This window comes from Calliphora vicina, chromosome 1 (assembly GCF_958450345.1).
Source record: "Calliphora vicina chromosome 1, idCalVici1.1, whole genome shotgun sequence".
In the NCBI taxonomy this organism is placed as follows: Eukaryota; Metazoa; Arthropoda; class Insecta; order Diptera; family Calliphoridae; genus Calliphora; species Calliphora vicina.
In genome coordinates, this window is record NC_088780.1 from 162,036,579 (window position 1) to 162,180,757 (window position 144,179).

At 31.0% G+C, this 144,179-nt stretch overlaps 7 protein-coding genes across 9 annotated transcripts; 5 read left to right on the forward strand and 2 right to left on the reverse strand.

Annotated features, from left to right (window-relative positions):
* The first annotated feature begins 17,094 nt into the window (after positions 1-17,094).
* LOC135964261 (fatty-acid amide hydrolase 2-A) lies at positions 17,095-24,313 on the forward strand. Its single transcript, XM_065516446.1, has 7 exons — positions 17,095-17,470; positions 17,529-17,754; positions 22,729-22,946; positions 23,008-23,301; positions 23,373-23,489; positions 23,550-23,822; positions 23,889-24,313. Exons 1-7 carry the CDS (start codon positions 17,300-17,302, stop codon positions 24,162-24,164), a joined length of 1,575 nt encoding a protein of 524 aa, XP_065372518.1. The 5' UTR covers positions 17,095-17,299; the 3' UTR covers positions 24,165-24,313.
* A 4,799-nt stretch (positions 24,314-29,112) lies between these two features.
* Positions 29,113-34,831, forward strand: LOC135964262 (fatty-acid amide hydrolase 2-B-like). Its single transcript, XM_065516447.1, has 6 exons — positions 29,113-29,319; positions 31,776-31,998; positions 33,359-33,576; positions 33,628-33,918; positions 34,058-34,453; positions 34,523-34,831. The coding sequence occupies exons 1-6, from the start codon at positions 29,146-29,148 to the stop codon at positions 34,808-34,810; spliced, it is 1,590 nt and encodes a 529-aa protein (XP_065372519.1). The 5' UTR covers positions 29,113-29,145; the 3' UTR covers positions 34,811-34,831.
* Positions 34,832-37,781: 2,950 nt separating this feature from the next.
* puc (puckered) lies at positions 37,782-67,800 on the forward strand. Its single transcript, XM_065516448.1, has 4 exons — positions 37,782-39,175; positions 46,741-46,857; positions 52,421-52,645; positions 65,221-67,800. Exons 1-4 carry the CDS (start codon positions 39,109-39,111, stop codon positions 65,979-65,981), a joined length of 1,170 nt encoding a protein of 389 aa, XP_065372520.1. The 5' UTR covers positions 37,782-39,108; the 3' UTR covers positions 65,982-67,800.
* A 5,226-nt stretch (positions 67,801-73,026) lies between these two features.
* Positions 73,027-77,051, reverse strand: LOC135964265 (probable ATP-dependent RNA helicase DDX43). The gene is made up of 5 exons (XM_065516449.1): positions 75,798-77,051; positions 75,341-75,731; positions 75,139-75,279; positions 73,792-73,892; positions 73,027-73,725 (listed from the first exon to the last, which is right to left on the reverse strand). The coding sequence occupies exons 1-5, from the start codon at positions 76,967-76,969 to the stop codon at positions 73,392-73,394; spliced, it is 2,139 nt and encodes a 712-aa protein (XP_065372521.1). The 5' UTR covers positions 76,970-77,051; the 3' UTR covers positions 73,027-73,391.
* An 84-nt stretch (positions 77,052-77,135) lies between these two features.
* On the reverse strand, positions 77,136-77,948 carry LOC135964266 (RNA-binding protein cabeza-like). Its single transcript, XM_065516450.1, has one exon. It carries the CDS (start codon positions 77,794-77,796, stop codon positions 77,242-77,244), a length of 555 nt encoding a protein of 184 aa, XP_065372522.1. The 5' UTR covers positions 77,797-77,948; the 3' UTR covers positions 77,136-77,241.
* Positions 77,949-81,715: 3,767 nt separating this feature from the next.
* Positions 81,716-90,359, forward strand: FBXO11 (F-box protein 11). Of its 3 annotated transcripts, none has more exons than XM_065516452.1 (8): positions 81,716-81,853; positions 84,504-84,968; positions 85,046-85,543; positions 85,830-87,505; positions 87,570-87,750; positions 87,823-88,163; positions 88,229-88,962; positions 90,096-90,359. In XM_065516452.1, exons 2-8 carry the CDS (start codon positions 84,875-84,877, stop codon positions 90,223-90,225), a joined length of 3,654 nt encoding a protein of 1,217 aa, XP_065372524.1. In that variant the 5' UTR covers positions 81,716-81,853; positions 84,504-84,874; the 3' UTR covers positions 90,226-90,359. The 3 variants fall into 3 exon arrangements, with proteins under 3 accessions (XP_065372524.1, XP_065372526.1, XP_065372523.1); XM_065516454.1 differs by lacking the exon at positions 81,716-81,853 and adding an exon at positions 84,322-84,405; XM_065516451.1 differs by lacking the exon at positions 81,716-81,853 and having other exon boundaries at positions 84,453-84,968.
* Positions 90,360-98,446: 8,087 nt separating this feature from the next.
* Arl8 (ADP-ribosylation factor-like protein 8) lies at positions 98,447-108,283 on the forward strand. The gene is made up of 4 exons (XM_065516455.1): positions 98,447-98,726; positions 102,767-102,921; positions 102,987-103,148; positions 106,266-108,283. The coding sequence occupies exons 1-4, from the start codon at positions 98,604-98,606 to the stop codon at positions 106,384-106,386; spliced, it is 561 nt and encodes a 186-aa protein (XP_065372527.1). The 5' UTR covers positions 98,447-98,603; the 3' UTR covers positions 106,387-108,283.
* Positions 108,284-144,179: the final 35,896 nt, after the last annotated feature.

Sequence of the window (144,179 nt, forward strand, 5' to 3'; positions counted from 1 at the left end):
AATCACCACTTCTGAAAAGCACAATTCATCTCTGGCACATTGAAACCGATGGAACAATTTCACCATAAGCTTTGGTGAGCAATCGGGGTGTATCAGCGGCACTTTTTCTTTCAAATTAAAGAACTAAAGCAAAACTTCCTGCATTTGACGCTTTTTAGAAGCAAAAAAAACGTTGTTCTTTACATTATAATAAGTGAAAATAAATGACAGATAAGTACCCTTCAAAATTAAAAATAAGTTATGGAAAACATCACAGCGACAATGCATTGAAACAATTAAATAGTTTAATATAAAGCTTACTTCGTTGTATAATTTTGAGTCTGTATTTTGCGTTCAATAATTTGTCATGTTTGCTACGGTATTGTGATCTGGCGTTTGGTCCTTATTGGATTGGACCAGACCTGAGCAGTTCGGAGTTTTAGAATTAAGAGGTTTTTTCGCGGATCGAAAGCAACCAAGACCATTCTCATTTACCCTACCACTAACAGTTCGAAAACTAATTTCCAATGTTGGATTATTGATAACCAGCCAGAGAGCAGTTTTCGGGAATTTCAAAAACTCTCTTGTTTTTAACCCTCTAATGCCCAAGCATATTCAAGGTACTCATCGCAAAAATGCCATTAATACAAATATAACTGATTTTGCATTTCAAAAACTCATGTTTTTGAAATGGAATATGAGCACTTATTGGGATTTTGTGGTGAGTGCCTTGAGGCATGCTTAGGCATTAGAGGGTTAAATTAACTTGACTTGGAGTAGTTTCATGAGGTTTGCCTTCCAAGTGTTGAGTTTTTACAGTAGCTTTCTCACGAAATTTGTTTATAATTGTTAAGACTATTGATTTGTTAATTGAATATTTATCACAGATAGTTTTTTGCTTCCATCCAGCATTAAAATCCTTTATAAATTATTTAATAGAGCCATTTTACTATTAAAAAATTAAAATTGAAATAAAGGTAAAATATAATGATTTTTACATCGTTTTCTTAACTATTCTCTTTGTTTTAATCTTCTTGATAGCAGAAATTTGAAAGATTCCCTTCACATTCACTGTATAATCAAGAAAAATTGCATACTTTTAGGCATTAAAAAAGTAATAATACGTTTGCTTAAAAAATATTAGGTTGTGTAAAAAAATGTTTTATTTTCACAAATTAATACATATTTTTTGCTGTAGTTATTTAAAAAATCCGCAATTATAATTTCTTTTAAAATCCCTGCTATTTTTGTACCCACAATTGTTTGTAATTTCAAACCACTGATTTTTCTGCATAAGGTATAACTTTATGTACCATTTTTGTTTCCATTTTTTTTTCTTGCATGTAATGAAAAACACCAAAATAAATATTAATAAAAACAGTATTTATACATTTACAAAGATATTTAAAATTATAGAGACAAAATTAAAAAAAAAATAAAATAAATAAAAATATTTAGCATAAATGTTTGTATCAATGTAAAGTTTAAGTTTACATATCATCATAAATAATTATCAACAAACAGGAGCATCATCATTATCATCATCTTCATTATCATCAACATTTAAAACTTTATCAAATTATATCTAGAAACAGCAGCGGAAGTTATGGATGAATAAACAGATGCATGGCTAGGATAAATGGATGGTTAGTCGTTGGTTTGGAAAAATAAAAGTGGTTGAATATTTAAATAATTGTAGCATTTAAGTTTTAAAAAAAATCAAATTTTAGACAATAACTAACAAATACATAAATTAAACAACAAATTAAAAACAGCAGAAATTTAAATATACACTTAATATATAATTGCATAAAATATGAAAATCAAATATTTATATATTTATAATACATATAATACATATTTATATATACTTTACATACATTTACAAATTGCTTCCTAAACTTGTACATTATATTATTTATTGTGTTAAATATTACAATTAAAAATACTTTTAGTTCATTATTGCCTCAATATTCCAAAAACTTTAAAGTTAATTAAAGTCGAAATGCACATTTCTGTTGAATAAATCTGAATTTGAAAAATGTTAATTATAATTTTAAATGTCTCATTTAATGGCAGACAACGTTTAAATTCTCTGTTACAAACATACAAACACATGAGCTCTCTTGTTCAAATGCAAATTTATCAATTTGTGTTTGTGCGTTAAGAGAGAATATGGGGAAACTTAATGCCCTATTTTCATAATTCTTAAATTATTTCCTAGTTATACATTTGCGATCCTAGTAAATATATACAGCCCAATTGTGAAAAAAAATTCCCCGGGAGTTTTTTCCCTTTTCTCATTTTTCTTATTCAAATTCTATGTTAAAAAAACGAAAAGGGAAAAAAACTCCCGGGGAATTTTTTTCATAATTGGGCTGATATATTGTCGGTCTTTATACTGTGTTTTGAAAACACAGGTTTTTGGATAAAAAAATATTTTATTTTTCAACATAGTCTACTTTAAGCTCTATGCAGTTTGTCCAATTTGGCCAATTTTGTTGCCCTTCCCAAAAATTAAATTTGTTGAGGTCTTAAAAATAGGTATTTTTTGTGAGATGATTTTAACGTTGGTGTCAAATCTGTTTCCGCCGAGGCATTTCTTTTGGTTTGAAAACAAGAAATAGTTACTAGCGACTAAATCCGGTGAATAGCAAATTCATGGATATTTGCCATGGAAAAGGTATGTACCCTTTGGTGGACCCAATTGTGAGCAAACGCGGCAGTCATATTGTGGAAAGATTTCTCATACCCAAGTGATCATTCAAAGTTTAAACCACTGAGCCATGTGATATGCCTATGGCTTCCACAAACTCTTGCACTTTCAATCTCCGATCGGCCAACAACATATCGTGATTTTTTCTATTGTTTCCGGTGTAGAGATCTCAACTGAGCGTCCAGTACGTTCGTCATCTTCCGTGCGAAATTCAGTAAACCACTTTTTTACCATTGAAATTGATGGTGCAGAGTTTTCATAGTATCAAGCTTAGCATTAGTTTGAGTAATCAATCATATAATTCGCGTCAAAAGAAGTTGACGGGTGATGCTCTGGTCAAAGTCGTTCTTGAATACAGTGACTTCTTCGGAATGCATTAGATGCTCTTGGATCTCATGTGGATTGGTATCTTTCCAAATTCGAAAATATAGTTTGTTGACCTTCTCATTCATCCAGAAATGGGCCTGATCGCGTAAAATGAGAGAAGCGCGCGAATAGTTGTCCGAACAGAACAACCATAACCGGGTCATCCCAAATGGAGATGATGGCCAGTTCACGTCTTCTACACGTGGGATGACCATGCCCTCAAATGTGGCATTACCTTTTGCACGTAACGCCGACCTGTTGAAACCACTTGTCGTTGGCGTAATCATCGACGGTGATGGACTGACCAACGTTGTTCTCAATGAAATATGGACCGATGCTGTCGCCAGCCCAAAATCCATACCAAACCGTGACTGCTTCAGGATGCATTGGAAGCTCTTGGATCTCATTTGGATTTGTATCTTCCCAAATTCGACAATTTTCTTTGTTGACCTTCCCATTCATCCTCATGGCGTAAAATGAGAGAAGTTCACAGATCGTTGCCCAGAACTCCCATAACCAGGTCAAATCGCATGATTTCGGTGGCCATGGTCATCTCCACTTTGGAGATGACTTTCTTCTAAAATCGCTCATGCAAAATGTCCAACGTGGCAATAGCTGTGTGACACGTAACGCCGACCAGTTGAAACCACTTGTCGTTGGCGGCCATATTATCCAATTCACGGCAAAAGAAGTTGTTAATAATAGACTTTTAGCGCCCGACGGTGATGGAATGACCAACGTCGTTCTCAAAGAAATGTGAACCGATGCCACTGCCAGCATAAAATCCACACCAAAAACAGTGACTTCTTCGAAAAGACACTGTTTCGTTCGAAATTCGTCAATTTTGTTTGTTTACGTACCCGTTCATTTACGTACCTCTTTATCGCGTAAAATGACAGAGGCACTCGTTTAGTCGTCCCAACAGAACACTCATTTTGATAAACAATTTATAGTTTTCACGTGTTGTTGAACTCTATATCTGCCCATGATGATTTGGCAAAACAAACTGGATAAATGACAGCCAATTCAACAGATCTACCTTCAAAAATATGTCAGAGTTCCCTATTGGAAGGCTCTTTGTTAGGGTCCACTGTAAGGGAATATGAAATAAATCTGTAATTTCTAAACGGCTTGTCCGATTTTTATAAATCTTCCTATGACCATAAAATAGGTATAGTCGATCTTAAGTTTCAAATTTATATCTTATAAAATCACAAATTGGGACGGATCACAAAGCCCAAAAGTAGCCCATATGCAATTTGGAAGAATATGAAACATTTAAAACGATCACAGTTTTATATTATTGATTTGATCCGAAAGATTGTATCACATATGGAATTCTACCTCTATAGATTATCTCTATCTTTTCATTTTCAGAAACTGTAAGAGACAATCTTTAGCAATAACTAGGTTTTTATAGATATTAACTACAATCGTTCGGATCGTATCAAAAACATAAAATTGGGATAGTTTTAAATTTTGCATAAACCCGAGCTTTTTGGGCTTTGTGACCCCATTCTCCGTTATTTTATAAACTCCAAATTCAAAACATAAACTTGAGAGTACTCTTCTATAAACATGAGAAGTTTTATTATAATCGTAAAATAAATTTTAGTATAATTTTTAGGCAATTGAATTGGGAAAGTTGATTTCAACCGACATGTGGTTGTATATAAGGATCCAAAATATATATACTTTAAAGAGACACAAATAAATATTGTATAAATTGTAAACTTTCTTACAAAATTGTCGGCATTACTTCTTCAACTTTATTAATTTACACTTTCTTTAAACATAATTTTTCCTGTTATATTATAAAATTTTTATTTATCTAATTTCCCCAGTGCAAATATCAAGTGTCAATTAATGTTTTACAAACATTTTACTTTTAAGAAACTTCTTATTTATCTCTACTTGCTATCATTCACACGCATATGTAATTTTATATATATATACAAATGTAAGTATGTATAGTGTGTATATATGTATGTGTTTATAAATATGCATGTATATGTATTATATTTGATATGAAAATTATGTAATATCAATATATATGTAAGTAGTATATAATTATATAAAGTAATAAATATTAAATAAGTATATTTACTAGACTTTAATAGAATGATTTAAATATTAACTAAAAAGAAACTTATTACAAATTATAACAACACAATAATAATTTAAATAAATTAAATTTATAATCTATGATGGCATGTACTTGTATATAAATGAAACAGAATAAAACATAACAACAAATACATAATGACAAATACAACAATAAAAATACTTATAAATTCTAAACTTGTACAAAATTTGTTTACAATTCAGGTTGCAGACAGAAAGACAGACAGCAATGGTAATTAAGCAAAAACTTAAATACATTTTTAATATTTTACAGCCTTAAAGATGTTTATTGATACATTAAAAAACTTAAGCCTAAAAGTATACTATATCTATATATGTATATAAAAAGAAGTAAGAAAGTATGGTCGGTCAAGCCCGACCATATAATACCCTACACTAAGTAAAAGAGCAAAAAAAATGTTTCTTTTAAAATTTCTATAATTTATATTTTTGAGTGATTTTCGGAAGTGGGGTTATATGGAGGCTATGACCAATTATGGACCGATCACCATGAAATTAGGTCGTGTGATTTATGTCTATATTAAAGTTAACTATGTTGAATTTTGTGTGTTTACCAACATTTTTAAGCGATTTATGCACGTTAAAATGATTTTCGGAAGCGGGTCTATATGGGAGCTATGACTAATTATGGACCGAACGTAACAAAATTTGGTGACATGAATTTTGTGTATATAAAACTTATTTGGAGCGGAATTTGTGGAGATACATATATAAATTAAACATTTTTGACCGATAAAGTCCAATTTCGGGAGGACATTTGTATGGGGGCTAGGTGAAATAGTGGACCGATTTCAGCCAGTTTCAATAGGCTTGGTCCTTGAGCCGAAAAAATAATATGTACCAAATTTGATCGAAATATCTTCAAAATTGCGACCTGTACTCTGCGCACAAGGTTTACATGGACAGCCAGCCAGCCGACCAGACGGACGGACGGACATCGCTTAATCGACTCAGAAAGTGATTCTAAGTCGATCGGTATACTTTAAGGTGGGTGTTAGACTAATATTTTTGGGCGTTACAAACATCTGCACAAACGCATAATACCCTCCCCACTATGGTGATGTAGGCTATAATGAAATGGTTCATGTATGTAATGGCTGATTTTTTTTATTCGATTCAAAATTTTCAGGAGATGGTTTGTAAAGAAAAAAAATTCAGAAATTCCGGGTAAAACTCGGATTTTTTTTTTGTTAGTCCAGTCAACTGTAATAAAAATGCTCCCTAAAGTATACAGTACAAATTTAGATATTTTATTTGCAAATAAATAAGAACAGGCAGGTGTATGTGGGTTGGAGAAACTTGAAGAACTAACATTAGTAAATAGCTGGCGGGTCAACTAGTTTTTGAATAAATACTGATGACAACTACGAGGCTACCAGGTAAAATATTGACTAAATTAAAAGATAAATATTTTAAAATTTTGACAATATTAAGAGGCAGTATTACGAAAAATTTCACACTTAGCTGGCAGAAATCCAAAAATTTATGAAAAAATTTGTTAAGTAACTTAAAAATTAGTTTCTTCCTCCTCAATTACATATGTTTATTTGTAACACAGTGCAACACGAAAAAAAATAACCATATACGGACACCAGTGCGTGATAAAAGACCAAAAAAAAAAGACCCATGTCTCACAGTTTTGCCCAAAGTCATGCTTTTCTTTATGCGCCCACAAACATTTCGGGGTCTCGATTTGATTTACTCTCTGAGGCAAAGTTGTAGCGATTGTCATAAAGAACAAAAATTGTAGCACTTATCATAAAGAACAAAAATTTGGAACATATATAATCAAAAAAACTTCATCATCAAGATCGATTTGTTTTACCTTTTTTCCCCTGTTCAGGTCCATAGGTATCAAACCGTTAAAAACTTAAGGAAACAATCAACTACAAAAATGTACCTAAGATCTTAATAAACAACTTTCTAGAACATATGAACTTCCTAAGAATGATTCTTAACACCGTATAGGTAGGTCAATATAAGTTAGTAGGAAAAAACTAAAGGAATTATTTTATTAAATTATTATAAATTAAAGCATACTTTTAGGCTGCTTTAAAAAGGATTATTTCGATTTTGTAAAGTTTTTTGCGATTTTGAACTTGAAGATGAAGTTTTAATGATTTGATATTTTGTTCTTTATGATAAGGGCTACAATTTTGTCTCAGGGAGTTAATAAAAATTCCGAACTGTTTGCAAGATATGAGCCTGAGAAAATTATCACTTTTTTGCAAAAATGACACCGAGGCCCAAAAAAAAATACATGACTTTGGGCAAAACTGGGAAGCACTGATAAATTTTATCAATTATTTTGGATGTAGAGACCTCAACTGGGCGTCCAGTATGTTCGGAAACTTCCGTGCTTGTACGGCCACAACGAAATTCAGAAATCTACTTTTTTACCATTAAAATTGATGGTTCCCAAAAAAAGCTTAATGACACGAAATTAAAGTTGTTTCCAATTTCTCCTCAAATCACGAGGTAGTCTGTTATCAATGGATGTCAAACACAAACTAAATGATAAAGCCTTTTTAAAATTTGACTGGAGTCAACTGACAGATGCCTGTTGACTGAAGCAGTGTTGACCTTTCAGTCAAGAGCCGGGAAATTCAAAAAGTCGCGGACGTATATTCTGGATCCTTATAAAATTCCAAGACGATGTAGCTATGTTCATCTGTCTGTTTGTTGGCACGATAAAGCCTCATGAAATGGATGTAGGGGATTAAAATTATACCCAAATATTCTTTGTTTCTTTTAGAAACGTTTGACAAAATCGATCAAGTAGCACCAGAATGATGAACCAAAATGTGAAACAACCTCCAAAAAAATGATAAATTTCAAAAGTGTTTAGCTAGTTTCTTTAAACATCGTGAAATTTTGCACGAAAATTAAATTTTTTCGAAGCTTAAAAACAACGAAGTTGTGCCAACAAAGAGTAATATGCGGGAAGTTTTGCTTTACTTCTTTAATTTAAAAAAAGTGCCGCTGAAGCACAGCGAATGCTCGCCAAAGCTGCCATCCACCGGTTTCAACGTGCGAGAGATGGTTTGTTCGGTTCAGAAGTGGTGATTTTGATACGTAAGACAAAGAACGCTCAGGCCAGCCAAAAAAGTTTGAAAACCAAGAATTGGAGGCATTAATCCATGAAGGTTGTTGTCACACTCAACAAGAGCTTGCAAAATCATTGGGAGCTAGTCAAGCAGCAATTTCAAAACGTTTGGGAGCAGCTGGATTCATCCAAAAGCAGATAAATTGGATACCATAAGAATGGAAGCCGAGAGACCTTGAAAGACGATTTTGTATGTCCGAAATGATGTTTGAACGCTATAAAAGAATGGATCCATTACAATAACCCGAAGAGTAAGAAATGGTATGTGAAGCCCGGCCAACCAGCCGATTAGACACCAAAACCAAATAACCAGGCACTTAGGTAATGCTGTGTATTTGATGGGAGAAAAAGGATCATATCTATTATGAGCTGCTAAAATCTGGCCAGACCTGTACCGAATGCAATTGATTCGTTTGAAGCGAGCATTTGCCGAGAAACACCCTGTACATACGGCCAGACATGATACCGTAATATTCCATCATTACAACGCTCGGCCACATGTTGCAACACCAGTTAAAAACTATTTAGAATGAAGTGGTTTGGAATTTTTGTCCAGACCGTGCCCCGTGCGACTACAATTTGTTTCGATCGATGCAGAACGCTCTATCTGGGATACGTTTCACTTTGGAACAGAGTATCCGAAATTGCCTTTATTCGTTATTGGCCTCAAAAGATGAGCAGTTCTCTTGGCTTGGAATCCATATGTTACCAGAAAGATGGAAAAAGTTCATAGCTAACAATGGTAAATACTTTGAATAAATTTATATTATACAAATGTTTTAAAATAAAAGCTACAAAAATTCCGAACTTTTAAGTCATACACCCAGTAATTTTATGAAAATATACCCTTAATTACATATTTCCATATCTAAAACAGGTTTAACTGCCACATAATATAATTAATATTTACTTGTATTTGATAATAAAATCTAATACTTTTCTTAAAGCTACAAGTTCAATGGAAAAGTTACAATTTCTTTGAAATTTCAGAACTTCGTCATTCACTCAAAATATTATATTTTTGTTTTTTTTTTTCACACATGCTGAAAATAATATTTCTATACATATTTACAAATACCCACCCATCAACAGGTAAATAATAAATAATACTCGTAATAATGATTTTAGCTAAGCATTCTATAGGTAGCAGCTATAACAATTCAAACACGTGATTTAATATTTTCAAATGCAAATATTGAGGGGTTTTGTTTTGTAACTTGCTGCCACTTATATTGCTGAATGAAGCTGCTATCAAATTGCAAATGTTGGCATCGATAAGTGGTTTTGTTTAAACATGAAACACGCTTCAAGTTAATTTAAATCTACAATAGCATATTCTTATGAGGACTTATTCATACTATTACTATTATTATTTATATTTAATCAACAATTGACTAATTAACTAGTTGGTTGAGCAAGTAAATTTTAACCGTTTTAAAACCACTATTTGATAAATATCTGTACGAGTTCGTTAGGTCATGGTGAAGAATGATTTTTGTTGAACAAATCCAACAATTTGTAACAACAAATTTTTTTTTACAAATGTTTGTTACAGCAAAAATTTAAATTTTCAGAAAAAGCCAACAGCAAACTTTTTTATCTTGGTTTTGTAAAAAGTCAAAGTCAAATTAATTGATTCAATATCAATAATTGAAGTAAAATACAATATAAAATGTTGTTCTTTAATAACACAGTGCAACACGGCAAAAAATAATCATATACGGACACCAGTACGTGTTGAAAGACCAAAAAAAAGACCCGTGTCTCCCAGTTTTGCCTAAAGTCATGCACTTTTTTTTATGGACCCCCAAAGATTTGGGGCTTCGGAGTCATTTTTGAAAAAAAAATTATCATTTTCTAAGGCTAATATCTTGCAAACAGTTCGGAAGTTTGATTTACTTACTGATGCAAAGTTCTAGCCCTTGTCATAAAGAACAAAAATTGTGAACATATAAATTCAAAAAACTTCATCTTCAAGATCAAAATCGCAAAAAAAAACATCGAAATAAATTTAGACATAATTTTTTTTAAGCTGCCTAAAAGTATGCTTTAGTTTATAATAATTTAATAGTTTATGACCCAAAACACTTAATTCCTTAATACCCTTCGTGAGAAGGGTATATATAAGTTTGTCATTCCGTTTGTAATTTCTACATTTTTCATTTCCGACCCTATAAAGTATATATATTCTGGATCCTTATAGATAGCGGAGTCGATTAAGCCATGTCCGTCTGCCTGTCTGTCTGTCCGTCTGTCTGTTGAAATCAGTTTTTTGAAGACCCCAGATATCTTCGGGATCCAAATCTTCAATAATTCTGTCAGACATGCTTTCGAGAATTTTGCTATTTAAAATCAGCAAAATCGGTCCACAAATGGCTGAGATATGAGGAAAAAACCAAGACAACCTCGATTTTTTTACCTATTTTTGACCTATATCTGGATTATGCATTAAACACATTCAAGACAGCAGGCTACCAACTTCAATCTGTCAAAAATAAAATGCACACGTTTATATGGAGACGATTATTTTAACGACAGCACAGCTACACGGCCACACGACTACTCATGCCGATGTAGCCGAATTAGGCTAATTTCTATTTTTGTCAACTACAAAACAGAAATAGTGTTGCTAATATAATAAAAAAAATGTAAATCAAATTAGTGCTTAAAAAAATATATTTTTTTTACTTAATTAAGAGAAGTTTCTGATAACCATATTGAAATAAATTAATAACAGGTACATAATTAATTATAACCATATATATATTTCTACTCAAAATAATTGTTTCAGTCTTAAACTGAATTTTGGAATTTTGTACGGTTATTTTTTATTAAAGTGGCACCACTGAATTATTAATCAGCTGTTTACTTTGTAGCTGTCGTCTTTAAAATAATTCAGTAGCTGCCACACGACTACAACTGTAACCAGCAGAATTTGTGTTCGTGTAGTCGTGTAGCCTGTTGTCTTGAATGTGTTTAATTCATTACTAAGACATTAATATAGACAATATGGATATCTAATGATAGATATTTCAAAGACATTTGCAACGACGTATATAAGACCATAGTAAGTTGGACCTACAATGGGTCAAAATCGGGAAAAAATTGTTAACCCAAATTTTTTTTAAAAAAAAAAAATTTCAAAAACAAAAAAAATTTTAAAATTTAAAAAAAAAATTTAAAATAATCGAAAAAATTTTTCAAAAAAAATGAAAAAAACAACTGGAAAAAAATTAAATTTTGTTTACGTAAAAATATTTAAAATTTTGAAGTATAATTTGGTGAAGGGTATATAAGATTCGGAACAGCACTCTTACTTGTTTCTTACTAACTTATATTGAATTATCTAAACGGTGTTAAGAATCATTCCTAGGAAGTTCATATGTTCTAGAAAGTTGTTTATTAAGAACTTAGGTACATTTTTGTAGTTGATTGTTTCCTTAAATTTTGAACGGTTTGCCTATGGACCTGAAGAGAGGAAAAAAGGTAAAAAAATCGAATTTTTTAATGTTTTAAGAGATTTTGTTCTAAAATGAAGTTTTTTTTGATTTGATATGTTCACAATTTTTGTTCTTTATTTTCCTCGGAGAGAAAATCAAAATTCCGAACTGTTTATAACACATGAGCCTGAGAAAATTATCACTTTTTTGCAAAAATTACACCGAGGCCCCAAATCGTTGGGGGCCCATAAAAAAAAATTGCATGACTTTGGGCAAAACTGGGAGACACGGGTCTTTTTTTTCTTTTATCACGTACTGGTGTCCTTATACGGTTATGTATATTTCCATGACTTACAAAATTACACACAGTGTAACGATGAACAGAAATGGAACATATGATTTATTTGAATGGATCTATAATCCAATTGCATAAGGTACTGTTTTTCATACAGCTTCTAAGCAATTAACAATAGCTTGTTATTATATTTATAATATCTTCATTATCTTCCGAATCACTTTCTGAATTATTAGAATATATAACATCCATGACAACAATATGAAAATTCAATGTACAAGGCATAATTATATTTCAGTCGGACTCCAATCACCAATCTTTATGTAGATTACATCTGAGGTATATGTCTTTGTGAAATATAATTCCAAAACCGTGTAAAGTGACCACACGATCACTTGTTGGACGGTAACAAAAATAAAATTGTTAAAAGTTTAAAAAAAGATGAGAGCCATCCGTATCACATATAAACATAACATATCGCTCTCTTGCTAAACCTTTTTAATATGATATGAGTACTCTCCCAAAGGTACATATGTAGTAATACTTATGTGATCGTGTAAAGGCACCTTTAGTCAATCTCAATTGCTTTATGCATTTTAATTGAATCATACGAATGCTCCAAAATTAAAAATGGAAATATATTCTTCCACTAATACTATTTATTCGATTGAAGTAATAAAACATATTGATTAAGTTTCACGTTTTTAAAAATGCTTAAAAATGTTTTTCAAATATTTTTTTAATCGTAATCGCAATATTTAATATGCGATTATGATTACGATTAAATGATGTGATTAATTGCGATTACGATTAAAATCGATTTGCAATACGTTTCGAAGTTCAACCTAATTACTGCGATTTGTTTATTTTAAGTTCATTAATTCTACTAGTGGAAAAGATAATAAGGAGTGAGATCGAAAAATTCTTAACACACGTTTTTCATTACATTTTTTAACCCAAGTATTATTTGAATTTTTTTTTGATCAAGTTACCTTTGAAAAACATGTCAGTTATTATGTGTAATGTCAATTATATTAATTTTTTTGTTAATCTGATTAAAATGAGTGACCAGAAAAAAGTGCGTACTGAAATTATTAAATATTTTCAACAAAACCCAACTTGGTCTTACAAAAAGTTGGCCAAGCATACAAAGGTCTGCCGTCAAACTGTTTCCAATGTTATTAAACAGTACCGGGAGAACTTGTCAGTTGATAGAAAACCTGGTTCAGGTAGAAGGAATGGTCCACATGATGTTTCTAAAGCCAAAAAAATAGAACGCATTTTCAAAAGAGCTCCCAACACATCCGGTAGGAAAGCAGCCCGGTTAGCTCAGTGCTCGGACTATTTGGTACGAAAAGTTAAAGCTAATGCAGGTTTAAAAACATACAAGGCTCAAAAAGTTCCTGACAGGAACGCTACTAAAAATTTAGAGGCCAAAAACAGAGCACGGAAATTGAAGTCAAGTTTTATAAAAAAATATTCTTGCTGCATAATGGATGACGAAACGTATGTTCTGGCAGATTTTTCGCAACTTCCAGGTCAAAAATTTTATGTTGCTGATGCTCGAGGGAATGTTGAAGAAAAGTTTAGGACCCAAAAGCAGACAAAATTTCCCAGAAAGTTCTTGGTATGGCAAGCAATATGCAGTTGCGGCAAAAGAAGCCACTCATTTGTTACAACGGGCTCTATAAATACCGAAATTTACATCAAGGAATGTTTACAAAAAAGGCTGCTTCCATTCATAAGACTTCATAATGTGTCCACTTATTTTTGGCCTGACTTGGCATCCTGTCACTATGGCAAACAAGCCCTTGAGTGGTACAAGAACAATAATGTGGTATTTGTACCAAGAGAGGCAAATCCTCCAAACTGCCCGGAGCTAAGGCCAGTGGAGAGATATTGGGCTCTTGTTAAAAGAGAATTGAAGAGTACAAAAAAGGTGTCCAAAAGTGTGGTAGATTTTAAACGGAGATGGACTACATGTTCGAGCAAAGTGACAGAAAGCACTATAAAAACGTTAATGGAAGGGTTTCCGAAAAAGGTTCAAAATTTCATCACTAGTGATTAAAACTATAAAAATAATTTTTTTTGTAAATTGTAATAATAATTTCAATCAAATAAAAAAAAAATTAAAGCTGTAAGTTTAGTGGTTTCTTTTTTATAAACATATATGTATGTTAAGAATTTTTCGATCTCACTCCTTATATCAAAGTATACAAAGAGAAAACAGATAATTGTGCCTTAGTGACCGAATTCTGCAGTTGTGGCTACAAAATTTTAGAAGTTTTAATAAAAGTTTGGTTGCTTCAATCGAAATTCTACTTCATCCACTGATTTTCTGTTACTAAAACCGAAAAAATTCGATGTGTTAAAACTAATCATTCGATTGGCAACAAATTCGGTTGCTATTACCATTCTGTTTTCTCTGTGTAGGAAATTGTGTCTTAGTTAAAAAAAATCATGCTCAAAAACAAGTCAAAAAAGTTTTCAGTTGAGTTTTTGTGCAAGTACAATGTTAGAGTAGAAAACTATATTTAAGATTTGTTATTAAAAATCCCACAGTTCCCAAAAAAAAAAAACATTTCTATAAAGCGGAACTAAACTTCGGAACAACTTCATTCCAAATAGTTTTAACAGATATTGCAACATGTGGCCGAGAGTTGTCATGATGTAATATTAGGGTTTCATGTCTGGCCGCATATTTTTCAGCCAATGCAAGCTCAAACGAATATTCAATTTGCATTCGGTACAGGATCCCTGAGATAGTCTGGTCAGATTTCAACAGCTCATAATAGATAGTACCGTTTTGGTCCCACCAAATACAGAGCATTACCTTAGTGCCATGGACATTTGGCTTTGGTGTATTGCGCTTCGGGTTATCGTAATGGATTAATTTTTCGCCGCAAATAATTACTCGCTGCAAACTTAATTTTATTTTATTGCGTTCAAACATCATTTCGGACATGCAAAATCCTCTTTCAAAGTCGCTTCCATCCTTATGGTACCCAATTTCCCTATTTTTTGACGAATCCTGCTTTTCGCAAAACTTCCCTCATATAACGCTTGGTTGGCGCAAAACTCGAAGAATTAAACCTTTGTATAATGTTCAATAACACTGTGTTTAATTTTTTAAGTCATGGAAATATAACCATATACGGTCATCAGTACGTTATAATTTTTTTTTCAGTTTTTTAATTTTTTTAAATTTAAAAATTTTTTTAATAAATTTTTAAATTTAAAAAAAAAATTTTTGTTTCTTAAATTTTTTTTGGTGAAAAAAAAAATTCGGACTAAAAAATATTTTTTCCGATTTTGACCCATTGTAGGTCCAACTTACTATGGTCTTATATACGTCGTTGCAAAGGTCTTTGAAATATCTATCATTAGATATCCATATTGTCTATATTAATGACTTAAGGTAGGGTCACACACGGCAAATATTTGCTCAAAAAAGCGTAACCACTTTTTTTTAGCACAAATTAGTTTGACGTGTTTACTCTTGCAAGTGTTTTGTAAGATCAAACAGCATCAAATAAAATAAAACTCAATTTTTTGTCCTGAGTAAAATAAGTTTTTGAAATAAAAGAATTCAAATGTATTTTATTTAGTGGTTACGTCTTTTTCGTCAAATATTTGTCATATGTGACCCTACCTTTAGTAATCCAGATATAGGTCAAAAATCGAGGTTGTCCTGGTTTTTTCCTCATATCTTAGCCATTTGTTGACCGATTTTTTCTGATTTTAAGTAGCAAACTTCTCGAAAGCATGTCTGACAGAATTATTGAAGATTTGGATCACGAAGATATCAGGGGTCTTCAGAAAATTGATTTCAACAGACAGACAGACGGACATGGCTTAATCGACTCCCCTATCTATAAGGATCCAGAATATATATACTTTATAGGGTCGGAATTAAGTGTTTGGGCCATAAACTATTAAATTATTATAAACTAAAGCATACTTTTAGGCAGCTTTAAAAAAAAATATTTTTAAATTTATTTCGAAGTTTTTTTTGCGATTTTGATCTTGAAGATGAAGTTTTTTAGATTTTATATGTTCACAATTTTTGTGCTTTATGACAAGGACTACAACTTTGCCTCAGAGAGTAAATCAAAATTCTGAACAGTTTGTAAGATATGAGCCTGAGAAAATTATCACTATTTTGCCTAATCTTTCAGGGCCCATAAAAAAGTGCATGACTTTGGGCAAAACTGGGAGACACGGGTTTTTTTTGGACTTTTATCACGTAGTGGTGTCCGATATATGGTTATATTTCCATGACTTAAAAATAGAAAATTAATAATCCTATTGTTTTACTCATTCCTTTTCGTTTCATATTGTTTGTTAAATTATTGTGAGTACAAAATCTAAACGATTTTGTTTCAGCTCAGAGAGTTTGAACATCTCTTCCAACTTATCCAAAGTTTTCCCTCTTCATCAGGCTTTCAACTAAACAGAGTGTATGATTAAATATTTTTGGGATTGCTGTCAGTCACATATTATTGAAAGTCACAAGTATTTTCAATAACTTTTAAAAAACAGTGAATAATAAATTTGAAATAATTGAATATTTTTCATTACAAAATCGAAATATTTTCCCAGTTGTACTCAATATTATGGCCCGCTACTGTAACACACTTCTGCTATTTTTAGTTCAATATTTTATTTTATAAAAAAATAAAAATAAATTCCTAAATTATTATACTAAAATATAAAAATTACATACATGCTTGAAATAAAATGCAATTGAATGATACTTGGGGGAGCAACAAACAAAACAATATATAAAATCTGTATGATTTTAGTGTTCAAATTCAATTCCGCTTAAACATTTCGATTATTATTATTATTATTGTTTATATTTAGTGTGTCTACAACTGATAACATTCATAACAGCGGCTCAATCTCAGTGTTCGGTGTTCGGTTGACTGACACACAGTCACACAAACAAACATTCAATTCTATTCAATTCAATTCTGACGTGCAAGTTCCACTAGAAATTATATGTAAGGTGGGCTTCTAATAAAAAAATAAATTAATATTCAATTTAGTAGCTCATTTAAAGCTGTGCAATACACAAGTCTCAAGTGATTCTAACGAAAAGGAAAATTTCTAAAACAATTACAATATTACAATAACTAGTAGTGTGTGGTAAAGAGAATAAAAATAAATAAATAAATATTGGATATAATACAAAGAATTTGAAAACTTAATTATAGTATAGTTAACTACTATATTGAATATAAAGAAACATGAGTCTGCTTTTAAGAGTGTTGGGTAGCATTTTAAATGTCATTGCCATTATAATAAATTCTATAGCCAATTTACTAGTGCCACGAAGTAAACCCACCTATCCCGCCATTAAAAATCCCCTATTAAAGAAACCAATAACTGTCTTAAGGGATGAAATGATACAGAAAAAGGTACGATCATATTTTTATTTGATTCAAACCCTAAATTTACATATTTCCTTGCTTGAAGTTGACTTCCCAAGAACTGGTGGAGGTGTATATAGGGCGCATTAAAGAAGTCAATGCCTGCCTCAATGCTGTGGTGCAAGATCGTTTTGAGGAGGCCATTAAAGAGGCCCAACATGCCGACTCTTTGATGAGTAAAGCTGATAGTGATATAAAATTATTGCTGCTGTTTCAACGTTATCCCCTGTTGGGAATACCTTTTACGGTTAAGGAGTCTTGCGGTCTCAAAGGTGGGTATTTTCTTACGCTACATCGTGTAATCACTAAATTTTGTGGGGATCAAAAAGGGGCAGCTGTGGCTAGTGCTGCTGCTGTCGTCGTTGTTAAAGTCCAATTTTGCTGCTTGTTGTAGTTGTTGTTGTTGTTTTCATTTTGCAAGTTCATAAAACGATGGCAATAAAAAAATCAGAATTGAAAATTGTTGTCGGTTTTTTTTTGTTGTTGTTTGTTGTTGTTATGTGTGTATTAAAGCGGAATAAGCGATAGGTGAAAAAGTTGATATTTTGTTAGTGTCGATTAAACGAGTAAATAAATATACATAATAAGTGATTTAGGTCCGCCTAGATTGTACTCTACATTATGTATAATTGGGTCATTAGTTGCCTAATAACCCAAACTAAATTATATAATACTCATTCCGTACAATTAAAACTCTTCCCATTATTCCATTAATAGGTTAAAATGCAAAGAAATTTTGAGTTTCTTAGTATTTCATTAATATGTAATTTTTAACAAAAAGCTAGATTTTTGATTGTGAAAATAGAAATAGATAGGCTTTGGCAAAACAATGGAAACTTAGGTTTCTATTTTACAAAAATTGTCTGGCCTCTTTAGTGATTCTTATCACTGCTTCACAGCTGAAATAACTGGAACCAATTAAAGATTCAATGGTCTACTTTGAAATATTTCGCCATTCCCTTACAACCGCATCTGATAAAACTTCCTTCGTGGCTTAATTTTGAATTCGTATTTTGTGATCTATAATGTATCATAGGTTTTCTGTGGGATTGGAACCACTCGGTTACAATGAGTTTGGATCATTGTCGACTAGCGGCATATTTTCCAGAGCATATGGATTAAATTAATCACCCCTATCGCGAATCAACATTTCACATGAAATATTTTCCCTTTTCCTTTTTTCGTTCATCAACTTTGTTCACGTGAAAAAAATTCCCCTTGTTGTGAAATTTTTAGATCGAATTTTGTAAACAATAAACAGCTGTTACGAACAAAATCAACTATTGTGAATGTAAAGTTCATCATGATATTCCCGATAGCAATTTTCCCTTAGAGGAAAATGGATATTTCATGGGAACAAAATTTCACATGTTATTGCCGATAGGGGTGAATATGTATCCAATTAAAATGAATCTATATCAATGATGTTCATTTCATTGTGCTAAACATTCTTTATTTTGTTCTTATTTTAAATATTTGACATTATGTTTGCTGGGTAGCTCTCTCACCAATACATCTTCATTTTTATTTTTGAACATCACTGATCTATATCCAAATATACAGTCATAGTATATTTAATGATGTGAATTGCACCCATACCTTGCTCTGAAAAACAGCCTCACGCCATAACATTGCCAATAATAAATGCGAAATTAACCCTAGGCTCTCTTCTGTTGTGTCTTATTTCTGACTTTCTGGTTGAATTTTCCGTTTTGGTGTATTCAGGGACTTATAGTAAAATTTCACGGATAATATTTTTGCGGAACATTTTAACCCCTTAAATTCCTGTTTTAATGGTGTTTTTTGGTCTTTTTTAAAAGAAGGACAAAAAAGACCCATGCCTTGAGGATTTAGAGAGTTAACATATTCTACAAAAATATTCTCCGTAACATTTTACTAACTTTGCGGAACACAGTTTATACCTAAAATGTAAGGATCACATGGTTTATTATCCCGATTAACAATAAGAATGTGCCAAAGTTGGGAAACTTTAACCTCCCCTCAAATGAAATTCAGATGTAAACTTTTAAAACGCCGATACAAGTGTCTTTTTTTTTTGTCTCCTCTATCAAAATTTATTGGTCTGACCTTGTAATTATTTTTGGTGTTGTACAGTGTAATAGTGCATTTACACCGAGGCGAAATCTAGTGGATTTTAATTGAAATCTTGTTCAAAATCTATACCGTTTACACCGCTGTTTTCTGACATTTAGCAAGATTTCATTTAATAACAAAAACAGCTGACTAACAAAACCCGCAGTAAATAAGTAAATTTTTAGTATTATAATTTATAAATTTAACTTTTATTCATATTTGCATCCATTGAAAATATTTATCAAACGCTAAAATTGTTCCGCACTTTTTATATTATTTTTTTTATTTGTATCTGTCAAATTTTACTTGTACAGTGCTGTATTTTTTAGTCCGTTATGAAGAAATTCACGGTTGCATCACTTGGTACTGAGTAGATTTGAGGAGATTTCCCCAAAATCTAGTCACGAAGTAGATTTCATTTTGTATGGAAAATCTCGTCAAAATAACTAGATTTGGCTCGAAATCTCATATGTACTAGATTTCGCTTCGGTGTAAATGCACTATAATAGACCGTCTTAAAAATGTTCTTTGGGAAATTGGATACGAGTAGTACAATTCGAGAACTAATTCCCATTGCTATTAAATTATATTGTATTGGAGTAGTTTTACTAGGTCTTCCTTCCAAAAGTTGGGTTTTTACAGTATATATCTTAAGTGATGGATTTTTTAAATTGTTTACCTTTTATTTTTAAACATTTGTACAATATAAATTTATTCAAAGTATTGGCCATAGTTAGCTATGACCTTTTCCGATCTTTCTGGCAACATATGAATTCCGAGCCAAAAGAACTGATCATCTTTTGAGGCCAAGAACGAATTAAGCCAATTTCTGATACTCTGTTCTGAAAAGAGGTCGAAAAAAATTTAAAGCGGGTGAGGCAAAACTTCTCAACTACATCTTTCTAAATAGTTTTTAACAGGTATTGCAACATGTGGCCTAGCGTTGTCATGTTGGAATATTACTGTTTCATGTCTGACTGCATATTTTGCTCGGTTTTCGGCCAATGCTCGCTTCAAACGAATCAGCTACGTTCGGCAGCCCATAATATATAGGACCTTTTTGTTCTCACTAAATACAAAGCTTTACCTTATCGCAATGGATATTTGGCTTTGGTGTCATTCGTCTGGTTGGCCGGGCTTCACAAACGATCTGTTATGCTTCGGCATTATGCATCTGAGCCTTTAACATTACGAGCTGCTTTTCTGATAGAAGTATTCGGTGCTTAAGCCTTACCAATATATGTTAAACCTTTTTTTCTTACTGATCCAGGTTTCCTTATACTCTTAAATGGCTTTTGAAACAGTGTGACGATGAACCTTCAGATCTTTTTTTGAAAGTTCATATTGGATTTAAATATTTTTTCACGTACTTTTTTTGCGATGACCATTTTGATCGAAATAACAATTGAAAATTAATGATTTAGAAAAGATAATCACCCCTATAGCGAATCAATATTTCATATGAAATATGTTCCCTTTTTCCCATTTTTCGTGCATGAACATTAAGTGTGTTCGCGTACTTTCCAGTAAAAATTATACAGTAACTTTAACAATACATTTACTCTCAATCTAAAAAAATATCCAAAAAAGTACGCGAACAACAATTTGTAAAAATAAGTTGTATTTTATTATAAATCAATTTAAAACGTTTGTTTTTTGTTATTTTACTTCTTTTCTTTGCAAGACTTGTAAATTGTGTTAATTTTCAACGTTTTTGTTTTGTTTACATTTGCAACAATATGTTTTAAACATATTTTTTATGTTGATATTTTTTACTGGACAAAAAATGTCCAGTAAAAAATATCATGTTCTCTATCTACGAACTGTCACTTTTAACACTCTCTTGCTTTCTCGTTACAAGTTTTTAAAAGTAAACGAACGGAATCCCTTAACTGCCAGTGATAATTTGTACAAATTATCAAGTACGCGAACACAACTATTGTTCGCGTGAAAAAATTCCTCATGTTGTGAAATTTTTAGATGGAATTTTTTAAACAAACAGCTGCTTATTACGAACAAAATCAACTATTGTGAATGAAAAGTTCTTGGGAATATCACGATAGCAATTTTCCCCAAGTAAGAGAGCTAATCTTATATACCCTTCACCAAATTATACTTCAAAATAAAAATTTTAAATATTTTTAGGTAAATGAAATTTATTTTTTTTCCGAAGTTGTTTTTTTTAAATTTGTTGGAAAAAATTTTTTTAAAATAGTTTTTTTAATTTAAAATTTTTTTGTTTTTTAAATTTTTTTTAATATTTAGCGAAAAAAAAACTTTTGGTGAAAAAAAAAATCGGATTAAAAAATATTGTTTCCAATTTTGACCCATTGTAGTCCAACTTACTATGGTCTTATATACGTCATTGCAAAGGTCTTTGAAATATCTATCATTAGATATCCATATTGTCTATATTAATAACTTAGTAATCCAGATATACACACAGCCTCAAAAGTGAGTAAACACCAGCAATTTTTTTGATTTTTTTAAGATCATGAAAATCATTATAGTCCGACTTAAATTTTTTTTTTCACAACCGAATCTATTATTCAACCCAATATTCAACAAACCGAAAATTTAAAATTTTAATCGATAAATTTTAGTATTTTTATTACCTTAAAAAAATCAAATACTTTTGAGGCTCACTGTTGGTCAAAAATCGAGGTTGTCCTGGTTTTCCTTAGATATTGATGTATGAATCGTGAATGTAAGTTATTTGGGGGCTTCGGAAACTTGATTTCAACAGGCAGGCAGACGGACATGACTTAATCGACTCCGCTATCTATAATGATCCAGAATATATACTTTATAGGGTCGGAAAATAATATTGTGGAAATTACAAACGGAATGACAAACTTATATACCCTTCTCACGAAGGTGAAGGGTATAAAAATAATTTGTTGCTCCAAGGATAAGTTTTTGACTGTAATTGTGTGTATAAGTTTTTTCTGACTCACTCTTTAATAAGGTATCGATTTTTCCACGTGGTCTGAAGATTAGATTTTAATCAGAATTTAGGTACAAAATAATTCCAACTTTAAAAAACTCTAAAAGGTGAAATGTAGAAAATTTCATGATGGTTTTTTTAAAGAAAATATGTAATTAAATTAACCTTTGTGTTAAATCTTTTTTAAATAATTCCCTTAATTTAGGTCTCTCCTTTTCGGTGGGTAGTTTTAAACGCCAAAACGAAGTCTGTCCCGAAGATAGTGAGGTGGTGGGTTTGTTAAGAGCAGCCGGCGGTATACCTCTGTTGGTATCAGCAAATCCCGAATTTTGTCTCTCATTTGAGGCTGACACCCATGTCAATGGCAAATGTCTGAATCCCTATGACTTAAGGCGTACTTCGGGAGGTTCTTCAAGTGGTGAGGTAAGTGTTAAAGACCTCTCTGAAATAATATTTATAATTAAATATTAATTTTATGTCACAGGGCTCTTTACATGGTGCTGGAGCATCAGTCTTTGGTGTGGCCTCTGATGTTAGTGGTTCCATACGTTTGCCTGCCTTATATTGTGGTGTGTTTGGTCATAAGCCTACGGGCGGTTTGACATCCGTACAAGGACATTTTCCCTATAGTAATACAGACGAAGACTTTGCCAACTTTTTACAATTGGGTCCTATAACCAGATTTGGCCAGGATTTAGCTTTATTATTGCAAGTAATGGCGGGAAAAAATGCAGAGAAACTGAAATTTGAGGAGGGTGTTAAATTGGATGATATAAAGGTAAATTCCATGATTAATGCCATCTGTAATCTTTATAAATTACATATAAGAATTTAAACTTATTTTTATAGATTTACTACACATATTCCATGGGAAATTTCCTGCACATTCCAGTAGATTATGAAATTAAACTGGCCATTAAAAGGGCTGTAAAATGTTTTGAAAAGGGAGGCTTGTACACCGAAGAGGTAAATCTTTGAAACTGAAACTAAAAAATAACATACTAAAGTGTATGTATGACATTTTAGGTAAACATAGCCGGCTTCCAAAGTGCAGTTGAAATGTCTCTGTCACATCTGGTCAGTCTTAAAGGTCTCCCAAGTGTGCTGACACATTCGGCTGTAGAACGTCCCACACGCAAAGAAATAATTAAGGAGTTATTGAAAAGCTTAACGGGCAATTCAAAAATTACCGCTATGCCTATAATTGTGGAGTTAATGATCGAAATGAATGCCTTCCTAACAGACGCACATAATAAACAATTAAAAGTTGAATTGCAAGAACTTAAAAAGGATTTAATAGTAAGTTCACAAAACAAATTATTCAAACCTAGAATAAAAACATTTATCGTTTTACCACTATTCCAGCAACTCTTGGGCTCTAATGGCGTATTATTTATACCCACCTACCACAAATCGGCTGGATTTTTCAATGGCTGTTCCGTTGTGAACATCAGTGGTGTGGTGCTCATGCTTATGTTCAATGTCTTGGGTTTTCCCGCCACTCATGTGCCCATGGGTTTAGATCGCAGTGGCAGGCCTATAGGTTTTCAAGTGGTGGCTGCTCCGTACATGGATAAATTGTGCTTACAAATTGCTGCTGAATTAGAAGGTGCCTTTGGTGGTTGGATTGAACCTCATTAATTAATGGAAAACGCAAATGGCAATGTTGTTGTTATTTTTTTTATTTTACTTGGTAATTTAAGGTTGTAAGACGAACTAATATATTTATTTATAAAACGAATATGGCAATACTGTAAATATTTTACATAGAATAAATAATGTTAATTTAACATTGCTGCGGTGTTTCACAGCTAACAGCTTTAGTATATGTAGACAAAAGGTAAGCAACCACTAGACAAAGTTAATGTCATTTAGTTATGGGAAATTTGTGGGGAAAATTAGAAAAAAAAATAATAATAAAATGTAAATGTTTTATTTATTAAAGCATTCTTATTTTAAATATTTAATCTGATTAATATAAAAATATATTTAAGGCCTTATTCATAAACAATTTTTAAATTTAAAAAACGTTTTAAAATCAAATTCAGTATGGAAATTTTGCTTTAAAACATTTAAATTCATATAAGCAAAATCCTATGGTCTATAAAAGCAATATAGTAGCAATATATCAGATATATTCTTGAACAAATTTATATTGAAAATCAGCTGAGAAATGAGCAAAAAACCACAACTACCTCGTGTAAAATATAGACATATTATTCTTAAGAGTGAGTCCGAAAAAACTTCCAGCCAAATCTTATTATTGGTCCAACAATTTATCCGATCGAAAGTGGAATTTATTCCGCATTTCGCTTCTTCAGAAAAAGTAAAACAAAAATTTCTTTTGGAATGAAACCATTTTCAGTTTTTAAAGTGTAATTGATATTTCATTGTAATTATTTGTTTTTCTAACATTTCACTTTTGTTTTAATATTATTACGTTTTAAACTTTTCAAAACGTTGGTTTATTTCCTTTAAATAAACCGGATATTTTTGATTACAAATAAAAGCCGTTTAGTAGTTTAAAAATTGTAACAACTCTTTATTTATTTAAAATGTACAACAACAGAATTAAATAGTCACTCAATTTTTTTTATACACGTTTATAAATTCGCAGAAATGCAGACACACTTTATAATGTACACGAATTCACTTGAAAAACATAGCACTCAGTTGATGTTTATTCGAAAAGCGTCTCTGATAAACTCACTAACGACTGCAACCTCTGCCACTATTTACAATACTGCCATCTGCACTCTAGATTGCTCTTTAACTGTCTAGAGCTTTCTAATACATATGCCATCTGTGAGGTAAAAGTTTTTAAAAAAATATACCTGTTATGTGTGGGATGATTAAACTTATGTACTGGCAGACTTTTTACAACTTCCAGGTCAAGATTTTTATGTGGCTGATGGACGAGCTAATGTTCAGGAATAATACCGGATAAAAAAACAAACAAAAAGGATCTTGAGTGGTATTCAAACAATAATATTTTGTACCACAGGATAATTAAAGAACACAGGAAATGTATTCCAGGACATGTCCGATTTTAAGCGTAAGTGCACCACCTCGTCCAAAAATGTAATGGAAACAACTATAACATCTTTAATTGGAGGATTTCCGGAAAAAGTGGATAAATTTACAATTACCGAGTAATATGCCAATATGTTAATGTTTAATGAATTTATACAATATTTGGATAAATTTTACGTATTTTTGAGAATTTTTATATTGAACAGTTTAAGTTTTATTTAACTTAATACAAGTATAAGTTTTTTTGGCTCACTCAGGAAACGTTCGGTTAAATATCAAATATCATAAACAGAATTATTATTGATTTTCCAAATAGTTCTGTTAATACGAATATGATCCAAAGTTTAACAAAATATCTCTTTTGAAACTTATATTCAGTATTTTTAGCAGTTTTTGAGTAATGCACGGCACGGCGCCTTTTATTCATGTATATGTAGTTGGCATCACTAGAAGTTATGAACTACCACTTTTTTATCTCTCTCTGTCTCGTCTCTCAAATAACCAGTTTATCTCTCTTGTAAATACCAGGTATGGAATTTTCAGTACAAAAGCAAATAGTTTGAACTCATTTTTCCAAAACATGAATATTTGTTTGGTGATTTTGACACGTATGTAAGACAAAGACCAGCCAAAAAATTTGAAAACTAAGAATTGGAGGCATTACTCCATGAAGATTGTTGTTAAACTCAAGAAGAATTTGCAAAATCATTGGGGGCTACTCAAGCAGAAATTTCAAAGCGTTTGCAGGATTCATCCAAAAGCAGGGAAATTGTGTATCAAAAGAATTGAAATCAGGAGACCTTAAAAGACGATTTTGCATGTCCGAAATGGTGTTTGAAAGCTATAAAATAATAATAATTTTTGCAACGAAGCATTACTTGCGATGAAAAATGGATCCATTATGATAACCCATAGCGTAACAGATCTTACGTGAAGCCCGCCCAACCAGTCGAATCGACACCAAAAACAAATATCTGTTGTTTGTTGGATGTCCTATATATTATGAGCTCCTGAAATCTGGCCTCGTTTAGAATATTCCATCATGACAACGCTCGGCCACATTATGCAATACCTGTTAAAAACTATTTAGAAAGAAGTGGTTGGGAAGTTTTGTCTCGTCCGCTATGTAGTACAGATCATGCCCGGTCAGACTACTATTTGTTTGGATCGAAGAGAAATCTCTCTCTGGGATACACTTCACATTGGAACGGAGTATACGATATTGACTTGATCCATTCTTGGCCTGAAAAGATGAGTAGTTATTTTGGCTTGAAATTCATATGTTGCCAGAATGATGGGAAAAGAACATATCTAACAATGGCTAATACTTTGAATAAATTTATATTGTACAAAAGATTCAAAATAAAATTAAAATATCGAAGAAAATGAATTCGCATTCCCTATAGTTTTGGCCTTATATTTGGACTTCAATCAGTTATGGTCCGAACTGTACACAATTTGATTTTAATTTTTAACATTCTATAATGTATAATCGCGACCAAGGCGAATCTATAGAATGTGACGACAGAACTACAACAAATACAACATGTACAAAAACAACAGGTACTTTGTTTTTGTAAAAATATAAGCGAACTGTCAAAGTTGCCTATGGTTGTTTTTGCTTTTGGGTTTGTTGTATTTTTCGCCACAACAAACACAAGTGAATTAATCAGCTGTTCTTCTGTCGTCACCTTCTATAGATTCGCCTTGATCGCGACAGTTTACGAAAAACGGGTTCTATTTTCTCGAGTTTTATCTGTTTTTTTAAATATGATTACAATGTATATAACCAAAAAAGGGAAATCTCCGTATTTTTGTATATTAACCTTTTTGGATGATTTTAACCTAATAAGCATTTTTACTTGAATTCAAGTTGAAAGCAAGTGTAATTCAAGCCTTGAATTATAGTCAAGCAATTGAATTACAGTTGTATTACACTTTATTTCAATAGCATTCTCCAGCAAAAAGGAAACATAAATTCAAGGCATAGTTTTTTGTTTGAAAAATAAATAAATTTTCAAATATTTTTCATGTTTAAAGTATAATTACATTTGCATTCAAGTAAAATTCCAACAAAATGTTCAAGTGCTTGAATTTTTGGGACTTTGGTGCTTACTGGGAATCTTCAATTTGGTCAGTTTATTTGTGTCATTGGTTGTGTAAATACATCTCTTAATATGGGAAAAGTTCAACATATTTTAAAGCCAACAATTTCACAAAAATTTGAGATTTTAAAAAAATTTAAATGCGGAGATTCCATAAATTCAATTTGCGTGAACTACAAGTGGCATAAGTCTTCGGTTTACAGCATTAGAAAATTCATTAAAAGTACAGAAAATGGTCCTGGCAAACGTTGCACCTTAAATAAAGAATGGAAAAAATGGGTTTTGTAAAGCAAAGGGAAAACATTTTTCCAATATCAGCAGCGATTTTATAATCAAACGAATTCAGGTTTCAATGCCAGTGAAAGATGGTTGAAGAAAACTAATCGTCTACATGGAATTAGGTTTTTTAAAATTACGGTCCATTTTTGAAAGAGTTTAAGGACTGCGTTTATGAGCATGGGTTCACTCTTCACCAAATCCGGTATATATTATAGTGGTCATGAAGTAAACAAATTAAAGTGAAGGATTGTACAACATCGATAAACATACAATGGGCTTTGGAAAATGATAAGCCGACAAAACAGCTATATATGAACTACATGATTCAGCCGTTATTTTAAAAAAATAACCGCTGAATTTTAAAAATCACATACAATTTTCCAATAAAATGTTGGGTTCTGTTATCGCGAAAAATCAGTTTTCGCGTCAGGTCTGGTTTTAAATTAGTCGCGAATACCCCGAGCTTGCACTGTATTATATGATTTCATCATAATATTAGTTATTATAAGACAATTATGAATGTTCAAGTTATTTTCTGAGGGGGACCTTGTATGAGGACTAGAAACAAATGTTGCCCGATTTTCGCCACAATTTACGGTATAATTTCAGAGTACCTGTGCAAAAATTTTATGAGGTTTGCCGCATAATCAATGGAAATCATGGACAGATATTTCCCATTTTCAACGCCAAACAAACCTTATCAATAGGTAGAGAGTATTTGTGGAAAATTCAACCAGATAGCTCCTTTCGTTTAGGTCCTATGATAATTTAAGGACCCCGAATATACATATATACTAATGTGGATCTGCGATAAATATTTTGATGTGTTATAAACGGAATGATAAAATCATATTTGATGGTCGGTATAAAAACGAATAACTTAAAATTTGGAATTATTGCGTTTTGTTATGGACCTCCTCATATAATCTTCCTTTGATTCACTACTTCTGCAATCCAAAATATATTTTTTGATAATAATTCATTAACTCCAATTTCCCAACTCTGCTCTATACTGTTGCATTAACATGGGTTGATTTATTGTTGTATGTACATTTCTCATTTACCCAGTGAGTGTATCGTTGGACTCTCTATTACTTCCAGCATTCCCCCATTTAGTTCTTCATTTACTTTGTCTGTTGTTGTGGTGTTTTTTTTTAACCGGTATCTTGCATTTAAGTGTTGATTGTAGTTTTGTTTTGTAAAATATGGAATTGTTTTTAAGATTTATACAATTTATGGTGAAAATATTTTATTTTGTGATACATGCCCTATTAAAACTAGCATTGCCCAGGAAAAAGGAACAGACTATACCACCGATTAGGAATAAGTTATTAACATTATCACTAGTGGAATTAGTACAACGTATGAGACTGCATCAAGTAAGTTGGATTTTTTTATTTTGTTTATAGGTTTGAACTTTAATTTTATAGTTTAGTGCAAAGTGTTAACAAGTAGATGGAAGAGATATTGAGATACTGACTTATCGAAGAGTTAAGGTTGGAGAGTGTGAAAGTACTTGATAAATATTACTATGTACAATATTTGTTTATTTTGTGCAAAATATAACAAATATAAATTTTTGGACATTTGACATGAATGGACATTTTTGTAGAATTTAACAATTCGAAATATATTGTAAAACTGTATCGTAGTTAATACCTGATTTTGTTTGTTTATTTTTAGATTATTTTTATTTATTTTTATTGTATTTTATTTTGACCTTTTTATTCAACTTTATTATTATTTATTTATTATTTATTTAAGCTTAAGTAAGGACTTTTTTATAAAATTGTTTATATTTTTATTAGATTTTTATAAAAAAAGACAAGAAGAATTATGGAATTAGTTTTAATAGAAATATATTATTAAAAAATTCTTCATTTACCTTAAAAATTATCAGTTTAATTTAAAAATTAGCTAATTCATTTATGTAAAAATATAGCTGACTAGAACAATGTGAATTAATTCAACAAATATGGGGTTTACACATTTGTTAAACTATTATTATCTTTATCTACAATATAAGGAGTGAGATCGAAAAATTCTTAACATACATATATGTTTATAAAAAAGAAACCACTAAACTTACAGCTTTAATTTTTTTTTTTATTTGATTGAAATTATTATTACAATTTACAAAAAAAATTATTTTTATAGTTTTAATCACTAGTGATGAAATTTTGAACCTTTTTCGGAAACCCTTCCATTAACGTTTTTATAGTGCTTTCTGTCACTTTGCTCGAACATGTAGTCCATCTCCGTTTAAAATCTACCACACTTTTGGACACCTTTTTTGTACTCTTCAATTCTCTTTTAACAAGAGCCCAATATCTCTCCACTGGCCTTAGCTCCGGGCAGTTTGGAGGATTTGCCTCTCTTGGTACAAATACCACATTATTGTTCTTGTACCACTCAAGGGCTTGTTTGCCATAGTGACAGGATGCCAAGTCAGGCCAAAAATAAGTGGACACATTATGAAGTCTTATGAATGGAAGCAGCCTTTTTTGTAAACATTCCTTGATGTAAATTTCGGTATTTATAGAGCCCGTTGTAACAAATGAGTGGCTTCTTTTGCCGCAACTGCATATTGCTTGCCATACCAAGAACTTTCTGGGAAATTTTGTCTGCTTTTGGGTCCTAAACTTTTCTTCAACATTCCCTCGAGCATCAGCAACATAAAATTTTTGACCTGGAAGTTGCGAAAAATCTGCCAGAACATACGTTTCGTCATCCATTATGCAGCAAGAATATTTTTTTATAAAACTTGACTTCAATTTCCGTGCTCTGTTTTTGGCCTCTAAATTTTTAGTAGCGTTCCTGTCAGGAACTTTTTGAGCCTTGTATGTTTTTAAACCTGCATTAGCTTTAACTTTTCGTACCAAATAGTCCGAGCACTGAGCTAACCGGGCTGCTTTCCTACCGGATGTGTTGGGAGCTCTTTTGAAAATGCGTTCTATTTTTTTGGCTTTAGAAACATCATGTGGACCATTCCTTCTACCTGAACCAGGTTTTCTATCAACTGACAAGTTCTCCCGGTACTGTTTAATAACATTGGAAACAGTTTGACGGCAGACCTTTGTATGCTTGGCCAACTTTTTGTAAGACCAAGTTGGGTTTTGTTGAAAATATTTAATAATTTCAGTACGCACTTTTTTCTGGTCACTCATTTTAATCAGATTAACAAAAAAATTAATATAATTGACATTACACATAATAACTGACATGTTTTTCAAAGGTAACTTGATCAAAAAAAAATTCAAATAATACTTGGGTTAAAAAATGTAATGAAAAACGTGTGTTAAGAATTTTTCGATCTCACTCCTTAATACAATCATCGTTTAAATTAAAAACAAATCGGGTTTATACTGAAAATAAAAAGCAACAATCAATAATTGCAACTAAAGTGATATTCATTTAGAGCAAATATATTCATACTACAATTTAAAAAGAGTGTTTTTTTAAGCCCGATAGAACTTGAAATTGTAAAAAAAATAGCATAAAAAAATAAATTTTAATGTTGGTTGTATGATTTCAAAATGCAGGTTTTGTTAAAATTGTTAGCTTTTATTTTGAAACATTTGTACAATATAAATTTATTCAAAGTATTGGCCATTCTTAGCTATGACCTTTTCCCATCTTTCTGGCAACATATGGATTCCGCGCCAAAAGAGCTGCTCGTCTTTTGAGGCCAAGAACGAATCAAGCTAATTTCATATTGGTGTCAAATAGTCAATTTTTCAAACACTCAACTTGATCTCTTGATCTTGACCTTGATCTCTATTAAAAATTCAAAATATTCCAAAATTTAATCATATTTCTTTTGAAACCATTACAGCTGAAATCAAAGGAATTGGTACAAGCTTACATAGATCGCATACGAGAAGTAAATCCACATATAAATGCCATAATAGAAGAACGATTTGAAGAAGCTCTAAAAGATGCCGAAAGAGCTGATGATATGCTTAACAAATGTCCATTGGATCAGACACAGTCACTCTTTACACGCTATCCCATTTTGGGTATACCATTTACCGTTAAAGAGTCATGTGGTCTGAAAGGTATAGTAATACAATATAAGGAGTGAGATCGAAAAATTCTTAACATACATATATGTTTATAAAAAAGAAACCACTAAACTTACAGCTTTAATTTTTTTTTTATTTGATTGAAATTATTATTACAATTTACAAAAAAAATTATTTTTATAGTTTTAATCACTAGTGATGAAATTTTGAACCTTTTTCGGAAACCCTTCCATTAACGTTTTTATAGTGCTTTCTGTCACTTTGCTCGAACATGTAGTCCATCTCCGTTTAAAATCTACCACACTTTTGGACACCTTTTTTGTACTCTTCAATTCTCTTTTAACAAGAGCCCAATATCTCTCCACTGGCCTTAGCTCCGGGCAGTTTGGAGGATTTGCCTCTCTTGGTACAAATACCACATTATTGTTCTTGTACCACTCAAGGGCTTGTTTGCCATAGTGACAGGATGCCAAGTCAGGCCAAAAATAAGTGGACACATTATGAAGTCTTATGAATGGAAGCAGCCTTTTTTGTAAACATTCCTTGATGTAAATTTCGGTATTTATAGAGCCCGTTGTAACAAATGAGTGGCTTCTTTTGCCGCAACTGCATATTGCTTGCCATACCAAGAACTTTCTGGGAAATTTTGTCTGCTTTTGGGTCCTAAACTTTTCTTCAACATTCCCTCGAGCATCAGCAACATAAAATTTTTGACCTGGAAGTTGCGAAAAATCTGCCAGAACATACGTTTCGTCATCCATTATGCAGCAAGAATATTTTTTTATAAAACTTGACTTCAATTTCCGTGCTCTGTTTTTGGCCTCTAAATTTTTAGTAGCGTTCCTGTCAGGAACTTTTTGAGCCTTGTATGTTTTTAAACCTGCATTAGCTTTAACTTTTCGTACCAAATAGTCCGAGCACTGAGCTAACCGGGCTGCTTTCCTACCGGATGTGTTGGGAGCTCTTTTGAAAATGCGTTCTATTTTTTTGGCTTTAGAAACATCATGTGGACCATTCCTTCTACCTGAACCAGGTTTTCTATCAACTGACAAGTTCTCCCGGTACTGTTTAATAACATTGGAAACAGTTTGACGGCAGACCTTTGTATGCTTGGCCAACTTTTTGTAAGACCAAGTTGGGTTTTGTTGAAAATATTTAATAATTTCAGTACGCACTTTTTTCTGGTCACTCATTTTAATCAGATTAACAAAAAAATTAATATAATTGACATTACACATAATAACTGACATGTTTTTCAAAGGTAACTTGATCAAAAAAAAATTCAAATAATACTTGGGTTAAAAAATGTAATGAAAAACGTGTGTTAAGAATTTTTCGATCTCACTCCTTAAAAGCTAGAAAAATTAAACATTAATTCTTTCCTCTTTTGCAGGCATGGCACATGTTGTTGGCAGTTTAGAACGGGTGGGCCAGAAAGCTCAATATGACTGTGTTCCGGTGGAGAATTTTCGTTCTGCTGGTGGCATACCTTTATTGGTCTCTGCCACTCCGGAATATTGTTTTAGCATAGAAACAAATTCATTTACAAATGATCGTTGCTTAAATCCTTATGATTTTAGGCGCACATGTGGTGGTTCCTCTGGAGGAGAGGTATTTAATGTAAATTATTTATAAAACTTGTGTTTAATCATTTTCTTCAAGGGTGCTTTGCATGGCAGTGGTGCGTCTATATTTGGCATTGGTTCGGATATTGCTGGTTCCATACGTATACCTTGTCTATTTAATGGTGTGTTTGGTCACAAACCTACTGGCGGTTTAATATCAAACCTGGGTCATTTCCCCAACTCAGATGATCCCAAATGTTTGGAATATTTGCAAATGGGTCCTATTACCAGATTTGGCAGAGATTTGGGTATGTTGTTGCAAGTTATGATTGGCAGAAAGGCCGATAAATTGGAGTTATTAACCCCCGTAGATACAAAAGAAATTAAAGTAAGTTTGTGCAAGATTACACCATTTCCAATTGTATTTCCGAAGTTTCTTATTGCATTTATTTGGAATTCAGTTGGAAATTACTGAAATTTAATTGGAAATTTCTGTTATAAAATTAGTTTATCTAAATATTCTCTAGGTCTTCTACTCCTTTGGTTTTGATGGTCTTAATGGTTTGCTACATCAACCAGTAGACTTCGACATACAACTTTCCATTATGAAGGCTGTGAAATATTTTGAGAAAAAGGGTTGCTCTAACGAACGTGCTCGAATAAAACATTTTCGTAATTCCACCGAAATGGGCTTGACCGGCATAGCTCGTCTCAGTAATTTTCCTTACCTAATGAGAGCGGACAATAAACCTCCTCAAGTTAAAGAAAATATTAAAGAATTAATTAAAGGTACATTTGGTTATTCCAAGTACACCAAAGAGGCTTTAATATTTGAATTGATGAGATCGACAAATGTGTTTATGCCCCGTGATAACATGGAGAAATATGAAGCGGAAGTAAAACTTTTAAAACAAGAAATTATTGTAAGCATCAAGTCAGCATAATTTCTCACTTGTATCATGTTATATAAAAAAAACTTTCATTAATTTCAGGATCTTTTGGGTTGGCATGGTGTACTCTTCTTTCCCACCTTCCATATTCCGGCCATTCACCACAACAGCTCAGTTTTTCCTTTATGGGGCATTGATTATTGTTTAATATTTAATATTTTAGGCTTGCCCTGCACTCACATACCCATGGGTTTGGATAGCAATGGTTTGCCCATAGGCTTCCAAGTGGTTGCAGCACCAATGCGTGATAAATTGTGTCTTCAAGTTGCTGGAGAACTTGAGCAAGGCTTTGGTGGTTGGGTGCCACCCACCAAACATGATTTTAAATAATAATTATATTTTTTTTTATAATATTAGGATAAGTTATTTAGAATAAAGATGTCCCGCTTAAATGTTTCTCAGAATTTTCTATAGAATTATTTTCCTTAAGAAATTTTTATTCGTCAGCTCAACAATTTCCCATAGAACTGAAAAATTTCCTGGGAAATAGGATAACATACGAATTGAAGCTGAGAGACCTTGAATAACGATTTTGTATATCTGACATGCTGCTTGAACACTATAAAAGAATCACCGAATCATTACTTGCGATGAAAAAATGGATCCATTACGATAACCCGAAGAATGTACGTGAAGTCCGACCAACCAGCCGAATCGATACCAAAGCCAAATATCCATGGCGTTAAGGTAATGCTCTGTATTTGGTGATACCAAAAGAGTCCTATCTATTATGAGCTCCTGAAAGAGAAACCATAATATTCCATCTTGACAACGCTAGGCCACATATTGCAATATACCTATTAAAAACTATTTAGAAAGAAGTGGTTGGGAAGTTTTGTCTCACCAGCCTTATTATCCAGACCTTGCCCCGTCCTACTACTATTTGTTTCGAGCGAAGCAGAAAGCTCTCTCTGGGATACGGTTCACTTTGGAATAGGGGGTTAGTATGTAGCTAGTTTCGAAAAGAAATTCATTCGAATTTGTTCCTTTATACATTGTATTTCGAAAGTGTTTCGATTCGAATCGAATTATGTACATAATAACCCCCGAAATTGGCTTGATTCATTCTTGGCCCCAAAAGATGAGTTTTGTCTCGGAATCCATGTTGCTACAAAGTTATGGCTAAAAATGGCCAATACTTTGTTTCAATATAATGTTTAATTTTTAGACATACACCCAATAATTATTTCGCACAATAAGTTTTCTAAATAGTTGGGAAAATTGGCTGTTGACAAGATTTGCAAAAAATTTAAAAACCAACATTCGGGATTATAATTGTTAGACAGTTAATGTAAAAACACACAACATTTGGAAGGAAGTCCTCTTCAAACTTGGTGTATTTAAAAGCAAGAGAGTTTAAGAAATTCCTAAAAATTACTCCCCAGGAGATTATTATTAATTTAAAATTGTAAATAAGTTCACGGTGGTCAAAAAATCTAAATGGAATACTGTTCGGACCGCGGATGTTTCCAAATAAAATTTAAGAGGCAATGACGGTAGAACATTTGGAGACGGGAAGTTTAGCGGTTGCAATATTATGGTGTGGGCTGTTTTTCATGGCAAGGAATGGTTCCAATTCATACCATAAAAGATACTGTAACTTGAATCGGATATAGATCCGTTTTAAACGATGCACAGTGGGGCAGAATCAAAATTTTTTGGAAATAAATCTGGCATTTCTAAACGGCTGGTCCGATCGGCATAAAATTCATTCGAGTTTAAGTTATTAAAATGGGCTCTACAAATACTCCAGGGGCGGGGCTATGGGGGCTCAAAGTACCTGCGACATATACAATTTTTAAACACGTTTTTTGTTTATTTTCCATCCGATTTCTATGATTTTTATATTTTGCGTTTTATAAATGCTTGCTTGTGCTATTTATCTCTTATTCCGAGTGATAGACATTTTAAAATTGAAATTTTAAAATGTTGACATACCTTGGTCCGCATTTTTAAAAATATAGCTCGAACTTTTAGACTGAATGGACTCGAATTTTCTGTTAGTTAGACAACTAAATTACGAATAACATACAAAAGATTTCAGAGCAATATCAATTATGGATCCAAAAATAAACGATTTTCAATTTAAATATTCAAAAAATAGTTGATTTTTGCCGTTTTTTGGGCGAAAAAGTAAACTTTCTTTAAGAACATATAACAATTTTATATTTTTCTGTAAGGCATTTTTACGGAGAACATTTTGTTTTAAAAAACATGTCCTATTTTTCAAATATGTTGCCCCTATATGACCTATTTTTTTTTATCAAAATTTCAACTTTGGGCCACAGGTTCTAAAATCCCAAAGCTGGAACAAAAAAACGGAAAGCAGCTTTAAAAACCTTGATGAGTTCCCTATTAATCCCCAAAGTATTTTCCCAGCCCAGACGGAAATGTTGACCCCATGAGCAAAATTGTAAAAACTACAATTTTTTGTGCTTTTCGCTCCAATTTTTAGGAATTTTGGGATTCCCTTACACTTTGTTATTTAGAATGAAAAATTTAAAAAACATTGAAAATTTCATTGAGTTTTGTTAATAAATAAAGATTTTATTACATATAACATATTTATTGAGATTCTAAAACTAAAATTTGTATCAAAATTTTAATAGGATTGCAAATATTAGAGACTATTTATTCCGAAGTATTTTTTTTTTTTTGTTGTTTAGATAAGTTAATTTTTGGTTTAAAACTCCGTCCTTCAAAAATATTGCACTTTTTCGTAATAAAAAATTTGTATCTATTTTAAAAATGCCAGATTTATTTCCAAAAAAATTTGATTCTGCCCTACTGCCCCAAAATTTACAGATTTACATATTTTAATTTATGAAAATTCCCCCACTTGACGTTAAATTAGATTATTATACAAATTTTGTTATTCTAAATATTTTCAAAACTAGGAATTAAATTGTGTATTAGTAAAATTCAAAAGACTTAACATTTCTAAAAACATTACTTCGGCCTTAACAGCAAAAGCCATTACAGCGAATTATTAACATTGTTGAATGACCTGATATGATGTTAAGTTAATAAACACAGAGTTGCATTCATAGTGAAAAACACAACAACAAAGTATAAATAACAGAAATTTAAGAGGGAAAACAAAACAACAACGGTGGGTGATACGTACGACGTAATAAAAACAAAACAAAAAAACGGAACGATTTTCATGCAAAAGAAAGAGAGCGAGGGAGAGAAAATGTTAAATTGTTTAAAAGCGGCCATAAAATTACCCGTTTTAGCCTTTACTCGCACACAAAACATTTCCGTGCTCACAGTATCTTTGATGCGAATTAAACTCGTAGACTCGCCGTCATTTATAAATTGCTCGTCGTCGAATGAAATACGTTAATACGGCAAATTAAGAAGAAAAAAAATAAAATAAAGAAACAAAATAAATAAAATTGTACCATAAATAAATATTACATATTAATTACTATTAAACATACATAAAAAAAAATAAATTATAAAGTGAACTCAACAATAAAAGATTGATAAAACAAATATTATATTTTCTACTGGAATTTATACAACTTGAAATATTTATTAACAAATAAATTAAAGACAATTCAGTGCCTTTTTAAAAAGAGTGACGAATAACAAAAAAAAATTAAAGGTTTCATTTATGTAAATATTTTAATATAAATTCTATAGCTATAAAATTAAATAATAATTTAAATTGCTAAACAACACAACAATACAAATAAAAACCAGCAACAACAACAATACATAATAAAAAATAAAAAAACATTTAAGCCACGCATTATAAAATAGTTTTCAATTAATATTTAAAAAAGCACCAAAGCTCCCTCTACGCTTTAAAAAAAAAAAACAAATTGAAATATTTGGCCATCCATATTTTATGTTGATGATTATGATGTTACACTGTGAATATCATTGATAATAATGAGGAAGTTGTTGTAGCAGAAAGAAAGTGATTATTTTTATTATTTGTTTGTCTACTACTTCTTTCTACTCAAAAGAAAACAACCAACCAGCCAACCCAACAAGTGTTTTAATTTCTTTTTATAACTCTAAAGGATGATCTAGTGTTCAATACAACAACAGCAAAAAAAACGCCAAAATTAAACTTACAAACAGCTAAATTTAAAAAGAAAAAAACGCTTTTTTTATAACAAAAAAATACATATTTTTGTGGTTGATTAACTCAAGTGATTTCTTTTGCTTTTATTTTGTATTTTTTATTCAACTAAACTTACGTAGTACGTACTTATTTACCTACAACCAACCAACCAAACATACATACAAACACTCAAATTTATAAATTTATTTACGTGTGTGTCGTCTGTCTGTATGTATACGTGAGGGATTCGTGTGTGATTCAACAACACAACGCCACAAAAATAAAGCAAAATAACAACAACAAAATAATATTTAAAACAAAATAAAAGAAAAAACAACAAAAAATTATACAAGCAGCCAAGTAAGCAAAGCAAACAAAAACAGTGTGCCCAACAAAACACACAAACACATACAACATCATCATCATCACTCGCCAAACAGAGAACGCGCGCTGTGTCATTAATAGCAAACGGTACCACCACCACCATCAATGAGAGTGAGTGTGACAGCGCTAGCGTGAGTCATAGTATCAACACATATAAAGTGAAATGAAAATGCGGATAAAGAGAGAATCACCGTGTCTATTGCTTAGATTTATGCCAATTACCAAAGTCGGTAAGTTATTTTTTATTTTATTTTTTTTGTTCAACTAAAGGCAGTTTGTTAAATTTTCCTTGGACTTAAAATGCAAAATTTATTGAAAAAACAACAGAAGTGTAATTTTAATTTCCTAGTTCCTTGTTTGATAATGACAATGTAACTCAGATCTTGTTTTAATTATCAGTTGTACTACTGTCTAAATGATTTCTTTAGTTGTTGGAAAAAAAAACAAGAAATTTCAATATGTTAGAAGTAGACTGACTACTTTTGTAACGCAATAATGTAAGAAAGTATTGCGGGATTTCAGAAAAGTAAAATTCTTATTAGAATTAATTAAGTTTTATGTTTAGGAATATCTTTATCTATTGAAATATAATTGGAATTTAGAAGTAGTATGTAGTTCCAGCTGGAATTATACAACAACCGTATACATACAGGATAAATTGCTATCCAAATTTATTGATTTATTGGAGCTTCTTCGTTTTGTAAACTGAGTTGTACTGTTCTATCGATACGAAGGAGAATATGTTGTGTTGCGGATACCCGCATATTTTTACATATTCGGGTCTAATCCATTTGTCAGTAGACTAAACTTCCTGCTTCTCAGTCTATAGTCTATTTTCCCCAGTGCCAAAACAATGCACCACATGATCCTCGGAATCATGGGCAGTCGTGCTTGAAAATCTATTTTGGCGCTTCTCGACCGTATACCGTTGCTTGGATAGTATTGATTTACTGGAGCTCTTAGACTCTAAATTTCTTTAGTTATTGGAAAAAAATTTTTGCTATCCAAATTTATTGATTTACTGGAGCTTCTTCGTTTTGTGAACTGAGTTGTACTGTTCTATCGATACGAAGGAGAATATGTTGTATTTTGGATACCCGCATATTTTTACATATTCGGGTCTAATCCATTTGAGGAGAGTAGACTAAACTTCCTGCTTCTCCTTCTATAGTCTATTTTCCCCAGTGCCAAAACAATACACCACATGATCCTCGGCAACATGGGCAGTCGTGCTTGAAAATCTATGTTGGAGCTTCTCGACCGTATACCGTTGCTTGGATAGTATTGATTTACTGGAGCTCTTAGACTCTAAATTTCTTTAGTTATTGGAAAAAAATTTTTGCTATCCAAATTTATTGATTTACTGGAGCTTCTTCGTTTTGTGAACTGAGTTGTACTGTTCTATCGATACGAAGGAGAATATGTTGTATTTTGGATACCCGCATATTTTTACATATTCGGGTCTAATCCATTTGAGGAGAGTAGACTAAACTTCCTGCTTCTCCTTCTATAGTCTATTTTCCCCAGTGCCAAAACAATACACCACATGATCCTCGGCAACATGGGCAGTCGTGCTTGAAAATCTATGTTGGAGCTTCTCGACCGTATACCGTTGCTTGGATAGTATTGATTTACTGGAGCTTCCTCGATTTGTGGGTTGTGTTTCACAGTTCTAGCGCTACTAAGGGGAATACGATCAGTTATCAATGCCCCCCTGATTTTCAAATAATACAAGCTATCCATTTATGGACAATAGAATCAAATTTCTGTTCTCACTCTTCTCTCTCTCCCATAGTCTATGTTCATATGAAGTTCCAAACTGTCAGAATTTTGGATCCAGGAAATAAATTAACCTTAACCTGGATTCTTCTTTTCAAAGATTAGAAAGGTTGCTGTATTTTATGTTGCAATGCGAGTCTATTGAAAAACTGTAGATCTAAATTGTATCCACAAAGTTTACAAGCTCTTTATACCTCGTATTTATAGACTTTGAAAGCTGGAAAATTCTTGAATGCAAAGACATTCGAAAGTCTCCCAAACTGCTCGACTTGCATAGTACTCCATGAAAAGAAACTCAAAAAACGTAAGAACGTTACAGCAAAATTCAGGCTAGGACACTTAAATTATTCCGAAGACATCTGATGCATTATTGATAGAGGAGTGTGGAGGAGGAGAGTGGGTGCCCCGATAGACCAGTCGATAGTGTGCTGAACTATTAATATGAGGGTTGCGGGTCGATTCCTGCCAGAGACTCTGAATGTATCTGCAGACAAGCAAAATGCTTCGCAGTTTGTGTTTGTTTTAAAAAAAAAAAAATATCCCGAACAGTAACAATTGTGCCAGGACTTAATTTGATCTTCTAAATCCTTATTAGGTGAAGATTTTGACAGAGGAATATAGCTCTTCAGATGAACTTTACGGTTCAATCAGATGCATTATTGATAGAGGAGTGTGGATATCCCGAACCGTAACAATTGTGCCAGGAAGTAATTTGATCTCCTAAATCCAGTACACAATGCAGGATATTATCTAACATGAACAGCCATTGATAAGCAAGAAAAGAGAAAGATCATTCTCTACGTAGAGAAAACAGGTTTTCGTAGTAGACCATCATAAGATTTCAACGATTTAAGGAATTGAAACAAGATACTTATTAACTCATTTGGTTTATGTTATGCCTTTGGTCAGCTTTCTTTAAATAATCTGAGATGATTTAAAACTAGACACAACCCGCTGACAGCCCGGAACAAGCTATTTATGAACTAATTTGTTATATTTTATGCCAAGATAACCCCATCATCAGCTTGCTTTACACCATCTGAGATGATAATACAGTTGCTACTTATAATTTAACAATTTAAACTGTTCTTTACATCTGAGAAGATTTTCTGAATAAGTTTTAGTTGCCCAATAAATCACTGTTGTTGGTTTCAAATAAAAACTATCCTTTAAATAGCTTCCTAATTACAAATTCCACAACCAAGCAATGTATTACTCTCTCTATCTCTCCTAAGTTAGAGGCTATAACTAATCAAGAATGGAAATCATGTAATTTTAAAATTGTTGCTACCGTTACCAGAATAGCCAGCAGAATAGAACTCGTGTAAGATTCTATCAATACTTTCTGTAAATAAAACGAACTACATTTACTCACACTTAAAGGTTGTTTACATTGATAGAAGTATCATGACAACAGAAAAATAACAATAATAAAATAACGAAAATAAACACAAAGATGACAATTGAATGATTGAATGCGATGTGATGTGATGAGAGTGAATGAGTGAAATGTAGGAGAACGACAAGACAAGCAGCGACCACAATTGGAAATTGAAAGCAATGGGGGTGCCCTTATTAAAATGCCATCACTGTAGAATCAAGCTACTTTTTATCAAGACTTTAAATGGCAAAAAGTATGTACATGAACGAACACATATGCCTTATATAGGGGCCATTACAAATAAATAAAAACTCTTACTTGTTCTATTCGGCTGTAGCGAATCTTAAATACCCACCACCAATGTAAAACTGTTTATATTTTTTATCAAATTTTGCCTATTTCAATACCAAATGTTCTATGGATACCACGTTTATTCATCATAGAGCCATAATGAGAAATCATGGATGGATTCTTACCATTTTAAACAGAAATTGTTCTTTTATAATAGGAATATCGTGTCAATAACTCTGGTAGAATATTTGTGGGAAAACTTCATCCCCCTAAGTCCTTCCCAAATGGACTGGCATAGCTAGATCGTCTTTTGTGGGTCTTCGATGAATATTTCGATGTGTTACAAACGGAATGATAAAATCAATATGCCACTCATCTTTTTGGTGCTGGGTATAAAAAAACTGTATGACATTATTGCGTCTTTAATTAGCGGCAGCAACTGTGAATGAATGTAATGAATAAAGGATGAGGAAGGCAGATAGGGGAGTGCAACATCTTACGCATCTCCCTTACATTCTCTAATGATTACTCATTTTTATTACACTAACTTACTGAACGCACGGAATTGATAATCGTGAGTGAGTAAATGAATGAATGATTGTGTGATTTGGAGATGTTGTTGATGACGACAATGACGCTGATGTTTGTCATCGCCTCGCATTGCTTCGTGAAACGTGTAGCAACTAATATGAATTTCTTAAGAACATTAAACAACAGCAAACTCTATACATATTTCAGGTTCAAGCTGCCTGTGTAAATTAATTCTTTTTTTTTTTTTTGTTTTAAACAAAACACAATACGCGATACGTTAAACAAAACTGGAACTAGTAAAAGTAAAAGATTACTCACAGCTTATTTTAAAAATCAACAACACGATTTTGTTAATTTATTTATTTATAATGAATGTTGTTTTCTTTTTTTTTTGTATTTTTGGTATGTATTTTTAAAGAATTATTATTTATACAACTCTCTTTTTGAAAACATTTTTTTTGTTTAGTTCTTCTTGTCTTAATAATGTTTATTCATTAAAAACCATTGAAAATAAAGAAGAAAAAAAGCTGGTGGAAGGAAATTTTGTAAACATTATGTGAGTCATTCCTCAAGACGGTTTTGAATGAGTAAATTTTGTTTTGTTTGTTTTAGTCGTTTTGTTAAATTGTCTGTTGCACGTTTCGTCGTTAAACTAAAATACAATGAAAAAATAAAAAAATACAAGAAGCACGATTTAAAATAAGAAACTTTAAACCGTTTTTTATGTCTCTACTCTTGTTTTACGCTTTTTTTTCTCCTCTCCTTTTTTTTCTTGCCAAGTGACTAAGAAGTGTTTTTTTTTTGGTTCAAGTAGACAACACTGCTTTGAAACGACCTTTCGAGTACGAGTTCGAGTTTTTTTGTTGTTGTTATTTGCTTTAATAGTTTTTTTTTTGTATTTATTTCTTGTTGTTTGTTATTATTTCCACTTTGTAACTGGTATTCTGGTCTCTGGCATAGAGAGAAAATAATAATAACAACAACAGCCGCCGCAACAAAAACAAGAAATAACATAGTTGTACTTCGTCATACTTGCATAGTGGGTACGTACAAATGTACGTAAAAATTCCTCCTCCTCCTTCTCTTCATAATGTTTTTATTTTAAAAATACATATTTTCTGTGTATTTTTTCATTTAATAAATTTAACACGAAAATGTTGATAGTTTAGTTTTTTTTTGTAGCTGTTTGAAGTTTTTTTGAGTAGGTAGGTATGTAGTATTCATATTTATTGAATTGCGTTGAACTTCTTTTATCAAAAAATTTAACAAAAATTAAAGAAACCATTCAACAAGTAATTAGTACAAGTACGAACAAAATGGGTCTTCAGTTGAAAGGGTTAGATATGCCAGGTTTTAAGGAATTTTCAGTAAATTCCTTGCACTTTTTCCTAAATGGCAATCTGGTAGCTAGGTATTGTATGACAATCGATTGATTTATTTCACAGTGATTTTTCAATATTCTTTATTCAAGCCCAGGTGACAAATAGTCAATAATTTAGCCTTAAGAAGAAAAGTTTTGGTAGTGAAGTAGCACGCACTACTTCAAGGCGATTGATAATTAATCAATAAAGATATCAATCAATCTGAAAAATACAATATTTGTTTTCTATTGGGTGTATGACTTAAAAATGCTGGAGTTTTTCAAAATTTTATCTTTTATTTTGAACATTTGTACATTATAAATTTATTCAAAGTATTGGCCATTGTTAGCTATGACATTTTCCCACCTTTCTGGCAAAATATGGATTCCGAGCCAGAACTGCTCATATTTTGAGGCCAAGAACGAATCAAGCCAATATCGGATTCTCAGTTCCAAAGTGAAGCATATCCCAGAGAGAGCATTCTGCATCGATTGAAACAAATAGTAGTCGGACGGGGCACGGTCTGGATTATAAAGCGGGTGAGGCAAAACATCCCAACTACTTCATTCTAAATAGTTTTCAACAGGTATTGCATAATGTGGCCAATTTCGATTACGATTTCATGTCTAGCCGCATATTCTGGGGGGTTTTCGGTCAATGCTCACTTCAAACGAATCAGTTGCGTTCGGTGTAGGTTCCCATTGATGGTCTGGTCAGATTTCAGAAGCTCATAATAGATAGGACACTTTTGCTTCCACCAAATACAGAGAATTACCTAACTTGGGGGTTACACGATCAAGTTTTGCCTTTCAAGTTTTAATACACTCACATTGAATTGAAACGAACTTACATTCAATTTCTCATTCAAGTTGGTGTTCAATTTTTCATTCAAGAAAACAGCTGATTAAATTTTTTTTGCCCAATGTGCTGCCTACGTCACAGCTTTCAATTTTTATAAATTTTGACAAACAGTATATGTAAAATACTATCAAGAAAAACTTGATCGTGTGGCTGCAGTGTAAGCACCATGGATATTTGGCTTTGGTTTTGGGCTTTGGGCTTCACATACGACATCTTACGCTTCAGGTTATCGTAAGGGATCCATTTTTCATCGCCCATTTTCCTTGATTTTTTAATGAATCCTGCCTGCTTGCGAATATTTTGAAATTGCTGATTGAGTAGCTCCCAATGATTTTGCAAACTCTTGTTGAGTTTTACAACAATATTCAAGGAATAATGCCTTCAATTCTATGTCTTCAAACTTTTTTTTGGCAGGCCTGGGCGATATTTTTCTTCCTTGTCAAAATCACCACTTCTAAACTGGAACTCATTCACCATAATCTTTGGGGAGCAATCGATTTTTTTCAAATTAAAGAAGTAAAGCAAAACTTCCAGCTTTGAAAAAATTTCTTGTTTACACTATAATGTTCAATAACTGACAGATATGTAGCCTTCAAAATGTTTTTAATGACTTTTGTATTAAAAACAAAAACCGCATTCAAAAGATATGTCTGCTTTTACACACAGCAAGTTTACTTGAAGCAAGTCTCTTCGATTCCTTTTTAAACTTGCTCGACTGTTTACACACAGCAAGTCTGTGTTCAATTTTGTATGTCAAAACCTAATAGACGCCATAGTGAAAATGAGAAAACAAAATAGAATTGAAGAGACTTGCCAGTACAAGCAAGTGTGTACCCCTCTTCTTTCTTCTTGCCACTCTCTCCTATAAACTCTAGACTTGCGCAAGAAAACTTGCCCTGTGTAAAAGCAGACTATCCAAACTTTAATATTATAAACAGATCTAAACTACATCTTCTGTCACTGAAATACATGCAAAGTGAATTTGAAAATTCGTATTTGAAATTTTGAACAATATCAGACCTCCATCAGATAACATTTTATTTAAGAGCCGGAATGCCGGAAGAATCAGCTGATTAAGATCAGCTTATTTTTCAAATAAAAAAATCTCATGTAAACTTTCTTTACATGGAGCTTTTTACAATGGAATTTCTTGATAATTTTGACCATTACTGAATTGTTACACGGACATAAATGACAAATCAGTTATCGTTATTTTTTTTTTTTTTTGAAAACCCTGTTGTATAAATAAATAAAACTCAAAGTAACCTTAAACCCTGATAATTTTGTTTACCTTCAATTCATTATCACCAGTTTATTGTTTATATTTACTAATTAGCAATGATGACTAATGCTCAGAGGTATTAAGATTTATTAAATTTAAACGCATTTTTTTACGACAAACAACATCAATTATTTTTTACTTCAAGTTGATTTGTTACTAACAGCTGATTCTTGTTTAATATCTTAAATTAGTCTCAGAGTGTTGAGTAATAATGAGAAGAAAACAATCCCCCAACAGTTGTTAAATGAGTCAGTTTTGTTTAAGAAATTAATATTAATAATTTGTTTTATTTTTTTATATAAATTACAGAATATAATAACAGAAGATCCAAAGATAACCTGGATACCACTTGTGAAGAAGAAGAGACTAACTCCTCGTCCACACGGACACCACTGACGAGGAGTTGTAGCAGTCCCGCTGTTTATGGTGAGTTTTTTTTATTTTCTTTATAACTATAATATTAACTTAATATTAAATAATTTTTTGAATTAAAAAAATGAATTTGCTTATTTTTATTTCAATTAATTATTACAAAATAAAAAATTGAAATTGTTTACATTATTAGCAAAAAAAAAAAGCTCATAGTAATATTTCTATTACCTACTTACACATCGTTTTATTTATTTAGCTATTTGTTTAGAAGCGGAAAATTTTATTTCTGTAAAAAAACATTTATTTAAATTTATTGTAGGTATGTATTTTTAAACAATTACATTTATATAAACATACATATAAAATTAGACGTCATTTGAAATTTGTTTTGTCTAAATAACTTATTGTAAGTTTCTTATAGGGTGCTGTTAATTATTTTTATTAACACGTGCTTTTTTTATATGAAAATCTTTTCATATTTCTAGAAATTTATTTGTTTTACTTTTTTGCTCAGCAAAAATTCTAGGGATTTTTGTTGCTCAAATAAGTAATTAATTATTTTTAGTTAATTGCAAATAATGCTGCTGCTTGCTGGCTGGCCATGATTATGATGATGATGATGTTAATGATTCAATTATTATCTTTTTTACTTTATGATTTAATAAAATAAATATAGTACTTTGAACTTTACCGAGAAAACTTTATTTTTAAACTTCAGGGGAAATTTTTGAATTAATTTGTAATTGTTTGTAACATCATGTTAGAGTCATTAATTATAAAGAATAGAAGAAATCTTGTTAAATGTTTGGAAGATGATAAGTCATTCTGAATAGGTTTTCTTAAATAGAATATTGTTTTCAAACAAGCAAAACTGCTTCCTATAGAAAACTTCTAAAAAAATCAAAATTTAGATGATCTTTTCCCATCTCTCTGGCAACATATTTATTCCGAGCCAAAATAACTGTTTATCTTTTGAGGTCAAGAACAAATCAAGCCAATTTCGGATACTCTGTTCCAAAGAGAAGCGTATCCCAGAGAGAGCGTTCTGCATCGATTGAAACAAGTAGTAGTCGGATGGGGCACGGTCTGGACTATAAAGCGGGTGAGATAAAACTTCCAAATAGTTTTTAACATGATGGAATATTACAGTTTATTGTCTAGCCGCACATTCTGGATGTTTTTCGGCCCAAGCTCGCTTCAATCGAATCAGTTGCGATCGGTACAGGTTCCCTGTGATGGTCCGGTAAAATTTCAGCAGCTCATAACAGATAGGACCCTTTTGCTCCCACCAAATACAGAGCATTACCTTAGAGCCATCGATATTTGGCTTTGGCGTCGATTCGGCTGGTTTGCCGGACTTCACGTTCGATCTCTTAAGCTTCAAGTTATCGTAATGGATCCATTTTTTATCGCAAGAATGATTGAAAGTTCAAACATAATTTCGGACATGAAAATCGTCTTTCAAGGTCTCTCGGCTTCAATTCATGCTTTTGGATGAATCCTGCTGCTCGCAAACGTTTTGAAATTGCAGCTGGAGCATATCCCAATGATTATGCAAGCTCTTATTGAGTTTGACAACAAATTTCCGGGAGTAATGCCTCCAATTCTTGTTATTCAAAAATTTTTCCGAACCGAACAAACCATCTCTCGCACGCTGAAACTTATGGTGAGCAATTGGGGTTCTTCAGCTGCACTTTTTTTCAAATTAAAGAAGTAAAGCAAAACTTCCCGCATATGACGCTTTGTTGGCACAAAATTCTACATTTTCAAAGCAAAATAACATTGTTGTTTATACTATAATGTTCACTAACTAAATGAGAATAAATGACAGATATTTACCCTTCAAAATTACATAAAAATTATTAAAATTTCCGCATTTTTAATTTTTTTTTATATGACAGTTTATCACCAGAACTCGAGTCAATTAAAACCAAGTAATTTATAGTTTTAGAACTTCATTATTGCATGTATCAAAATTGATCATTAAAAATGTCTACGACAATCAATAAATTTAAGACTTAACAAGTTCTAAATTTAAAAAATGTTGGCAAATTTGTTAATTTTTAAAAATATTTTTAAATTTATTTTCATACATATAAATATTTATTTGAAATTTTATTTATTTATTTTTTTGGAAAATTTCTTAAATATTTATTTAAATAAAATGCCTTAAAGCAGCCACATGATTCATATTCTCTGGTGACGTTATTCACCGCGCCACGAGTATTGAAAATATTAAGGCCAAGAAAATCCATCATCGTAGACATGGTAAGGCCATTATTATATTGTTTGTTTTTGTACCAGGCAAAACCAATACAAAACTAATATTTCTGAGTATTTTTTTTAAATTTCTATGCCACGAGTTATGGCAAAAATATATGTAGGTACAACTCACCATTTTAGGAGATTAAAAAAAGATTTTTCAATACATTATTTTAGGGACAGAATTGTGAATAGATTTCAGAAAACTTTGTAGATTTGAAATGTAATTTATTCATTTGCCACCAACCCTATAAAGAATATACAGTGAATGTCAAAACAATGGAAACTTTTCCTAATATTCAAAAAAAAATATTTAGAAATTTTAATTTTTTTTTTTTATTTTTAGCATTTATTTTGAAACATTTGTACAATATAAATTTATTCAAAGTATTGGCCATTGTTAGCTTTGACCTTTTCCCAACTTTCTGGCAACATATGGAATCCGTGACAAAAGAAATGCTCATCTTTTGATACCAAATTCGATTCAAGCCAATTTCGGATACTCTGTTCTGAAGTTAAGCGTATCTCAGAGAGAGCTTTCTGCATCAATCGAAACAAATAGTAGTCGGACGGGGCAAGGTCTGGACTATAAGGCGGGTGAGGCAAAACTTCTCTACCACTTCATTTTAAATAGTTTTTACCAGGTATTGCATAATCTGGCCGAGCGTTGTCATGATGGAATATTACGGTTTCATGTCTGCTTACTTCAAACGAAACAGTTGCGTTCCGTACAGGTTCCATGTAATAGTCTGGCCAGATTACTCAAAATAGATGGCAGCCTTTTGGTCCCACCAAATACAGAGAATTACCTTTCCGCCATGGAAACTTGGCTTTGGAATCGTTCGGACTTCACATACGATCTCTTACGCTTCGGGTTATCGTAATGGATAAATTTTTTATTGCATGTAATGATTCGGTGGTAAAATAATGCTCTCGTTCAAGCAGTATTTCAGACATACAAAATCTTCTTTCAATGCCTCTCGGCTTCAATTCGTATGGTACCCAATTTCAATGCTTTCTGATGAATCCTGCTACTCGCAAACGTTTTGAAATTGCTTCTTGAGTAGCTCCCAATGATTTTGCAAGTTCTTGTTGAGTTCGACAATAATCTTCATGGAGTAATGCCTCCAATTCATGGTCTTCAAACTTTGTTGGTTGGCCTGGGCGATATTTGTCTTCCGTGTCAAAATCTCCGCTTCTGAAACCGATGGAAAATGTTACATTTTCCAGTGTACAATGTTGCCTTTTTGCACAAAATGCTAAATTTCTGCCTTATAAATAACCATATCTAACTCCCTGTCTATACCTGATATATTTTTATCATGATAAACGTCAAAATGGTTGTCAAGATAAAAAATTATCAGGTATAGTGTCCATTTATTAGTATTATTGATTCGTTATGACAAAATTGTTAGTACTTTTGCTCAGACAAGTTTGTTTTGACAACAAATGTCATTAATTGTTATGATAAATATTTGTCAAGTATAGACAGGGGGTAGAAAATTTCAAATATTGCTAGATTCTGAACTTTATACATTTTTTGAAAACATGTCATTGTACTATGATCAGATTACTTCCCAATTTTTTGTGACTAATAAGAGTTTTTTTAATGGTCATTTGGGAAATAAAACGAACGAATTATCTGTAATATATTATAGAGTTTGGTGACTCATTATAGTTTTTTTCTTCTTTTGGGTCAGGGGATGATATACGACTCTAAATTTACAACTTTTGGTCTAAAACTTATTACAAAACTTTATGATTTAGTTTATATAAATGTTGGCAATAAAAACTTAACTAATAAGTCGTATTAAATGTTTTAAATTATTATATTGTATAGAGAAATGAACGATAATATTTAGGTAATCAGAATGATTTTACTACAGGAAGGTATTAACAAGTACTTGATAATACACGTTTTATTTCCAAACAGTTAAAGTTTTGTTACTTTTTTTTGGTTTTTCTCTTTTTTAAAGCAATAACAACAACTTTAACTATAAATTACGCTACTTTAAACATTGAAGTTCTTTAAATAAAATGAGTCATAACAATTTCAAAACAAATTAAAATCATTGTCGTTGACGGCGTCGTTTTCATTTTTTTTTTGTTGTTTTGTTCTTCACATAAATGAGGTTAGTTTGAACAAAATTGTTTGACGTTACTGTTACAACATGATTGTTGTTGTTTATGTACATATTTCGTATTTGATTTTCATCCTGTAAGTTTAAATTAAAATTTTAATTTAAATGACTAATCAATTTGAAAAGATTAAATAAAACAAACGTATTGTTTGGTTTATTGATTTGGATTTTACAAGATCAGTTGGAAAACCATTTATTATTTTATTGTATTGAGTAGTTTTCTATAAATTGTTTATTGATTGATAAATAAATTTACCCCATAATTCATTCTAGACCATTTGTATTTAGTTCTACGTAGACAATTTATTGTAATATGTATAGAGGGGGGAAATTACGCGTAGAAAAATAAAAAAAGAAATAATGTATTGCTTCATTATTATTGTTTACATGTGGTGTGTTTCTCTATTTTATTGTATGACTCATACTATGGGGTATATTCATTCTACTTCAGAGTATCTTTAAAATCATACAATATAAATTGTATATAGTTTGAAAACAAAAAACCATAATTACCCAGGCCAGAAACTAAGAGAAAAAACGCACAGTTTACACACCACCAACCAATTCAAGCCAATCCAATCCGAGTAACCAATTCAAGCATTCAATTCATTCATCCCCGCCATTTACCACAAAACAAAAATAACAACACACATTATGATGTTTTTATTAAAATAAAATAGAAAAAAAAACACATTATTATAATAATAATGATGATGATGATTATGAAAAAAGAAATCAAGCGATAAAATCTAGACTATTTTTAGCATAAAACGTCATTTCTTTATATAAATCGATATTGAAATAAAAGGTGTGCAAAATAAACATATGTACATATAAACAGTGTAATTATATGAATATTTACTATTTCAAATAATGTAAACAAATCATTTTCCGTTAACCCTAACACAAAGCAAACCCTACAAAATTGAAAATAACCTCACATTTTTTTATAATTTTTAAAAATTTTATTAAATTTAACGTTTAAATTTATCAAATTCAAATTACTTTTCTTTCTATTATACATATAAACACACTTTTGCTTAAAATAATTTATTTAAAGAACAACAAAATTCTTATTTTCATACGAATATTCTAAAAATAACCTCAATTCCTTACATTATTAATAAAATGCCCGCAAATAATAATAAACATATCTTTTGTCTTTAAAAATTTTAATTAATTTTTGTGTAAATTTGTTTTCTGTTTATTTTTAGATATCGAAACACATCCCGCCTCACCAGTTTTCCCCCACTTATTATTGGGCAATGGCCGCGATGCTGATGATCCAAGTAGTGTGGGAGCGAATTGTGTTTTAAATGTTACCTGCCAAGCACCCAGCACAAATCAAATGCCGGGCCTTAAATATATGCAAATACCTGCCAGTGATACACCTCATCAAAATATAAAACAATATTTTCAGGAAGCCTACGATTTTATAGGTAAGTTTTGGGAAATATACTTTTGGGTGGGGTATAGCAATAGAACAGGGTAATGTAGATTATTCGACATAGGATTTATTAGACAATTTAGATCAGTGGTCGGCATTCAAGGGCCTGAAGTTTTTGAATTAATCAAAAACTAAATTTGTTTTATAAACCTTTTGAAAAAAAAACTGATTATGAATTGAAGGGCTTGTTGATGTTCTTAATGTTCATAGGGTAACATAGAGACGAGACGGAATTGTCAAAAACCTAAGTCTGTTGTCAAAAACCTATCTCTTGCAACAACAAAATACATGCTAGACAATGTATTTTGTTGTTGTATCAGAAATATTATTTGTTGTATTTTTGTTTGACAAAACGGAGTATCTCGTCTCTATGTATAATTCTCTATGGTAAGACCTATATTTATTTTATAGACATACAAATGTAATGCATACTTTCATCCAAAAATTCATATATTTTTGAAATTTTTAAAAACATTGAAATGGATTTTCTCAAAATTTTGATTTTGAGGCTTATCAAGTTTATGCAACAAACTCTTCAATTGAAGCTATTTATTTAGTGGTATACATATTAAACTTACACCACTTTTGCTACATTACTTTGTTATATCATGGCTCTGTGCAAAAATAACTTTTTCAGTTCCATCTGCTTTTGAATACCAAAAGTTGTGGGTTACACCACTTTTGAGCTGATGGCCTCAATTCTAAGACTAGTTTCTTTAAAATTTATTGTTTTAAAACTTCCTCCTAACTTAAAGTCTTGTTTTTAAACTCTGTCTTAATAATTTAATCATTAAAAAAATGGTTGTCATATATTTTTGTTCTAGTTTCTTTTTTTTATTATTTCTTTTACATAAAATACATTTTTATCTTTTTAAAAACATACCAACAACGTACTAGAGTTTTCTGTTAAGTTAAAGTTTTTTGTTTTACATACATTTTTACACTATCAACAGAAATGAAAAATTAAAGACTTCCATAAACTAAGACTTTGTGAGACGGCATGGCGGCATTTTACCCCATACTATGTATGTACTCTACTCGTACATATGTTGCATACAAAAACAACAACACCATCAACATTTTTTGAAAAAAAATAATAAAAAAAACCAAAACAAAATAAAATAACACACCACAAAACTTCCTTCCTTTTTATTATAATACACCACTGCTAAAAAAAAAAAACAACCACTGTGGGGACAAAGAAAAGATAACAAAAATATACACACAAACAAACTATAAACTTCTCTGTTACATAAATAGGTATTATTAGTGATAACGGTAAAAACAAAAATAACGTTTTACTCCTGTTGTATATTTTTACACCCCCCACCTTTTGTGTTACAAATTCTCTCTAAAAATGTTTAGAGAATTTCATAGAAAATGGAAATCCTTTTTGTAAGTTAATGAGCATTGACTGTTTGTTGTAATTGTTGTTAACTTTTTATTTACCTATTTCAATTTCTTTACTCTCTCTCTCTGTCTGTCTTTTCAATAGATATTCTTCTATTTCTGAGTTTTGTTTTCATTTTACCTAAAAATACCCGCATAAAAATACAAGACTTTAAAAGAGTGTTTACATGAAGTGTAATGTAGTCAAATTTTAATTATTATTGGCAAATTTATTAAGCTAATGGATTTGACATCAGGAGAAAAGCTTAAAGATTTGAATTATAGTAATTTTTCAGTGGTTGGCAATATAATAAAACTTTTCCAAATATTCAAGTAGGCATTTCATTAAAATATAGGCTGACTTCATAAACGCAGTAATACAAAGCAATTACAAGGTAAAGCAATACTTTGTGACATTCATGAACGCATAAATGTTTTGTAAATAATCATAAATAAAAACAGATCACAAATTTGACAGATGTTGCGCATTGCAAAGCATTGCCATACAATAATTAACTTGCGACATGCCAAAAAAAATATGCATTGCAGTGTTGCTTTGCAAAATGCGTTTGTGAAGTCAGCCATACTTTTATTTATTAATATTAACAATAAAAATTAGTAGCATAGAAAACAATCTAAAAAGTATTCATTATTATGGTATTGAAAAAACAATGGAAACTGTCTGGCCCTTTTAGTGATTCAGTATTTTGTTTTCTATGACTGCTTCACAGCGACGTGCATTCATTGAACCAATTAAAAAATCAATCGTATCCTTTGACATATTTTTTAAGTTTTAATTCGTATCTGATAAAGTTTCTTTCGTGTTATAATTTTGAGTCGGTATTTTGCAATCTACAAGGTATTCTATGGGATTGAGATATGGCGATTGGACAGGGCCCTTCAAAGCACGACATTGTATTGTAATCACTTGGTTACAACCCTAGAGGTGGGTTTGTGGTCATTGTCCTGTTGAAATCTCCAAATTTTGGGGATATTTTCCTCAACGTATGGATCTCCCAGATTTTGAGTTTTTACATAATTTTCTTACATATTCTTTTGATTTTAGAGTTCTTTCCTGTAGAAATGTAAAATACTTGCTTATTAAGCTACCTTTGCGCTATAGGAGTTGTACAGTTATGACGTTTTTCATCCCTTTCTTGATTTCAAGAAAATTTGGGATTGAAAACGATTATGATTGATGTATAACGTAATATAACTTTTACTATCAGTAAACTCAGGTTAATTTTTCCATCCCCATCCTTTAAATTCAATACAAAAGAATTCCGCCTTTCAAAAGTCTGTTTTAGAGCCAAAAGCAGAGAACACACACCCCCTCCCAAAATAAACACGCGCGGCAGCAATTGTGTGTTGTTCGGAAACTTACGTCACGTGCACTTTCGACCTCGTTCCCAATGAGGCATGCTAAAATACGAGTGTAATAATAATGAACTGTTTTGTTGTAAGTAAGCAGCAGAAGCAGCACTTTTTTTCACCGGTGCTGCCGCTGCTGCTTTTACTAATGATGATGATGATGACGTTGTTTGGCTGCCTTTCAAGTGATGACTCATCGTTTCACAGCACAATGAAAACAAATTCCTTCCGTGAATCTTTAAAGTTTCCAGTGTCTGATATTGTTTATTTTCGTTATAAAGTATTTTTCTCGTCCCCCGTACCTTCTCGTTCATTCTTTCAGTTTACATTTTGTTTAACTTCCTCTTTGCTCTTACCACCCCTTTATGGCCAAGAGTTGTGTTTGTGTGTATTTATGTTTTTGTTGTATTTACATCAGTTTAGTGTTATTATTGGCAACATGTGGGCTCTCCAATTTGTGAGTGAACGACCAGTCGTCTGCTCGTGTTTATACCCCACAAAATTTATATTGATTTTCACTATTTTTAGTATTCAAATGAACGAAATACAGCCAGAAGGCAACAACAACAATAAATTGAAGAAAAACAAAAATTTTGTTGTTTATATAAGGCGCAATTTGTACATTTGTGTACTAAATAGTGCTTGTAGTACAGCAAATTTGTAAACTAATTCTTTGAAATCAATGTAAAATAAATTTTCCAAATAGGTACCTACCTACATAACTTTTTTTGAACGATTTATGTTATTGAATAGATTAAATTTAAACTTAGCCTGAGTTAATATGGGATTAAAATACAACCAAAGTATTTTAAAGTTAAACTTAGTTTAACTTTAAGCAGGTTAATCGTTGGACACAAAAATTAACTTTAATACAAATAGAAAACTGTAGAGATTTTGTGGTAATTATTCGAACTTTTATATTTTATAATATAAAATTGAAATTATTGAAAACTTTATTCAAAATCAACTCATTCCTTATAAAAAACTTGCAAAAACTCTTGCCAGGAAGTAAATAATTTTATAAAAATGAAGTCACTATTTTTTACTCATGTGTTAAGTTGTTAATTATTTCTGTAAATAAAATATTATTGGCTACTAAATGGCTGGTAAATACTTCAATACTCCAACCATCCTTTTCCACATTTTTCCTTTTAAAACAGCTCATTCATTTCTACACCTTTCTATTCCCCTAACTTGAAATTATCATTAGCACCCTGTACTTTTTTTTTAGTTTCCTTTACTTTTTTTCGGGCGATCTCTGGAGGGCTTTAGTAACAACAGCATTTATAACAGTCATCATTTTTGCTTACATACAATTTGCTTCTTTTTTTTGTGTATGTGTGATTTTTTTTTTGTTATTTATTAAAATAATAATTCGCACACGGCACGAATGTTATTAATAATCTTTGTTACTCGACAATTCTGCTAGAGCAATTCATTCGTCAATAAGGCTAAATGTGTTTAGACTTACAAAAGCCCACTCCCCCCAAAACGACTACAATTGAACCACCTCTGATATAATAGATTAAGAAATGTGCCAGATTGTTGCTGACAAAACAAAAACGCTAAAATTAGAAACAACAAAAATGTTAAAAATTTTTATATTAATTATGTAGAACATAATTTTTTATCACATAATTAATACCCATTAATCATTCGGACAATATTTTACAAAAAAACTTATAAGGCCTATTGATTTTCATAACGAAATGAAGATTAAACTAAAATTAAATCAGTTTCAAGTTCTAATTTCATTGCAAAGTTTCTAAAGAATTGATTCTTAACTCAATTTTCAAAATCTAATTCAATAGATTCTCTTAACAATTCCATTAAATCATTCAGCACGATTAAATTTATTGTCTTAATTCCTTAGTACTCCAAACATATTGAATTCATTGCTTTAAGAATTCATTACTTATAGAATTAGTTCTTTATTGAATCATTACAGTTTTCATTAATTCTAATCCATTACCTAACAGCTTAATACGTATAATATAAATAAAATTCATTTTGTAAATGAATTTTTAATTCCGAATTAAGATTTTAGTAAATTAAGCTCAAATTGAATTATTAATTCGAAACTTTTAATAATTTTGAAGAGTTTATAAATGTAATTTTACAGAAACCAAAAATTTCCCGCTAGTTGTCATTTTTTGATAAGTTCAAAGAAATTTTGTGTAAAATAGTACATATAAATTAAACATTTTTTTTTTATTTTGCTTAAAAATTAAAGAAATCTAATCAAATTTCGTTAATTTTTCACTAACTTGTCTGGCATCCATTTGATCATACTTCTGTATAAACAAAATTTCAAGTGTACAACACTCTGCTATAGTATTTTTTTTCTTTTTATTATTATTATATTTTATTTGTTTCATAAACAAACTACAACTACATATATAAACACGCATGTGGTAGCACAACATCTTGATGGCTCTTTACTCCCCTTCCTCTTTTGCTCCCTATTTAATTCAACAAATACAACAAAAAATAATTTAAGAATTAGAAGAAAAAAATGACGACTTTCGTTCATACAAAATAATATTCGGTGCGAACGTCGTTTTTCGTTACGACCACAAAAAGCTACAAGAACATCATTATGAATGATGATTCATAATTTTCGTTCGTTCATTCATTCGTTTGTTGGTTCGTCTGTTCGTTCGTTCGTTCGTTCATTTGTTTTGTTTATTTATTTTCATACTACAGCAGACATACACTCATGTATACATACATATTTACATACATTTTTGTATGTTTTTAAAACACCTCATCTTGTTTTGCTTATACACGGTATATTTTGTTTTTGTTTTGCTCCTTTTTATTAAGCATTTTCGTTCCATTAACACCCTATAACTAATTTTTTTATTAATTTTTCATACAATAATATTTAAAAAATTAATGAATATTTCAATTGAAAGCTTAATGAAATTAAACATTTTATGGACTAAACTATAAAATTATGTACCTTACTACATATGTAGGTATATTTTTTTTATAACACTGCATATTTTAAGAATGCAAATTTTGTTGAATTATTATTGAAAACACTTATCAACTATTCTATACGTTTAACGAAATGGTATAAATATTGACATTTTTGTTTTAAATTAGCTAGATATTGCTGCGACATAAAATCTACTTGCTTACTAGTATGCAAATTATTTTGTGGAGAATTTATTTTTTTTGCAAATTCATTGTTTAACAAAAAATGACTTAATAGTGTATATAATACAGTGCTTTTTTGTATGTTCTTCAATTGTTTCTAAATAGGTACCTACATAATTATTAAGAGTTAAGCTTAAAATAAATTTAAGCAAAATTGTGATTGTGAAGATATTCCCCTACAGATTTGACTCAAATCTTTCATTAGGCCATTATTTTTGTTTACAGTTGAATAGCACAGTAAGGAATAAATTATACTTGAAATTGAACGAAATTCATCACATCATTTCAAATCAATCGTTTGGAAACCGATCTGTAAATTAAATTTCTAACGTTTAAATACAAAATTATACTTGAAATTGTTTGTTTTATTTCTGCCTTTTTATCAAGAAATTTTTACATTTAATTAAAAACCAACTTATTCAAATTAGATTTATCTTGAAAATATTATTTGTTTATTAAAACCGCAATATCCTTTTCTTATCACGATTGAATGTTGAAAACAATTTTTTTGGGTTTAGTATCAAGTTTTAATTTCTTTAAATACAACCGCAATATCCTTTTCTTATCATAATAGTTTTATGTATTTTTTAAGATCTCACCATATCCAAATTTGACCACAAATTTAAAAACATTTGTTTTGATATAAATTATAAATTAGATGCGTAGTACAAAACTATTACACAAATAATAATAAATGCTAGTAATATTAAAACATAATTAAGAAAAGATAAAATCACGGTTTATTGTTGGTGTTTTGTTTAAGCTTTGATATTTTTACAAATAAAGCTGTAATTCTCAAACACTCTATAGTTTTATTTGTATAATATCTTTAGTTTTTCTAAAGCCTTTTGGAAAAAGGTTTCATGATGATCTGGCCTAAGCAGCCAGTGAAATGCGCATAGGAACTAGCTTATCCCCCAACAATAAATTTTAGTTAATTTATAAAATTAAAAATTGGGAATTTAGGATAAAACAATTTTGCTAAAATAATTAAAACAAATTAAGTAATACATGTTATCATTGAGTTACTGGAAACTAATGGTTAGATTGGTACGAAAACGATTTCTAATAAGGTTGACAGTATGTGGCAGCCATGTTGTTTTGGCGGCGTCTATCAAATCTGTTGTTTATTATTCGGTAATTGATGCCAAATCAACATGTCAAGTTTCACGTGATTCGGGATAGGGCATTGTCATCCCTATCTCTGAATTTTGCCAAGGTAGCTTAATAAAAAAAGTTATCATTAGGATTCTATAGCTGAAATAAAAAGTCGACTTTTCGACTTTTCATGTAAAAAAAAAATGTGGTTATGAGAAAATACATTTTTAAAACAAAAATTAAAAAGCAGAGTCGTATTTTCGTATTTCTGATTGAAAACCCAAAATGTTTGCTTACAGTTTGCTCCTACATTTGTTTATCTTAATTGGTATAAAAATAATTATTACTTCATAAAATATTTAATAAACTGATGGATGTGTAATTTTGTTTACAAATATTGTAATTAATAGATCACAAATCGTTAATACAAGGCGGAGTACTTGCTATAGTCATATGTACATATTAATATAATTTTGACGTATGTTTTCTTAAATTTTTTCCTAACAAAAACAACGTATTGGCTACTTTCGAAAAAAACGCGTTTTATTTATTATTATTCACAAGTTGAAGGTCGTTAATATGAATATTTGCGCATATTTCTTTTTTTGTTTTATTATTTACTGCTTTTTTTTGTGTGAACTCTGCTGCTTCTATATTAACGTAAAAGCACAAAACAAATTGCTATATATTTTATTGTAATATACAATAAATATAAAAATGTTGTTTGTTATTTTTGTTGGCTGGCATTAATGTTATATTATTTGTATGAGTCATATTTCTTGTCTCATCAAAAACAACCCAAAACGAACCAACATCAACACCAACCAACAACCATCCTGTGACCGACCAACACAGGCAGGCAAGGCAGGCTATTTTTAAACAACAAGAATAAATACATACAGACATATTTTACCCACAAACAACAAATGCAAATGATTTGGCCATTTGGCGGTTTATTTTGTTTGTGAGTAAGAGAGTGTTTGAGTGAGTGACTGGCTGGCTGGTTGACTAACTGGCTGGCAGTCAGACAGGCTGATGGCTTTTTGTGTGTCGTCACTCTTAACCATCAACGTTATAATTTGGCACCTGCTTCTTCTTCATTTGGTTAAATGAATTCTTGCTCTTCTTAACATTATATTTTTTCATCACACGAATGCATGTATTTATGTATGTGCTTTTAATAAGCATGTTTAAATGTATGCATTGTTTGTTTATTTAGGATTTTTTTTTTGTAAAAAATAAAATAACAAAACATTTTGCCAGACAAAAAATCACGTCTTGGCGCTTAAATTGTTTTTTTTTATACTCAACATACAACACTAATCTGTTTTGTTCCTGTTTTTTTTTTATTTACATTTTGTCCCCCCGTTTTGTTTACAAAAAAACACACAGAGAGTATGAGTAATATGACTCATTGTTAGTGTAATAGTTTTTTTTTTGTTAATATTTTAAGAAAAGTAGGGTGAAATGCTATTAACACAAATACACACGCATTTTGTCTTTATAAATAAATCAAATTCAGAACATTTAATTTCTAATGTATTTAATTGTTTTCAAAACAATTCTAACAATTCCTAGTTGAACAGACAGACAGCTTAAAAATAAAGTAAACAAATGCGTCACTAACTCTCTCCTAAGTGTCTTTACTAAGCTGAGACACATACCTACAACATGACAACTTAACATCACTGTTAAAAGAGGTGAATATTAAATAGAATTGCAAGCAAAATTATAAAAAATTAAAATTTAGTAAATTAAATGGAAAAATTATAAAATTCAATAACATTTTGTTAAAATGTAAACAAACTTCAATGGAATAAATCAATTAAAATGCCTATAAATGAAAAATAAACGATTTTAAACCAATTTATCATTAAAATAAAACAAATTGATATGTCTCAAGGAAAGGAAAACAATGCTTGCAAAACTAACTGTTGCAAACTACCCTGCATATGTTGCAAATGCTATATTTTGTTGTTGTGTTACTGCAAAATTTAGCACTTATGCTAGATTTCCAACATATGCAAAGTTTACGGGGGCAGTTTGCAATTAGTGAAAAAACACTTGGTAAATTTGTTTCATGTTTAACTTAACAGTGTGTTAAGCTAAGTTTAACTAACACGTAAATATCTAGTTCTTAAGAAATCTATAATTTCTTATACCCCATTTATTTTTTTAAAATTACTCAACAGCATTACTAGCACAATAGCTCTATATTGATTAATCATAAATACTATTTAACAAAATTTCAAAGCTAATTGAAATTAAATTTGAATTATTTCGAAATTACTCATCTGGCAAATATTTGAAATTACAAAGTTCATTGAGCATGAGTAACAAAACGATCAAATGAATCGTCTGAATGATCCACATATGTACATACTTTGGAGTTCCTCCAACTACAAAGCCAAACCGAAGCTAACTACCTACATACATACGTGTAAACAATTAAAACGTGCAATATTTTTTATTGCTCATTACTTAATTTACTCATTTTGATGTTGGTATCATTGGAAAGGTTATTACTTTGCGATTAAAATATTTATAAACAATAACAACATATTAGCAATACATTTAATATTAGTCATTTGTGTGCAAAAATATTCAAATATTTCGGAGAAATGAATACAGATGAGAAATTTTTATGATGGATATATCGATTGTGTCGCCATCTTTGGGAAACTCTTTTCCGGGTAATTTGAATGAAAATAAAAGTTCTGAGAAGATTACTAAGTGAGATGATGATAATGATGTTGAATTTATTTAAAACAATTTTTATTGTCAAATGATTAATAATCAAAAATAAAGATATGAGTAAAAATCTTTATAAAAATTCTTATAAATATTTATAATTTTTTTATTTGAAAAATTATATTTTTCCCATCAATTTTAATTTAATGTTGTGCAAACATGAATCAGTAAAACTTTCAATATTACAACCACAATTTCTCTGGCTTATCGTCATTTAATTAAAAAAAACACTTTGAGTTCACACCATTTAGATATTAAAATTAGACCACAGTGTTAACCATTTGATTTTTGATATAATACTTATAAATTAAATGTAATAAAACAAAACTATAATTATTATCACAGTTTTAATTTTAAATTAAATAAAAGACTCATAACCACATTAAAGAATACACATGTGTTCTGTAATATAAAGCAATCTATGGAATATCACATGTTTCAAATGTCCACCGCTTTTTTCCTCGATGGGCACGCATCCCTGAGGTCAAATTTTCAATAACTCGGACTGGGTTATAAATCTTTTCTTGACAGTCAGCTTGTGAAATTTTTATATCGACAATCGCCTCTACTGAGTTCAAAAGTGATATGTTTACTTCTGAGCTCATTTACTTGTATTTCCCAATTGTATAACCTCCACACGTCTAATACAGTTGCCTAAACCTGAGAATTGAGAAAATCTTTAAAAAAAAGTCTACCACGATCTTGATGGCCAACTGAGGACACAGAACAAATTTGACAGGCGCTACAAAAAAAACATGGCCGCCACAAACTGTCAAATCGATCAGTCTTTTAGTTCGCTATGAGAACTTACAGGAACTAATAACATGACTAGTTTCTCAAGTACATTACACATTTGATTTGAATTTTGGTACAGATTTAATCATACCTAACACAACACCGACCTAGCTAAGTATTCAAATTAAAATCACCCATTATTTTATTTTGTAAGGGTTCGTTCTTGTACTAGCTTATAAATAATTTGATTATCATCACTGTTAAGTCGAGTACAGAGGCTATAAACATGGCCTTTTTTGTGCTCTTAACTGATAAGATTACGGACAAATTTAATGAATGACAACATTCTTATCAAACTATATACATAAATATATTATTTTTTATTCCACATACTTTTATGTACATCTATAGGGGCGAAACAAAAAACCCAATTACTCACACACAGCTACACAAGTCCAACGTAATATGTCTACAAACAATTATAAATCAAAAAATCTCACATTTTTTTTTTATTTTTTAAATGATGATTTGGCAAAAATTAAGTAGTAATAAAATTAATATAAACAAGTAAGAAAGTATGGTCGGTCAAGCCCGACCATATAATACCCTACACCAAGTAAATGAGTAAAAATATTTTTCTTTAATCAATAATTTATATTCATGAGTGATTTTCGGAAGTGGGCCTTATATGGGAGCTATGACCAATTATGGACCGATCGCCTTGAAATTAGGTCGTGTGATTTATGTCTATATTAAATTTAACTATGTTGAATTTTGTGTGTATACCAACATTTTTAAGCGATTTATGCACGTTAAAGTGATTTTCGGGAGCGGGCTATATGGGAGCTATGACTAATTATGGACCGATTGTAACAAAATTTGGTGACATGAATTTTGTATATATAAAACTTATTTGGAGCGAAACTTGTGTAGATACATATATAAATTAGACATTTATGACCGATAAAGTCCAATTTCGAGGGGACTTTGTATGGGGGCTAGGTGAAATAATGGACCGATTTCAGCCAGTTTCAATAGGCTTGGTCCTTGAGCCGAAAAAATAATATGTACCAAATTTGATCGAAATATCTTCAAAATTGCGACCTGTACTCTGCGCACAAGGTTTACATGGACAGCCAGCCAGCCAGCCAGCCAACCAGCCAACCAGACGGACGGACGGACGGACGGACGGACGGACGGACATCGTTTAATCGACTCAGAAAGTGATTCTAAGTCGATCGGTATACTTTAAGGTGGGTGTTAGACTAATATTTTTGGGCGTTACAAACATCTGCACAAACGCATAATACCCTCCCCACTATGGTGGTGTAGGGTATAAAAATGTTGCAATACTTTTCAAGTGATGTGTGAATAAAATGGTTAAAATTTCAAGAGTGTACAGTACTGTTTGGTTAACAGGAAATAAAAATTCTTAACTACGAAAAACAATATGGTAACACTTTCGTTTTAAAAATGGCCAGATGACAAGATATGTTTTTGTCAAAGTGTTGGTTTTTCATATGGGAGTTAATTATTTGTTTAAAGTTTAAGCTGTTGTTTAAAACATAATCTACCATTTTAAACTTATCGTTAAAAACATAATAAATATGTATTTAGTTTTGACTGAACATATGATTGTATATAAATATATCAATGATATGTTATCTCACTCAAGATACCTTTTTAACGGCTGTTGACATTTAACCTTCATTTTTATATGAAATTCAATTGATTATTATTGCTTTGAAAACTATAAACGTATGGCAATATTTGTGTTTATAGTTTAAGTGGCAAAAGTACATAAATATTTAATACTATTATAATAGAGCATCATCTAGATGTAAGATAGTTTAAGTGGCAGGTTTCATAAGAGTACTCGAGACATCGTTAAGAAATATTCAATAGAAATTTAAATAGCGTAGATTATAAACAAAAAATAATAATAATAGACATGAAAGACTTAAAATATTGTTTATTGAGAACAAAAATTTAACAAATATTAATTCATCTGCCATTAAATTTTATTAACTTTGAATTTTTTTTTCTTTTTATTTGCAGAGGATGCACGTAAAACCGGTTCCCGGGTATTACTACATTGTCATGCGGGCATTTCCCGCAGTGCCACCATTGCCATTGCCTACGTCATGCGCTACAAATCTCTATCGCTGCTCGAAGCCTACAAACTAGTTAAATTAGCACGTCCCATTATCTCGCCCAATCTTAACTTTATGGGTCAATTGCTGGAATTGGAACAAAATTTACGCACGAGTGGCATATTGGAGCCACTCACACCCAACTCAGCACCTTTACCACCCACAACAGCAACAACCACAACAATATCTAGTCAAATTGATAACAATAATGCCGAAATGGCCGATGAAGACATTGCCGACGAAGAGGACGATGTGGCCGCTAGCAGTAGTACAAGAAATTGTCAAAGTCAAAACATTGAAATGGATGAATGCGATAGTGGTCACAGCAGTGGAGCCAGTAGCAATTGTTCATCACGTTTAACCTCACCACCTGTAACACCTGAAGATGAAACACCCTGCTCTTCGAATGCGGTAACCAGCTCCTCCTCTTGTCTATCGCCCGCCTCGACATCGTCCTCAACGTCGATGTTGAATGCCAGCCGACCAGCACGATTTAAACGCAATTCACCCGCCAAACTGAGGCTTAATTTACAATCCACCTACGCTCCCATACCCAAGTCGTTGTCCTGTATCTCCATACAGAATGTCGGCATTAGTCCCATTTGCAAAGATGCACCCACAACACCAAACTGTGATTTGGCCATGAGCAGTAGTACAAGTGATTGAAATTGAAATCAGAAACACCGACATACATACACACATTCAACCAGAAAAGCCCATAGCAAAATTATGTATGAAAAGAGAAGTTTACTTTTTAAATGCGCGCACACTGACAGTCAAAAGAAAAATGCTGTGAAAAACAAACGCAAAAGTAAAAAAAATACTTAAAAAAAAAATGTTCAATTGTATACAAAAACAAAAAACATGCTGCTTAAGCAGTTAAAGAAATATACCCAATACTAAATAGATAGAGTTTTCATTTGGATGTTGTAATATTATTATTTCTCTAATTCTGTAAAATGGTTTCTTTCTCAGCAATAAATTAACAAAACAACTTGCTTTTTCTTTTAAAATATGCAATATACTTTTCAATAATCGGGATTTAAAGTTGGCATGCCACCTTTGATGAACGAGCCTAATGCCGCCGCCTTTAGTTTGATCTCAATCAAGCAGATATTCAAATGTTACATTTTGAAGGAATTCAAAATAATGTCTGGAGCAAACTTGATTGCAAAAAATGTGTCAGTAAACCCGCCCTCAATATTAACCAACAAATTAAGGTCATAACAACCTTTCTTTACATATATATAGTCAAAACTGTTTTAAGTTTTAATAGATTTTGTTGTTCAAACATTTTGCCTTGATTTTCCAGCAATAAAAGTAGTAAATGAAGTTAGGGCTTTACTTACTATATTAAGTGGTAAAAATCAAGCATTATGACAAAAACAAAAAATCCAGCCTCCCCCTCCTTCCCCAAACACACACACACATCACACATAATTTAAACAAAATTTTCAACCAAGAAAAATCTTTAGCAAAAATAAACACCTGATAAAACAAAGTTAAAAAGAAGATAGATGATGAATTGTCACATCATCATAATCGCTTATTTATTTAAATATATATTTGTAGTTTTTAATTAATTATAATTTAAAATGTATCTTAACTATTTATAAAACAAAAGAAAAACAAACAAACCTACATAAACATACAAAAAAGTACATGTACATTAATTTGTTTTAAATTTTACTATTATTCTCTACAAAACGAAACTAAAAAAAAATCAAGTTGTATTTACTATTTCTCTTTTTTTGATTTACAAGAAGAAACAAAAACACAACAATTTGCAATTTTAGTTAAATAAGACACGTATTTAAACTCAAAACAATTTACTAGACGACCAGAAAGTAGAAAAAAAAACGTTTAAATAATAATAAATATTTACAATAAATTGTAAATTGTATTGTACACACAAAATTACATGCATACACATTTCAGTCTAATAAATTTGAATTGAAATTTGAAAAAAAAAAAAATTATTTAACAAACGAACCTGTAGAATTGTATATATGGATGGATGTACAACTGAAATATTTGAATTATTTTGTAAAGGTAAATAATAGTGAAATACTAATTATATAAGTTTAAATTTAGATTTTAAAATTACAGCAACAAAAACATAAAATAAAATGTGCAAAAATATGTAAAATTGTAAAAAAAAAAACTGAAAGAGAAAAGTAAAATTGAAAAATAAAATTATTACAAAACATATTATTCGTGCAGCATTATTTGTATAAAAATATTTATTTATATACAACGTACTATACTATGTAAATGATGAAAAAAAAAACAACATTTATTATACAAATAAACAAATATTTAACAGAATAAAAAAAAATTATATACATATTTAGAATTTTAAATAAATTTAAAATATTTTTAGTTTTAAGTCTATGAATGAATGTTACATATTAAACAAACCAACAACAACTACAACAAAAACAAATTGAAATGATGAAATATATAACACATAAAAATTACCAAACACACCTCTGAACTTATTTTTAATTATATCCTAGACTTTTTCCGTTCCCGTGGAATATTAAGAAATCTGTTCATTTCCGGGAATTTTTTATACTAAATTAAGCCAAAAACCAGTAAAATTTTTTAAAAAATCGTTCAAGATTTAAGGTCTTTCTTTAAGCACTTTATATTCCTATCGACGCAGAGATTCTGGGCCTACTGCCTTCGATCGTATACCAACCTTCGGTCTACATTATTCCATATACAGATTTTGATAGATCTCAATTTTCTCCTGAAGTGAGTGGTATATAGGTAATCTCGTATACGAATATGACACCAGATCATCTCAATTTTGAACTACCCGATTCCCAGGATTTTTAGTCGGGATTACCGGGAATAAAAAACGGACGATACTACAAAGCTAACAAGTTAGAGCTCTATGTTTTCCACAAAAAAACGTGATTTGAATCAACAAAAGTTTAATCATTCAAAGTTTGTATAAATTCAGATATCAGTTAACTTCAAAATTAATTAAATTTAAATGAAGCTTAAGAATTATATATTGTGAATGATTTATGGAATGAAAGGCTAATATTTTCTAATTACGGATTAAGATTTTAGTGAATTAAGCTCAAATTGAATTAATTAATACGAAGCTCTATATATAACGATTATAAAACAAGTTTTTATATGAAATTTGGATATAATATTCCTAATTTACAGTATTGTTATATATTTCGAGAATAGCCGGGTACCCGGGAATGTAGAAACAAAATTTTTTCGATTGCCGGGAATCAAAAAAGGTCGGGATATTAAAAACCCTATTTGTAATACACTACTTGATCATAACACTCGCGGCAATATTGGTATTTTCTAACATACATTACGATGTAAATGACACTGCCACTGACGAGTGTAGTGGTCTTGTCAACAAGGGGTGCTTTCGACTCTATTTGACTGTTCGCGCGTAGTGAACTAGCATGTAAACCAAACATGGTTCCTTACATCCCAGATTTTTTTCCGTTCCCGTGACTTCCTGTAGAAACCCCATAACGTTGGTGTCCTTATCATACAATTCAAGCCAAAAGAAGTTTGTAATCATCGGCCAATAACGCTCGCCATTGACGGTGGTGGCCTGGCCAACGTCGTTCTGAATGAAATATGGACCAATGACGCCGCCAGCCCAAAGTACACAACAAACAGTGACTATTTTGGGATGCATTGGGTGCTAATGAATCTCATTTGGATTGGTATTGTCCCAAATTTGACAATTTTGTTTGATGACTTACCAAATCATTCAGAAATGGTCGTCATCGCGTAAAATGGGTGAAGACCAACTACACTTGGAGATTTAGCAAAACAAACCTAAATAAGATCGGTAAGCGTTGTATATTTGCCAAAAATTGTCATTTACTTATAACTTGTATGAAGCATACTGAAATAATTTTAATATTGCGTTAGATCGTGAAGTTATTGATCAAATGATTTACTCTAATTGACCGAAGTATTTCTGTTGTGGCAGACAAATTTTATTTGGTGTGACAAAAATTCGGTAGCTTAAATCGTAATTCTTCTGTGTCAGCTGAGTTTCCGTTACTAGTATCGATCAAATTTAATCATTCGATAAACAACAAATCAGAAGCAAACTCTTTTAACGGATTAACTGTTAATCCTTTTCTCCGAAAACATTTTCTTTTCCTTAAGTCCTTTGAAACTTAATTTGAATGAATGCTTAATAGAAAAAAAACGAATGTTATATAAATTTTCACAAATCTAGAATCCATTTTTACTAATGGTCGATTATGGATGGCAACCGAACTTGCTTATTCAGTGGCCAATATTACAGATGGCAACTGGCAGCTATCATTTTTGTTGTCAAACTGGCTACCAGAAATTTGTGGTTGCCCTCTGACTACCCCTGCAGTTCGGTTGCCATTACACAATAACCACTTATTACAATACTATTTTATTCTAGCAATCGAACCAATTGTGTGTTATTTATCTTGAAATGGTCTAATTACCTTCCTGAAAGTTATTAAATGAATCCCCAGCATATACAAAAAGGTTTAAATACTGCGTAGTTCTTCAACTTTTATGAAATACTACCTTGGAATCTTGACATGCATGACCAAGACTATGATTGTAATATGTTCTAAAAATTCTTATTTGTTTCCAAAATAAATTTGTTGAAACTGATTTCTTTGGCAGAAAGGTCTTTGTGGAACCTACCTACATATATTATACCAAGAATATAAAGTTTGTTAAAAATATTAGCATTGATATACATAGGTACCTACTTACACTTTATATTTGAAAATTATCATTGGGAATAACTTGTAAATATAATTTAATTAAACAATAAGTAATGTTTTAGTTTTCACTTACATATATAAATTTAATGTAATGCAGATACGTGAGTTTCTTTCGGTTTGAACTTTTAATTTTTATTATATTTCACTATATTAGAATTATTTCAACGTTTGAGTCTATACTTTTTCACAAAATATTATAAAATTTAGTAAAATAAACAAACACTAGTCAAATTTCACAACAAAAACTGCCGCTTATTTTTGATTTTTTCATTAGGCTTGCCAGATAACATAAAGGTTTGTTTACATTTCGCTTTTACGGTATGGTAGCACATTTTTTTGGTTACCGTTACAATAAAAAAAAGTACAATGGCTGCCGGATGATACTATTTAATGTAAATAATGTCCAGGGCGAAACAAAATGGCTCAAACAAGTGGAAAATATACATGGAAAAATAAACATGGATATGCATAGGAAAAATCTAAATTGAAGCTTTCTACCAAAGAAATCAGTTTTATCTTGTATTAAAAATACACTTTTTGTTTACTTGTTTGTAAACACCCAGTGTAATATTAATTAGGGTTCGATTGCTGAAAGTCGAAATCAACTTTCTGGTCGGGAAAATTTCGAACAATCGATTATGTTATCCCAAAAAATTCGATTAACTAACAAATGTTTATAAAATGAGTTTTTCATATCAATATATCTAGCAAACAAATATTTTTTACATTAATATAAGTCGACTTACCCCATTAACACGAAGTTTTCATACAAAAATTATTTTAAACGACATTATAACTATTAGTTAACAAATAACCAGACTTCATGTTAATGGGGTTTAGCCGAAAATTTAAAAGGCTAAACGTCAAAAACCAAACAAGAAGAAAAAAAGACAAATTAATAGTGTTGCCATTATTGTGAATTAAGTCAGTGCACAAAGTTGCCAATATTACAAAAAATTCATTCTATCATTTAACTTCCCTTTTACAATGCAGAAATTGAAAGGTAGCCGGACGAAGTATTTGGCGTGGTGTTGAAGAGGTGAGTGTGTTTTACACAGGTTTAGGTTAGTTCAAATGAGAAAGAAAAATGTCTGCCCTTCAATTTCTGCATTGTAAAGGGGGACTAATACAATTTTTTATTGTTAAAACAGTTAATATTTTCCATGCAAATAATATGGCAACGAATGAAATAACTTATTTGTGTGGATGGTAATTTTATACACACAGAAAATACAATCCAAGGCGGATTCATACAAGGTGGTGTCAGTTCTACTAAAACAACAATTTGTCTTAACAAATGTCAAAAAACAAAAATGAAAAATTAAACAAATATGTATTAAAACTTAATATAGCGTAGAATTGAATAGTGAGGGCTTTACTTATTTATGTAAAAAATAAATATTTTGTTAATAAGAGTAGATTGTGCAGATATTTAAATATAAAAGCAAGCTTTGACAGTTGTTAGAACCAAAATGCGAAAAACAAATGCAATCAGCTGTTTGACTGACTCCACCTTGTATAAATTCGCTTTGACATAATCTTTCTGTTAGCAACACGAACATCTGAGACAAAAAAAGAATTATTCTTTTGATACGTTCACGCGTTGATATTTAACACATCTTTTCATTTTAATTCTCATTTGAAGTTGCTACCAAAAATCATTAATCACTTTTTAGTTTCATGATATTATTTATATTTTCTCTTTTTCGTTATAAGCAGGGTTGATTTTTTTAATCGGGTTATCAAATGATTGTAAAGAATAATAAAAAAAAATCATGAAAACAGAAATCTCATCCCTCTTTCTACTCTACCACGCTCGTTTCCAAACAAAAAAAACTGGATTTGATTACGATTCTACTAGTCCTGGCATATAAGCACAGAATATACTTTGTGATATAAGTAACCCTCTGCATAGCCAAATTAAACAATAAACCAAAAAAAAAATATGATTTTAAATTAACGTGTAGCATTTCAAACACTCTCAAAACAACAACAATACACAATGTTTATTTCTGGTATTATGGCTGAAGATTTTCTTTTTTTACCAATTCTGTTGCTACTAGAGTGTCAAAAAAACAGTTTCCGGTTTATAAGAAAAGTGTGTTTTTGAAAAACCCGGTTTTGATTATTTATTGTCTTTTAAAAAACTGGTTAAACGGTTTCGGTTTTTGTCTTCAATATACCCGGTTTACCGGTTTATATTAAATTTTTATTTAAATGTCTCCATAAATTTTTTTTTATTTATACGCTAATAGGAAATGTGTTAGACTTGTGTACTAAATCTTCGGAAATTTAGCATTTTTGAATTCTTAAGGCTCTATGTTTATGCAATTATTTTATCAGCCCAATTATGAATAAAAATTCCGCGGGAGTTTTTTCCCTTTTCTCATTTTTCCTATTCAATTTCAATGAGAAAAAACTCCCGGGGAACAAACTCCCGCGGACTTTTTTATTCATACGAAATATTGTCAAATGCTATGATTTTCTATGAAATAAATCAATATTTTTAAAAATAGTATCAAAGTTTTTCATAAATGAGCTTTAGAAAATATATTTCATGTAAACCGGTTACTGTCTTACAAAAACCGGTTTGTCAAAAAACCGGTTTTGAATACTCTAATTTCTACCTCATCTTCTACTTTACTACTTAACTTCTATATCTCCTACTACTATACATACATTATTGCTATTTCTAAATATGTAATAAAAATAAAAAATCCATATGGAGTGGAGTGGTAGCAATGATTTGTATTTTTATGCTTTTACTCCATCCATAAAATAAATTCATGTTTTATTTATACAGCTCTTTTTAGTTTTATTTTTTCAGGTACCAGTAGTTTTAGAAAAAAAGAACAAGACAAATGCAGAAAATAGTTTGAAGAAGTAGGTAGTTGCTGGCTTTATATGTATAATCAATTAAAACCATCTAAACAAGGTTTTCTTTTAAGAACAGAAATTCGCATGTGTTTTACCCACTTTATTTAGTTCATATTTTATTTTTATTACAAAAAATCTACATTAATAAAAGCATAAATAAAAAATGAATTCAATTGTCGTCACACTAGCAAAAAAAAAATTAAATTCTTTGTTTAAAAACAGGCTGGTTGGTTATTTTAAATGTTATAAACGAAAATTTATACATAATAGATTATTAAAAAAAGGAATATTTGGATATTATTTTCTTATCATACACATGATTATGAAAATAGCATTATTTTTGAAGTATATTTTATAATTTTTTAAATTCATAATTTCTTAAGAAACATGATTATAAAATATACTTAAAACCACAGAGATTCTCTTAGTAACGACGTCCACCACGGCCACCTCCGCCGCCACCTCCTCCACTTCGTCCGCCATAACCACCGCCACGGGGACCTCTCATGTTATTAAACTTGCCCATTTCCTCATTTTTTCTTTCCTTCATTTTAGCAAAACGTTCGGCCATGTCACGCAACTCATCTGGCACGTGTTGATTGGCCTCTTCGAGTATGGATATTAGTTCTGGAGCCATACCCCAATCGGATCGTGTTATATAGCTGATTGAAGTACCAGTGCGACCAGCGCGTCCTGTACGACCAACACGATGAACATATTCTTCAATATTACGTGGAAAATCGAAATTTATAACGTGACTAAAATATATTTAAAAAAACAAATATATATTGTTTAATTTAAAGATACAGTTTCAAATAACTAACGTTATATCCTCGATATCAAGACCTCGTGATGCCACATCGGTAGCTATAAGAATCTTTACTTCGCCCGAAGTAATATCGGCAATTGCTTGTTCACGATCAGCCTGAAATGTTAGAAAAGCATGAAAATAAACTAGAAATTTTAATTAAACAAAAACTCTAAAACTTATTTTAATATGTTCTATTCATAGAGACATTTTTTTGATTGAGTTTTTTTCTACTAATACATTTGTTTTCATAATTATTTTCTACTAATACATTCTCACCACTTAGGTTTTTGACAACTAAGTTAGGTCTTTGACAAAAGAGTTTCCGATCTTAAAAAAATGTATGTTGATTTTATATGAATACGGGTTATAAAGTATTTTTCCAGAGTTGGTCAATACATACAATGGAAACTTTTCCAAATATACCCTCCGTTAGTCGCAACGTAACGCACCTTTTTTATTGATATCAATTTGATACATTGCGACTAGTCTAGGTCACTAGATAGGTCACAATCCAAAAAATTCTTAAGAAATTTTTATTTTTTAGTATGTATTTCATTAAGGGAAATATTTTTTTTGAAAATCCTTAAAACTGAATTCAGATGGCTTGTATTTCTGTTGAGTTTCGATATAAAAAATATGTGATACATATCGGTAGGCCATAGAAACAAATCTTAGGTTGCTAATCTTTCATCTCTTAAAGATAATCATTTAAAAGTTGAAAATTTCAAAGTATGCTTTGAAATAAATATTGGTTTAAGGTAAAGTGAATTATCGATTTTTTTAGTGGTTACGCTATTTTTATGAAATATTTCAATAACATGAACAAACTTTAAGTGAAACTAAAATTTACCGATTTTTTAATTTTTCAGTTTTTTTTAATAGATTGTGTGCACGCTTCCCCGGGAGTTTTTTCCTTTTGGTCTTTTTAACATAGAATTTGAATAGGAAAAATGAGAAAAGGAAAAAAACTCCCGGGTATTTTTTTCTCATCATTTTTGTTTCTCCTTTTACTATCTCTAAGACATTACCATTATTCTTCTTTCTTTTCTTCATGTCCCCCGTTTTCCGGAATGGCATACTTTCTCACCGAGTGGAACTAAACCCTAAAACAAGTTAATTGTCAAGAGAAAGTTGTCTGAGGTGAAGCAATAACAATTCTGTCATAAATATGCAAAAACACTAAGAAATATTGATATATCATTCCAGTTTGTAAGTTTTTTGTTGCTTCAGTAAGTTGATTTTAACAGACAAACGTAGATAGCTATATAGACTAGGGAAGCTATACTTTATGGGATCACAAATGTAAAATGTGGAAATTACAAATGAATGCGACATACTTATATATAACTTTACAACATACCTGATCCCGAGATCCATGAATACATTGACACATGTAACCATCTAAAGTTAAATCACTTGATAAATCATCAGCTCGCACTTTTTTGCCGCAGAATATTATAATTTTATCGTCCGGTTTCATGTTTTTGATAAATCGTTTAGCCTAAATAAAGTTAATAAGTTATAAACTCCATATCTTCTGTAATCCATTTTGTTCTACTTACAGTATAAAATTTATCTTCTTCTTCCATTATTTCAATTATTTGCTCCACTGTATGAGTGGCGGCCAAATCCAAAGAACCCACACACACTTGAATGGGATTGTTCATGTAGCTTTGCGCCAAACGTCTAACGCCTGCCGGCCAGGTGGCACTAGTCATCACAGTTTGACGATCAGGACGTATGTCCAATAAAATTTTACGGATTTGTGGTTCAAAACCCATGTCCAACATACGATCGGCTTCATCCAGTACCAAATAGGTAATAGTGGCAACATCGATAACTTTAGCCTGTATAAGATCATTCAAACGGCCTGGTGTGCAAATGATAATTTCAGCTCCACTTTCAACGCATCCAATTTGATCACGCCGATTGCCACCACCATACACACAAACGCTGTATAAATAAGTAAAAGTGATATGAATCTATAAATTTTTAAAAATACTACTATATCAAACTTACGCCCTCATACCCCTAAATTGATATTTATTCACTTCCTTTTCAATCTGTAGGGCCAACTCACGCGTGGGAGCCATAATTAATACATTGGGCCCTCCTCTCTCGGAACGTGGTAAACTTTGATATTCTGTGTGTATCATGGCAGGCAAGAGAAAGGCCAATGTTTTGCCAGTACCGGTCTGAGCGATGCCAATCATGTCTTCACCTTTCAAAAGTATGGGCCAAGCTTGGGCTTGTATGGGTGAAGGTTTTTTAAAATCTTGTTTTCTAATTTCAGCCAGCAGATCCGGATAGGCAGCAAAGCATTGTTCAAATTTCCATACAGGATTTGGAATTTTATCGCAATCTCCCTCCTCGCCTTTAAAGACTCTAGCCACGGTTGTATTATTGTTTTCCAAACGTATGCGTTGTGCTTCATCATTGGACAAACTAGCCACTTCAGGGGTTTCTTGATAAAAGTTCTTTGTTAGAGTTGGACACATTGCCCATCGTTTCTTTCGCGCAACTTCGGCTTTTTCATTTAATGATTTCCAGTCAATTATGCCTCCATTATCTTCACTACTTTCCTCCTGAAACGTTGTGCCGCCACCACCACTATAGAAATCATTATCAGGCTTTCGATAATTTCCGCCTCCACCGCTACCGCCTCTTCCATAAGAATCACTATTTTCACTCGGCTCATTATAGCGGCTTTGATAGGAATTGCCCCTATCACGGTAACCGCCGCCATTAGTGCCACCATTACCACGTCCTCCTCCACCTCCGCGGTTTTCGGACTTCTCCATTTGATCCTTAATACTATTCAATGCACTTTGAACATCACCTTCACTGTTACCAGACACTGTGGCGGTGCCACTTCCTTTATCAAGATCAACACGAACATTATAATCCGTTTGTAGACGTTGAATATTGGAGCCTCCTCTGCCAATAATCATTCCAATACAATCACTACGCAAGTCAATGGTTTCTTTGAACTCAAAATTTCGACTAGCATTACCACCTCTACCACCATCACGACCACGTTGCTCTCTACGATTACCAAAATCGTCATTTCGTTTGTCTTGTCCCCATCGACTACTTGAGGCCGGGCTTCTTCGCCCGCCACTAAGATTTAAATCTTGTTCATGTGTTTGCACAGCACTACTACAGTTATCGTCTTCTTCCCAGTCAGACATTTTAAAATGGGCTTACTTTTTCTTTAATTATCTGAAATATTTTTAAAAATTGCGAAATTTCTTCTCGTTTTACAAGAATCTCGTGTAGTAAAACATCAACTGAATCTAAAAACGGTAAATTTGCAAATTCCCCCAAACAAAAAAAAAAATAATAAAAAAAGAACAATTGTTGTTGTATTTAAGGTTGCCAATATTTATTTTGATATAAGAACAATTAAAAGTATTGCCAAGTTTTTTAATACATAAAACACGCTTGCACGGTTGCCAAATTATCAATAATTTCCGCCGCCGCCACCTCTGCCGTAAGAATCATTATTTTCACGCGGCTCATAGCGGCTTTTGTATGAACTGCCCCTATCACCACCACGGTAGCCGCCGCCATCACCTCCTCCATAACCACGTCCACCGCCACCACCACCGCTGCTGCGACTTTCTGCTCTGTCCATTGTATCCTTAATATTATTCAATGCACTTTGGACATCAGACTCACTGTTACCAGATACAGTGACGGTTCCACTGTTCTTATCGATGTCGACACGCACACTGTAATCTGTTTGTAGACGTTGAATATTCGAGCCACCTCTGCCAATAATCATTCCAATGCAATCACTGCGTAGATCAATGGTTTCTTTAAAATCATAACTACGGCCGCCATTACCGCCTCTACCACCACCATCACGACCACGCTGCTCTCTACGATTACCATAATCGTCACTTCTTTTGTCTTGTCCCCATCGACTGTTTGAAGGCGGGCTTCCACGGCTTGCATCTTCCTCATAATGTGATTCCACAGCACTCCTACGATTATCATCTTCCCAGTTCGACATGTTAATTTTTTTTCAGTTTTTCTTTAATTTAAGAAATATTTTCAAAGATTGCCAAATTTCCTCTCGTTTTACAAGTAAGTATCTCGTGCTGTAAAACTGCAATTGATTGAGGCTAAAAACGGTGAAATGGCAAATACCACGAAACACCCCGAAACAAAAAACAATTGTTGTATTTGGAGTTGCCAACCTATATTTTGATAAAATAGAAAATGGAGTATATACAAAGCTGCCAGATTGTTCAACTTTATACTCCGGCTTATCTGACTCACGTTAAACACAATGCACACACGCCGTACATTTCTTATGAGACTGATTGATATGAATACCCGCCATTTCTCACTACGAAAAAACAGTAAAAATAATGGTTTTGTTCAACTGACGATAAAACGCCAAATTCCACGAAACACCCCAAAACAACTGTTTAGAGTTGCCAATCAATATTCTGATAACATATAAAATGGAGTTTATACAATGATGCCAGATTGGTTAACTTTATAGTCCGGCTTATCTGGCTCACGACAAACACAATACACACACCGTGCATTTCTGATGAGACTGATGCGTTTGAATACCCGCCATTTCTCACTACGAAAAAAAACAATATAAAAAATGGGTTTGTTCAACGTGAGCCGACGATAATACGGCAAATTCCACGAAACACCCCGAAAAAACATAATTGTTGTGTTTAGAGTTGCCAATCATTATTTGTATAAAATAATAATTAAAAGTACTACCAAGTTTTTTTTGTAATAGCGTTGCCTTTATCATTTATTTTAGTGCTTTTTAAAATTTTAGACTCGAAAAATATTGATGAAAAATGTAAATGAAACATTTTTGTCATGATTAAAAACTATTAGGTATACAGCCCAATTATGAAAAAAAAATTCCCCGGGAGTTTTCTCCCTTTTCTCATTTTTCCTATTCAAATTATATGTTAAAAAACGAAAAGGGAAAAACTCCCGGGGAATTTTTTATCATAATTGGACTGATAGTCTCCATTTATTAGTATTATGAGGTTATGACAAAATTGTTGGTCCTTTTGTTCAGACGAATTTGTCTTGACATCATGTAGATTTTTCAGTAGTCGACTATTTCAATTGTGGTAATTTATGAAAAGTCGACTTTTCGAATTTTCTTAGTGTAAATAATACATATTTGCTACTGTAGACTCTTTAAAAACAATATTATAAAACAAAAAAAGCATATTTGACAGTTTATGTTGAAATTATTTCTTTAACCCACTGTCTATATTAGACAAATATTTATTATAACAATTAATGATATTTGTTGTCAAGACAAAGTTGTCTGAGCAAAAGCACTAACAATTTTGTCATAACCATAGAGAATAGACATAGAGCGGAAACTCTGCTGTCAAAGACCTAACTCAGTTGTCAGAAACTTTTGTGGTGAGAATGTATTAGTAGAAAAAACTATGTGAAAACAAAAACAACACTCGTATGTGTGATTAATTTGAGTAATATTTTTGTTTGAGTTTTTTTCTAGTTTCCGCTCTATGTTTCTCTATGGAAAGGAGTTATTAAAACACATGGTTTAACAATCGTGTTAAAACCTTTCAAAACCCCAACCCATCATGTCCATATCTAACACTAACATCATGTTAGGTTAATGTTACACCCCGTCTACAACAGGCATGAAATGCTGTTAAAACATGATGTTAAGACTTCATGTTAAATTATTAATATGTTAATGGTGGAGTATCGTACTCATGACAATATTAAGATATTTCATTATTTTTTGATTGTCAGCGAAGCAAATTCTATAAAACATGGGAACTGTTCGTATAATCCAATGATTTTAAAAGTTTCTTCAACGTTAGCATCCATTTTTATTTATTTTTTGTTTTATAGTATTACAAAGCCAATCAATTTTTACACAATTTTCCACATTTATTTTACAGCTTTTATTTGTTTGTTTGTCGAATGAAAATTGTAAATGAAAAAAAAAGCAACTAAATGGCTGCTGTCAAGCTTAAAAGTCATTTCATGTTATAATAGAGTTGTTAAAACACATGGCTTAACAACCATGTTAAAACATGAGAAAAACGCTAACATGATGTCTCTATACCTAACACTAACATCATGTTAGTGTTAATGTTTAGCATTTCATGCCTGTTGTAGACGGGGGTTAAGCATTTCATGCCGGTTGTAGACATAGTATAACGAAACAATAATACTAATAAATAGGGTCTATACCTGATAATTTTTTATCTTGACGTTTAGCATGATAAAGAATTATCAGGTATAGACAGGGCGTAAAAAATGGCTTTATTGGATAGACAATTTTATGACATCAATGTTAAAATATAATTTTGGACATGTGGACGTCACGGCTGGCGCGTATAAGGCATAATCTGGAATACCAATTTTCACAAACTTTTCGCAACATTTGCGGCCGTATTTCGACAAAACTCTTCGTATTGATTTTCAGGTGACATTTTCCTTCGCTAACTTTTAACAACATTCAACACTCAGCAACTTGCTGTCATTTTGCTGTATTTTTCGTCAGTACTTTTTGAAATGAAAAGTTAACATTGCTGTTAATAGTATAAATAGCATAAATAGTCAACCTTACGACGTTTTTAGATTTTTAAAAAGTCGACTTTTCGATCCTTCATTTTACAATTTTTTGAAAAGTCGACTTTTAGACTTTTAGCTACACATATCCGAATAAGTTATTTATTTAATTTCTACTACTATTTCCAATAGCTCTGACAATTGAAAGTAACCATACTACGATTTTTGGCAACTCTGCATGAGATGAATGATTTTTTTTTATCATATTGCAGAAAGAGAGCAAGTGTGGCAGCGATGGCAAATGAAATTAAAAATTGTACCGAACAGTATTTCAAATTATACTTTTTCGACACATATTGTCCCAAAGTAAATTAATAAAGTAGACTCAGTAGAACAGCTGACTATTTTTTTTACTTTGGTCTAATCTGTCAATTCACTTGTGGTTGTTGTGGCGAAAAATACAACAAGCCCAAAAGCAAAAACAACAACAGGCAACTTTGACAGCTCAGACCAAGGCGTATTTAACAAGGTGACAGCAGTGGCGAATTGAAATAAATACAGGCGAATTCACTTATTTTTTATATATAGAGTTTGACATACGGGCGTACGGACGAATATTTTTTATATATGTAGTTTGACATTTGTGCGTGCTATTTCTATAATCAGCTGTGCTACCTTATTAAATGCACCTTGGCTCAGACCTTAAACCAAAAACAAAATTGCTTGTGGTTTTTGTAAATGTTGTATTTGTTGTAGTACTGTCGCTACTTTATTAATTTACTTTGTATTGTCCCAAATCAATTTTTTATGAAACTTTATACATATTCAAAATTTACTAAATTGACATCGAATTTTGGTAATCATAGGTGTAAAATTTAATTTTAATATGGTTTGAGTTATCATATTAAAATTATATCCGAATATTTAAGATCGAATAATTATTATTTTGGGAGATATTTATGATTATAATGAATTATGGATATAAATTAGTTCCTAGATATTTTATATTACATATAGTTTGTAACATATTAATTAATTGCAAAAGAACCCAAAAAATGTTTTTTTATTACAGAAATAAAAGTGTTTGAAGAGCTAAACATCAGATTTTGTATATCCTCTAAATAAATGACCCGATAACTAAAAACAGTGAGCTTTTGAAGCAAATTAATACAAAACAATCACTTAGAATCTGCTAGAAAGACCAAGTCCAGCTAGTATTTATTGTTAACTGTATTTTCTAAGTTACATATAATTTAAAAAAATGTACTGAGACATTGATGTACCGTTGAGCTTTTAAGTATTTAAGTGTACCAAAAAAAGTACAATTGTACCAACTTTGCCATCCCTGAAGTGTAGTGTAATTTTTCCACACTGTCGGAGAGCAAACAATTATTTCAGTCTCCAAGATTTTGTTTAAATTGTGCAATTGTGAAAAATAATTAATAAAATGGAAAATTATTTCAAATGTAAACAATTAATTGTGTTAATCAATCATAAACAATAAATGTATATCATAAATAAATGTAAGTTTGTGCGATGATAAATGAAAATTACGGCATACAAGGAAAAAAGAAAGATTTTTTTCTTTTATGTGCACAAAAGCAAATAGGAATAAAAAGATACAACAAAGCAAAGCTCACGAAAGTAGATTCAACAAAACGAATTGTTGTGTGGAAGGGATGGACGGACAATGGAATTGTGAATGACCGAATACAAATAAATATTCGGCAATTTTGTGTTAAAACACCAACAAAAAAAATATAATTAATTGCAGATAATCAGGTTTTTTGTGACAAAACTTAATTGGATTCCTAATTTTTTAATACACAATTGAGAATATTCGTTAAAGTAATTTTTTCATAAATAAATATTCTTTAATGAAATATTAATTCTGTGTGTGGTAAAGAGTTCACCTGACAAAGAATACTTTGACAATTGGATTAATTTGTTCTTGTTTTAATCCTTGCAGTGATATGGTAACTCTATTGCAATAAAGAAAAAATTAGGATGAAATAATAAAAAGAACAAGAAGAGGATAGTGGTAAGAGTTGCCAGCTTTTGTATAAAAATAGATTTTAAGGTTTTCATAAAATTGCAGGTGTCAATAAGCACCTTTTAATCTCATAACGACAAATCATAAAAGCAGCTAAGTTTAGTTTATAAGGGCAGTGTACAAAGAGTATGCTTCCACCCGGATAACTTTTTCTCACTTAATATTTAACATTTTGTCCGGTCTCTTAATTTAGAAGTTATGGGACTTTAAAGTCTTCATATAAAATAGTACACATCTCCAATAATTTATAAATTGTGTTTCAAAATATTTTTCATTTGATATATGGTACATATTATATATCAGAACTGCCTTATTTAAAATAATGAAATCACACTTATCGTTGTTGGCGTAAACGTTTTACTCCTACCACAGTTTCGTACAAGATTAAAGAAACAATTTGCATTTTATCTTTAATCTAGTCCGAGACTCTTGTATGCGCCAGTTTTGTCGCGTACAAAAATGTTTGTTGTAAATATGTTATTTATTTTAAATAAAGAAATTTATTTTCATTATTTTTATACCCTTCAGCTTCGTGAGAAGGGTATATATAAGTTTGTCATTCCGTTTGTAATTTCTTCATTTTTCATTTCCGACCCTATAAAGTATATATATTCTGGATCCTTATAGATAGCGGAGTCGATTAAGCCATGTCCGTCTGTCTGTCTGTCCGTCTGTCTGTCTGTCTGTCTGTTGAAATCAGTTTTCTGAAGACCCCAGATATCTTCGGGATCCAAATCTTCAATAATTCTGTCAGAGATGCTTTCGAGAATTTTGCTATTTAAAATCAGCAAAATCGGTCCACAAATGGCTGAGATATGAGGAAAAAACCAAGACAACCTCGATTTTTGACCTATTTTTTTACCTATATCTGGATTACTAAGACATTAATATAGACAATATGGATATCTAATGATAGATATTTCAAAGACATTTGCAACGACGTATATAAGACCATAGTAAGTTGGACCTACAATGGGTCAAAATCGGGAAAAAAATTTTGAACCCGAATTTTTAAAAAAAATAAAAAAAATTGAAAAAACCAAAAAAAAATTTTATAATTTAAAAAAAAAAAAATTTTAAAATTTAAAAAAAAAAATTTAAATTTAAAAAAAAAAATTTTAAATTTAAAAAAAAAATTTAAAATAACAATGGAAAAATTTTTTTTTTGAAAAAAATCAAAAAACAACTGGAAAAAAAATTTAATTTTGTTTACCTAAAAATATTTAAAATTTTGAAGTATAATTTGGTGAAGGGTATATAAGATTCGGCACAGCCGAATATAGCACTCTTACTTGTTAAATTTAATTAGATCGCCAATAACCTAGCCTATTATAGGCCAAATGGTACAATTAAAACAATAAAATACAAAATAGTCTTAGAAATAATAGCTATCCAATGTAAATGAACAAATTTATAACAAAAAATGTATATAATAATAATAATTTTTGGTAAAAAAATGAGTTAATTACGATATAAATAAAAAAATAAAAATAATTGAAATCGAATCGACCAATTACATTGGTTTTATGGAGGATTCTATGTCACAGCTACTCACCTGAGTTTATTTAATACACAATTTTATATTTTTAAGTTGAATTATTTGCAAAATTTTATTATTTTTAATTTAAAAATAAATATTTTTTGACATAAACAAATAAATACTAATCAGCTGTGTTTGTAACTACACCTTGGAATCAAGCTTCTCATTGTTATTAAGGCGTATTGTAGTAAGGAGAACTCAGTGCTTTAGTTCTGGCCGATACTGTATATAAGTTGATTTCCTGAATACTCAAAGATTAGAAGTTATAATAAAAAAAGTAAAACTCCTTAGGTTTCTTCATACATTTCTTTTGTGCAATACACTATAATGCCCACATTTAAAAATCCCTTTTTTAATGTCCCCGCACAATACATAATCCCTTTTTCAATGGTATCTCAGCTATGACCGACGGGAAAATGAAAATGGCGTTCCTTTTGTTATCCGTGCAGCTGGGGAAATGTGTTTTTAAAATGCACTAAAAAGTGATAAATTTAATTTAAAATAAAAACAATAGAAAATTAATAAAACAAAAGTTTACATTTGTAATAATAACAAAACATTTGTTTTATATTTGTTGCAGATATTTTGGTGTTTAATACAGCGACCGTGAAAAATAGAGCAATTTTAAACATGAATAAATAATTCAACATTAAAGATTGTGAACAAAAAAATTGTTCGTCGTTTTGTGTGCAGAGAAGCAGAAGAAGAAGAAGGGTTGAATATCGCGGATGGTTGATTGAATTTGTGTATAAGTGTAAATTTATTGAAATCTAAAGGAAACAAACACATATACTACCACACAAAGGCTACAACAACCACAACAACGACGAACATACAACAATTTTGCATAAAATTTTAGCAAATACAGAACAAAAACAACTAGAAACAATAACAACACAGTAAAAGAGGAACAAATACACGCACACAAACACAAAATCCAACTTGGGCAAAATGCCTAGTGCCTCTTTTACATCATCGCGCTCCTATGTGCGACGTTCCAGACGAAAGGGTGCCAATCGTATTGCATTACCAAATCGTCCAACGGGTAAGCCAATTAATATTTGTGAAATAAAACCAATATGAATGACTTACATATTTGTGTGTCTGATTTTAATTTTTAAGGAAACATTATGGATCCCATGCTCCAAAATTCGGCTTCAACGTCAGCATCACAATTAAATGCAAATTTAATGCAAAATCACTCGGCCATGTCTACGTCAGCTGCATCTACATCTTCTGCCATAGCTTCCGCTTCTGTCGCCTCATCGGCAAATACAAACACAAATGCAGCATCGTCAACATCGTCTTCAACTTCCGCATCGTCATCTTCGTCATGTACATCCAGTAGTGTTGGCGTTTTATTATCCCTGAAACAGTCTTTAGCATCGTCTTCCTCAGTCGATATGTATGATGCAGCCGGACCATCGTGTTCGAAATCACAGTCGGGTGCTTCATGTTCACATTCATCGTCGTCGTCTTCAAACACAGCCCTGGCTCAATTGGGTTCGAGCTCAGCGAATGCCTCGGCATGTAATCAAATGCCATCATTCAATACCCCCTCTTCACCGGAGTATGTTGGTATGCACATAAATGATAACGAAGCCGGACCTTCTGGTAGTGGTAAGAATTTGTTTAACAACAAGAGATTTAATTTTTTTTAAATTAAAAAAATTAATCAGGTAGCCATTAAATAATCTGAAATGGTTCTTGAACAAGTTCTAAAAATTTTCCTGATAAAATCAACCATTTAGAATCGTGGTAGCCAACTTTTAAAATAATAATACCTAAATACTTTTTTACTTTTCTTGAAACTAACATTTTATAAGAATTTGTTTAAACTATTTTAATTTTTCCTTTTTTGAATTTGATTCCCATCAATATTTATTTATGCATTTTACATTTTTAGCATTTTCTTCCTCATCACTACTGGGCAGCGGTGGAAATCCGGCTGCTTCTTCTTCGCCATTAAATTCATCATCGTCATCATCTTCTTGTGTACATCAACCGCCATACGATTTACGAAGTAAATTGCCTGCCAACAGTAATCACGATCAATGGTCGACATCAGTATTGTCCTCAAACATTTCTTCCTCTACACCCTCCTCCTCCACCTCAGCATCGTCCTCCTCATCGGCCAATAACACATCATGCTCCATGAGCATTTCAACTGGAGTGATTGTGGGCCCATCATCTGGCTCAAATTTAACAAATAATAATTTACCATCGGGCTCATCGTCATCATCATCCTCCTCTAACAATCAGACAGCAGCTGTTATACATGCACCCTGCACTAATGCCTCGTTTCCGGTGAATAATGCTCACACAACAGGTGCACCTGTAACACACCCGCCAACCGTACACAGTTCCATACCACAACAGCATTGCAGTGCTCTCCCCATTGGAGGCTCTGATACCAATAGTTTTATGTTGCCGGCACGCAAGAGATCGAGGCGTCTGTATGCGATTAGTGTAGATACGGCTCTAATGTCACCTCCTAGTATGTCCAACTCCTTCAATGGTCCTTCGGCAGCTCAATATTTGCAGTACGAATTACCCGATGAAGTTTTATTGGTAATATTCTCCTACCTACTGGAACAGGATCTGTGTCATTTGGCTCAAGTCTGCAAACGTTTCAACACAATTTCCAACGACACCGAGCTGTGGAGACGTTTGTATCAGTCGGTCTTTGAATACGATTTGCCCCTTTTCAATCCCGAGATTTCCAAGTTTGTCTTTGAGAAACCTGAAGATTCGGAATATGCCAATGCCTGGAAGGAGAGTTTCCGCCAACTGTATCGTGGTGTACATGTTAGGCCGGGCTATCAAAATAAAAAATACCCCGGACGTTCCATAGTGTTCTTTGATACCATACAGGCCGCTTTAGATTATCCCGAGGAGAGAGCTGCTTCAGTGGGGGCAGCCTCTACTTCAAGTGCTGTGATCAATGCTGGACTTTCGAATCCCTCGGCTGGAGGAGCTAGTGTCAATGCTTTGTCCAACATGTACGAAGATGCTGTTCCGCCGCTCGATCATCCGGGTCCCTTGATATTTTTACATGCTGGCCATTACAAAGGAGAATATCTCTTCATTGATTCGGATGTGGCGTTAATCGGTGCAGCTCCTGGCAATGTAGCCGAAGCAGTGGTACTTGAACGTGAAGCTGGTTCCACCGTCATGTTTGTCGAGGGTGCCAAATACGCTTATGTCGGCTACTTGACTCTCAAGTTTTCGCCCGATGTCACATCCACTGTATCGCATCACAAACACTACTGCCTTGACATTGGAGAAAATTGTTCGCCCACCGTGGACAATTGCATCATACGCAGTTCATCGGTGGTGGGCGCAGCCGTGTGTGTTGGTGGCGTCAATGCAAATCCCATTATACGCAATTGCGACATTAGTGATTGTGAGAATGTGGGTCTCTATGTGACAGATTATGCTCAGGGCACTTATGAACACAACGAAATTAGTCGCAACGCCTTGGCTGGCATCTGGGTGAAGAACTTCGCTAGTCCTATAATGCGTGAAAATCATATACATCATGGCAGGGATGTGGGCATATTTACATTTGAAAATGGCATGGTAAGTTTTAAGATTTTCTTTCTTATTAATTTATAAATTATTGATAACAATTTGAATTTCTTAGGGTTACTTTGAAAAGAACGATATACACAATAATCGTATAGCTGGTTTTGAGGTTAAAGCCGGTGCTAACCCCACAGTGGTGAAATGTGAAATACACCATGGCCAGACGGGTGGTATTTATGTGCACGAAAATGGATTGGGGCAATTTATCGAAAACCGAATACACTCCAATAACTTTGCTGGTAAATATATTTAAAAAACACCCATATTTAAAGTAAGAACAATGAGATTTTTAAATTATGATTTATTTAAAGGTGTTTGGATAACATCTAATAGCAATCCTACTATACGTAAGAACGAAATCTACAATGGCCATCAGGGTGGTGTTTATATATTTGGCGAAGGTCGTGGTCTCATCGAACACAATAACATTTATGGCAATGCTTTGGCGGGCATTCAAATACGCACAAATAGTGATCCGATTGTTAGGCACAATAAAATCCATCATGGCCAGCATGGTGGCATTTATGTACACGAAAAGGGTCAAGGTTTAATAGAAGAGAACGAGGTGTATTCCAACACTTTGGCAGGTGTATGGATAACAACGGGTAGTACACCGGTATTAAGAAGAAATCGTATACATTCCGGCAAACAGGTAAAAACTCAAACACAAACACAATTGTTATAATAAATTATAAATGATTAAAAATGTATTTAAAGGTTGGCGTGTATTTCTATGACAATGGTCATGGCAAACTGGAGGACAATGATATTTTCAATCATTTGTATTCCGGTGTACAGATACGTACTGGCAGTAATCCCGTCATACGGGGTAATAAAATTTGGGGTGGTCAAAATGGTGGTGTGCTTGTTTACAACGGCGGTCTGGGCTTATTGGAACAGAATGAAATATTCGACAATGCCATGGCCGGCGTTTGGATTAAGACTGATTCAAATCCCACATTGAAACGAAACAAAATCTACGATGGTCGTGATGGTGGCATTTGTATATTCAATGGTGGCAAAGGCATTCTGGAGGAGAACGATATATTTCGTAATACCCAGGCGGGAGTTTTAATATCGACCCAATCACATCCCATTTTAAGACGCAATCGTATTTACGATGGCCAAGCGGCTGGTGTTGAGATAACTAATAATGCCACTGCCACTTTGGAGTATAATCAAATATTTAAGAATAAATTTGGTGGCTTGTGCTTGGCCAGCGGTGTTCAGCCCATAACAAGGGGCAATCAAATATTCAACAACGAAGATGAGGTGGAGAAGGCCGTTTCGGGCGGTCAATGTCTCTACAAAATTAGCAGTTATACATCGTTCCCCATGCATGATTTCTATCGCTGTCAGACGTGCAACACGACCGATCGTAATGCGATCTGTGTTAATTGTATTAAAAATTGTCATGCAGGTCATGATGTCGAATTTATAAGACATGATCGGTAAGTGAAAGTATAATTTTTCGGATTAAAATTTGTTGCAGATATGCTATTGTGGTTATTTTAAATGTGAAAAAATAGTGGTAAAATGTTAATAATAAAAGATGTGGATTTTTTTATTTAATTTTGATTTTGTAGCAAATTTTTTTATTTTGTTTTTAGCAATTTGAGTGAAAGTCTAATTTCAAGTTATAGAAATTAAGGTTTTGGATTTGAACATAAAATTTTTTATTCGAAATTAGGAAGTTTAGTTCTAAATTTAAAATGTTGGTTAGAAATTATGAACTTCATTCGAAATTCGAATTATTATTCAATATTATGATTCGAAAATATTTATAAATCGTTAATTTTGTTTTGAAATTATAATTTTTCAAAATCAAAATTATTCGTTTCAAAAAAATGGAAAATAATTTTTATTCGAAATTATAATCTAAATTGAAAAAAAAATTTTATTCGAATTTGTTGAAAAGTTTAATTTAAAATTGAAATAATGATTTAAAATTGAGAACTCGTCTTCGAATTCAAAAAATTTTTATTCGAAATTGGGAATAAAACTCTAATTTGATATACTTTGAGAATTTAGATAATTTTAATCAAAATTAAATTCGAGATTGAAATTAAAAATTAATATTCAAAAGTTGGTTCAAATATAAAATTTGTATTGGGATATGCTTATTTAGAATACAAATTAAGGATTTACATTCGAAATTAGGAATTTTGGTTCGAAAATAAGATGTTTGATTCTAATTAGAAAATTTTAATGCGAAATGGTTAATATTGATACGAATGAAATACAATTTAAAATTTTAGAGTTAATTTAAGGAGTTTCGTATTAGAAATTTTTATAGAAATTAATTATTTGATATAAAATTCTATACATTAAATCGAAAAACTAATTAGAATTCGTAAATTTTTTACGAAACAAAGAATTTGAAAATTTGATTCGAATAAAAAATTTGTGTTCGAAATACCGAATTTTAACATTTAGATTTGAAATTGGGAAAATTTTGTTTTAATTTTAAAATTTAGTGTCAATTTAAGGAATTTAGATTGTGAATTTGATTTCGAATTAGAAATTTCGAGGCCATATATTTATACCTTTTAATTTTTTTCTCGAAATCTCCTTTCTTTTGTAGTTTCTTCTGTGATTGTGGTGCCGGCACCTTATCAAATCAGTGTCAACTACAGGGTGAGCCCACTCAAGATACTGATACCCTATATGATTCAGCAGCTCCTATGGAATCTCATACACTTATGGTAAATTAACTAGAACTTTAACTGTAAGTATTCCTCTTCACTCATACTCTTAAGCGATACAATTCGAATTCTAACAAATCCAATGAAGAAGGTACGAGTTTTTGTTGTGCTAACAACAAAGAAATTAACCATAAAAAAACAAAAACACACGAAAAAACAAAAAAAAAAAAAATTAAAAAAAAACTTTTAATGCAATTAACTTTATAAACAAAAAATTTAAAAATTAATTAAATCATAATATTAATATTACCGTATACATATATATATATCTATATATAAATATACATATTAATTATAAATAATTTCTACAATTACTAATACTATATACATTATACAATATTAATACAATTTAATTTAATCATAGAAAACAAAACATACACTTTATAAAATATTTAGCCTCCAATACTTATATATACTCTCTATATCTTCACACAAATTACACGTAAATTTAGTAATATTTTCTTTACATTTTTTTGTTTGTCGCTTAACTACAATTGATTGAAATTTATACATCGTATAAATACTTACAAAAAAATATACCATTGAAAGAAAGAGGAAATTTTATGTTAAAAATGGTACAACTCTCTTTACTATAGCCAGTAATGTTTTTAATCACAGACATTTTACACAAAAATCACAAAATATGTAGGAAGAAATATTAAAAAAATTGAGTAAAATTTCTTTTTGGAGTTGTAAGAGGGAGCAAATGCAAAAATTCCATTTCATATGAATTGTAATTCAAAGAAGAGAGATCTTTCGTAACAATTTGGGAAGTAGCTCCCCAGATTCTTTAGATTTTATCTTAACATGTCAGTATTTTTTATATATGAAAGATTAGAGGTAAAGGTTTTTAGAGAAAATATAAGGTTTATGTTTTTAATTAGGACATTCTTTACATTAATTAGTGCTGAAGTGGTTGTATTTTCTATTATTTGTAATGTTTATGTTACATTTTTCGTCTTTTTTAAATTTCAAATCTATTGAAAATTTATTTTAATAATCCTACTGTAGAATGTTAGTTAATTAATTTCGATTTTTCTAAACAATTTTTTCACTTTCATTATATTTAATTTTCTTAATTTTCTTTTAAAAATATTTCCAAATATTAAAATAAATTGAAATCTATTCAAAATTTATATTTTAAATTGGAAATGTTTACAATTTAAGCAGGAATTTTGAAAAGTTAAAAAATAATATTTAAATTCTTTTCCAAAATTTTTAAATAAATCTATTAAAAATTTAATAATATTTTTACAGTTTTTAAGAAATTTGAAATCTTAAAAGTTTTTTATTCCAATTTTAAAAAATTTATTTTTTAAATTTAAATTTTAAAATAAAATTGAATATTTTTTTAATACAAATTTCTAATACAAGTAATATTATAGTATATAATATAAATACATGTATTAAAAATATTAAAATTTTAAAAATTAAAAATATTGATTTCTAAATTTATATTAAAAATGTTTACCATTTTAAAACCATTAAAAAATAATTCAATAAAAACTTTTTTTAATTTTGACTAAATATGTACTTTAAAAATTGAATAAACTTTTTTTAAAAATTCAAAATTTTAAATTTTCTAAATTTATTAATTAAAATAAATAATTTGAGTATATTAGTTTTTAAAAAATTAATCAAATTATTTTTTAAACCAAAAAATAATAAGAATTTGAATATTTTTTTCATAAATAAAAAAATAAGAATTTGAATAATTTTTTAAAAACTTTTTAAATTTTAAAAAATTTATTTTTATTCAATATTGAATTTATTTATTTTAATTAATAAATCTTGACAATTTTAATACTTTTAATATATTTATTTTATATACTACAATATTTCACGTATTATAAATGGTTAGTATTATTATGAAATATTCATAATTGAAATTTTTAATAAAGACTTTTAAAAGTTTTGAATTTAAAAAAAAAACGTTTCCATTTTTTCAAAATTTTTAAAAAAATCTTTTAAATTTAATAAATTTTGCATCGAAATTTTGTATTTTTTTTAGAAATTCGAAATTTTAAAAGTTCTTTATTAAAAATGTTTAAAGTTTCTATTATAAAATTTTTTTGTTCTCCAAATTATGAAAAAATATTTCCAAAATTTCAAATAAAAAGAATATTATAATATATAATATTAATATATTTAAAATATTTAAAGTTTTAAAATTTTCCAAAATTTTGAAAATAAATCTTTTCAAAATTCATAACATTTTTAATAGAAAATGTTAAAGTTTTTCTATTCAAAATTTTAATAATTTTCTATTCAAAATTAATAAATTTGCCATCGCCATTTTTCTAATAATATAATAATACAATTTCATTTTATTCATTTTTAAAATTTTGCCATAAAAATTTGTTTAAATCTGCTGAAATTTAACGCCTGTTTTTATAAAATTAAAAATATATTAATTTTTATGGAAAATTCAAAATACATATATTAATTTCGAAAATTTTCGAAACTCATTTACAGCCTGTTTTTATAAAATTGAAGAATTTCATTTAACGAATAAAATAAATTTGGTTTTTATAAATCACAAAATTTTTTAAATTTAAAATTTTCAAAGATTTCAGTTTGAAATAATTCTTTTAATAAAAATGAAAACAAAATTGTTTTCGTTATTTATAAAAACAGGCAGTTGTAACAAATTTAAGAATTTTGTTATTAAATAGATTTTTATTGAAAACAAGCAGCTTTTAATAACTTGCCTTGCGCACAAAAGGCAGGAATATTATTTCTATAGAAAAATATGTATATGTATTGATATTGTTTGATACTTAATATTAACAAAATTTGATTATTGTCTTTTATAAATTACTTTTAAAATTGTTTAATTTTATGTATTTTTTTATTTGTTGAGTTTTTACAGAAATTTATTTTAACAATATTCGAAACGTTTAAACTTTATTGGTTAAAATATAAATTAACTCGTTAACTTTTATTATTTGTATTAAACAGAAAACCTTCAAAAGTATTAAAAGCTTTAAACTATCCAAAATTCTAATTAAATGTGCCAATTATAATAAAATTTTAACCAAGGTTTAAACGTTTCTTTAAATTTAAACAAGCTTTAATGTTCTCTATCAAACTTGTCAAAGCATTATTATTATTATTTTTTTATTAAATAAACTTTTTTATAATCTACACTGAGAGAAAAATGTAGCTTTTATTTACAAATACAAGATCTAGAACGACAAGCGGCTAGAGCTGGGCCTGGTCTAAACTTGTCGTGTAAATACCTAGTATTCCCCTATAATGACTATTTAGAGGCGAGGATATAGAAGACTTACATTTTGAAATGCTCTATTTTTTATTATTATATTGGTTTTTGACAAACCTTCTTCGCCTCTGGTAGTATTTTCTGTTGGTTATTTCCCTATATTTGAAACAACCAGTATCTTTTTGTAAAAAAATCAAACTTTTGTATATAACTAAAACCATAACACTAACGATAATTCCCTTTTTATCAATGTATCTATGTGCAATTAAGATTTCCACATTAATGTTTTTGTATAGTTCTTTAATTCTTAAATTGAAAGAAAAAAAAAATAATAATAAATATATAATAATATTTCGCACTTGATCAACAAGAGGGTATTAACTCAAAATTTTAAAATGTTCAGTAGAGGATAAAAACTGTTTGTGGTTACATTTTAAGAGAATTTGAAAATCTGAATACATCATAGTATGTAAATTCCATTTAAAAATATAATTACATTGTTTTTCTTTAAAATTTTTCCAATTATTGCAAACAAAATCTGTTTTTTGAGTTAATACCATTTTTCTGAAAAAATGTGAAAAATTTTATTATAAAAAGAGTCACATTTCGAATTAAAATCATAAAGTAAAACAAATTTTATCAACAAAACAGTATCAACTCAAAATACAACCAAATATAAATAAAACAATTTGATTATTTTTAACTGGAATAAAGGCTCAACTCAAAATAATACCTTTTTTATGAAAATATACGATGCATTTCTATTTCAACTTTTGTATTAACTCAAAATAATACCTTTTTGTTGTATAAAAGTAGTCACTACATTATCACGAAAATGGTCTCAAATGTTGTTTTCGAGATGAGAGAGTAATCGGAATACGTTGAAATTTATACAGTAGATAGATATTGATGTTGTTAGTTGATTTCTTGAAAAAAGTGAAATTTTCAAAATTTTGAGTTAATACCCTCTTGTCGATTAAGTGCGATTTGTCTAAAATTTAAACAATAATTGTAATAATAAATAATCAAGACACCAAAATCCCAGTGAAAAATTTTATTAAAATAAAATAAAAAAAAACTAAAACGTTGATATAGAAAAATCAACAAAATTAACAAGCAATAATAACGAAAATATACTATGAAATATAAAATAATGATTTACAAACAAATATTTTAGTTTATTTTTAATTTTAAAACAAATTGGAAATCCTTTAATTTTAGTAAACTACACCTAATTTTTAAGGTTTTTTTTTATTGTTTGAATTTTTTTATATATATACAAGCGCTAACCACTATTATTTTGTTCTCCAAGAATTTGTTTGACAAATCTATATTCAAAACTACATACATACATATTTAAAAACAACTTTTCAGAAAATATTTGAGTTTTCTTTTATAATTTTTTCAGAAAATATAACTGTTGAGGTACAGTCATAATATTTTCTAAAATATGTAGTTTTGAATGTTGATTTGTCAAAGAAATGCTTGGTGTACGAATTAATAGTGTTTAGGGGCTCGTACATAAATAATATATACATTTTACCCTTAAATAAAATAATAAAAATAAATGTTTTTTATATGTATGAATGGATGATAAGTGTAGTCATTACAATTTAGTCTAGTAGTTTTATTAAAACTTAAACAAAATCACAGTTTTAATACAAAACAAAAGTATTTTATAAGACTTTAAGGAAAAAAAACCCAACAATTTGTAACAATATTCCACAATATCTGAAAGAAAATAAAAAAAACCTCTAACTGAATTAATAATTTTGAATTCATTGCAGCTAAATATTTAAAAGAAATTAAATTGAAATCAAATGATATTAAATGAAATATATAAAAAATATGTTTAAAAGTTGCACTTTAATGCAAAAAAAAAAAATTAAGAAAAACAAACAACAACCAGAAACTTAATTGTGTCATTTTAGTTATTTAAGAGCTCACATATAACAACAACAAAAAGAACTACTATTACTAACTAATAATTAAATAAATAATATAATTATAATAAAAATAAAACATATAAAATAAGAAAATGTATTTGAATTTATTTAAATTATTCAGGTATGTGATAAAAAACAATTTAGATGTAAAAACGATTTCAAAACGACAAAAGGTGTGATGTGTTTGTTTGAATCGTTTTATCATATTAGTTTCAAATTCCAATTTCTTTGAAAGGGGACTTATCGAAATTAAATTTTCACATTAATTAAGGTAAACAAATGCGGAGTTGCTTATTTTGTTGTTTTTTTGCTATAAAAGTGATACAGAATGAAATAACAATGCAATATGAAATCTATCGAAATTCATCACATCTGGAAATTGATTTCAGTTTTGAAAATAATCGTTTTTCATCACATACCTCATTATTTTTTAATTTTTGGAGTTTTATTATGGAACTGTTCTATGTTAAGTCAAAAAATACAATTGCTACAAAGTAATTGTTCCACAAATCGTTCCAACTGCGTCAAAGACGAGTTGCGATTTTGTATTTCAAGTTTTTTTAGATTTTCATGTGTTGATGTGGATAGTAGAGTCTGGGTGGACTGTATTTTTCTTTTCACCTTGTGGCGGTACATAATTTTAAGCGGTATCGTAATTTTACCATGAGTTGTATAAGTTCCTTTCCTTTTGTAATTTTCACATTTACATTTGGGACGCCATAATATATATGTATATTCTGGATCGTTTTAAATAGCGGAGTCGATTTAGCCACGTCCGTTGTTGAAATCAAATTTAAAAAGCCACCAAATAACATATAAACAAAATTGGTACATCAATAAATTGGGTATAGTCTTGGTTTTGTTACTATTTAAAATCTGCTCACATAATCTGAGATATTTTTCATACAAAAAAAAAACTTTTTTTTTCACCAAATTGTATTAAATTTTATCTCTAAATATTGGACAAATTTGATTCTTTCGTTTGGAATTAAGAATTTTAGGAATTTTAAGAATTTTGAATAGCTTCTTCCGCAGAGCAAAACAAGCACACAAAGTAAATTTTTATTCAAACATTTAATTTAAATGTTTAATTGTAACCACTCTGTTACAAAACTTAAAAAATGTTTTGTGTTGGATCTTTCTTTGTGAACGTTATTTTAGTTGATAATGTTCCTAATGGTAAATTTTCATGTTGTGAGCAGGTACTTGCAATTTTTCATCTAAATATAATAATAAACTTGTGATGGGTGATTTTTAAATCAACTTATTTGTAGTTCTATTGTTCGGAATGTTTTGCGTTGTGTTGTACATAATTCCTTACCCACACATTTTTATCCACAACAGCATTTGAGTTCGCTTATGTTTATCTTGTCACCGGCATCGATTTCAGTTACCAGGGGGTCGATTCTGATTCTGTGAAACGGTGAAATGAAAAAACTTTTAATTTTCGTTTTCATAAAAACTTTTCATATTATCATTTCACAATTACACAAATTGCTATTCCCGTTCTTTAAATTTGTTTTGTTCAACTTGTTCTTTTCATATGAAAACATTTGAATTTATTTATCATTTTTTCACTAAACGAGAATCAGAAACTCTATGAAAATATGAAAAAACTTTTCATTTCACCGTTTCACAGAACCAGAATCGACCCCTAGCTCTATATTCGTACCACTCAGCAATATTTATATCGTATAACGTTTCTATTGATTACTGTTGGATATATTTCTATATAGAGATGGATGGAATCCATGGACTTTTCTGGTGTTTATGATAGTGAGAATATAAATGAAAGTGTTGAATATTTTAATTCTAATTTACATCAATTGTTTGAAGAGTTGTTTTTATTGTTGTATTTTATGTGGGTTAAATTTTTTGCAACAAAGGCGCGTCGCTATTCTTGTTCTATGCGTCATTCTAAGAAACTTTGCCGGTGAAACCATAGCTCAAATTTATTTCTTCTAGTTAAATGGGGTTTTAATTTTGAGTACAGCCAGAGTGCGCTTTCCAATATAAATTCTATACATTTTATTCGATATCGAATGAGGGAATCCCAAAAATGAAAAAAAACTCGCACGTTCGAATAATTATTCACTCATATGCGAGTGCGAGAATTGGGCTCCAGCATTAGACGTTTTAAAGTTTTCTTGAATATTGTAGAAATTATACAAGGAATACTACCTTGCCATTCGTGTTAAAGGGTATACAATAATTGCTACGGATATTTTAATTTTACAAGAAATAACCATATAACGGACATATTTTTTTTAAAAGCTCTAGTAGCCTTAATAATGTTGCAAGATTAGGCATAAAAGGTTAAGTGTTAAGAACTTTAAACTTATCCTTAAAACCAGCAAAATTTAAATCAATCAAAATTTCTTCATCATTTCTCACTGTGTAAAATAAAATTCAGTGTTGCAAAACGTTTCAGTAGAATACAACCCTTCACATATTCAAACACAGTGGCAACATAGCGAATGATACTTATTCTGCTAAGGTTGCCAGATTCAAAGGCTTAAAAGGATACAAAATATTTGGTGATATTTAAAATATTTTTTGGGATAAAATTATATAAAACATTTCTTAATGATATTTTTTTCTATGTTAATTTAACTAAATTAAAAAAAATCCATTTCTTACCTGAAATTTTTGGATTATATCATCATGTTAATTTTCATTTCTTCCGTTACTGTGACGTTTTATAAAAACATTAATTTAAAAAAAATTTTCTTAAATATGTTTTTTGTTATTGATTTTTAATCTTCCCTGATGATGCAACTCAAAGGATTTCTCTACTCCTTTGTCTAGGATTTTCTTGGATATAAAATGCAAATATTATTATAATTAAAATACATAAACAGGTTTTTTAATTTTATTTTTCATTAATAGCTTATTTTTGCAATATCTTTCATAAGATAATTTTTAATGAGTTCCAAAATTTATTTACTTTGCATTAAAAAACCGTTATATATATCTTTTGGGAATTTATGTTTTATAATTTTCTGATTGACTTGAAATAAATAGAGTCCGGCATCACTGTGTTCTGCTGCCACCAACTTCATCCAATAGAAAACAAAAGACAAAGAAGAGTGTACGAAAAAAAACGTAAAGAGGAAAAAATTAGCAAGTATTTTTTTATTGGGCGTCAATAAAATATTGTAATTTGTGAAAATTCCGTGGAAATATTAATTTAAATTAAGCAAGTAACAAAAGTGAAAATGCTCGCCTTAATTAACAGAATATTGGATTGGTTTAAAAGTATCTTTTGGAAAGAAGAAATGGAATTGACGCTGGTTGGGCTGCAGTATTCGGGAAAGACGACATTTGTTAATGTTATAGCTGTGAGTGGAAAAAAAATTAAACATTCATACAAATAGCCAACCAAACATACATACATTTAATCATACATGTTAGATTAATCAGACTGTATATTACTACTCATCAAACAAAAAAAAAAATATAATAAAGTGAAGAAACAAATGAAAATTAACCGACCGACCAACAGACCAAACAACCTACAAACACCCAACTTTTTAACACCCCCTCAATACCACCTAACTTGCCAGCGTATCCAAACCTCCTTCCTATTGCATACTATTCATACTGTTATTGTGTATATTGAATTCAGCGACCAGCATATGTATGTCGCTGTTGTAATATTGAATAATCTGCTTCTTGTATGCCTGACTTGGGGAATTGGGGGTGACTTTTTTTCCTTTACAAGTGTGAGACTTACCCTAACATATGATGATGTTTGGTGAATGTTAAAAAGGGAATAGAAATTAAAAAAATAATTAATATAACAAAGCAGCAATGTTTTAAAATGGTCTGGCAAGAACAAATAAAAACTTGATTAATTGTTTCAAGGGAAAGGTTTCTGTTTGGAGCTAATTAAAAGAAAATGTATACCTATATACCATATAGATTTTGTATGATCTAATAAACCAAACCAAAAGTTAAAAACTCATGTTATTTACAGTGCAATGTTTGTATGTAAATCATAATGTTGTCATCTTTTTAACTTACATTCATATATACTACATTTGATATTAAAAATTAAACTAATCACATGAGCTTAATAAATCTTTTCCTTTTGTTATAACGTCGTCTTTGTTCGCTATAACTGAAAATGCAATATGTATTATATTTATTACATATATTTTTGCCTGACAGTCATTGTAATTAGACCGGGGAAGAGATAAGAGTTCTTTCTTTTCTTAAGCAAACTCTGCTGGTATTGTGTTGTAACTTTCAATTTTAATATCTGGCATTGTAGAGTGTTTGTATTGTAAATTTAGTATGTCGATAGAATGAATTCTTTATGAATGATTAAAAATTTATTATATGAGGGTGGTTTTTAAATTCTTATAATTCTTAAAATATCCAAATTAAATATTTCACATACATCCCTAAATCCCTAAATTACTAAAATCTTAAATAGGTATCTCTTAAAATTATTACAACGATCCACTGTCAATAGCGGAGTCGATATAGACATGTCCCTCTGTTCGCCTGTCTGTTGAAATCAACTTTCCGAACCTCCCAATCAACTTACATGATTGATACACTAATATATTAGATATAGGTAGTCCCGGTTTATTTAAAATCGAGAAAATCGGCCTACAAATGGCTGAGATATAAGCAAAAAAACAAGACTACCTCGATTTTTTACATATTTTTATACCCTACACCACCATAGTGGGGAGGGTATTATGCGTTTGTGCATATGTTTGTAAAGCCCAAAATATTAGTCTAACACCCACCTTAAAGTATACCGATCGACTTAGAATCACTTTTTGAGTCGATTAAACGATGTCCGTCCGTCTGGTTGGCTGGCTGGCTGTCCATGTAAACCTTGTGCGCAGAGTACAGGTCGCAATTTTGAAGATATTTCGATCAAAAAGGACTAAGCCCATTGAAACTGGCTGAAATCGGTCCATTATTTCACCTAGCCCCCATACAAATGTCCCCTCGAAATTGAACTTTATCGGTCATAAATGTTTAATTTATCTATGTATCTACACAAATGTTACGATCGGTCCATAATTAGTCATAGCTCCCATATAGACCCGCTTCCGAAAATCACTTTAACGTGCATAAATCGCTTAAAAATTTTGGTATACACACAAAATTCAACATAGTTAACTTTAATATAGACATAAATCACACGACCTAATTTTATGGTGATCGGTCCATAATTGGTCATAGCTCCCATATAAGGCCCACTTCCGAAAATCACTCAAAAATATAAATTATTGATATTTTAAAAGAAAAATATTTTTACTCATTTACTTGGTGTAGGGTATTATATGGTCGGGCTTGACCGACCATACTTTCTTACTTGTTTTTATCTATATCTGGATTACCAAGTCATTAATTAACATACACAACATTTCATTATATATTCAGGTATGTGATGAAAAAGGATTTAGATGCAAAAACGATTTAAAAACTACAACATTTGTTATGTGTCTGTTTGAATCGTTTTGCCATATAAATTTTCACATTAATTAAGATAAACAAATGCAAAATTGCTTATTTTGTTGATTTTTGCTATAAAAATTATACGGAATGAAACAAAAAATGGAATATGAAATCAATCGAAATTCATAACACTTAAATTGTTTTTGAGATTGATTTCAGTTTTGAAAACGATCGTTTTTCATCACATGTCTGATTAAAATACATTTTAAAGGTGTTTCCAACTACGTATACAACGCCATAGAAATTCTGACCGACAATGGATACAAATCGGGAACAATATTTTTTAAACCGATTTTTTGGCACCAAAAAAATTTTGTTTACAAAACATTTTTATCAACAAAAAGTTCATTCAACCTTTACCTCGAAGTATACGGTATAAGCGGTAGAGCGGTATAAGATTGGACATAGTCGAATATAGCCCTCTTACATGGTTATAAGTCGTTTTATTGTATTGGCTGTATTACCAAATTTTGGATTATATTTTTGGAAACATTTGTACAATACATATAAATTTATTCAAAGTATTGGCCATTGTTATCTATGATCTTTTCCCATCTTTCTGGCAATATATGGATTCCGAGACAAAAGAACTGCTCATCTTTTGAGGCCAAGAACAAATCAAGCCAATTTCGGATTCTCTGTTCCAAAGTGAAGCGTATTCCATAGAGAGCGTTCTGCATCGACGGAAACAAATAGTAGTCGGACGGTCTGGACTATAAAGAGGGTGAGGCAATATATGGATTCCGAGACAAAAGAACTGCTCAACTTTTGAGCCCAAGAACGAATCAAGCCAATTTTGGATTCTCTGTTCCGAGGTGAAGCGTATTCCAGAGAGAGCGTTCTGCATCGACGCAAAAAAATAGTAGTCGGATGGTCTGGACTATAAAGAGGGTGAGGCAAACCATCCCAACCACTTCATTCTAAATACTTTTTAACAGGCATTGTAACATGTGGCCGAACGTCGTCATGATGGAATATTATGGTTTCATGTCTGGGCGTTTTTCAACGAATGCTCGCTTCAAACCTATCAAACCTATCGGTACTGATTCCCTGTGATGGTCTGGTCAGATATCAGCAGCTCATAAAGATAGGACCCTTTTGCTACCACTAAATACAGAGCATTACCTTAGCGACATGGATATTTGGATTTGGTGTTTCGGCTGGTTGGCCGGGCTTCACGTATAATATTTTACGCTTCGAGATATTGTTTTTTTGTTTTTAGCGTTCAATAATCATTTCGGACGTGCAAAATCAAGGTCTCTCTTATGGAACCCAATTTCCCAATTTCTGGAGGGAGCAGCTCCCAATGATTTTGTAAGCTTTTATTGAGTTTGACAACAATCTTCATGTAGTAATGGCTTCAATTCTCGGTCTTCAAACTTTTTTTTCAAATCAGCACTTCTGAACTACATAAACCATCTCTCGCGCGTTGAAACCGATGGAACACATTCACCATAAGCTTTGGTGGGCAATGGGTGTGCTTCAGCGGCAATTTTTTTTTAAATTAAAGAAGTAAAGCAAACTTCCCGCATATCACGCTTTGTTGGTACTATATTCGACATTTACGAAGCAAAAAAAGCTTTTTTGTTTACACTAAGGGTGAATAAATGACAGATATGTACCCTTCAAAATGATACATAAGTTTTTAAAATCAAAAACCTTTTCCATAGGATACGCCATCTATTGTAAATCAAGCATTTTTAGTTTATCCACCTAATAGTTTGAATTATAAGGAACAAAAGTGTTTCCGAAAATTTGTGTCCAATAAACAGTTTTGAAAACTACAACAGAAAATTGAAAACAGAAATCCTCATTAAACCATTTGGCTATCTTCTTAATTCTATTAAAAATCTAGATTTTAATTCTATATAACACATAATAAATATGTATGTTTCAGTCTGGCCAATTTACCGAAGACATGATACCAACAGTTGGTTTCAATATGCGTCGCATAACTAAAGGTAATGTAACAATTAAAGTCTGGGATATTGGCGGTCAACCTCGTTTCAGATCAATGTGGGAACGTTATTGTCGTGGTGTGAATGCAATTGTGTAAGTTCTATTTTGTTGTAACTATAATTAATTAGAAATATATTAAATAAATGATTAAATTTCAGTTACATGGTCGATGCTGCTGATAAAGATAAAATGGAAGCATCACGCAATGAATTACATTCGCTATTAGATAAACCTCAATTGGCTGGCATACCTGTCTTAGTATTGGGCAATAAACGTGATATTCCAGGTGCTTTAGATGAAACCGGCCTAATCGAAAGAATGTAAGTATTAAGATTTATTGTTAAAGGAATATTTTCAGAATATTTTCTTAAGTTCTTATAGTAATTATTTTTATAGTTGAGATCCCAATGTCTTTATATTATAACCAGATAAAGATGCTACAATGTGATTCGATTCGAAAAAGCTAGATTTATTTAGAGCAAATAATATCAGTTTTTGAATTTATCTTCTAGGCTTATCATGTTCTTCTACTATGCTCTGTATAAATGTATAAGTATTCATTAAAATTGTTTATATATTTTATATACAAATTTAGGCACTTAGTCATAAATGAGTCTTATACAAATTTAGGCACTTAGTCATAAATGAGTCATCAAAATTGAGGAGAGCGAGTAACAAATAATTAATAGCAAATAATTATCTATAATAAAATTAGTGGATTTGAACAAATATTTATGTGCGTGTTTTTATTGTAGCTGTTTAACCCGTCCCAAAGTGATTCGTTCTTATATAACGACTAGCCAAAAATAGATGGTATTATTTTAGGTCTATGAAATTTAGCACACTGTTATAAATCGTTATATTGAAGAAAAATTCGAAGTTTTAAAAACATTGACTCATATTCATCCCATATATCCTGAAAGGTAAAAGTGCAATATTTTGCTATCAAATTCTGAAACTTTGTTTTTAAATTAAAGGATTTACCCTCATTTTCACAATCTCTGGTTATCGTTTTTCGTAACGATATACTTCCAATTAATATAATTTTTGTATGAGAACTGTCAGTATATCGTCACGATAAATAGAGATTGAGAAAATGGGGGATAAACAAATTTATTTTTCCCAATATAATAAAAATAATTACTAAACAATTTCCTATTTCCATATAAAAACTAGTGAGGAGGGTTCTACCTGTAAAACATCTTTATATCAAGTTTTGGCAAGCTAAACAAAAATCTGGACAAAAATTTAAAATCGTATTTCTAGTTCCAAGAAAGTAAAATTTAACTAAAAATTTAACTTTAATTTAAAGTTTTAAAAACTCTTGGATTTGAAATCTACTTAAGTTATGCTCTTAATTGAATATCATTCTATATTTTAATATTCATGGATGTTTGCAGGATTATGCAATTAATTGATGGCAAAAAGAATTTTACAAAATTTAAGATTTTATAAAATGTAGGTAAAAAATAGTTGAGCACTTTAACGTTTCCAATTAAACAAAGAGCAAGACATAATGAAATAATCAGACATGTGGTGAAAAACAATCGTTTTCAAAACTGAAATCAATCTCAAAAACGATTTAGATGTGATGAATTTCGATTGACTTCATTTATATTCCATTTTTGTTTCATTCCGAAAAAATGTTACCGTAAATAACACATTTGCCATCGCGTCGAGCTAGGGCCAAAATTTGGTTATGGCCCTAATGTACATATGTATTTTGCCAACTCATTCTAAATTTCTTTAAACTTCTTTCTTTGTTTCGAAATTATTGTACTTTTGTTGACTTCTGTATTTTTCTTTTCAATTTGATAAAACATTTATTGGTGTTTAAATATAATACATAGTTGAATATTAAAAATTAGTTTAGTATGCGGAATTTTTTAAAACTTTTAGCATTTATTTTGAAACATTTGTACAATATAAATTAATTCAAAGTATGCCCATCGTTAGTTATAACCTTTTCCCATATTTCTGTCAACATATGGATTCCGAGACAAAATCTTGAGGTCAAAAACCACTATCGGATACTCTGTTCCAAAGTGAACCGTATAATAGAGAAAGCGTAGCTCTATCGAAACAAATAGTAGTCGGACGGGTCACGGTCTGGACTATAAAGCGGGTGAGGCAAAACTTCCCAACCACTTCATTCTAAATACTTTTTAATAGGTATTGCAACGTGTGGTCGAGCGTTGTCATGATGGAATATTACAGTTTCATGTCTGGTCGCATAATCTGCACGTTTTTCGGTCAATGCTCGCTTCAAACGAATCAGTTGCGTTCGGTACAGGTTCTTTGTGATGGTTTGGCCAGATTTCAGGACCCTTTTGCTCCCACCAAATACATACATTGCCTTAGCGCCATGGATATTTGGCTTTGGTGTCGTTTCGTCTGGTTGGCGGGGCGCTTCGGGTTATAGTAATGAATACATTTTTCATCGTAAGTAAGGATTCGGTGCAAAAATGATTTTCTTTTATAGCGTTCAAGCATCATTTTGGACATGCAAAATCTTTAACCCTTTAATGCATATTGTTGCCAATTGTCTACATTCCAGTTCCACTTAATTTTAGACGAATATAAGCTTGATACTAATTCAGATTCTAATTCAGAAAAATCAAATGGAGTACGAAAAGTTTCAGCTCACGAAATTCTAAATCAAAATAAAGCTAAAGGAAATATAATAAATAAAAATCAACTAAATATTTGATACTTTATAGAAAAATAAAGGTAAAAATCATGCATTTAAGGGTTAAAGGTCTCTCGGCTTCAATTCGTAAGGTACCTAAATTGCTGCTTCAGTAGCTCCCAATGATTTTGCAAGCTCTTGTTTAGTTTTACAACAATCTTCATGGAGTAATGACTTCAATTCTTGGTCTTCAAACTTGTTTCTTTGTCCTCCGTGTCAAAATCACCACTTCTGAACCGCACAAACCAACGCTCGCACGTTGAAAACGATGGTATACATTCACCATAACCTTTGGTGAGCAATCGGTTTGATTCAGCGGTACGTTTTTTTTTCAAATTTAAGAAGTTAAGCAAAACTTCCCGCATATGTCGCTTTGTTGGAACAAAATTCGACATTTTCGAAGAAAAAAGGAACTTTGGTGTTAACACTATAATGTTTAATAACTAAGTGAGAATAAATGTCAGCTATATACCTTTCAAAATTAAAAATAATAACCGCGTTCTAAAGATACTCCAACTATTGTAAATCCCGTATTTTTTATGAATATTTTTTTTAAGAGTATTCGAAACAGCCTAATATACATAGCTCTCTTAATTATTTAATTTTTCGTTCGTTGATTTTAACTTAGCAGGTGAAGCGATTTTATAAATTTTGTATCTACCCATTTATTACAACAAAAACGATTTTAAGAACATTTAATCATAAAATTTTCATTAAATAAAAATTATTTCTTTTTTCCATTTTCCAGGAATTTATCTAGTATACAGGACAGAGAAATTTGCTGTTATAGTATTTCGTGTAAAGAAAAAGACAACATCGACATAACTCTACAATGGCTAATTGCACATTCAAAAAGTCAAAGTCGTTAGAAATAAAACCGCCCTCTACCCCTCCCCCCTGCAGTACTCAAACGTAAACAATTGAGTCGTTTTCAATAAGAGACTCAAAGAACTTCCGTGTAGTGTACTAAGCTTGTGATGGATTGATGTGATGTGCTTCTAATGATGAAAAGTTGATAATGATGTGGATGATTAACGAATGGTGGAATTTATGTAGGATAGACATTTATTTATTTATTTTATTCTCTCTCTCTTTCTTAGTTTAATTTTGAAAATTTAATATTGATGCCTTTAAGTAAAAAAATACGAAAGAAAAGAAAAAACACTTAAAGCTTTAAAAACTTTTTAAATTTGAAAATCTAAGTTTCAGTTACGAACATGAACTCATCAAAAAAAAAAACGCCAGAAGAGAGTATCGAATAATAATTATTTACATATGTGTACTTATTCTTATTATTATTATCAATTTGGCCTACAATTTATAAAAGATACAATACCTATTAAGAAATATATAATAATAACAAAGAAAAACTCGCAAAAACAACACATACATATACATGAAAAACTAAATTTAAAACAAAACAAAAACAAACAAAAATGCCAAGCTTAATACAAAAATTATTTAAAAAACAAAAGAAATTTAAAAAATAATAATAGAATACTGAAATTGTTTGTAAGATCTGTATTCTGTTTTCTATTTTGTTGAAGTGATTGATCTCTGTTCTAAATATTATTTCAAATTCAAATTTGCCTTAAAATTGCACAAGTCAAATGTTTCTGTACACTATGTATAATAAATAATGAATGTGAGGTGCTTTCAAAGATTTGTTTAATTTTTGTTTTGTTCCAAATATTTTAAATTTTTTCTAATTTTTTTTATAAATTAATGAGAATAAAAGAAAAGTTTATAAACCTTATGTTATATTTTGAAATTAGGAAAAAAATGTTTTAACATGATTTCAAATTTTAATTAGTCACAATTATTGCTTGCCTGGTCATTATTTTGGGATTTGGTTTCTTTAATTGTTTAGTTCCTTAAATCCTAAAACACATGCCTGCTCATTTCCTGTAATTCTCCTACGCTTGTCTCTCTCATTTATTAACGGTATACATCTAAATGCCTCTCTGTCACTCTTATTTGTGTAGCTTTAAGTTGTAACTCTTCTATGGAATTGCTTATTTTAAAATTTTAATTTTTTATGTTTTATTTGTTTTAAGCACGCTTTAATTTAAACAAAAGTATAAAAAAAATAAAATCAACCAAATTATAAAAAGAAAAGAAAATATCAAATTTAATTTGTGTTAATAATTGTTTAAGCATCTGTACATTTCTTTTATTCAATTGATTGCTAGCTGATGATAATTATATTATACAAATTAATTGATTATTAGATATTTATTATGTATGTCTAGTGTTACATGTAAATTTATTATGTCAACAACAACTACAACAACCAACAAACAACCAACCACAAAACAAAGAAAAACCCCTTTATTAAGTAATCGAATTCGAATTGTTTTCTTTTTTCGTATTTTATAAAAACTGTAATAGAATTAAAGACAAAATATTAAAAAAAAGAAGTTCAATTTGTTAAAACCAAAAAAAAAGATATAAAATTAAAAATTATAATTAAAATAATTACGAAATGCATCTCAAACAAAAAATAAAACTGTAACCAATTCTATAAATAGATTTTAAACGAAAACATTAAAAATTAAACAAAATAACAATAACAAAAACGGTAATAAAACCAAAAAAAAAGCTTTTTAATATGATTTTATTTTATTATCAATTGATTAGTTACAGATTACATTCAACAACAATCAATTCAATTTATATACATACATTTAAATAAAAAAACAAAACAAAAAGAAATCAAAACCAACCAAAAAACAATAAAACAATTTAGAAATAATAAACACTAAATCGCATATTAATTATTAAAATCATACATTTATGCTTCATTCAAACAAACCAATCCTACACTAACGATTTTATTACACACATTCAGAAGAAAAACATGTGAAATTTATGTTCCCATGAAATATCCATTTTCCGTCGAAGGGAAAATTGCTATCGTGAAATTCCCCCTGAACTTTTCATTCACAATAGTTGATTATGTTCATAACAGATGTTTACAAAATTCCATCTAAAAATTTCCCATGTTGGGGAATAAATTACCGTTAGCTTATAGGGCAACTGCACTAAGTCCATTTTTGTTTTTAAGTTCAACTTTGCAAATTTATCATCTTGGAGACTATAAGGTCCATTGTGATTCCCTTCAAGAGTCAGATTCAGAGATAAAGTATATCATGCCTAAAAAAAAGGAGACATAAAGAGAAGAAAAATCCAAATCTGCGTAAACAGGTTACAGATTTGAATTCACCGTAGAATATCCTTTAAAAGCCAAGCTATTCGCCTGTTAAAACCTATCACAACCAGCAACATTCCCAAATTCATCTAGAAATCTAGTATCTCGCTATTTAAATAATATGACTCTGTAGTATCGGGCAACTGCACATAATGTGCTCTACTGTCTCCAACTCCTCTACCTCCCCACACACTCTACAAAAATCCAGTGCGCTATTATCCCATTTACCTATAAAGGCTCCAATTGAACAGTGACCGGTTATCACTCCTACTAGAATTCTGAATTCCAACCCCTTTAGTACGTTGAATGCCTTTGCATCCAGTTTTGTCCAAAAGGCCTTGGACACTGGACAATCCGTCCTACTATTCCAGGATAGGTTAGTGGAGTCACGGAATCTTTCATATATTAGGCAGATCTAAGCCATGTCTGGTCAGTTCGTCTGTTACCTTATTTCCCTGTGTGTTACAGTGCCCTGGTATCCAACATAATCTGATTGAGTAGTTTACTAATAACTCCTTAAGAGCTCCCCTTCAGTCCTCCACTGTGTTAGAATGTATTATATGACATTTCAAAGCGTTAAGTGCCTGCTGACTGTCTACATAAATTGTCACTACAGATCCCTCTGTGACGTGTGCTTTTATCAACTCTATGGCTTTCCAGACGCTGCATTCGTCAGACAGTCTATATGGCCGTTTAATATCGTTGTCGACCATATAAATCTCGGTCATTGTACCAGAGTCCATCTTGAATTCATCAGTGAAAACTGATCCCCTTCGAATAGTTTATCTGGTAAACTCTACTGGGGGTGAGACACCAAAGTGATTCAGACCCTATGATCTGAGATTCCCTTGGGAATATTATCCTGACCTGCCTCATACAATATCCTAGTGTGACCTTCTCGCAATGGATTCACTAACGAGGAAGAAAGACACTCTCAACATAATTCTGAATAGGTAGTAGATATAGGATTATATCCAAGGCCGCCTGTGGGGTGCTGACAATGACACCTGTTATACCTAGACATGCACACCTTTGAGTTTTGTTGTTGAGTATAATCCTATAACTGCACATCCTCTTTACCTCCTACCACACTGTGCAACCATAAGTAATAACAGGCCTAACAACAGCTTTATAGATCCAATTGACCATACGTGGTCGCAATGGAGTTCCTGCATCTTGTCTATGGAGTTCCTGCATGTATAGTCGGTATTAAGACCCTTCTTTAATCTCTTCTGCGTATTTATCCTGATAAAATCAGCTGAACGCCGTCTAGTTTCGGCAAATTGAAACTCTCCTTGTAAATGAAGTCTTAATGTCAGTTTGCCCATGTCGGAAGAATCTTATAACAAATTCCAAAAAAAACTTTTTGTCCAGACAATATGTTACCCTTGTTTGATCAATCTGTGGTTATTTTAAAAGTCGAATTATACTCCTATGTTTAGTACTAAATTAAAGATGAAATGTAGCCTGCTTCTTTAATCTAGTAGTACGAAACTGTTGATGACGTAAAACGTCAATGTCTTACACGATAAGGATTATAATTCGACTTTTGAAATGACCACAGATTGATCAAATAAAGGACATTTTACTCACTTTATATCGAGAAATATGGTTCACCCCTAAAGTGAAATGAAAATAAAACCTTTAAATCGAGTACAGACATTAGATTACAAAGGGACACTAAGTGATAACTGACTCTGCAATAGATTACTTGTGATGTGTAAAATAACTATTTTCTAAAGTGCAGTACAAAATAAACGATTAAACCGACTACATTCTAGTTTACTTAGAGACACTAAAGTGACAATTGACTTCTCTCTGCACTACATAAATTGGTGCCAGCCAATTGATCAGACATTAGTGAAAATTACTGTGTATAAACGATAGCTTGACCACTTGAAAAACTGCCGGGTTGGTTTATAAATAAAACTAACATTAATCGAATGCGAGTAAAGGATTCTTGTTTGAACAACGTTTGAGCAACAAGTGTTTTACCCAGTAATACCAATCAATTCTAGTATTTTTAGAGCCCTAATGACACAATACAACTCTTCCATTGTTCTAAAGGGGAAGAACTATCCAACAGCAGTAGTGTGATAAAATGAAGGTAATCAATATTATACTGTAATTTGATTCGAAAGAAAATCGTTTAAAATTTATTAATTTGAATTACTCTTATCTTAAGAACGAATCGACAAATAATTTTCGATTATCAATTCCAAGACAAATAGGAGAGGAGATGGATTATAAATTTTTACAGTTTTGCAGAAATCAAAGAGAGAATGTTCGAACATTCGTGCAAGAGTGCCAAACTTATAAATCCCAGAACATTCTCAAATTCAGTGTTCTTTAAGGCCACAGTTTTATACTTTGCAGAATCCAATTTCTTGAGCAATGATCAAATTTCACAAAGGGGAGGTGATTGTAAGGTGATTTACATGTATGTAAGTACATCAATAATGTTATTTAAGTCGTGACGCATTTACCCTATCTTCAAATTAATAGCAAGTTTAGAGTTCTTAATTAGTATGCGAATGAATCTTCAGAATGAGTTCTGAATATGACAAATCAATTGGAGATACATTCTAAATGTCATTTGGTCGATTTCCAGGGATAAGATACAGATGTAATTAAGTTGCGATGTGTGGAATTATACACAGCGGGAAAAACTAGGTTGCAAAATCTACAACGATTGAGGTCACTTTGATAGCTTTAACAATAAGTTAATACTTTGAAACAAAGTATAAAAAACCATGATATTACCACAGACAAATGCTGTATTGCTAAAAGGAAATCCCACAAAATAATAAAAACTGTATATTTTCCTAGCATGCACAAGAAAATTCCTAGTTACTTTGTATGGTCAGTTTGCATCTGATAGTGATCATTGAATGGTTTATTAAAGTTACATCTATTTATCATTCATGACATAAAAATGATAGACAAAATCAATAGCCGACCCCCCAGTTAAGCACGCACAACCAGTGCATCCGCCTCTGATGGAACAAGTGTCAAACGAATTACAAAGACTGCTATAAATGATTACGAGTGAACGAACAGTCAATTCAGTCAGGCAGACACTAAACCAAGACCAACAGCCAGCCAGCCAACCAACCAGTCAGTTACTAAGTATGTATTTTCATTTTCATTGTCATTTTCAATTACACTTGATTTCAAATATTTTGATAATGTGTGTTTTTTGATTTATGGTATTAAAAGGTTTTGAAATTTCTTACACAATTGCATACATTTCCATATATAATGGGGTTGTTGTAAATGCATCACGTGCATTTGAGACAATATTTTACAATTACAACAAGAAAGTAACACTGGTAGTTGACTGCTATTGATTTAAGGCAGTAATTTTCAAAATATTTTCAAAAACACCAATAGAATTTCTAAAATTATTTAAATACTGGCACTCACACACACACACTTTGCTTTGCATTTAAATTCGTATGAAATTGATGGGAAGAGAATGAATGAATGTAAAATAAATAAATTTTCCTTGAAGGACATGAGAATTACATGAATTACAAAAATATGCAGAGAACGCAGAGAACGAATAATAAAATTATTCAAAGTCAAATATAACAAATTATATTGTTATAGGAATCCTACCACCCATATTGATTATTGGACACAATAAATTTTATTGTAACTTGTCGTTTGACATGAAATAGTAAAAATGCATCATCATAATCATCACTAACTAGCACCATCTACGAACTATTTACACTCAGGACACAAACAACAACAATTAAAACTGAGAAAAACAAGTCAAAGGACAGAGTTGGAAAGGAGTTAGTTCTTGTGTTGGGAGGTAATTTTTTCTGGGAGGTTAATATTGTTACGTTTTAACCTTTTCAAAACGTTGGTTTATTTCCTTTAAATAAACCGGATACTTTTGATTGCAAATAAAAGCCGTTTAGTAGTTTGAAAATTGTAACAACTCTTTATTTATTTAAAATGTATAACAACTACAGAATTAAATAGTCACTCAATGTTTTTTATACACGTTTATCAATTCGCAGAAATACAGACACACTTTATAATGTACACGAATTCACTTGAAAAAATACAGCACTCAGTTGATGTTTATTCGAAAAGCGTCTCTGATAAACTCACTCACGACTGCAACCTCTGCCACTATTTATAACACTGCCATCTGCACTCTAGATTGCTCTTTAACTGTCAAAGCTTTAGAGCTTTCTAATACATACGTCATCTGTGGTGTACTTTCTACAATGTTCTTTAACTGAATATTTGAATTCGAATATACGGTCGCAGCAAACAGCGTTGCCAACTTACGATCAATGGTCAACTGAAAGATTTTATTCAATTTTAATAATGCCCACAGATATGTTACAGTTTGCTATTACAGCACTGCTATTTGAAAGCATTCTGCTACTTTTAAATCAGCCGTTAAAATCGTTACATTTAAATTCAAGTACAATTCCGTAACAATATTTATTTCATTCGAAAGAAAACACTTAAATTGCAATGCAATAACTTTTTAATTTTCGAATCGAGTTAGTTTAAAATATTCTTTCTTCAACTAACATATCGATGGCTTAATATAAAAAGGCCCTAACTCGTGTTTTTTAAGTCGAGATTTTTTTTAGCTAATTATAATATATGATCGGACCATTTATCGAAATAAACGGAAATTTGGACTTACAAAAAAAAAAAAAACACGAGTTAGGGCTTTTTTATATTAAGCCATCGATATACCGGAGTTACATCAAAAGTCGAATCATTATTTTACTCTTAAATTTGAGTGCTGTTTAATAAGTCCGGAATTAGTGAATTAATCCCGAACTAGAGTTTTTCATTTCCCGAACTTTTTTATTTCCCGGGAAATCTGGTTTCATTTTGAAATTTCTCGGGATCCTGGGAATTCCCGCATAGAACAAATTATTCAATTTTAAAAATGTAGACTTCGTTAAACATCCACTAAAAATTTAATATAAAGAGATAAACTGACACGATTTCTAATTTTGGTTATATACAAACCTGTCGCCATTTGGCTTTAATTTCCATTCGATTTTGTTCTACCTTCGTTAGATTTCAATTATTTCTGTTAATTCGCATTGTTGTGCTTATAAAATCAAAAATTAAATAAAGATGTTAATTAAAACTTGAAGAAAACCCAATAAAATTCAATTCCATGGAATGAGTGGCGGCATGTAGTGGTTAAAGTGCTTGCCTACAAAACCAAACACCCCAGGTTCGATCCCTGGCAGAGGACGAAAAATTTTCATCATGGTTTTCGAGTTTTTAAAATTAACTCTAAACAATCCATCCAAGAAGACCCCTGACCACCCCTCCCCCTTGAAAAGAGGATAACATCATGATAAAGGTCAGGCAACCCGCCACCCCCTGGGAAGAAGGTAGGAATCAAAGAATTAAATTAGCAAGGTTCCCCACCACCACTACACCAAATACACAGAGGGCGTTGTTTCTAGGCAACGACAGATGGCAGCACCATTATCCTAGACCAGCGGTACCATGAAATAGCTCCCAAATGAAATAACTCCCAATGAAATAACTCCCTATGAAATAATTCCCATCAAAAATGAAATAATTCCCAAACTTGAAAAATGAAATAACTACCAAAGGGTAAAATGAAATTACTCCCAATAATCGGCGGTTTCATAATTTTAAAAATATTACTCCAAAAAAGCGAAATAACTCCCAATGAAATAAATCCCAATAGAAATGAAATAATTCCCAATCCGAAGCAATTTATTTATGTAATCTAAAAAAAGGAAAATTTTACTCCTCTGGGGTGTATCAAAAACTGGCTTCGCTCTGAAAAGTTTTTTGCATTGCCGGCCTTTGGCCGTGCGTTAAGGTTTTCTCCTATGGGGTGTATCAAAAACTGGCTTCGCTCTGAAAAGATTTTTGCATTGCCGGCCTTTGGCCGGATGCTAAGGTTTTCTCCTCCGGGGTGTATCAAAATCTGGCTTCGCTCAGAAAAGATTTCTTTCATTGCAGAAAGGTTTTATAATATTTCAGAAAGCTGATTTTCATTTCGCACCAGATTAAGAAATCGTTGCAACCTGACAAAGGCCGACAATGTAAAAAGGATTTTTTCTGAGCGAAGCCGGTTTTTGATACACCCCAGAGGAGAAAACCTTAGCCAAAGGCCGGCAATGCAAAAAACTTTTCTGAGCGAAGCTAGTTTTTGATACACCCCAGAGGAGTAAAACTTTCCTTTTTTTAGATTACATAAATAAATTGCTTCGGCCTTCGGCAATGCAAAAAACTTTTCTGAGTGAAGGCAGTTTTTGATATTTATGGGTTCTGCTTTTACAAAGTAGAACCCAACAAAAATGCAACAACTCCCAATACAGTGAAATAACTCCTAATTACCAAAATAAAATGAAATAAAACCCAACAAAAATTTCATTGGGAGTTGTTTCATTGGGAGTTATTGCATTATGAAATAACTCCCAACAAAAAATTATGAAATAATTCCCTATGCGTTAGGAGTTGTTTCATAATGAAATAAGTCCTAAGTTGTATGAAAAATTTGTTGGGTGTTATTTCATCTTTTCGTGGGGAGTTATTTCATTTGGGAGCTATTTCACGGTACCTAGACCAGCTACAGCAGACCAATCATCTACTTAGTTGGAACAACTACCGATTAACGAAACTGACACAAGGCAAAAGTAACAATAGGCTGGATCTTATGGCAACATCCTACATGTATCCTTGGACCCGCTACATCAGACCAATCACCTACTTAGCAGGAACAACAACCGTTTAACGAACCTGATACAAAAATAACAAAAGTCTGGTTCTAATGGCAACATCGTACATGAAGACGCACGATACTCCAATAACAACGAGTGCAATCTTACATGGGAAATCGTATAAGATGGAGATGCTTTGTGAAAGCTAAATGCTCCCAAGGGGAGTAATGGAAAAAAAATTCCACGGAAGGTGGTTTTATTCCAACCAATTTTGTTTTACTCTTTGTGAAAAAGCTAAATACTAAAATAATTCTGTAGCAGCCGTGAACATTCACGAGTTTTTGGAATATTTTGAATAATGAACATGGTATTGGTCTATCTGGATTTAATTTTTTTCTTTTCATCTTTTAGAGAATATCAAGTTAAAAAAATCACATAAAACTAAGGAAAATAATTTTCGTAAAAAAATTCTATCCCGAACCAAATCTAGTACTATTGCGTTTTAAAACGAATTCACATATTTTGGAATTCTATAAAAAGAATCGATATGAATTACTCGTTTTACTTTCGAGTAAACAAAACCTTTTCAATGTGCAAAATCATGCGATTTTCAAAACATCAGTTTGTTAATTATTCGTTTTTTTAAATCGCTCGTTTTTGAAATCACTGGATTTACAGAGCAGGAACGATTATGTTTCATACAATTGAAACAGTTTTATACTCGTTTTCAATGACAAATTTTATTATCACGATACAAAAGAATGTGAAGATTCTTTGACCAACTGTGATTCCGGCAGGAACGCTTGGCCATGGATTGCTTATATTATTGTCTGCCCGTGGCGAAACTACTAGTTCTTAAAATCGGATCTCCTCTGGTACCACATAGGGAACTATTTCCTGATACCAGCAAATTTGTACGTAATGCACTTTTTCATCAAGAACACATCCCTTTGTCGTCGATTGGCCAGTGGACCGCAGAACACACTACAGGGAAAATTCGTTCTTTAGCCGTACTGTCCATATGTGGAACAAATTTCCCGTTCAAGACTTTCCAGTCATTTTCAACGTCGGAAAGTTCAAATCAAATGTCCACAAACACTACTCCCTCTTTCCTCCCTCCCATAACATATATTCCTAGTTCCAACACAATGCTTTGCATGAGTAGGGGTCATCCCCTGAGTGCTGGTCCAAGAAGAAAAAAAAAACAAAAAGGAACGATCAATGGACCCAAGTGAGCTGTACGAGGCAAAAGGTTTTGGACCTAACCAAACATGGCGGCGAGGCTGGACTTTATACGTGCTAGGATTTTGACACTGCTGCTTAGATTCTCTCGTGATCCGATATTGGATTCCACAGTAAAGGGTTTGAGAAGATGCTAAGGATAACTGTGATTCGCCAAGACAAACATTACTAATATCTGTGATTCCAGGGGGCACTTCGCCAAAGCCGAGAGTTTAAAATGCTATGATTCTGAATTGCTTTTTTGCTTTATTATTTACCATTGACGATATTGAAAGTCTACCGTCAAGGTTTGAGATTCTCAGGATAACTATGATTCCGAGGAGGATACCAGGAGTTCATACTACGATTCGGAATTGCTTTGCAGAATTATTTCAATGATCGGAGACTGGTGTGGTTGAACGCTAAGCATTCGTGATCGAGACAGGACTTCATGCTAGGATTCTGACTTGCTTTGAAAACATATTTCAATGTTCGGAGACCGACATATTTGATTATATTCTCTCGTGAACGATTGGCGATATTGGAAGTCCTCCGTAAAGGGTTTGATAAGATTATCAGGATAACTGTGATTTACAGGAGCACTTCGTTATGGAAATCCACCTGCATGGTTGATAATGGAAATCCAGCGGCAATGCTTGGAGCTCATACATGCTTCTGAATTGCTTTATTGGCTTTTTTTCGTGGATGATTGATATTTTAAGTTCACTGTAGAGGTTTGGAGAAGATGGATGATTGAAATTGAACGCCGCCTGTTGTTGGACTAGTCAGGATTACAGACATTCCCTGATTCTGAATTGCTTTAGTGGCATATTTCAATGATCGGATAACGTTCTTAATTATATTCAACCCTTTACTATTGCATAAAGCCTTTGAGAAGATTTTTTAGATAATTGTTTATGATTCCGATTAAAGGAGAGTTTCGGTTGGATTTACCTTGTTGGATTGGCTGCTTTTGGTTGTGAAACAATTATCTCTTAACTCGACACTCGTGGTCTAGGTCGAATTACGGATATGTCACGATTCTGATCTGTTATGGTGTTATTGTAATGTGGACTACTGCATATCCAAGGCATATTCTTGCTGAATCACTGATTTTTGCAGTGTTCACATGAATTGATTGTGTGGCCAATTTCAATGATCGGAGAACATTCTTAATTATATTTACTTATGGACTATTGTGTAATGCCTTTGAGAAGATTCTCAGGATAATTGTGATTTTGAATAAAGGAGAATTTCGGTTGGATATTTTGACCTTATTTACTGCTTTAACTCGACAGTAAGCTTGGTGATAGGGCGTTTCGTGGTTATTGTTAGTAATGTGGACTACTGGATCAAATGGGTTGAAATATTGCAAAATATCGGAGGATATTTCGACAATTACTGCCAATAAGGCTGCATTACATCTACAATGGGTGTTCTTTCGACATTTTTGTTCAAGAATTTCCAAATGAAATAGAAAAATATTCGAGGTTGTCCATATGGTATGGATTCTGTGTAGCGGATGGAATTACTGGACAGAAATCGATCGGTATTACACACGTATACCGCAGAATTTGACAGGAATTTTATAGACTTGTTCAAACTTAATGCATCAAGGATCCACGTGATTCACTACGAAGACTTTGTGATAAGAGAACAACGACTAAGAATATTGGTAACTGCGTTAGCTGCTCTCTGTATCATATGAGCTCACACTTTGAAATTGTTTCTTACTCTTAAAGACTAGAGAAGAAGTTTTCACAATTAGAGAAGGAAAATGTTATATATGATCAGTCAATTGTCGGCTTTTGTAGAGGAGAGGACCAATCTGCGGATATTAATTTTCACCTGAGATTCATAATATTTTGTGTCAACTTTAACATAACGTTTGCTATTTTTCATTAACTCTGAGAAAATAGAAATATTGTCACAACAAAATTCGTCCCATAATAAAGTTTTGTAACAACTAAAACAAACGTTGGCTGTTACAAGTGATCCGGCTTTCCGACAAGGATTAGGATAGATATTGGGAATGCATGAGTTTTTAATCGAATGTTTAGACTAGCACAAACATGCTGTGAAATGTATATAGCTTCCCCATTTGTGGTAAAAGCACTCATGTCCGCCTGTAGGTTGAAATATCTGACAATCAACAAAAAGTTTTGTACATAGACAATATGTATATCAAATGAAAGGTATTTGAATGACCTTTCCAATGCGATAATAAGGTAAAGGGTATATAATCTTTGGCTTAGACTAAAAAGTTATACGGGAATAGATATTTACTTAAAATTATAACTCTTTAATCACTATTTTAAAGAGATGCGGTCTAATTTCAACCACTAACGAGTATAATGAATCTTAGAAAACTTGAAAAATTATTACTTCAAGGAAATAATTCGGCTATAAACTTATGGAATAAACAATTACGAATTAATTCTTAAAAATATCTGATTGTGACAAGCATTGAGGAGGAGTTAGGAAATCAAATCATCGAGACACCAATAGACTGCTAATTAGATATTTCTACTAAACAAACAAATAAATGAATAAATATAAAAACATACATTTATTTAGTCATACAATACTACGACTACGATGAACAAGTACATACATATTATCGTACATAGAGAATACAGTTTTCCAAGAACTCAGGTTGCTTTAGCCTTCGACTTGTACTGCTTGTTACTTCTTCGGTTTTGCTGCATTACATTTGTCGTTGTGAATCATACATCCAACGTACGCGTGCGAACGTGCAACGTTGCGCTGCTTGCTCACTTCTAGGGTCTGGTTGTCGTATAGAACTCATAAATATTTTTTATGGATTTTTAAAAGAAACCAAAAAGGTTGTTGATCATCCTCATCATGATGCAATTAAAAATGTTTTTTTTTCGATTTTTTTTGTTGGTTTGTGCGTGTGTTTCCTTTTTTGCTTCGAAGCAACATTAGAAATATTAACATTTTTTTGAAATTTATTGTTTCATACGAAAGTCTTTTTAATTTGTATGTACAACGAGTGTTTGAATTCATGTTTCTTGTATTTTTTTTAATTTACAAGAACTGCATTTAAAGGATTAGAGCATAAATTGTCCTCAAGGAAGATTAGGTTGTTGTGTGAGTTTGAAAATCCTGGGTGGTCAAAATACATAAATGATTAATTGGACTTAATTGGATTTAAAGATTCTGTTGGGATATTGTATGAATTTAAATTTTGTATTAAAACCTGATAAAAAGATATATTTATGTGGGTATTTCCACAGAAAGGAGTCCACCGTGTCCGAGTAATAAAATATTGAAAAATTGGTATAAAATATGAGTGATCACATATCGAGCTTATTTTTCTTAAAATCTCAATATTTACAAAGTTATTAATGATTTAAGATATTTTAGTTTTTATACTAAAAATTTATGTTTGGTATAAAATATAAGTGATCACAGATCGAGCTTATTTTCATTAAAAGCGCTGTATTTACAAAGTTATTAGCGATTTAAGATATCTGAGTTTTTTATACTAAAAACCGATTTTTGGAAAAAAATATGAGTGATCACAGATCGAGCTTATTTTCCTTAAAATCGCAGTATTTACAGAGTTATTAGCGATTTAAGATATTTGAGTTTTTTATACTTAAAATTGATTTTTGGTATAAAATATGAGCGATCACAGATCGAGCTTATTTTCCTTAAAATCGCAGTATTTACAGAGTTATTAGCGATTTAAGATATTTGAGTTTCTCACACTAAAAATCGATTTTTGGTATAAAATATGAGTGATCTCAGATCGAGCCTATTTTCCATAAAATCGCAGTATTTACAAAGTTATTAACGATTTAAGATAATTGTGTTTTTTATACTAAAAATCGATTTTTGGTATAAAATATGAGTGATCACAGATCAAGCTTATTTTCCTTAAAATCGCAGTATTTACAGAGTTATTAACGATTTAAGATATTTAAGTTTTTTATACTAAAAATCGATTTTTGGTATAAAATATGAGTGATCACAGATCAAGCTTATTTTCCTTTAAAACGCAGTATTTACAAAGTTATTAACGATTTAAGATAATTGAGTTTCTTATACTAAAAATCGATATTTGGTATAAAATATGAGTGATCACAAATCGAGCTTATTTTCCTTTAAAACGCAGTATTTACAAAGTTATTAACGATTTAAGATATTTGAGTATTTTATACTAAAAATCGATTTTTGGTATAAAATATGAGTGATCACAGATCGAGCTTATTTTCCTTTAAAACGCAGTATTTACAAAGTTATTAACGATTTAAGATAATTGAGTTTTTTTTATACTAAAAATCGATTTTTGGTATAAAATATGAGTGGTCACAGATCGAGCTTATTTTCCTTAAAATCGCAGTATTTACAAAGTTATTAACGATTTAAGATATTTGAGTTTCTTATACTAAAAATCGATTTTTGGTATAAAATATGAGTGATCACAGATCGAGCTTATTTTCCTTAAAATCGCAGTATTTACAGATTTATTAGCGATTTAAGATATTTAAGTTTTTTATACTAAAAATCGATATTTGGTATAAAATACGAGTTATCACAGATCGAGCTTATTTTCCTTAAAATCGCAGTATTTACAAAGTTATTAGCGATTTAAGATATTTGAGTTTCTCATACCAAAAATCGATATTTGGAATAAAATATGAGTGATCACAGATCGAGGTTATTTTCCTTAAAATCGCAGTATTTACAGAGTTATTAGCGATTTAAGATAATTGAGTTTTTTTATCCTAAAAATCGATTTTTGATATAAAATATGAGTGATCACACATCAAGCTTATTTTCCTTTAAATCGCAGTATTTACAAAGTTATTAACGATTTAAGATATTTCTTATAATAAAAATCGATATTTGGTATAAAATATGAGTGATCACAGATCGAGCTTATTTTATTTTAAAACGCAGTATTTACAAAGTTATTAACGATTTAAGATATTTGAGTTTTTTTTATACTAAAAATCGATATTTGGTATAAAATATGAGTGATCACAGATCGAGCTTATTTTCCTTAAAATCGCAGTATTTACAAAGTTATTAACGATTTAAGATATTTGAGTTTTTTATATTAAAAATCGATTTTTGGTATAAAATATGAGTGATCACAGATCGAGCTTATTTTCCTTAAAATCGCGGTATTTACAGAGTTATTAACGATTTAAGATAATTGAGTTTCTCATACTAAAAATCGATATTTGGAATAAAATATGAGTGATCACAGATCGAGGTTATTTTCCTTAAAATCGCAGTATTTACAGAGTTATTAGCGATTTAAGATAATTGAGTTTTTTTATCCTAAAAATCGATTTTTGATATAAAATATGAGTGATCACACATCAAGCTTATTTTCCTTTAAATCGCAGTATTTACAAAGTTATTAACGATTTAAGAAATTTGAGTTTTTATAATAAAAATCGATTTTTGGTATAAAATATGAGTGATCGCAGATCGAGCTTATTTTCCTTAAAATCGCAGTATTTCGAGCTTATTTTCCTTTAAAACGCAGTATTTACAAAGTTATTAACGATTTAAGATATTTGAGTTTTTTATATTAAAAATCGATTTTTGGTATAAAATATGAGTGATCACAGATCGAGCTTATTTTCCCTAAAATCGCAGTATTTACAGAGTTATTAGCGATTTAAGATATTTGAGTTTCTCATACTAAAAATCGATTTTTGGTATAAAATATGAGTGATCACAGATCGAGCTTATTTTCCTTAAAATCTCAGTATTTACAGAGTTATTAGCGATTTAAGGATATTTAAGTTTTTTATACTAAAAATCGATTTTTGATATAAAATATGAGTGATCACAGATCGAGCTTATTTTCCTTAAAATCGCAGTATTTACGAAGATATTAGCGATTTAAAAAATTTGAGTTTCTCATACTAAAAATCGATTTTTGGTACAAAATATGAGTGATCACAGATCGAGCTTATTTTCCTTAAAATCGCAGTATTTACAGAGTTATTAACGATTTAAGATATTTGAGTTTCTCATACTAAAAATCGATTTTTGGTATAAAATATGAGTAATCACAGATCGGGCTTATTTTCCTTAAAATCGCAGTATTTACGGAGTTATTAACGATTTAAGAAATTTGAGTTTTTTATACTAAAAATCGATTTTTGGTATAAAATATGAGTGATCACAGATCGAGTTTATTTTCCTTAAAATCGCAGTATTTACAAAGTTATTAACGATTTAAGATATTTGAGTTTTTTTATACTAAAAATCGATTTCTGGTATAAAATATGAGTGATCACAAATCGAGCTTATTTTCCTTAAAATCGCAGTATTTACAAAGTTATTAACGATTTAAGATATTTGAGTTTCTCATACTAAAAATCGAAATTTGGTATAAAATATGAGTGATCACAGATCAAGCTTATTTTCCTTAAAATCGCAGTATTTACAAAGTTATTAACGATTTAAGAAATTTGATTTTTTATATTAAAAATCGATTTTTGATATAAAATATGAGTGATCACAGATCGAGGTTATTTTCCTTAAAATCGCAGTATTTACAGAGTTATTAACGATTTAAGATATTTGAGTTTCTCATACTAAAAATCTATTTTTGGAATAAAATATGAGTGATCACAGATCGAGCTTATTTTCCCTAAAATCGCAGTATTTACAGAGTTATTAGCGATTTAAGATATTTGAGTTTCTTATACTAAAAATCGTTTTATAATATAAAATATTAGTGATCACAGATCGAGCTTATTTTCATTAAAATCGCAGTATTTACAGAGTTATTAACGATTTAAGATATTTGAGTTTCTTATACTAAAAATCGTTTTATAATATAAAATATTAGTGATCACAGATCGAGCTTATTTTCCTTAAAATCGCAGTATTTACGAAGTTATTAACGATTTAAGATATTTGAGTTTCTTATACTAAAAATTGATTTTTGGTATAAAGTATGAGTGATCACAGATCGAGCTTATTTTCCTTAAAATCGCAGTATTTACAGAGTTATTAGGGATTTAAGAAATTTGAGTTTTTTTTATACTAAAAATCGATTTTTGGTATAAAATATGAGTGATCACAGATCGAGCTTATTTTCCTTAAAATCGCAGTATTTACAAAGTTATTAACGATTTAAGATTTTGAGTTTTTTATATTAAAAAATTGATTTTTGGTATAAAATATGAGTGATCACAGATCGAGCTAATTTTCCTTTAAAATCGCAGTATTTACAGAGTTATTAGCGATTTAAGAAATTTGAGTTTCTCATACTAAAAAACGATATTTGGTATAAAATATGAGTGATCACAGATCGAGCTTATTTTTTTATACTAAAAACAGATATTTGGTATAAAATATGAGTGATCACAGATCGAGCTTATTTTCCTTAAAATCCCAGTATTTACAGAGTTATTAGCGATTTAAGATATTTGAGTTTCTCATACTAAAAATCGATATTTGGTATAAAATATGAGTGATCACAGATCGAGCTTATTTTCCTTAAAATCGCAGTATTTACAGAGTTATTAACGATTTAAGATATTTGAGTTTCTTATACTAAAAATCTATTTTTGGTATAAAATATGAGTGATCACAGATCGAGCTTATTTTCCTTAAAATCGCAGTATTTACAGAGTTATTAGCGATTTAAGAAATTTGAGTTTTGTTTATACTAAAAATCTATTTTTGGTATAAAATATGAGTGATCACAGATCGAGCTTATTTTCCTTAAAATCGCAGTATTTACAGAGTTATTAACGATTTAAGATATTTGAGTTTCTCATACTAAAAATCTATTTTTGGTATAAAATATGAGTGATCACAGATCGAGCTTATTTTCCTTAAAATCGCAGTATTTACAGAGTTATTAGCGATTTAAGAAATTTGAGTTTTTTTTATACTAAAAATCGATTTTTGGTATAAAATATGAGTGATCACAGATCGGGCTTATTTTCCTTAAAATCGCAGTATTTACAGAGTTATTAACGATTTAAGATATTTGAGTTTCTTATAATAAAAATCGATATTTGGTATAAAATATGAGTGATCACAGATCGAGCTTATTTTCCTTTAAATCGCAGTATTTACAAAGTTATTAACGATTTAAGAAATTTGAGTTTTTATAATAAAAATCGATTTTTGGTATAAAATATGAGTGATCGCAGATCGAGCTTATTTTCCTTAAAATCGCAGTATTTACAGAGTTATTAACGATTTAAGATTTTGAGTTTTTTGTATTAAAAAATCGATTTTTGGTATAAAATATGAGTGATCACAGATCGAGCTTATTTTCCCTAAAATCGCAGTATTTACAGAGTTATTAGCGATTTAAGATATTTGAGTTTCTCATACTAAAAATCGATTTTTGGTATAAAATATGAGTGATCACAGATCGAGCTTATTTTCCTTAAAATCGCAGTATTTACAGAGTTATTAGCGATTTAAAATAATTGAGTTTTTTATACTAAAAATTGATTTTTGGTATAAAATATGAGTGATCACAGATCGAGCTTATTTTCCCTTAAAATCGCGGTATTTACAAAGTTATTAACGATTTAAGATAATTGAGTTTCTCATACTAAAAATCGATTTTTGATTTAAAATATGAGTGATCACAGATCGAGCTTATTTTTCTTAAAATCGCAATATTTACAAAGTTATTAACGATTTAAGATTTTGAGTTTTTTATATTAAAAAATCGATATTTGGTATAAAATATGAGTGATCACAGATCGAGCTTATTTTCCTTAAAATCGCAGTATTTACAAAGTTATTAACGATTTAAGATATTTGAATTTCTCATACTAAAAATCGATATTTGGTATAAAATATGAGTGATCACAGATCGAGCTTATTTTCCTTAAAATCGCAGTATTTACAGAGTTATTAGCGATTTAAGATATTTGAGTTTCTCATACTTAAAATCGATTTTTGGTATAAAATATGAGTGATCACAGATCGAGCTTATTTTCCTTAAAATCGCAGTATTTACAAAGTTATTAACGATTTAAGATATTTGAGTTTCTTATACTAAAAATCGATTTTTGTTATAAAATATGAGTGATCACAGATCGAGCTTATTTTCCTTAAAATCGCAGTATTTACAAAGTTATTAACGATTTAAGATATTTGAGTTTCTTATACTAAAAATCGTTTTATAATATAAAATATTAGTGATCACAGATCGAGCTTATTTTCATTAAAATCGCAGTATTTACAGAGTTATTAACGATTTAAGATATTTGAGTTTCTTATACTAAAAATCGTTTTATAATATAAAATATTAGTGATCACAGATCGAGCTTATTTTCCTTAAAATCGCAGTATTTACGAAGTTATTAACGATTTAAGATATTTGAGTTTCTTATACTAAAAATTGATTTTTGGTATAAAGTATGAGTGATCACAGATCGAGCTTATTTTCCTTAAAATCGCAGTATTTACAGAGTTATTAACGATTTAAGATTTTGAGTTTTTTATATTAAAAAATCGATTTTTGGTATAAAATATGAGTGATCACAGATCGAGCTTATTTTCCTTAAAATCTCAATATTTACAAAGTTAGTAACGATTTAAGATATTTGAGTTTTTTATACTAAAAATCTATTTTTGTTATAAAATAAGAGTGATCACAGATCGAGCTTACTTTCCTTTAAATCTCAATATTTACAAAGTTATTAACGATTTAAGAAATTTGTGATTGTTGCCCTCTCAGTACATCTTGAAGAAAATCTCAACAAAACCTTAAACTTATAGATTTCTATCTAGGTATTTGTGTTAAATTCCCTTAAACTTTTGTTACCACTCATCACATGGCCAAAAACATAAATTAACCAAGTTTGTCTGTCATTTTTCTTTTCTTAATTTACACAAAATTTATGTTACATGTTTGTAGTACAACCAAAACACTATTACGAGTAAAATATCGTTGTACTCGAATGTAGTTGTAGCAATTAAAGTGTGCTTTGCGCGTGCACATCAAACTATACACTTTGGTAAACTTTTTTATTTTGTTTTGGCGGCAACATTAAAAACGAAAATACAAAAATTTCGCTTGTTCGCTTTCCTAAAAAAACTCCTCGTTTATACACAAATAGTTGCGAATCTAAAAAACCAAAATTTAAATAAAATATATAAAAAAAGACATTATGCTAAATATTTATTGTATGTGGAATTTTTTTTTATACATATTTTATTTCTTGTTGTGGTTTATTTAAAAAGGTGTTTTACACACATTTAAATATAAAAAAATATACGCAATACGTACGAGGAATATACTCGTAATAGTAGTACCAGCGTAAAATTCCAAATAACTTCAAAAAAAGAAGAAGAAGACTTGAGTTTGTTGGTCTTTTATTTTATTTTAAATTTAATTCTTTTTATTTTTTGTTGAGTGCTAATTTTTTATATTTTATTTTATTTAATTTTGTTTTTTTTTATATTTCTTTGATAAATTAGCGACATTATATCCAACTAACTAATATGCATGAGTTTTTGTATGTTTCAGTTTTAGTGTTGTATTGTTGTATGTTTTATGTAGTAACCGACATAAAGACATGTGTAAGGAGGATGTTTGTATGTCCAAGTGACTACAAGAAATATTATTAAAACTGTTTTTTTTTTCATTTTGTAGAAGAGGTATTTTGTTTATTCATTTTTACTTTTAATTGATTTGCATATAAATTCAAAAGATACATACAGAAATGCTCATGTATGTAAGCAAAGAAGTGGTGAAATAAATAGCACATTTAGCGTAGATCAGCTGATCTCTTATGGAGGATCGCAAAGACACAAAACTTCTGAAAAAAATGTGTTGTCTTTTGGATCACCAAATATGTTATTAACTATTTTTGGTATATAATGATCACATATCGAGCTTATTTTTCTACAAGAAATATTATTAACGATTTAAGAAATTTCAGTTTTTTAAGATTTTTGCCCTGTTCCAAATCCTTTGCCCTGTAGCGGTCGGTCATCCATTAATGTCCTCAATAGATGGAAAATGTTTTTAAGTCACTGACTGATATTTTCGAACCATTTGACAATTATGGCAGATAAAATTCAACAAAATCGTTTTCCTTGCATCTCTTAGCAACTAACATCTTACCATTCATTTTGAACATCAGGATGATCGAGACTTACGGATCTTTCTGGGATCGGTAATATCTTTCTTTATTGATTTAATATTTAATACAGTTTATATATAATAAGTTTTATACAACGAATTACGAACAGCTACGATAATACGTTCGGATGCAAAGGGTTTTGCTGAGAGTGACGAATTTTCGTAGAAATTATTGCCCTAGCAAGAGAATATCTTGATCTAGGAAGAGATAGGGAGCCAATTTTTTTAGAAAATCTTTAGCTTGAGCGAAAGAGATGTCCATAAAAAATCATGAACTAGAGGATAAAGCTACGGATTTCTGGTGGTGCGTTACGGCTGTACATAATCGTGTGATTACTAACACTATATTACGAACAGCTACGATAATACGTTCGGATTAAGACGATTCTGGTGACAGGAAACTCGGATTCTTCAATACTTATCGACGGCACGATGTATCACAAGCTATAGCTCTGTTGATGCGTTTCGTCGGTACAGGATCGTGTGATAACTAAAATTATTATTTTTTAGAGACTTCCAAATGAACTTAACTAAGGAGATAGTTAGTCGAAGATTCTGTGTTGACAGACACTTCGTCCTTCAACAGTCTGACGAAGCCTCGGTATTGAACAGACGACCGAAGTCTCTATATTGAACAGCTGGTCCAAGACTCTACATTGAACAGTCGGCCGAAGCTTCTGTATTAAACAGACGACTGCGGTCTGCATTGAACAGCTGGCAAAAGCATCTGTATTGATCAGACGACCGAATTCTCTGTATTGAAGAGTTGGCCGAAGCCCCTGTCTTTGCACTCGAACTAAGTCCGAGTTCCGAAAAGCAAATGACCGATTTGTATCAGTTGACTTTGATAAATTAAAGAAGTGGCCACTTAAAATCCGTACGCACTGTAGTAATCATAACAAAGCTCCCAGTTATCAAAATGGAAAAAGATTTACATATATTTTTAACAAAAAATCTACCGCTTTTCTACAATGAAAACAATGGAAAAAGAAGCTAGTGATAAAATTATGCACAAATATCTAGAAAATCCGACTTTGTCGTGTTAAAAGAAACCCAAAATATGATTTTTGGCAGATATCAGGCCAGAAATTTTACATCTCGGCAGCTCGAGGTTGTGTGGTCTTTAAATATGAATACGTAAAATTGAACAAAAATATTAATTTGGTAGGATTTTCAGAAATGTTTTTAAAGAATTTTCAGAATTATATATGTATAAAAAGATAGTATGGAAAAGCGATTGTTGTCATTTATAAGACATCACACATCTGATACAATATTTTAGTCGAGTTGTCATTACTCAATGACAAGATGTCATTACTCAATGACAAGTTGTCATTACTCAAATACAACTATGAAGTGGTATAATGAGAATAATATTGATGTTATTGCAAAACACATCAATTAAACAAATTGCCCAAATCTTCGTCCAATCGAGATATATTGGAGAATTGTTAAACGTAAATTGAAAAAGAGTGCAGGTACAGTAAATAACAAGATTTTGATGAGAACAAAGTGGAATAAATATGCTGGAATAACGGTAGAAGTGGGAAGTAAAGTTGTGCAGCTATTAATAGGAGGCATAAAAAGAAAGGCCAGAAAATGTATTCGAAATAAAGACACATAAACCTGCAGTTATATTTTTTTTAAAGCTTAATAATTTACCTTTAATTTCATGTATACTATATTAACATACGTTGTTTCATTTAAAAGTTATGCTCGTTTTAATCCGTCCTGATTTTAAGTGGCCACTTCTTTAATATCAAATTCAAATGGTTGGCAAATTCTATCTTGTATGAACAGCTTTGTCAGTGTGCAGACCTTCGTTACTTATATAAAAATTATTATGAACTAAATGAGAATTACTAGGTGGTAATTTAATCTTATGATTTAAATGTTTTATTATTAAATTTATTATTTTATATTATGTATAAAAAAGCAAGCAGATACTTATCCGCATTACAAACAATGCCTCAAGAGTTTTGTATGAATCAGTTATTGTTGGGGACCTGATTGAGTGTAATAACTGGAGAGGCAATACTTTACTTTATAACCGGGATGTCAGTAGTGTTTGATATCGGAAAATAATGCAGTATTCTCATGGAGGAGGTTTTTTCACTTCAATATTTTCGATAACTAGTAACTAGTTTACATCATTATTAGCAAGTAAACAATTTAAGACTGAAAGAAATTTGCATTAGACATTTATGTAGTCTATTTAGCTTACTTGCTTCACATTTTTAATGTATTTTGACTACAGAAAATATCAAATGTGGTCCTAGGTTCGCAAGGCCAGTTTTGAAAGATTGGAGGAACAGATTAAAAGGAAACAATTAAAGCATGAACAAATTTTGCAATAAACATATTCTTCACATTCTCACAATGAGTGAAAATAAAATGCGCGATTTTTTTTTCCCAAATTTTACTTTTTTTAAACATTTGTACAAAATAAATTTATTCCAAGTATTGGCTATTATTAGCTATGACCTTTTCCTATCTTTCTGTCCAAAAGAACTTATCATCTTTTGAGGTCAAGAAAAAATCAAGCCAATTTTGGATACTCTGTTCCAAAGTGAAATGTATCCCAGATATACTTCGATTGAAACAAATAGTAGTCCAACGTGGCAAGGTCTGGACTATAAAGCGTTGGAAGCAAAACTTCCCAACCTCTTCATTCTAAATAGTTTTAAACAGGTATTGCTACATGTGGTCGAGAGTTTTCATGATGGAATATTACAGTTTCATATTCTGGGCGTTTTTCGGCTAATGCTCGCTTCAATCAGTTGTTTTCGATACAGGTTCCCTGCGATGGTCCGGCCAGATTTCAGCAGCTCATAATAGATATGATCCTTTTTGGTTCCACTTAATACAAAGCATAGCCTTAGCGCCTTGTGTCGATTCGGCTGGATGGCCGGGCTTCACATACGATCTCTTACGCTTACGGGATATTGTAATAAATCCATTTTTCATCGCAAGTAATGATTCGGTTCAAAAATGATTTCCTTTTATAGCGTTCAAACATCATTTCTCTGCTTTTGGATGAATCCTGCTGCTCGCAAACATTTTGAAATAGTAGCTTGAGTAGCTCTCAATGATTTTGCAAGCCCTTGTTGAGTTTTACAGCAATCTTTATGGAGTAATGCCTCCAATTCTTGGTCTTCAAACTTTTTTGGCTGGCCTGGGCGATTTTTGTCTTCCGTGTCAAAATCACCACTTCTGAACCGCACAAACCATTTCTCGCACGTTGAAACCGATAGAACACATTCACCATAAGTTTTGGTGAATGCTGTACTTTTTTTTTAAAATAAAGAAGTAAAGCAAAACTTCCCGCATATGACGCTTTGTTGGTACAAAATTCGACATTTTCGAAGCAAACAAAAAACTTGGTTGCTTACACTATAATGTTGAATAACTAAGTGAGAATTAATAACAGATATATACTCTTTAAAATGACATACAAGTTATTAAGAACAAAAATCGTGTTCAAAAGATACCTCATTTATTGTAAATCCTGCATTTTTAAGTCATACACTGGATAATACTAAATATTGATGGTCAGTTAAATGTTACAGTTTATAATGTACAAGAATACATTCCCAATGCAGTTGATGTTAATTCTAACTGTGATATCATCCAGCTGTTTCATGAATTATCTGTCAGTTGAAAACACGATAGAGCCCAAACGAAAGCAGCATGTTGGCTGAAATTTTCAACACAAATACTCTCTGAACATAATTAATTATATAATGAAAATAGGTATTGACAAAACAATGGAAACTTGTGTTTCATTTTGACAAAAATTGCCTCATCTGATTAAGGCATGATTAAACTTTAAAGTGCACTTCTACTCGGAGACCTATGGGTGCCTTGTGAATCCCTGTAAGAAGAATAAAGAAGAGATAGATAAAAAATAAAGTAAAACTAAGGTGACAATATCGGCAAAATTCATGAATACAACACAGGAGAATAATCAAGAGAACTTATCTCCCAAACTAGAGTTCCAAGTCGGGAACATTTTCCGGGGAATATTTTTTTAACGGACAAAACCAGAATGTTCTATTTCTAGAGGTTGACATACAGTGAGCCTCAGAAGTGAGTATGCACCAAAAATTATTTGATTTTTTTTAAGATAATGAAAATCCTAAAATTTATTCATCGATGAAAATTTTAATGTTTAGGATTGTTGGAGATTGAGTTGAATAATAGATCCGGTTGTGAAAAAAAATATTTAAGTCGGACTATAATGATTTTCTTGATCCTAAAAAAATCAAAAAATTCGCGGGTGTTTACTCACTTTTGATGCTCACTGTACATACTTACAAACAATGTTAATAACTGCGTGTTATCAACATTGTTGATAAGTAGAAGTTTCTACTGATGGAAATGTTTATAAACATGATGAATGTTGCAAGCAGTCATTACAGACTGTTACATTCAAATCATTCATGCAACTTCGTAACAATATTTTAGGTTGTCCTGGTGTCTATGAGATGTTTATTTGAAACAAATTGAAATGTCCTTCAGTCGATCCAAAAGTGCTATTTTCTTAATTATCACTGTGTAAATCTCTTGGTAAATACAGACAGACACTGAGTCCACTACTTAATAATACTCGTACAAATTTTATTGTTAGTTTTGTTGCTTTATTAGCTTTCTGTTGTAGTTGTTTGTTGCAAGCAGTAAATAAGCAAGTAAGTAGTTTGTATCGTTAATACTTACTTATTTACTCGCTTACTGTTGTAGTTTAACGTTTGTTAATTTCTTTGTTACTGTTGTATCTGTCTGTTTTATGCGTCTGTCTGTCGGTCCGTCCGTCCGCCTGTAAGTTTCAGTGGTCATCATCATCTAAGCAAGTATCTGGCGAAGAAGATTCATTGGTATAGATTACACACACTTTTATGGCGTTAATTAGACGCATAAACTTATCGCCTTTTTATGTTTAACATTAATCAAATGTTCAAATAAATATTTAGGTTTTATTTATACACATAGTTACTCGTTTTTTTAACTATATTTTATTTGGGTTTTTGTGTTTATTTTTTTTTTAACCGAAATTAGAATCTGTTGGTAAATTAAATTCAATTCCGAATTCTTGGTAACAGGCTCATTAACATGTTAAATAATTGCTGAATTGACATCATTTCGTTTATTTCTTTCAATTTAATTTAAAATGAGGCCTCAGGCTATTGTTTTGTTTTAACAAAATTAATTGATTAATTAAAAAACTATTTAGACTAGCATCCACAGTAACTGTAAACAAATAGAAGGCCTTATTTATCACTGTTGGTAAAAATAAAAAACCTAATTTATCTAGGTTTCAAGTAGCAGACGAGCGAGCAGCTTCTGTTAGAAAGATTATAATGGAAATTTGAAGGAGGATTTCAGTTTAATGTTTTTAAAAATTATATTCCAAGATTTTTTAAAATTTTCCCAGATTTTTTTTTTCGAAATCATACAACTCAATTTGCCTTACCGTGCACAGTGTCTATCCTGTCTTGGTTTTACTTGTACTTTCCTTGTCTTCCATTTCATCTTAAATGTATTTGGTGTTTGTTAATAGAGTTTTCAGGTGTGAACATTGTATTTCTTGCCTTTAATTGATGACATTGTTGAGGAATTCCAAACAGCGTTTTTTTTTGTTTAGCTGTTTTTATAGAACTTAAGATGTTCACTTCGATTAACGATAAAGGGTTTTGTCTTTAGCTTGTTTGTTGTTTTTGTGTTCATTCTCCTTGAGTTTTTTTGTTGTTGTTGTTTTTTATACGATTTAAGATAACCCATTTTTTGTTCTTGTTTTAGTGAAATTTTTGTCATTCTTAAGCTTTTTTTTGTTTGCAGTGATAAAGAAATCCGTTTGACTGAAAACTAATGGTGGCTTAGTAAATATTGTAGTTTTCAGAAATTTAGCAATTTGGATGCTGTGGTAAGTTTTAATTGAATATATGAATGCTTGACTGGTAATTTAAAATAAAATTGGGAAATACTTTCTTAAGAGACTACTCATTGGGAAATGTTTAAAAAAAAACTTATTTTTTCCGAAATTGCCCCATTGTCTATCCAAATTTCCAAGTTGAAAAGGCCTTTGAAATATCTATCTCCAATTTTCTCAAAAACTTATGTAATAATGTCATCTAGTTACAACTTATGAATGCTTGTGGTTAGAAATTATTTCAGTACTACAAGTGCTTCTATTAAAGCTTCCTAAAATGAAGCAATAAGGCTGATTAAACTTTAAAGAACAATTCTACTCTCAGATCTATAGGTCCATTGTGAATTCCTTCAAGAAGAATAAAGTGAAAACTGAGGATATAAGCAATGTTTCAATAATAGAACACGGGAGATTAATTAAGAGAACTACTCTCCCATAGTCGGGAAAATCTTCCCGGGAATATTTTGGTAGAAATTCACAGGAAATTTTTGTCGGGATATATGGGAATTTCTTTATTTCTGCATATATAAAACAGATTCGTTGTGATTTATTGCCAATCGAATGATTCGATTATCAGTCCAGTCACACATTTTGTTCGGAATGGTTTCAATTCCGTAGTTACAATTCCGATCGATTTCGTTTTAGGTTCTTCAGATTCCGTGTAATTTATTAATTTCAAAAACATTTAATAATTCTATATTTCTGATTTCAATTTGAACAGCGTTTTTTATATTAAAGAAAAAGTGAAGTTTTTGCTATAGAAACTTGATTAAAAATTTTAGAAAAACAAAGAAATATCAATTCCAATTTCAAACTGGAAAATGGTTTCATTCCGAAAGAAATTTTCGTTTTACTTTTTCTGAAGAAGCAAAAAACGGAATTAATTTCACTTTCGAATGGAATAAAATTCTGTGACAGGCCTGTATATTCATCGATTTAGCAACAGAAAATCAGCTGACACCCTATGGCCGGTCAAGCCCGACCATATAATACCCTACACTAAGTAAATGTGCAAAAACATTTTTTATTCGTGACTGATTTTCGGAAGTGGGCCTTATATGGGAGCTATGATCAATTATGGACCGATCACCATGAAATTAGGTCGTGTGATTTATGTCTATATGAAAGTAAACTATGTTGAATTTTGTATGTATACCAACATTTTTAACAGATTTATGCACGTTAAAGTGATTTTCGGAGGCGAGTCTATATGGGAGCTATGACTAATTATGGACCGATTGTAACAAAATTTGGTGACATGAATTTTGTATATATAAAATTTATTTGGAGCGGAATTTGTGGAGATACATATATAAATTAAACATTTATGACCGATAAAGTTCAATTTCGGAAGGACATTTGTATGGGAGCTAGGTGAAATAATGGACCGATTTCAGCCAGTTTCAATAGGCTTGGTCCGAAAAAAATAATATGTACCAAATTTGATCGAAATATCTTAAAAATTGCGAACTGTACTTTGCGCACAAGGTTTATATGGACAGACAGCCAGCCAGACGGACGGACATCGTTTAATCGAAAGTGAATATAAGTCGATCGGTATACTTTAAGGTGGGTGTTAGACTAATATTTTTGGGCGTTACAAACATCTACGATGCTTTCTTCCCTGCACATCTTATATTAGTTCGAATTACCGTTGTATATTTTTTTGCCCTGAAGTATTCAGGCCCTAGAAATCCTACAGTCCAATATGCTCCTCCAAAACGGTTTAGTCCTGAGCAAAATCTACACCAATACAATCCTGTGTTAGTGGCTAAGTGGTGGTTTCACCAATTCCTATCTTATCTCCCAGGATAATTCTGCGTTATGTAAATGAATAAAATCTCTCAAATGTTTTGTGAATCCTTTAAACTAAACTCCTTTAACCCCTTACAGTCTGCTATGATAAATTGTTTATTCGTACGTTAGATGATGTTTGTTTTTTATATTTTTGTTTGTTTGTTAATGACACAGCCATTACTTTTAAAAGAAAACCAAATTGTCAGTTGCTGGTGGTCCAAACAATTGATTTTTATATTGAAAATTGAACTCGTTTGCATACGTTTAAAAAACATTTCATACATACAATATTGTTTTGTATTGAACTCGTATTGCACGAATATCGATTGTCTTGTACTCGTTCGTATGTTTGTTTGTTTATTTATATGCAACTGAGAAGGAGGAGGATCTGTGTGAGTATTTATTTGCCGTGGGTCTGGTCTTTTTGCTGTGTTCTACTACTTCAGGGATACAATTATCAAAAACAGTCTCCTGAGAGTATAGCGCGCATATTAAGTGTGTGGACCATTGTTTTCTGGAAATCTGAAAACACAAACAACTAAACAAAACAAAACAAACGACAACAAAGACAGACACTCGAAAAAAAACAAAACAAAAAAGCGCAGAATTCTGGAATATATTCAAAACGTTCTATAATAAATTTCCAAATAACAAAATACAATTCATAGTCGTAAAACAAGGCAAGGTGCAGGACATACATATGTAAAACATGTTATTTTCAGTTTCATCATTATGTTGAGAGCATCTGTGAATGCACTGAAAGAAATATAAAGATAATTTAGTCAAATGCATTTGTTTGTTTGAGATTTAAAAACTTTTCTTAATAATGAAAGGTTTGCAAAATGATTTCAGACTTTTTGATATAAATTTTATTTACTTCTATCATAAAAAACGTTTTATGACAAATCCTATAAATTTCTTCAATCTGAAATCTATCTTAAATCTCAACTTTTTGAATTTTTTTTTAAATTCCCATCTCAAAACACTTTTTCCTATAGGTTTCTTTACATTGTTCAAATATTCCAATGTGACCACTTAGGTTAGGTTAGGTTTCCAGGCAGCCGCGAAATGAAGGAAAAAGAAGAGCAGCTCACGTGGGTCCAAGCAATGGTCCCTTTGTGTTACCTGAAAGTAGAAGAAAACAGAAGAAAGAGGGACAGATATAAATGAAAACAGAGAAGGAGAAGATTGAAAAAGTTAAGAAGGAGATGTCCGAAGAATGAGATAGGGAGGAGACCACTTAAATATTAAATCTTTTCACTAAGACTCAATTTTTATTTTCGAAAGAAAATTTATTTGAACAAATTTGTATGAAAACTATTCGAAAGAATTTTAAAAACTGAGTGTTTTTCATACAATTTTTTTCGACTCATTTTTCTTTCGACATCATGGGCTGTTCGTTATATATTATAGTTAGTATTTGACATTGTTTGCTGTAACGAAAGTAATGTAAGATCAAATAAATTATTACTGAAATTAGTGATTATTTTCGAAATGTTTGATAGTTGTGAATAATTTGTTTTTTACAGTGTATTTAAACAATCAATGTTTGGTGTGTTGGTGGCGTCGGAAAATGGTATATTGTAAAAATATAAAATGACTTTGGCTAACGGCGATTAAATAATGCACTACTAAAATTAATATTCATTAGCTTAGACACCATAGTCGCTAAATATACTTTCTATGAAAACTTAGAATAATAAAAAATCCTCTTTACACAAAGTTATAAGTTATATCAAAAAGTTATTTTAAAACAGTTATTGTGTAACTTTAAAAATAAAAATCCATCTAAAACAGTTATTTTCAATGTAAAAATAAAAGTTTGGATGAAACTGTTAACCCTCCGTTAGTTGCAATCATTTTCAATCGAGACTAGTCGCAATGTATCAAATTGATATCAATAAAAAAAGGAGCGTTTGAAAATAATCTCTTCACTTTTTATTTCGAAAACATAAAAACAATATTAAATTCAAAGTATTTAAAAGAGCAATAAAAATAAAATTGCAGTAAAAATATATTTTTATCAAAAAATAGCTTAAAATTTAGGGTGTTTAAAAAAATTTACAATAAAACTTTGTTTGCCTACATCAACCAGATAAGTTGCGACTAATGGAGGGTTAAAAATGGAGTTTTAATTTGCCGAAAATAATACTCATTTGAAGAGTTTTATTTCCCCGTCATTATTATAAAACTCACTTGAGGAGTTTTATTTTTTCCGTTAGAAAATAAAACTCATTTAATGTAAATTAACGCCTAAGCTTGCCGCTGAGTTTTATTTTCTGACCGGAAAAATAAAACTCCTCAAATGAGTTTTTTTTTATGACGGCTAATTACGTTAAAAAATAACTGTTAACTGTGGAGTTGAGAGCGTTTTTTTAATATCTCCATAGATCCGAAAGAGAATTCAATACGACTCTATTGGTATATGACAGTATAGGTCATCGTTGATTCTAACATGGAGAGTTTTTGAGTTTAAATTGTCTGGATAACCGTTATTTACGGTCCCTGATAATGATAAATGGATTTATTTGTTAATAAAAGTTAGAAACTATTTTTAAATTTTCTGATGACAAAGACATCCCAGGAAAATTGATAGAACTTGTTCTAAAATAATAAGTTCTGAAATGAGTGAACAGGGAATATAAAATTTGGGAAACGAATCTTTTTACAAAAACGTTTTCATATTAGGTATGTATGGATGATTCTTTTAAACGCCATTTTTGTTTCTAATAACTTATATGTCATTTTGAAGGGTACATAACTGTCATTTATTCTCACTTAGTTATTGATCATTATAGTGTAAACCACAACGTTTTTTTTGCTTCGAAAATATTGAATTTTGTGGCACCAAAGCGTCATATGCGGGAAGTTTTGCTTTACTTCTTTAATTTGAAAAGAGTGCAGCTGAAGCACACCGATTGCTCGCCAAAGCTTATAGTGAATGTATTTAATAGGTTTCAACGTGAGAAAGATGGTTTGTACGGAGGACAAAGATTACTCAGGACAGCTAAAAAGATTTGAAGACCAAGAATTGGAGGCATTACTCCATGAAGATTGTTATAAAACTCAACAAGAGCTTGTAAAAGCATTAGGAGCTACTCAAGCAGCAGTTTGTAAACGTTTGCAAGGAGCAGGATTCATCCAAAAGCAGGCTGAGAGACTTGGAAAGACGAATTTACATGTCCCAAATGATTTTGAACCGAATCATTACTTGCGATGAAAAATGGATCCATTACGATAACCCGAAGCGTAAGAGATCGTACGTGAAGTCCGGCCAATTAGTCGAATCGACACCAAAGTCAAATATACATGGCGCTCAGGCAATTCACTGTATTAGGTTTGAGCCAAAGGGACATATCTATTATGAGCTGTTAAAATTTGACCAGACCATCACATGGAACCTGTACCGAATGCAACTGATTCGTTTGAACGTTCCCCGTCCAAATACTATTTATTTCGATCGATGCAGAACGCTCTCTCTGTGATACGCTTACATTGGAAGAGAATATCCGATGTTGACTTGATTCGTTGCCAGAAAGATTGGATAAGGGGATAGCTAACAATGGCCAACACTTTGAATAAATTTATATTTTACAAATGTTTCAAAATAAGAGCTAAAAATTTGAAAAAATCCCTTATATTTAAGTCATATACCCAATGATTCAGAACAGAGTATCCGAAACTTGGTTTATTTCCTTTAAATAAACCGGATACTTTTGACTGCAAATAAAAGCCGTTTAGTAGTTTAAAAATTGTAACAACTCTTTATTTATTTAAAATATACAACAACCACAGAATTAAATAGTCACTCAATGCTTTTTTATACACGTTTATAAATTCGCAGAAATACAGGAACACTTTATAATGTACACGAATTCACTTGAAAATACAGCACACTTTAAGGCACTCAGTTGATGATTATTCGAATAGCGTCTCAGATAAACTCAGTCACGACTGCAACCTTTGCCACTATTTATAACACTGCCATCTGTACTCTAGATTGTTCTTTAACTGTCAAAGCTAGTATATTCGAAGTCTAGAGCTTTCGAATACACACTCCATCTCTGGTGAACCTTCTACAATGTTCTGTCAAAACTGTCAAAACTCGAATATTCGAATTCGAATATACGAGTCGCAGCAAACATTCAGCGTTGCCATACTTTCGATCAATGGTCAACTCAAAGCTTTAATGTTAATAATGCCCACAGATATGTTACAGTTTGAGAGGCACTGCTTTCACATAGCATTATCCAACTTTAAATCAGCCGTTAAAATCGTTATATTTGAATTCAAGTACAATTTCGTAACAATATGTTGCCAGAAAGCTCTTCAAAGGAAAATATAGAAAGGAATAATAGAAAAGTGGGCGTGTCACGCTACGTAAAACCTGTTATACTAAGAAAATAATAACACAACGTTACAGCAATATTAAAAAACTTGTAAAATTCTGATTAGAAATACTTAAATAAGTGTGAGTAATACTAACAGTGATCTTTTTCACGAACCGCTCGTGTTTGTGATGGCTCCATGTTGTCAAATCTTTGATGAACCAAAAATGCCTATTTGAAAAGCACTTGAACTTGGTCATGCAATTCTTATTTTTTTCTTGATTTTCGTTTTTACGCTGTTTTTGTTTTTAGCAGAAAATTGCATTGTGGCTGCAAGTGTCTTTTTTTTGGGTCATTATTGTTATTGATTGCCTTTTTTGTGGATTAAAAAATAATGCTCCTGGGAATGCTTTACTGTATCTGCATATATCAATCGTGTTGCTCTTATTGTTGTTGCTGTTGGTGATGCTGCTGCTGCTGTTTCAACGTCTCCTTCATCTTCCTGGCACAGTCAATTTGGTCACAAAATTGCCAATGATGTGAAGATCCCTGCAACCGTAACACAGATCTACAGCATTGATTTTGAGAACCAGAGTATTTGTGTGTGTTTGTGTGTTAAGTTAAGGTTTTACGGGAAATTATCCAATTTTCTGTTGCGTATTCAATTTAAGTTTGAATTCGCTGTCAATTTATATAAATTCACTACGATCAAATAATTCACAAAGTGCCAAACATAAACGTGTACTTTTGTATACAGCTCCTTCGTTTTTATTTTAGTTTTTTTTTTGGATGGGATTGCTTTCTCATCAGCGTTGTTACTTGAGAGTGAGTTTAGCTTCCAGGTTCGAGTTGAGTTGAGTTGTGTTTGCAAGCTGTCAACTTGATCGATTTGTTGTGTGGGACATTGCAGTTGGGTGGTTTGATTACACTTATGAACATGATCATGCTTTATGCTTATGTTAGGTATAGTTCTAGATCGGTTCTAGAACAATGAGGCTCGTTTGAAAGTAATTAAAATTAATTTGATTTATAAACTCTTCACTTGGTTATAAACCAATTATCAAGTTTAAATTAACATTTTCCAAAAAAAAAACTGTGGATTTTGTTATGCCACTAATCGATTAAATAAATTAGTTATCCATCTATCTTTGTATCTATTTATGGGTACCATGACATGACGATATCTTTATATACCTATTTACAGCTAGAGTGAGTGGTGGTATGGTGCGCTTAACTGTTTAATAACTAATATTGAGATACATGTGTGGTTATGTATGTATTGATGTATTTTGATGTTGCAAGTATTTATCGCTTCAGTAGTTTGGTTTTACCATTCTCATGTTTGCTATTGCCTGTAACCCTACAACCAACCAACTACTGCTACGAGTACTCACTCGTATGTTGATTATATTGCTTCCGGAGATTCAAATCTCGATTTCAATCCCTAAAACGAAAGCAATGAAGTTTTTATAAAATTTTTATATTTTTTTTTTTCTGTTTTTTTTGGTCGTGTTTGCTATTTGCTGTTAAGGCAGTCAGCAGCAACAATTATTAAGTGCATCAAGATCATCTGTTTGATTAGTGCTCAACATTATTACGACCATCTTGTAAAGATACAAACATATCGCACAGTTTTCATACTCCACTCTATGTTTGTATGCAGGTATGTATGTATGTATATCATGTATGTTGCATATTGTGTTGCACGATACTGTTTTCGTTTTTTGGTTGAAGGTGCACTGTGTGGTGTAATAACGACTAATAAGGCATATTCGCTACTACAACCAAAGGAGGCCTATTTAAACATTTTATTCTTTATTGTTATTATAATAATTCACAAAAGAACAACCAACCACATTGTTTTCTTTTTGGGTTTTTGACTTTAGGTTATGTTTTGCGTACAGTGGAGCAAGATGGGAGACTTTTTTTGATCATATTTATCGCCGGATTTTGATGAATGTTGAGAAATGTATTTCTCAGGTTTAAAATCGACATTTGAGTCATAAATTGCATATTAACCCGCAAACTTTAAAAAACTAAAAAAAAGTTGTCGAATAAATTTTTTTTAGGGTAATTATGACCCAATAAACAGCCATCAGAAACTAATTTGTAAATTAAGTTTAGGAAACAGGTGCTAAAAGGTGAAGATTACCTCAGGGCATTGTTGCCGGTTTAAGTGTAAAAAACAATAATTATGATACGATCTTATTGGAAAACTAATAAAAAATATTTCGAATAGATCGGGCGACTAAAAGCTAGAAAAACTATGATTTAAAAAAAAATTACACAAAACAGGTGACAGAACAAAAACTAAAAGTCAGAATTCATTTCGACCTTCGAGGGAAATGTTAAAAAATTATAATTACTTTTTGAGATAATAGGTGTTTTGTAATGCATGCCTTGAGGCTAGAGATGCTAATCGGGACTGATTTTTGAAAATACCGGGGTTCGGGATTTTTTAAAGAATCCCGACCCGGTGCGATATTCGGGCATGTAGAAAATAGTCCCGCAAAAAGAGGCATTCAATTTGTGGCATGTATGTGTAAACAATAAAATATCCGCAACAACATCAAGTAACTGATTGAAATATTTGTATTTTTACTCTCTTTTGTTTACATTCGGGTTGTGTACGTGTAAATTGACGAAAATCTTCGTATTCTGGACAATACTAGCGAGGAACACTGATGTAGAATGTCAAAATTCATGAAAAAGGTATACAAAAATGTCAATTTCCCCTATTTATTTATGAAAAAACGGGATTTAGAAAATCCCGAATATCCCGGGATTTAAAATTAAAAATCCACTCTTGTGGGTTATTTATTTAACCTCAAATACGTTTATGGGTTAATTTAACACAGATAATAGTTATCTGAAGTTTTAAAAATGGAAAAATGGGATTCAAATGACCAAAAACTTAAGATTAATTTCCACTTTATTGAAATCAATGATGTAAAGTTTTAAATGTAATTTCACCGATTTTAGTCAAGTATTTGAATTACAAACAATTTTTAAATGTTGTCTACAATTTAATCTTGTCGATATGTTTCAAGTGGACTTAGTGTGAACGCCCAAATTACGGAACTGGTTCTCTTCACTAGGAGGTACAAGATCGATGACTTTGGACCACTTAGATAGAATTGAATCAGTCTTGAGATCAGGGATAATGCAAAGTAACTTGGCAAAATTCTAGATAAAAGATTATCCTGGAACCTGAACATTTAGAACAGGTTTAACAAAGGCCTATGTGGTCATCTACTTCTACAAGAAGGCAATTGGTACTAACTAGGGTATTAGGCCCAAGGGTATCAATTGGATCAAATTGTTAAACACATTTTGTTTTATGGAGTACTAGTGTGGTGGCATGCCTTGGAGAATGCTACTCACCGGAAGGAGGTTGAATGAGTTTTAAAGACTATTGCGATACTGATTACAGGCACTTATAGTATCATTATCAGGTCCACCTGGCGCTCAATTCAATTCCATTTTTTGACAGGGTATATGGCTACGCGGACTCTACCCCCTATGATATCATAAGAATAAATGGATGTGTCAGAAGCCACTGTGCCACTTTTCGAAAATTTCTCAATTTTCTTATACATAAGTTCTGAACTCTTTGAAAATTATTTTGTTCTTCTATTATTTAATTTATGAGGAGTGGCTATAACCATTTTTCACCGTTTTATCATTTTCATAAATTTCTGAAATCAATTTTTCAAACATCACTAATTTACTCTAATTTGTAGGTTGTTAGACCTTTAAGCTTCTGGCACATCCATATACTGACGGCTCTAAAAGGAGGTTTCTTTATTGAAAATTATGGGACAAAATCTTACTTCAGGCTACCTAACTTGTGTACTGCTATTCAGGTGGAAATTACTGTTATAAAACGATCATCCAATTGGCTGAGGTATTATCGGATATCTGGAAATATATGTATGTATATTTACTGATAGCAAGTCTGCGGATCGGTTAACCTAGATGTCGGGTATCCAAACAAGATAGCGAGACATTCTAGGATAACGCTTATATGGGTCCGTGGACATAATGGAAATCAGTGTAATTGTAAACTGATTAATTGGCCATAAGAGGTGCGATAATGGATGAGAAGGCTATCGATCTATTTTCAGGTATTTCCCTTGCAAATGTAAAATGGTTGTACAGCTGAAACTGTATGAGACTGCACAGAACAGGTGGACTAATGAACCCCCCCTGTGTTATCGCGAGGTCGACTTGGCCAGTCGTGAGCAAATATTATAGGACACTTTATAATTGGGACACATGCTAGAAGACTGGGCCTACGGTACAACGATTACTGTAGAAGCTGTCAAAACGAAGAAGAGGAGCAGACTG

Excerpts from the sequence above, each read along its gene's own strand:
- LOC135964261 (XM_065516446.1), top strand. The coding sequence starts at position 17,300 with ATGAGTCTGCTTTTAAGAGTGTTGGGTAGCATTTTAAATGTCATTGCC. Across the intron at positions 23,490-23,549 it reads GAGGCTTGTACACCGAAGAG|GTAAACATAGCCGGCTTCCA; the intron begins GTAAATCTTTGA and ends ATGACATTTTAG. Across the intron at positions 23,823-23,888 it reads AACTTAAAAAGGATTTAATA|CAACTCTTGGGCTCTAATGG; the intron begins GTAAGTTCACAA and ends CCACTATTCCAG.
- LOC135964262 (XM_065516447.1), top strand. The coding sequence starts at position 29,146 with ATGGAATTGTTTTTAAGATTTATACAATTTATGGTGAAAATATTTTAT. Across the intron at positions 31,999-33,358 it reads AGAGTCATGTGGTCTGAAAG|GCATGGCACATGTTGTTGGC; the intron begins GTATAGTAATAC and ends CCTCTTTTGCAG. Across the intron at positions 34,454-34,522 it reads TTTTAAAACAAGAAATTATT|GATCTTTTGGGTTGGCATGG; the intron begins GTAAGCATCAAG and ends CATTAATTTCAG.
- puc (XM_065516448.1), top strand. The coding sequence starts at position 39,109 with ATGAAAATGCGGATAAAGAGAGAATCACCGTGTCTATTGCTTAGATTT. Across the intron at positions 39,176-46,740 it reads TATGCCAATTACCAAAGTCG|AATATAATAACAGAAGATCC; the intron begins GTAAGTTATTTT and ends TATAAATTACAG. Across the intron at positions 46,858-52,420 it reads TAGCAGTCCCGCTGTTTATG|ATATCGAAACACATCCCGCC; the intron begins GTGAGTTTTTTT and ends GTTTATTTTTAG.
- LOC135964265 (XM_065516449.1), bottom strand. The coding sequence starts at position 76,969 with ATGTCTGACTGGGAAGAAGACGATAACTGTAGTAGTGCTGTGCAAACA. Across the intron at positions 75,732-75,797 it reads CAATTTAGGGGTATGAGGGC|CGTTTGTGTGTATGGTGGTG; the intron begins GTAAGTTTGATA and ends TTATTTATACAG. Across the intron at positions 73,893-75,138 it reads TTCATGGATCTCGGGATCAG|GCTGATCGTGAACAAGCAAT; the intron begins GTATGTTGTAAA and ends CTAACATTTCAG.
- LOC135964266 (XM_065516450.1), bottom strand. The coding sequence starts at position 77,796 with ATGTCGAACTGGGAAGATGATAATCGTAGGAGTGCTGTGGAATCACAT.
- FBXO11 (XM_065516452.1), top strand. The coding sequence starts at position 84,875 with ATGCCTAGTGCCTCTTTTACATCATCGCGCTCCTATGTGCGACGTTCC. Across the intron at positions 84,969-85,045 it reads ATTACCAAATCGTCCAACGG|GAAACATTATGGATCCCATG; the intron begins GTAAGCCAATTA and ends TTAATTTTTAAG. Across the intron at positions 87,751-87,822 it reads ACACTCCAATAACTTTGCTG|GTGTTTGGATAACATCTAAT; the intron begins GTAAATATATTT and ends ATTTATTTAAAG.
- Arl8 (XM_065516455.1), top strand. The coding sequence starts at position 98,604 with ATGCTCGCCTTAATTAACAGAATATTGGATTGGTTTAAAAGTATCTTT. Across the intron at positions 98,727-102,766 it reads CATTTGTTAATGTTATAGCT|TCTGGCCAATTTACCGAAGA; the intron begins GTGAGTGGAAAA and ends TGTATGTTTCAG. Across the intron at positions 102,922-102,986 it reads CGTGGTGTGAATGCAATTGT|TTACATGGTCGATGCTGCTG; the intron begins GTAAGTTCTATT and ends ATTAAATTTCAG.